A 135,856-nucleotide genomic window follows, 5' to 3' on the forward strand; every position below is an offset into this window, starting at 1 on the left:
TTTTCTTTTCCAGTTACAAGTGCTATATATAGTAGCAGAACTAAAAAAGAAAAACCTAAGGAACAAAATATGTCTTTTTTCCGAACTCCAAACACAGTCACATCACTCAGAGCATCTAGTAGGAAACAGCACGGTAGTAATAATGGCTACGGCATACCTTTGTATCAAAGTTTTAAATCAAAATCGCGAGCTCATTCAGCAGTCTCCTAGCGCGTATTCGATGATTTTAATGAAATGCTAAACAACGCACAGATCTCGGGAGGAAGCCTCTGCGCTTTTTGCACTCCTAACAACCTTTGACATAATGAGGTGTGACAAATTGATTTAAAATGTAATTGCAGGAAGAAGGGCAGGAAAGCTCTGCTCTGCCTTGTGGGTGTTGTGGTCCTCCCGCCGTCTCTCTGCCGAGGCAACGGCGGGCAGCCGGACTCCAAGTCCCAGAGCTCCCACTGGCGCTGCCGCACAGGCTCAGAGATCGAACGCTTGGAGGGGGTGACTACATTGTGTCTATTGTATGTTTTTTTCTTTTTTTTCCCCTGGCATTTTGTCCATTTCACCGGAGGTTTAAATCGGGAGTGAAAAGCATGGCAGATGAGCAAGAAATTATGTGCAAACTCGAGAGCATCAAGGAGATCAGGTATGTTTGCTTTGTGCCACATCAGCTACGTGAAGCAGCTTTTTCCTGGGGGGAGCGGAGGAGTTGCGTCTGTCTTTAAGTAGCTATTGTGCTACCGAGGGAAAGAAAACCACGCAGGGCTTTATGATGAGAGCCGAAAATACGTTTTTCTAAGTAGGCAGGGAGCATCTGCTGCTGGGAATCGCCGCTGGAATGCGCAGTGAGGGGCGACAATGGTCGTGCCTTCCCAGAGATTAGCCCTGAGCGGGAACACGCGAAGGGAAGAGCGCGCGGGTGGGAAGGACGCGGCGGCCCCGCGGAGCTGGGGCGTGGTGTCGGGCCGCGGGTGGGTTTTTTTAAGTCCTTGGATTATTATTTCTCATTCCTGAGGCTCTCCGTCATAAACCTGCTGTTTTGCCCCCCTCGCTCCCCGGCAGGAGCCTTGACGGGCTGGGGACGGAAGGGGATGCACGGAGAGCGGAGTACGGCGCCGCCGGGCGAGGAACGGCGCGGAGAGGCGCAGGGGCGGAGACCCGCGGGAGCGGCCGCCCCCCGCGGTCAGGGTGCGCGGTCCGGGCCTCGCGTTGCGCGGGGGCCGTGCCCGGAATTTGGGCGCGTTACGCAGCTCCGCCGGCGCCCGGCTGGATCTTCCCGCCCGGCCTTCCCGCTTGCGCGGGGGGCGGAGGCGGCGAGGAAGCCCCGCGGAGGGCTCCCCGACCGCGGCTTCTGGCCACCGCCCCGAGGCGGCGGGCCGGGCGGCCTGCGGGGGGGCAGGGCCTTGCGGGCGTGGCGGGACGCGGTGGAGCGGGGGGCGCTGAGCGGCTCCGCGCGCGCCCACCCCGGCGGCTTCGGCTCGGGACGGTGGCTTTGGGGATGGGGCCGGAGCCGCCTCTGTCAGTAGGAGCTGGTGCAGCGCGAAGCCCAGACCCGTTACGGAGAAGCCGAGGGCCGCGGTTGTGGAGCTGTCAGTGGGGCGCGAGGCCGAGCCCCGGGCCGTGGGGACTGTTCTGGGACCCGGCAGTTGGCGAGGGGCTGTCGGGGAGAGAGGCCGGGCACAGAGGCGCTGCCACCGGCTGTGCGTGCGGGTGGTCACGGACACTGGCCGGTAACGGCACCTCCAAGAAGCACAGTTTACGTATGGGAGAGGTGGATCGGGCAGCGGCGTATGGGCCTCGGCCGCCTTCACACAATGCCGCAGGGCGTGAGAGAGAGACAGCAAAAATAGTTGTGTGTCCGGCATCCCAAAACTATTTGTAGAAAGAAATGAAGAACAGTGCTTTTCCACTCAACTGTTAGGCAGGCTCTGTTTTAAAATACAGCTCTAAATATGGCCTACTTCAGTTTGTGGTCCAGTTATCGTAACAATTTAAATATCTCATTAAACTATCTTTTCAGAGACTCATATCCTGTATCTGGAAATGTATGGCGCATTCTCTGAGAATATATTCAAAGCTGATTCATAAACTGTAATTAAGACACTTTTGCTATTTGTGGTGTAAGGTACTGTAAAGGTGACGTTACTAGCTTTAGTGTACAGTGAAGTATCAAGAAAGTTGCTTGAAGGTATTTTAAATAAAAAATCAGCATCAAAAAGTTAATCCTACTTGCAACATTGATGTCAGTTTTGAGTTGCCTCTAACAAAATCTGATCAAGTAAACCTGTGTTTTCATCCCTGATCTTTTAAAAGGAGCTTGCATTCTATGAAGAATTTATTTCAAGATAAACATGAGAATTTCTTATCTTTACAGACACACATTTGATAGATTTGGCCACCTTTATTTTAATTTGCATTCCATGTATTATACTACTGGAAGAGAGAAAAAAAGCCCTCAAAACCAAAGAAATTGCCCATTCTCTATCACTGATTAAAGGTAGCTCAGCTGGGTTTTTGCAGGGATTCTGGAGTATGATTTTTGAAGACCTGTATCTATATAATTTGCAGTCAATGGAATACTGCAGTCAGTAAATGTATGTATATGCCTATAATCCAAACACATCTGCACGTGTTTATTTCTATGCATTGAGTAGTTCCACAGAAATAACCCCAGTCATAAAATTAAACACATGCCTAAAGATTCAATCTCTGTTCTGACTGGGAGGAGATAAAAGAGAATGAGAGTGAACTTACTGATGACAGATGCTAGTTTCACTGCTTAATGCCCTACTGGGATGCACTTATCAAATACTGTTACCAGTGCAGTGTAAGAACTTAAATAGAAGGGAAAAGAATATGAGGGCAGAATTAATCAGGCAGTCTAGAAATCACATGGTTTCTGTTTTAAAATATTACTGCATGTTGCCTGATGCTAGTAGGAAGAATTCTAATTTGTGTGCACTTTTTCTTTCCTAATATCAAAATCTAATCATTTGGACTGAAACAATCCCCTGCAATTCATTTGTTGTGGCAATTTGGCAGACCATGGCAGCCAGTGACTAGTAACAGTGAAGAAACTGATCTATTTCCATTGTCTGAGGTGAATGCATGCCATAAATACAAGAGAGGAAACTGGGGACAAATAACTGCCAGTTTCAGTAATCAAAGCTGCCACGACTAAATAAATAAGTAAATGGGAACAATGAGACTTGATGAAAACAGGGGTAGATGGTTGGATGGTACTTTTTAGTGAGCTATTGCCACATTTAAAATGGAAGGTAAAGAGGATCTCTTTTACTGGTTTACGTCCAATATTTACATTTAAACTAGGATATGCCATTGTATAGTAAATGACAGAACACCTTCAGTGACATTAAAGTTTACACTGTTGTAGCTACATACTTGAATTCTATCTACATCCAGTCTTCTGCACTTCATTCATAAAACTTTTACTGGTTGACTTATTATTTCGTCAGCTATTTTTTACTCTTAATGGTGAGATACGGACTTTTCCAAACTTGGAATGACTGTGTACCTTTTAAAATAAGTATACGCTCACAGGTATACAATTCGTATTTTCTACAATAAACATACTATATGAAACAAGGTCAACTCTATGGTGAGCTGCAGCACAGATACAACAATCATACTTACCAAGTGAATTTTATCAAATTTGGTTTTAAGTATATTTTCCACAATACCTGTAAATGTCTCTGAGTGACCTCTGATGCAACCCTGTAATGGGCTTTTTCTGTATCTATTTTTGGTCTGGTATTTGTATTCTTAACAGTCATGGGGTGCAATCACTGGAAATAATGCAAAGCAGAATTTAGTCTTATTTTCTTCTGAGGAAACAAGCAGCAGTCCCTCTGACCTTCTTTTTTTTTTTTTTTTGTTCTGTTTTTAATCTCCTTCATTCATCTTATCCTTACCAGGCAGCCCATTTCTCAGTACACACTGAAGAAGTTATTTATGATACCGTTTTTATCTCTCTCAGCTTTATAAACTCCTCAAGTGAGACAGGGAGGAACCCTGGTAACATTACTGGCTGTAATGCTTGGAATATATAGCCATAATTAGTTGGCCCAGGGACTGACTCTCCTTTCTCCCATGCTCTTCAGCAAATGGTGGAAGTCCATTGTGCCAGTAACGTCTCACGCACTCAGGGAAAGGTTACCAAAACTAGGTGCATAGGCAGATACTGAACTCACAAAGACTGATGGGGAAACAGAAACAAGGGGACTGAGAGGAGGACTCACAGGCACAACATTAGAGCCTCCCCAACGGGGATGATGAGAGAGGGTGAGCTTCAGTCAAATGAAAGCAAGAATAAAATCTGTACAGACACCTGCCATATACTTGAAAGAGTCCTCAGGCTAGCTTTAAAATTTCTTTGGGAATTTTGATTGGAGTGAGAGAAAAGAGTAGCTCTCTTTAAGTGCAGGATATATATATTCTCCTATTCTTACAAGTATCATATAGAATAACACTGAGATAAACGATCCATTCCTCAGTGCTGTGGGAGCAGTTTCCCCTGGGGGACTGGGTATGGAAACAGTTTGTAAAGGGAAGAAATGTCCCACAGAGGTTTAGGAATCCCCTTTCCTAGAAGCAAGCGAAAGACTAGTTCCCATCCGGGGGGCTCAGTGCTTTCTGCCCCCATTAAAAACATCAGACCCATGTTGCTTGCTTCAATGAGAGCAAGTCTGGGCCTAGTGGGAAGGGAAGTCACACACCCAGTTCTAGGATCGAGGTGAAATCCCTGTTCTGGGATCTCACTGCTAATCTGGTAGGCAGTTTCCTGTAATCTACAGACTATTCTATAGTCAGCTTTGCTGCTTACAGTGAATTTGAACCAAACTCACCCCACTTTGCATTGGGATAGGAACAGGATATTCAAACATGAATGCAAACATTTTCTTCCTCATCTCCCTCTTACATCCTGCCTATAGGAAGTCTACCATGTTATTTAGTAGTGCACTTGGAAATCTATTTGGATCTATTTGTACTAGGTGTTAGGTGACTAAAAAGGAATGTGACATCCTCGTTTCACACAAGCTAAAGCAAGGAGTTCTGGAACTCTTGATTACATGCCTGAAGTGTGACATTGCAGCCTCTTGTTAGAAACATTTAAGTGTTACTGACACATTGGTGCCATATTCTAACTTCCAGTACAGAAAAAATAACTAAGGCCTCTTCATTAACTAAATCGCAGGACCAAGAACAGTTTGTTTGTTCTGTTCAACAGCTTGGACAGGTGTTGAATCACAACAGCAGTAGGCTGTTCTGCTGCTCAAAACTGTCTGATGGCTGAAACTCACACTCCTTGATTATAAGCTTTGAGGAGAAATAAGAACTCAGTATCTAAACATTTTTGCTATGGAATTATGGATTGGCACAAATGAAAAAAAAATATCAGAATGCAAGGTATGGGCAGAAACATTTACAAATATGTGACGGGTGCCGGATCTTTGGAAGGAACCGAGAGAATGCAGAGTTACTTGCAAGTGGGATGTGGATGGCCAGTGTAATTTGAGTTTTTACTATTCTGTCATGTCATTGCTCTGAAATTTTCTTTAACCTGATGTTGAAGTTAGTGTTTTAGCAGTTCAGGTTACTGTCTGCATAGTTTTAGTCAGTGTATATGACACTATAATGCTCCTCCAAGTCATTTTACATTTCTCAGAATCCTGTGCTAAACCTCCTAGATTTTCTGGATTTCTCTATCTTGAAACTAGAGTTTAATTTAACAGATGCAGTAGAACTCTATTGGTACAAATTCTCTGATTCTACAGTTACAAAGTCTGACAATGTTCTGTTGATTTCATAATTCAGTATAAGAATTCTCATAGCGCTGAAAAGCTCAGCAAAAGAGCTGGGATTAGAATTCAGTTCTCTCATTGCACGTCATCCTTTCTCACGCTTAGTCTCACCCTTGTCTATTACTGCTATACCTTCTTCCATCTATTCACATACACAGTGACACCTCGCTAAAATATGTTGCAGTGACTTACTGTCATCTCTCTGTATTTTTAATTATCACTGGGATCCAGGAATAAGACTTTGCAGATGGAAAAAATAAAGGCACGACTAAAAGCAGAATTTGAAGCCCTGGAGTCTGAGGAGAGGCACCTGAAAGAATACAAACAGGAAATGGACCTGCTGCTGCAAGAGAAGATGGCCCATGTGGAGGAGCTGCGGCTGATCCATGCTGATATTAATGTGGTATGCAACAGCCCAGCTGCAGACAACCTAAGTCACAGTTGTATTGTGAATCATTCCACAGGTTGTGGAATTGTGCACATCAGTGAAGCATTTCTGGTTCAATAATCTGGACTTTACAACACCACCTCAGGATCCTACAAAGAGTGCAAAGTAAATTTACCTCAGGATAATTGTTTTTCCCTGTCTGTGTCGGGCAGGGTATTTTGTAATGTTGCATAGTAAGCATATGGATCCAGAGGATAGAGAACCAAGCCCACTGTAGCCACAACTTTACCAGTAGCCACAGTAACACCACTCTGGCAGTCCCATAGAAAACTTTCCTTCCTGTTAGTCTTTTCTCATTTAGCACCTGGAAACAGAAACTTTGGCAGCTAGGTGGGACTTTTGATTGGAGTTTTTTGAAAGAAAAGAGATTCTAAGGAAATATATTTGTTGGAAGAGCTGACCTTGATCACTGAGTGGAACCACCAAACATTAAGAAGCACCAGCCTGAAGGAATTAATACAAATAAAACAGTTACTAGAAGATTAGAAAATTAGGGGGCTAAACGGGGAATATATTTTTAAACCTGAAGGTTTTATGCCCTGTTAGAGCACTTACATGACTGCATAGTGCCTTCTAGCTCTGAAGGTACCGTGCTTTGCACCAGAAGAAAAAAAGCTCCAATGTTGTAAACAAATATAAGCTACATACTGGATGTGCAGACTGCATTTATTTATCACTTGAAATGTCTTTTCCCCTACCCAGCTGCATAACCTCAGTCTCTGTTTCATCCTTCCCTCTTCCCTCTCCCCTCTCAGTTTGTCTTTTTCTCTGCTGCTTTTCCCATTTACTGCAGTAAGAGAAGCAGGAACCTTTCCCTAGCTTGTTTGATAACTTCTAACCGTCAGTGTTCGGGTATCTTAGAAACACAGAAAATTAGTTTACTTTAATTTTGTCCCTTGATAGTTTTCCATAGCTCTTCACTTGGTGACTCATCTGTAGCTCGTCTACCTTCTTCTGTTGTTCAGTTCATATATGGCCTTTTTAAAATGAAAATGCATCTTGTATGTCACTTTCAGTTCCTTCTTCCTTGCCCAGTTTTCCTGCTCCCAGCATCTTAACTGTATTTTACTATTGCATCGTTTCAAATCTCTTCCAACTTTAGTAAGAAAAATCTCTTCTGATGTCTCTTGCTCAGTCAGAGCACCACTTTTGAGACAGTTCTTTAAAAGTATGCCTGTTCTCCTGTTTCAGATGGAGAATACTATCAAGCAGTCTGAGAACGACCTCAACAAGCTCTTGGAATCTACTCGTCGCCTACATGAGGAGTACAAACCCCTGAAGGAGCATGTAGATGCTTTGCGGATGACTCTGGGATTGCAGAGGCTGCCAGATCTGTGTGAGGAGGAAGAGAAACTGTCCCTTGAGTAAGTCTCCGAAGCAAGCATCATCTGGCTTTATACCTTCTCTAGATTCTGCTGGTTGTTCTGTCATTTTACTTTTGTTGGTAGGTGGAAGAAAGAACTTAAAAGCTAAGCATGAAAAACAAAAGTTAATAAAAAAGGGATGTGGGAGCACATATATTTGCTAACATTCAGTTTGAATTTGTTGGAAGTTAAATTTAGATTATTCTAAGCTGCAAGCTCTACATATGACATGCAAAATTCAAGGGTGGTTGGTTCTCTAGATTTTTATACCATATGCTGCTTTTTCTAGCAAATTTTTTCTTCCTGAAAATATTTTTTTTTACCTGTTTAGCAAGCAGAGATAGGAGGCACTACAGGAAAGGGATACAAAACAAGTATTCTTCGGTTGGTTTGTGCTACTGCTAGTCAGAATTTTACTTTCTGCTGCATGCACATGGCAGTGGCATTTAGCCATACACCTGTGACTGTCAACAAGTAAGTTTACCGTAGATACGGAATAGATTTGGATAATAAGAGTTTCATTTTTAGATATAACCTAGGTGGGGGACAGAATTAGCTACTATTCAAAGAACAGTGTCCTCTGTTTAACAGATGAGTTTTAAATGCAAATGATGTTTTAAGAAACTTAACGCCCAGCACATTTGGCATCATTTTCATAGACACACAGTTTTCAACATTTCTTTTGCACTTCTTCAGAAATGCTGTTTTCCATTCCAAGCACCTTGGCACTACAAAGAATGTATTATCTGTTGCATACAAAAGTTACTCCTCTAACAGAATAAATTGTGAAAACTAAATTGTGCATTGTTAAAATGTAAAAGGTGCATCTAAAGCTATTAAGGATCAAATATATATGTTGTCCGCTTTCCATCCTATTAGATTTATATCCAGTTGTACATCAGGGTATCTTAGGAGCTGACAACCTGGAATCTGGCTGAAGTGCAGAAATGCAGAGAAAAATACCACCAATTCTATATATGAACTAGTCCAAGTGGTGTAGGCAATTTGACTCTAGTGGAGGAACATGATAGTGAAATGCAACCCATTATATATTCACACAAAATATCCCTTACAAACTAACAGAATACTCCAGAAGATGTTTATACTTTTAATTTGTTTTTATTTTCTCTAGCTACTTTGAAAAGCAGAAAGCAGAATGGCAGACAGAACCACAGGAGCCTCCCATCCCAGAGTCTCTGGCTGCAGCTGCAGCAGCTGCCCAACAGCTGCAAGTGGCAAGGAAACAAGACACCAGACAGACAGCGACTTTCAGACAGCAGCCACCTCCCATGAAGGTCAGGAGATGGAATGCGCTGGGCTTTCTCCTTTGTCACTGGATTTGTTTCTTAAGTTGATCAGTATTTATGAAGAGGAAAAATGATGTGTCCTGATTCTGATTTTTCTTGTGGTGGTTCAAATCAAGAGCAACCCCAGTAGATATAAAGCACTAGCTCCAGTCATCAAGCGTTAAGGACAAGGCTCTGTGTTATTCGACTCCTTTCCAACTTCGAGTCTTCTCAGCAGAGATAGAGGCACTACCCACTCTTGTGTTTCATGTGGGAGAAAGGCGTGCAAGAAAAAAAAATGCTGGGCAAAAGAAAAACTAATAGCTGGGAGTTAATTCCAAATGGATTCAAATTTGAAGTAATGCACATATTTTATGAGGGAGAGTAATCACTGGTGGTACAATTACCAGGAAAGGTGATTGTTTCTGCATTTCTTGACATCTTCAATTGGATTAATTTAACCTAACCACAGGCACTTAAGTGACATTGTTACTCAGCTCCTTCTGTAGTCAGTAAAAAGAGTCAAGTAATTCCATAGGGGTATTCATCCCACCCAAGTTCCAAAGATTCACTGACTAAGGAGGCAAACTGATGTAGGTATACTCCATAGTTATGTACTTCCTATCTGGAGTTAGGCCATCAAAAAGCCTTTCTGAATGTAATATGCTTCAGTTAAATGGAAGTTAAAGGGCTTAGTATGGAGCAAAAGGGCAGAGTTCTGCATCTTGTGTTAAATATGTGGAAGCCATCTAACCTGCTTGAATGCTCCTGCCTTGAATTCTGTGACTTCGCAGTTAGCCTTCTCTGTAACTTCTCTGACTCAGTGAGCTATTACACATGTAAACATCCCTAAAAAGATGTGGAACATTTAACACGAAGTAGTATTTAATGTTAGTTACTGATACATGCCTGAACCATGGGTCTGATGAACTGTAGTTTCAATTCAATGAGATACTCTCGTGTTTCGGTTGAAGTTACTGTACAGTCCAGAGATCTGGATTGTGTAGAATGTAGCATTGGTCTGCCTTTGAACGCAAGAAGCCTTAGCTATTTTTTTCTGTACTGTAACTTAGAACATGATACTCAATAACCAGTGTAACAACTTAAACCTTTGTAATAAGAGGCTGTAATGTCACATTTCAGGCATGTTTATCGTGTCACCAACAAATTCATCGGAACGCGCCCATATGTCCACTCTGCAAAGCAAAGAGCCGATCTCGGAATCCCAAAAAGCCCAAGAGGAAACAGGATGAATGAAGCCCAGAAGATTGACAAGCAAACACGTGATCTATTCCAGTACCCTTCCGGTAGAACTGCAAATGTGGCCAGACTTTACTGAAGTGCAGACTCAAGTATGACCGACCCATTCTTTTCTATTTAACGCAAAGTAAGCACAATGTTCCTGTTCTGTCTTAATTTCCTTCCAGTCCTTAGGATTTGGTTTTAGGAAAGTAAGTATTACTGGTGCTACACTTTAACATTCCAATCATTCCATCATTTCGACTTCTAAACAACGTGGAATTCTCATGCAGGTATCCTAAATGCCAGGCTGTTCCTATTGGCCAAATGCAATTACCACAAAGGCTTTTATGTTCTCTTTTTACAAACAGATGTTACTAAAAGATTATTCTGCTTTCTCCTGGTAACAGGAGACTATTTGAAATACTGAAATAGCAGGCTGTCTATTTTTGTTTCACTGAAGAACAATTTCTTTTCCAAGCTAGTAAGACTGCATAGGTTTGGGTATCCAATAGAGCTCTTTTTATACAAGGGAAAAAAGAGAAATTGGTTACACAGGAAATCGGTGCATTAAGGACACACGTGAGTTCTGACTTACTATAGTTTGATTGCACCATTCCATCAGACTTGACAAAATTTGGAAGGGGGATCAAGTTGCTGGCTGTGTATGAATTTCTAAAAATGATGTAATTTGTGATGCTTTAACATCTTAATATGCCATTACTTTCAGCAGTCAGAAGACTGATTGACTTAAGTACTTAAGTACAAGGCTCAGATGAACTATATTAATGGTCCTTCTAGGTTCTGTGGCTAACCAGCCTGTGGTTCTCTAGGAAACATGCATGGAAGATCTCAAATCTCTATGCACACAGACTGCAACACGGGCCATTCTGCACATCATCTACTCCTGGTTTCTATAGCCAGAATCTCCCTTGGCAGACATATCCTTCACTGGAGCACAGGAGAGTTTAGGAACATGCACCAGGAGCAGTATCAACTAAAAATGATATATTTTGCCAGAACTGCCTGGCTTTGGTGTCATCGTCCTCCCATTTTTGTATCTTTAATGTGTCATTTTCAAGTAAGCTTTATTTCATCCCATGTTTTTTTCTTGCTCTGTATGTGTGCCAAAAGAGCCTTTACTAAAGGATCCTTTAGACTGCTCCCTGTATTCGTGTCTTCCCTTTGTTTCACCCTAGGTAACAACAGTTCCTCCAATGGGGACGATGGCAGCAGGCCAGCTACAGAACCGAGGCTTAAAACTTACTCATTTCTAATCCCAGTTTTGTCACCACCTTTGCCATCTAAATTGATCTTGACTATTAAATATTCTTTTCACTAACTTCAGGAGACAGGGACCACCTCTATACATTCTCTCTTTAGCCCAGGTTTTCTTCTACTGTTATGCTAGAGTGGTTATATTGAGAACTTTGCCTGTTAAATAGGAAGGACAGGGAAGCCCAGTGTCTCTGGTCAGAACTTTGCCAAATGCTGGGGACTGTACAAAGCCACATAAACCAATTTTACTGGCCAAATCACATGCGTTGCCATGGATTTCCCACCTCTGTCACAAAGTACATGAGTATTTTATTGAATACAGTCCTATAATTTATGCCAAGTTCAGTTGATATTCTCCCATTTTAATGTTTCATAGCTAAGCATCTGTCAACAGCAGAGACAGAATGTGGACCCTGCGGTCCTGAAAATATGTGAAGAGCAGTAAATTCTGTTAGCTGAATTACGGGGATTCAGTCCCTGTGAGACAGCAATAATGGAGGTCAGTAGCCTGACCCCATGCTCCAAATGGCAGTAGTGCCCTAGCTCTATGATCATGCAAGTTTCCTAACACAAATACTGGATTCTACTTTTAAGTGTCAGAGCAGCCACATGCTGTGTGCCCTGGTCAGAGCAATTCCGATTGAGTTGAAGGGAAAATGCACAGAGTTAAAGGACAGTACATAGACTCCACCAGAGCGCGTGCATACTTTGATGACAGCCATAGATAAATTTAAAAAGTAGTGACAATGGAGGATGGGCGAATGGTCTGCAATGAAGTAGCATGAATAGAAAGATATATATTTGTAGAAACTTCAACTTACAGTTCTGAAATAGGGTTAGTTGTAGCTGCTCTCGCTTTACTGTTACATTGCCAGGTTCCTGCTTTCTCGGGAGGTCTCTAGAACTCTAAACTGGAGTATGCTTAAGGAGGCACCATTTACTAATTTAGCATGGCAGTTTTGTATTTTTACTTTTTTAAACTAGTTTCTTGTGCCCTTGTGTTTAACAAGGTATGTTTTTTAAAAAAAAAAAAGAAAAAATGTGAATATGACCTACTGTATTTGTGTCAATCACGTACTGGTGTTTACAAATCTTTTTTCACATCCTTTACAAAGTTCTGCCACATGAATAGCTTGCATTGCTGAGAATGAGTCTAACTGAATACGAGTCAACAGTGTGCCCTGGCAGCCAAAAGTGCCAACCGTGTCCTGGGCTGTGTAGAGCATAACACAGCTAGCCAGTCAAGGCAGGAGATTGTCCCATCCTACACTGCACTGGTGCAGCCTTGAGTACTGTGTGTAGTTTTGGATGCCCCAATGTAAGAAGGACATCAAACTACTAAGGGTGTGTCCAGAGGAGGGTGACCCAGATGGTGAAAGGTCTTGAGGGCAAGACTTACAAGGAGCAGCCAAGGTCACTTGGTCTGTTCAGCCTGGAGAAGAGAAGGCTGAGGAGGAACCTCATCGCAGTCTACAACTTCCTCATGGGGGGGCAGAGGAGGGGGAGGTGCCGACCTCTCTCTGGTGACCAGCAACAGGACACTAGGAAAAGGTTCTTCACTGAGAGGGTGGTCTGTCACAGGAACAGGCTCCCCAGGGAAGCAGTAACAGCACCAAGCCTGCCAGAGTTCAAGGAGAGTCTTCACGACACTCTAGTCATACAGTTTAGCATTAGGTAGTCATGCAAAGAGCAGGGAGTGGGACTTGATGATCCTTGTGGGTCCCTTCCAACTCTAGATATTCTGTGATTCTAATTATTAGAAGACACTTTTATATTACTAAAGTGCAGTTTAACTCTGGCTTTGTCATTCCCTTTCCAATGGGTATTAAAGTGACAACAAAAATCACTGGATTGTTATAGGTGGTTTTCAGGTTCTGTTTCTGGTTCCTTACTTGCCTCAAAGGATAATCCTGTTCTGCAACCAAATGGCAAAAAAAACCCCAACCCAAAACACAAGCTTCTCCCCTTGCCCCCCACCTTAAGCTCATGCTGAAAGGACATGAACACTCTACTGTGTCTAAAGGCTTTGCTACAGAAATCTTTGTACCCAAGCTGAGGTAGATCAGTTGTTCAAACTTTAGTGCCAAGGACCCCATTAACTTTAAAGAAAATGTAAGTGAAATTTTAATAATTGCACTTCCTGAATTCAACTTCAGTTTTCTGAACAGGACACTGACTGAACCTGTCCATGGCTTCAAGTCACAAAATCTAATTTTGAAAGAATAGCCATCGATGTGTTACTCTAAATAGCAGGCTATTCAAGAAATTAAGACTTTAACAGCACTTTAAATAAAGAAAAGTGCTTTCCTTTATTTTACAGTTTTCTAATTTCTCTGACACAGGTTTTCGTTTTTGCATTTAGGTATTTTAGCAATATCTGGTGTTTTCACTGGTTTCTGTGTTTTAAATATTTCACTCCAGTGCCCAGTAGGAGTAACAGTGTGCTACCTGTTTAAGTTGTCTGTACAGTCCTTTTTAATAAATACTTGTTTCATGTCATGCTTTCTTCCTGCAGAGTATTTTCACATCTGTTATTTGCTTACGCTCCTGAGAAGCAGCCATATCCCAAAAGGCAAAATCCAGCTCTCTAATTTTACAGGATGCAATCTTCTGTTATACCTTTACAGAAACTTTATGGAGGCAAATATGGGTAAATATCTGTTCTAATGAGTTTTAGAAAATAGAAAGGAAAAAGAGAAAGACAGGTTTTAAACCTAGCCAAACTTCTCAGTCACATGTCTGGAACACAAACCTCTGTGTGCTTAAGCTCCAAGATTTCTGCATCTGCCTAAGAGTTATAGAATGTGGCTAATTCCCCAAACCAAGTGTTTCTGAAACAAACCTATCCTTTGCTACCACTGAAACTGGATAGTTTGCAGCATAAAAATGCCTAATTTATACTTGCAGGTGTCCAGTTATGAAACTCAAACAGACCCAGAAAAATAACAAGGAAATTGTGTCCCTCTGCTGCAGTTCAACCACTGAAAGCTCTGACTGGGGCATTTATTTCAGTTTGTGACAGATGCACAGAGCTTCAGCTTGAACCACTTCCCAGTCAATTTAAACTAATTCAAAACAAACCACTCTTAAATGGGAACAAGTCTTGCTCAGACAGGTTTCAGTTTAAGGAAGAGTGTCATATCCAACACCTTCTGTCAGGTGCTAGATTGCCAAGAAGCCAAAACCCAGATGTATTCTTCACAGTTCTTTACCACTGAGGAACCTTGTTTTGTTTTGCTTTCTAAAGTTAAACTGAAAGCAGCAAGAGACATGATTCCCTCCCTGATTTAAGGTAGGGGATAGCTGTCTTCAAGAGAGTCCTGCTTTGCCATTAGGAGATTTTATCTTCTGGTAGTGCTTGCTAGAAGTTACTTCTCTCAAAGTGGTGACTGAGGATCTTATGGGAGCACTTCCTAACCCAGCTCTGTCAGGAAAGCCCACATATGAGGTACACTGCCAGCAGAGGTAACCTACTGCATGGTAATGAAAACAGTTCTGAGAAATAACCTACTTCATTGGCATTACCTGTATACAGAGAAGAATGTCTGTCCCAGACCTCACAGAGCTCAAAACCTGAGCTTGGTTAAATATAAAAGCAGCACGATCTGTCTTCAACCAACAAGACCTAACAACTGCCCTGATCTTCCTTTGTACCATGACAGCCATCCCAAGATAAAAAAATAAATTATTTTGACTTCTGTTGACTTTGTTTACTGCTACCTGAATTGTTCAAACTTTGAAACATTGTGCACTAATCTGTTCATCCAGATGCTCTTTCCAGTTCCTTAATCCTAACCCCAGCTGTAACATTACTTATACCATTAGTCACAAAGCTACTGCACTGACTCACACCTTCCCAAGAATTAACCCTGCAATATTCCCTGTAACAATGAGCTCCCAACCCCCTGATCTTCCTAACTCTAATATTAAAGTGTAGCATTAAAAATCACCTAATATATTTCAAGGGGAGGGGGGAAGCATCTGAGCACGTAAACCTTAAATCTACTCCTTAAAAATTTCTACTATTGTGTTCTTCAGCTTTCACTCTCCCTAACCTTACTCTAACTTCCCTCTCTTCCCAGAAACCAGTAAGACACTGACAGACCAGTGATATCTACCTATTTGTGACCCACTAAAGATCTTCAGTTTCTTGCAGTACTTGAGTTTTCCTACTTATTCTGTCCCACTGTCTAATTGTTTGTTCTTTGCCCTTCTTTACTTGGCACTGTTTTATATGTTTGCCACCAAGACAGAACTGTCCTATCTGTGTAACAGTAACTGAATCCAGTAGACCACAGTAGCTCCTACGATGAGGAGGAGAAGAGAATATTGGAAATAACAGCTTTTTCTAGCTGCCATCAAAATGGCAATTTGTATGGAAAGCTATTTAAAAGACTCATTTTCTGAATGGAAACAGAGCTTTAGAAGGGCTTTTTTTTTTTTTTGTTCCCAATACACACAAACTTCTATCACAGGATAGACATTACATGTATGTAGTTAGAAGAGATTTCCTACACAGGTTTTCTGTAAGAGGTCTGCAGCATCACAGTTCTGTTAGTTTGCTATTCTGATCAAGGAGACAGACTGAAGTTGCATTTCCAATGGTTTAAGCTTCAAAATTATTTCCACTTAACATAAACATCATTAAATCCATAGTCTCATGGGTGATACAAACCTGATTTAATTCAGCCAAACATAAGTACAGTCATCTGTGTTGAAGCTCAGAGTAATGGATGAAAACAGTACATTTCCGTATTCAGTCTACTGGAAAACTACCCCCCTCTGCATCCTTATTTCCATCTTTTTTCCCCTCTCATATATCTAAAGAGATCCCCCAAATAGCCTCTGTTTTTCAGACAAACGTCATCATTCTTTGGTTTTTCATTTCTATTTGAAAGAGAATAATAAAAACTAAAAAGTTTGAATCAATGAGAAAACTTGGTTCTGTCACAGCTCCAAGCAGCTTCTGGTGTTCTTTTGCTCAGTACTCCCTCTCAAAACTTTCATATAGAAACACTTCACCCACCTTTCAATGCTTAGCTGCCTAGGAGATTGACAGGACTTAACCAGTTTCCTGCTGTTTTAAATGTAATTATTACCTTTTTGATACGTCTCCTTATACTTAGATGCTTGCCTCAAAGAAAATGACTGAAATGAACTACTGTATTACTATGTCCAGCTGCTTATCTTCAAGTGTCCCCCTTTGGAGGATTACCCTGCAAAACAAAGCAAAAAGAATGTTGAGACCAATTAGACTATCATACTTTCAGAGCTCTTCTTCAAAGCTTTAACTGTGATTGATGGAATAACCTCTTGCTACACAAAGCTACACAATTCCATTACTGAAGCCTAAATAGTTTGCTTTAGGTTAACCTCTTGGTGTATTCTGTTGTTCTTGGTTTAGTTTGCCTTTGTTTATTTGTTTTATTTTTAAAGCTTTACATGTGCTCCATGATCTGCTGGGCCAGAGCGACAGACATCTATAGTTCTTTCTGCTTTTACCACACTTCCAATATTTAACGTTGGTAATTAATAGTGCCCATTATCCCATCAGCTGGAGTAACACATTTCTTCTTCCCTGAGGCTGTGCTGAAAACCCATGCTGTGTCCTGCACCATGGATGAGATTTCCCACAGCCCTTCAGTGTTCTCTTTGGCTTTTTCTGTCCCTTTTATTTTCTTAGGCTATTCCTTAGCTTATAATTTTATCTTCATTTTCTCTGAAGGATTTTGCACTGTGATACTATACCAGACTGGGTACATTTAGAGAGTTATATAGACAGAGTGTTCTGAAAGATAGCTTAGAAGAAAAGGAGACAAAAAACAAACAAGCAAACATTCTCTATGCATCCACCCATTGTCTTGTTCACCAAAAGATGCTGAAAATTCCTTTTTCTCCAATAGGAAAAAAGGGTATTTTTAGGGGTGAGGGGAAGACAGATCACATGTAATACCCATTAGAAAACCTTGGAGAAATCAGTGTTTTTATTAGTAAAACCAAGCTGTTACAATGAACAGCAGGTAACTAATGGGGAGCTGGGGGAAGGGTTAGGAGCTGGTGGGGGGTTTTGAGGTTAGTGGATATGGGACGGTGGGCACATCAGGACAGGTGTGGAACTTAGAGCTTTTGCGGAGGGAGTGCTCAGGCCACTACTACAACACGACCCCTGCCCTCCCCCACCTCTGAACCTCCCCAACACAATCACTGGTTGTGTGTCTGGGTGCATCCACCGGCCCAAACACTCTCGGCCCACGCCGGCCTTCCCAGGTGGCACATCACGGACAAAGCAGGCCCCAGACCACCCACCGGCCCTCAGCGATGGCCAAGGAGCGGCCAACACGCTGCCCGCCTGCAGTGCCCCGCTCGCGCCCACCTCCGCCTCACATGGGGACACCCCCCTTTTCCTTCCCAACACGGTGCAGGTGTCCTGCCCCTCGTCCCCACTGACTGACCGAACAGTCCCCGCGCCCAGTAGAACCCTCCCCAATGTGGCAGCTGCCTCAGGTGCCTGGGGAAGTATTCTGAGCAACTCGCTGCTACCCTGACCTGCCAAACACAGCTCTTTGTCTATTCTTGCAGTGCAAGTCAAACTGACATGCACAAGACCCAGAGACTTTCATAAAGGTGCTTGGTACTAGTGCCAAGGGAAACACGGAAATAATCATCCTCGGGGTTATAGACTTATGCCATTTTAAAACAAAAGAAATAGACAGATAGTCCCACCTGCCCATCCCCTTCAAAAGAAAATAACTGAAGGACATAGATAAGCTTGGTAAAAGAATGGGAAAAAAAAATGCATGCTGTGCATGATGCCTGGAACACAGTCTTTAGTCAGCAGAGAAACCCCAAAGTAGATGACCTCCCCAGAGGTGTACCTTCTTGGCACCACAACATTGTCTATATGTAAGCACACTGCCTCTCCCTACTATAATGGCATCCAATACCAGCAAGAACATTGTGAAAAATTTAAGAAACTACAGTATTTACCAGAAACGTTTCCAACACATGAAGAAAAGTATCCGGGGTGAGAATAACAGGGTGTGCAACTAGAATGAATACTCTGCACAAAGGCTTGAGCTGACCAGGGACTCCTGGGGCATAGCACATGCTTGCTGACTGCGAAGCCTATTTTCAGAGTATAAATTGTCCTGGTCTGACTGAACACCATTGCTGTTTGTGGAATACAGTACAGCAAAGAAATACTGAGCTTTGGGTGCAAGCCTGGAGTAAAAGAAAAGCACACATTGATGACGAGTAAGAACTTACAAGCCCTATGGAATTCAGCCACGTTCTTCTTGATTTACTGACTATTTAAGTACTCAAATTCTGGAATTCTCTCCTAGTTTATTTTTCCAAAACTGCTGATGCAAGAATGAAACGCATGTCAAAAAGACGCAGCACAACTGCTTTGCCCGATAAATTACTGGCGCTCTAAACTGCATAGTTACAGTGCTACATTCTTGCTTAGAATTCATGTCAAAACAGCATTATAAAGTAGATTATAATTCTGAAACTGGGTATAAGAGATCCTGGTTTGCAGGCAGTTAAAATGCGGTATTCTTGCCAATAATCCACTGCAGAAATCAGCAGCTATATGGTGGCTGCCACACTTCTTGTGGGTTAACCCCTGCAGGCAACTAAGCCCCACAAAGCCTCACCCCCTCATCCCAGCAGGACGGGGAAAAAATTGTAAGGGTAAAAGTGAGAAAACTTGTGGGTTGAGATGAAGACAGTTTATTAAGTGAAGGAAACAGTGCTTGCAAGCAAAGCAAACCAAGGAATTAATTCACCACCTCCCATCAACTGGGATGATGATGATGTAATCAAGTTCAAGATGGTTAGGACACAGGAATGATGTGGCTTAAGAAATTATGAGGTAGTGCCAAGCACATGGGGAAACATTAGGCAAAACAGAGACATGGTCAACATGATTTCAGTGGGTTTCAACTACAAAAATATCTGTAGATTTTCTAATACTGAAACCCTTAAAAGAGACACACCAGGCAGCAACTGCCAAAATCTACGAACAACGTATTTCATAAATACATCTAAACTTCTGTCATGAGATATAACCTCCCCCATATCCTTCACCTCCAAAAAAACCCTTACCATGAATTTATTTTCACCTTTAGACAGCACATCTGTGACAAAGTAGATTTTTTCCTAGTTGTTCTATAATAGCTTTGGCTAGGAATGGTAATAACTCAGTAAGTAATTTACATATCATGAGTATCTTCCTTGTTTGGGAATGACTTGCACTAGCACTGTACACCACTGTTTCTACATGAAATCTGAACACAGAAATATGTTGCAATAATATTGAGAAAAGATAAAAAAAATTTATCTGTGACAACGTAATTAAATATTTCAGATATCCATGGCATCAAATAATGTTCATTAGAAATGAAAAAACTTGTTCTTAGTTTGAGTGTTGAGCTGTCAAAATCACAACTCTACAGAAAAAAAAACAAACCAAAAAATACACAAAACATCACAAATATTTTCCCAGAGTTATCCTAGAAATGTTACAAACCACAGCAGGGTATTTGTTTCTCCTCCAAAAGGTTACAACCACATAAAGAGATACTGACTTTAATCACTGCTTTATTCAGCTTGTTCTTTGAATTAAAGCTTGTTAAAGTAAAACAAATTATTTGAGGGGGATGAGGAAAAAAGTAAAGTGTGGGAAGGTAAGAGTAAGCAACTAAGTATTTCTGCAAGGACATAACCTAAGTTAATACATAAACATGAGGGGTGGTTGTAACACCTTAAACAAAACTGATCAAAGAGAACAGGTCACTACTACAGTAACAAAGAGAGATGCAAGCAGCTGAAATACATGTCTGAGATACGCACCATTCTGGTAGTAAGGCATACTAACACAAAGACACATAACTGCATGAATTATTCTGATGTGAAATTTGGATGAGTTTGGATATAATCCTTATCTCCTGGCTTGACACTGCACCTAGGAAATTAAGCAGCAAAGAAAATACATCAGGCCAAACCCTGCTATCTGCTTTAACAAGAGCAGTTAAGGATAAGCTTCCTCTCTGAACTCTAGTCCACATCGCTAACAGAAACTATACTAACCTTGACAGACATTCACCTAAGCTGGTTTATAAATGTGTTTTCCTAGTAGAAACCACTCGGTGACTATCCAAGACACCTCTAGAAAAACTGTTCTTTAAGTAAGAGAACACTATTCTTCCATCATGGGTGACTTGGCATCCCCCTCCATCTCAGAAAGTTCTCAAGAACTTCCTGTTTGATCTCTGTAGCAATCAATGCTGTAAAGGTAAAACAAAAAGAACAATTTATACTTTGCAGTATATACTATTTGGTGTGGGAGAAGGGGAGGAGGAAGCAATTAAGTTTGTGGGAGCTTTGTCACCAAACCAACCAGAGCAATTAATTCTAGAACAGACAGCAGGGATTTAACATAAACTGTCTCTCCAGAAGAACACCACGCATTAAAACAGTCATGGTAGTAATTTTCAAGTCATGTGCATACTGGTCAATTCTACATTTTATTAGCCCGAAATAAACATGAAAATGCCACAGAACACCAATCTTGTCTAAAACTGCTAAACTGTAGCAATACAGTTTCAGTCCAGTTTCTTTAACTCTACCAGTACAATTTTCTATAGAAAGAGGGAATAAGAGTCATTCAATGTATCAGCCATTCATTTGCCCCCACTGCCTCATGTACTCAATGAAAACTTTCCAATGTGCATTTTGAGTGCTTCTTCCCTCATTATTCTTTTCTCAGAAAACTTCAAAATTATCAGCATGAAACATCAGCTAAAACTGTTGTGTAGTCAACTAAATGCACATCAGAATAACAATATAGCTTGTATTACTGTTAAGTCACAAATAAAGCTCCTCTTTCTCAACTCAAAGAGCTTAGAAAACAATGTATCACAATCGCAAAGCAATGGCAAAACTCTCAGTTGCAAGTTTTGCAGGTCTTAGAGGATGGCTTCGTGGCATATTCTTTCCCTTTAATCTGAAAAGCTGCTATGAGCTGAGAGTAATGTTACTGTATAACAAACTGATATATATTTACACAGTTCTTCAAGAATACAGAAGGCATTTGTCAACGCTCTTGTCCCAGAACTACTGACAGGAATCACTGGCAACAGCACAGTGGCCTGGAAGCACCACACATGCACTGACCACCTCATCCAGCCAGTCTAAGCCCTGTGTACCAGGGCTCTGGATATGAGACAAGAAATCGCTGTTTTTTAGGTAAGCATAGTGGGACTAGGGACAAAAAGAAAAGCATATTGCACTGAAACCATTCTTACAGTTCAGCACTTTCTGGTGGCTGAGAAACATGATCTGAACACAATGCCAGGACCAGACCCAATGGCAAGGCACACACTCACAACATGGCAGAAACCTGGATGGACCACCTGCGTTATGTCATATTTACTTCCACAATGAAAAGTTCTCCCTTAAATGCTCATACATATGCAAAGGTGAAGATGCATACCAGATGCGGGGCTCAGATGAACAGTGACATGACAACCATTGTGTAACGTTTCTCACTCAACAGTAGGCAGCTTGCTCAGGTCACACATTCCGTGATTTTATGATTAATGCACAAGTTCTAGAGTTGGCCCCACACAGAACTAAGTCAGATATATCACAATTTAGTAGTTCGTTTGCAGTTTCTTGCAAACACACCTATAAGTTTTTCTGAGACCAGCACAGTGGAATAACCACTTGTCAAGCAGCGTTCATACTAGTAAGTACCAAGGGAAAGGCACGCACACTGAATAATGCCCTTAAGTTTAGATATTGCAAAGCCCTTATGCAACACATGAGAAAGACACCTTGGGACACCTCTGTAGCATTTTGGTCAGAGTGCAGGACATTTCAGAAATGGATCATCAAGGAACCCAACGCAATCCTGTTAAAGCAATCCTCCATAAGCCAACTGAGCAGTCATTCAGAAACCCCTTTAAGGTGGACATTAAGCCTACTGAATTCTGAATCTAATGACACAAAACCTGTATTGCTGAAAAAAAGCAGAGAGCATATACACAAAAAAGAGACCCAACTTGGCCTCTGCAACCTCAAATAACATCCTGCTGTTGACAGGAGTCATTAGAAAAGCTAAGCACTGGCACCCAAGAAAGCTTACTTCAGCCCTGTTTGCTGACAATGGGTCGGCTTTTGCTCATTACTCCTTAGAATTACAAGAGTGAAAAAACCAGAAAATTATCATGTTAATGATAATTTGAACAGTGAGTTTCCCATACTGCAAAGATGGTCGAAGTAAAAAAACATGTGATAAAACAGCAACTTCAAAGCCAGTCACAAAAGAAGGTATATTTTAAGCAGAGCCCAGCCAGTAACTTATGGTACAAGTCAGAACACATAATCATCTAATAAATCCATAAGACCTTAACAGACCATTCACCTCTATTACAGAATCTGTGTTACTCTGGAAACAACTTCTTGTGCAAGTGTGTGTAAAGCACTTACTCTCTGCACTAACTTTAGATTTTTAATTCCTCAAAACCTCAGCGTAACTGCTGACACAGTATCACTGTGAGGTGTGCAACTTGACAAAAAAAACACTGTTTGGAGTTGGAATTGAGGACCCAAAGTCAATGCAGTGTATGACACATACTCACCTTCTAAAGTCTTAACTTCTTCCTTCACAAACTTCCTGGCAGTTTGTAAGAAGAAACAGGAGAATTCTCATAACACTGAAAGGTATTTTAGAATTCACTGTCACCTGCCTGGCTCTTCAAGATCAAGGCTAAAGTAATTTTTGACATTTGCCTTTCACTTGGCAGACATGTTTTCAACCTGTACTTTCACTCATTTCCAAGGGATCCATTTCCATGGCTGCTGCCTTTGATGCACCTGCAACCCCCCCATCTGCAGGGTGAACTCTTTTTCTGTTGGGAATTCTCTAGGCAACGGACAGAAACCAGAACAATCCTGGGACCTTCTTAAATCACCTTCCTGAACTGCCCTGGATTTGTTTCTGCTTCAGGGCCCCTCTGCTCCTCTGAGAAATGCACCATGGAATACTGTCATTCTTGGCTCAATCTCCCACAATATGTCTAAAGGCTCCTACTCCACCTTTGCACTTTTACTACTCTCAGTCTTTCATGGCCCTCTTTTTGACCAGCTCCTTTCTCCTTCCCCTCTCAACTTCAACACATGAACTCACCACTTCTACTTCTCTACTGCAAAGTCCATACTAGGCAACTCTATATCCCTTTCTTTGACTCAATTTTGCATCTGATGTCTCAGTTTGGGCACTGCAGCATAAGCTGAAATTCTTTCTTCTCAAAGACTTCAGTCCTCCAGTTTCTGTTCATAAGTCCATCAAATAAACAGAGCAAAGAAGGCTGTGCCCAAGGCCAGTAAATCACATCATGAACTTGACTGATGCACTCATGTGGCAACTGAGGCACAGACTCTCCACTGAAGTGCAAAAGGAAAGACCCTTTATTATTACAATAGTACATACTTATGCTCTCGCCAAAGCTCTTACTTCATAATTAGCAAATCAGCAATTAGACAGCTATCAATCCTTCCTCCTATCAGCACTAGACCACTGTAACACGCTGTGCAGACCAGTCACCTTCTTGTTCACAGGCTGTTCATGCGGCGGTAACTTCTCACAGTTTAGTACTTTTCCACAGTTCAGCGTTGCAGCTGTCCGTTGTTTTTTCCTGCCACCTTGGCACAATTTAACAGCTTCTTATCTGTCTTCCAAGGCCTGTTTTCCATCAAAGCCTAGCAATTTCTCAGAGGCTGTGTAGGGCTGACAGGCAGATGCCTCCTACACACTCACATCATAGTGACAAAGCTGCACAAACAAACAAGTGAAACATACACTTCTTTACTCCACTTGTAATAAAGAAACCTTCAGAAACAAACCAAAGAGGCTGATGAGATTCTATTCTGGAGTCTTATTACAAATCACAGCAGAACAAGACTGAAGGTAATATTGTGCATCAGGAGAAAGCTATATGGACCAAGCTGGAAAACCAGCTGCCATAATTACCTATACTAAAGTGAGTGGTATGGTTAAAACTCAAACTGGCAGGTATCAACATCCAGACTTTCTTTTCTCACAGAAGACATTCATACATTACTGATATAATGCAAAATATTTTCATAAATAGGTAGTTTTGAGGCTTTTGCTGAGCTTCCTGCTCTCTACTTTGTACCCGCCACAGATTCCCCGCCTACAAGGGAATCATGACATCAGTCTCTCCAGAGAGAACAGCAAGCTTCTGAAAGCAAGTAGGTTACGCTGCAAAGTGCACAGAAAAAACAGCTATCGAGAACTATGTATCGCAATTAAAGAAAATCCACCTTTTCCAATTTGCACCGTTTTTCAGTGGACCAAAAGTCATCTATCTTCTCAGGTGTTTTAGTACCTACTCCACCCTAAATATCAGACGGGGGGGACCAGCATACAACTTAACCTCAGAGTCACTTGGAGATTCTTGTATGTAGGCAAAAATAAACCACAGAATTCAGAGTTCATGGAAAAATTACAACTATTCACTGAGAGGTTGACCAAGTATTGGGCAATAAGGGAGAGCCGGTGCTCCAGGGTACCACAGGAGGAGCATAAGGCAATGTAAATCCAGGGCTCTATTAGAAGTTCTCTAGAAGCGTTTGTTTCGAACCTTGTTCACTGAACGACATGAGCAGAGCAGAAGCAGAACGCTGCTCCAACAGAAACACCCCGTGCAGGGCCTCGGTCAGACTGACCAGGCAGACTAAGTTCTGGCGGCAGGGCCCCGCCGCACTCCCTGGGCGACCTCCGGCCCAAGGCCCGACCAGTGACCCCGCCGCCGGGAAAGGCGAATGCCGCAGATAGGGCGAGGCGGCGGCCGCTCCCGCACGGCTCTGCGCCCCACCGCCACCGCGGCCCACACGCGGCCACCAGCCCCGCTGCGGGTCCCGCCGAGTTACCGAAACACCATCGAGATCACTCGTCTGTAGACCGGCGCCGGCGGCTCCGGAACTGGGCGACGGCGGCGCCTCGGGCTGGGAGGGCGCGCTACCGAAGGGGGGCGGCCCTGCACTTGCCGCACTGGCCGGTGGCGCGGTTCGAGTTCCGCTCGTCGCCCGCCAGACCCCAGCAACAGCGCAGCCACCACTGCGGGAAGCCCCGATGCCCGACGCTTTCGGCACGCCCCCGGCGCTTTCGGCACGCCCCCGACGCTTTCGGCACGCCCCCGACGCTTTCGGCACGCCCCCGACGCTTTCGGCACGCCCCCGACGCTTTCGGCGGGCGGGAACGCCGCGCGCCGAGGCGAGGGGCGGAGCTTTCGCCTGAGGCGAAGGGCGGGAACGGCGCGCGCAGCAGTGAGGCGCCGCGCGGCCGCCTGAGGCGAAGGGCGGGAACGGCGCGCGCAGCAGTGAGGCGCCGCGCGGCCGCCTGAGAGGAGCGGGAGCGGCGCCCCCGGAAAAGGCTGCTCGGCGATCGGCGCCGCCTCGGCGGGGACCTCATCGGCTCGGCTCGGCTCGGGGCGGGCGGGGGTGGACCCGAGTCGCCTGTGGGGGGGCGAGCGCCATTGTCTGAGGGGCTCAGGAGAGTCCTGGACCCGCCAGGCGCGGCAAGGTGCCTGGAGCAGAGGAGTGCCCGGCGCGGTCGTCCCTGCAGGAAGTGCTGGAGCATCGACTCTGGTGATAAAAGCCGATCTGTGAGTTTTTTTTCGGGGGGGAAGGGGGGGTTGGAGGGCGGCCGGGGTTCGGGTGGTGCTGTGGACACTTCTCGCCGGGGACCGGCGTCCTTCTCAGACCTGACGGGACACTCCTGCCCTTGCAGCAGCTGGTGGCGAAGAAGGGAGAGATGTCCACTGCGTGTGGAAGGACCTGCGAGGCAAGAGCGAGCGGGAGGAGCAGCGGAGGAAGTCTGGACAGCAAGAGGAAAGAGAAGGGCGCTCTGAACAAAGCGCCGCTGTGAGGGGCGGAGCGGTCGCCTGAGGGGGACCTGCCCGGGGAAGGGGCGAGTAGGAGTCGAAGCTGCCTGGGGAAGTACCGGTTCGACTACTTGGGAACAGGGGGGGGACGGGACGGGACGGGAGCCGCCTTGGGGAGGGGATCGGTGTCGTTGTCGTCGCCTCGGCGGGGGGGGGGGGGGGGGAGCAGTGTCGTCGCCTCGGCGGAGGGGGGGGGGTGGAGCAGTGTCGTCGCCTCGGCGGAGCTGGGGGGGGAAGCAGTGTCGTCGCCTCGGCGGAGGGGGGGGGTGGAGCAGTGTCGTCGCCTCGGCGGAGGGGGGGGGGGGGAGCAGTGTCGTCGCCTCGGCGGAGGTGGGGGGGGAAGCAGTGTCGTCGCCTCGGCGGAGGTGGGGGGGGAAGCAGTGTCGTCGCCTCGGCGGAGGGGGGGGGGGAAGCAGTGTCGTCGCCTCGGCGGAGGGGGGGGGGGGGAGAAGTGTCGTCGCCTCGGCGGAGGGGGGGCGGGGAGCAGTGTCGTCGCCTCGGCGGGGGAGGGGGGGGGAGCAGTGTCGTCGCCTCGGCGGATGTGGGGGGGGAGCAGTGTCGTCGACTCGGCGGGGGGGGGAGCATTGCTGTCGCCTCGGCGGGGGGGGGGGCGGGGAGCAGTGTCGTCGCTTGGTGGGGGGGAGTGGGGTGGTGTCATCACCCTGGGGGGGGAGTGTCGTCAACGGCGGGGGGTGGGGGAGTGGAGCTTCCTCAGGGCCGGTGAGAGGGGACTGGAGCTGCCTGAGGAGGGACGGCCATCGCCTCAGGGGCGGAGGAGAGTCCAAGCCTCGCTGAACGCGGCCAGGAGCCCGGAGGAGAAAAGCGCCCATCGTAGACATCCCTGCAGGAAGTGCTGGAGCTCGGACTGGGTGAGGAAAGCCAATCTGTGAGTTTTTTTCGTGGGGAGGGGGGATGGTGGTGGTGGTGGGAGGGCGGCCGGGGTTCAGGTGGTGCTGTGGCCAGCTCTCGCCGGGGACCAGCATCGCTCTCGGACCTGACGGCATCCTCCTGCCCTTGCAGCAGGCGGCGGAGCGGCGTGGAGGTCTCCGTCCTGTACCGCTGCAGGCCAAGAGTGGAGGAAGTCTGGGCAGCAAGAGGAGGCAGGAGAAGGGCGCTCTGGGCAAAGGGACCTCCCTGTCACCGGGGCTGTGGTCGCACCAGCGTGTTGCCAGGACCTTTGGTGCCCTGGCCGGCTTTGTGCCGGGTGACCCCCCTGTAAGCAGGGCTCGGGTCTTTGGGTTTTTGCCGGCCCTTTGCCACGTCACCCCGTGGTCAGGCTGCCGGGCAGGTGGCAACCCTCTAAGGGGGGTGAGCGGCGCCGTCTCTGCGGCCGGGGCGGGAAGCGGAGCTCCTAAAGCGCGCCGTGGTGGGGAGCCGCAGCCAGGCCGGCCGGCCTGTAACTTGGGCGCGGGGGGGGGCCTGGTAGCAGGGCCGGGGCCTCTGCTCTGTCCTCCGGGTGGGGGAGCTGGCGCCTGGCTGCGCCTTCCTTCCGAGCACCAGCTCCTCGAGAAGCAAGACGAGGCATCGTGAAGGAGCTGCGAGGCCAGAGCGAGGGAGAGGAGGAGCGGCGGGCTGAAGAGAGGGCTGGGGGGAGAGGAGGGAGCTCAGGGCAAAGGGGCCTCCCCACGGCACCGTTGCCGGCACCTTTGGTGTCCTGGCCGGCGCTGCGCCGGGTGACCTCCCTGTAAGCAGGGCTCGGGTCTCTGGCCTTTTGCCCCCTTGCCCCGACGGTTTGGCTGCCCGGAGAGAGGGGCGACCCTGTAAGGAGAGAGCGGCGCCGTCCCCGCACCGAGGGGCAAATGGGGCTCTCTGGCCGCCAAGCCCGCCCTGTAGGCAGGGGAGGGCTGTTTCCCCGGCCCTGGCGGCTTTCTTGCCTGCTGGCGGCCTGGCCAGCGTGACCCCCTGGAGTCGGGGCGTGTCGCGGCACTTGTCCCTCGGTCCCCCGCGAAGCCCCGTGGCACGTTGAGTCCCTCTGGGCTCCGTGCGTCCGGGGGGGCAGGTCCGAGGCTCTGCTCTCTTGCTCGCGGGAGGGGACGGCTCCCCAGACATTGGCTGCACAGAGCTCGCTCTCTCTTCTGGGAAGTTTTCTTTCCCCCTGTCCGTGTCCGTGTGCCTGCCTGTGTCCGCGTCGGAGCGAGTGAGCGAGTGAAGGAGCTTCTTGTTTAGGCCCCTGTTGAAATCGCTGCAGCGTACTTAGCTTAAACTTCCCGGGAGGGAAAGAGGGGCTCTGTGCAGCAACAGGGGGTCGGTCCCCGCTGAGCCCGTGAGCGGAGGGCGAGTCCCGGCTGGCCCCTCCTTTCCAAGGACGGAGCCAAGCCGCGCGGTCGTAGCACGGCCGACGCGCGACCCGCCCGCAGTCTGGGCCTGGGTGGCTGCCTGTCCTGCTGGCGACCTGCCAGCGTGCCGGCCCCGTACTCGGGGCGAGTGCCACGAGCCGTGGAGCCCTCTGACCCGACGGCCCTGTAAGCGGGGTTGTGCCCGTCCCCCGCCCTCGGCAGGAGGAGCGGGTAGCGAGCGGGCGTCTGCGGCCCCCGGCCTTCGAGGGCAAACACTCGGCAGTTGTGTCCCCTTCACCGAGAACCGCGGTAGCCTCTAGAAACGCAGGGAACGGCCCTGAGCCAAGTACCTGCCCCAGAGTCCTCGAGACCCTCCCAGAGTTGCCCAGGACGCTCTTGTCCCACAGCAGCCGTGGTGACAGGGAGGGCCCTTTGCCCGCAGCCCCTTTCTCTTTCCCCGGTTTCAGCGTGCCGCTCCTCCTCTCGCTTGCCCTCGCCTCGTAGTTTCTTCCGCAGGCCACGGATGCCTCTCCCTTCTTCCTTCTCCGGGAGCTGGTGCCTGGAAGGAAGGCGCGGTCGGGCGCCGGCTCCTCTGCCTGGACGACGGGGAAGCCGGCCGCCTGAGGGACCTTCCCTCAGCGTGCTCTGGCCCCCGGCCCTCCTTCCTCCCTCCTGCCCCCTGCCCCGGCCTGAGCCGCCTCAGACCCCATTTTCTCACCTGGTGGTGCCCGGCGGCCTGGGGGCTTAAAGCATAGAGGGAGAGGGGACAGGGGTACGGCAGGGCAGGGGGAGATTTAGGGGGACAGGCAGCAGTGGTGGGCCTCAGCCGCCAGCCCCTTGCAACCAGCTGCTCCGCAGTGACGCGGCAGCTTCTCCCAAGCGATGAGGAACCCCCCTCGGGAAGTTCTGCTTCCCCAGCCCCCAGAACCTCTTGGGAAAGGGCCGCTGCTGCCGATTCACCTGCCTTCAGGGCAGACGGCGCCCAGCACTCTCGATAGTGCTTGGCTGGCGCCTTGTGTGTGGTGGCGGCCCTGTTAGCGGGGTGCGGGTCAGGGTGCCCCTGTAGCGGAGAGGAGGGGCCTCGTGGGCCTTTGGGACAGGGGCTGCCCTGTAAGTCGGGGCCTGGCCCGTGCCCTGCAGTCCCGGGCACTTTGCAGTCCCGGCAGCGGCTCGAGCCCCCTGTAAGCAGGGGCGCAGCCTCGGTGGCCGCCGCTTTGCATGCCCAGCTCCATTTGCCCAGAGTGCCCGACTCCGAGCCCAGCTCCAGCGCCGGCCGCGACTCCACGTGTGGCAGCACCGGAGCACCGATTGGGTAAGAAAAGCCGATCTGTGAGGTTTTTTCGGGGAGGGGGGGGGGTATAGAGGAATAGTGGTGTGGGAGGGCAGCCAGGGTTCGGGTGGTGCCGTGTCGGGCTCTCGCCGGGGACCGTCGTCCCTCTCAGGCCTGACGGCACCCTCCTGCTCTTGCAGCACTTGGTGGTGGAGAAGGGAGAGACATCCACCGCATGCGGAAGGCCGTGCAAGGCAAGGGTTAGCAGGAGGAGCAGCGAAGGAAGTCTGGGCAGCAAGCGGAAGAAAGAGAAGCGCGCTCTGGGCAAAGCGCCGCTGTGAGGGGCAGAGCGGCCGCCTGAGGAAAAGGGGAGCGCAAGTCGGCGCTGCCTCAGCAAGAAATGGATCGACTCGGGGCCGAGGGATTGGAGCCACCTTGGCAGGGGATCAAAGCTGCTGCAGGGTGGGGGGCCAGTGCCGTCGCCTAGGAGGGGCAGCAGACCTGCGTCAGGGCGCGTGGGGGGGGACTGGAGCTGCATGAGGAGGGACCGCCATCACCTCAGGGGCTGAGGAGGGTCCAGGCCCTGACGGACGCTGCCAGGAGCCCATTGCAGACGAGTGCCCGTCACGGTCCCTGCACGAAGCACTGGAGCACCGACTGGGTGAGGAAAGCCGATCTGCGAGGTTTTTTCGCGGGGTGGGTGGTGGGAGGGCGGCCGGGGTTCGGGTGGTGCTGTGGCCAGCTCTCGCCGGGGACCAGCATCGCTCTCGGACCTGACGGCATCCTCCTGCCCTTGCAGCAGGCGGCGGAGCAGCGTGGAGGTCTCCGTCCTGTACCGCTGCAGGCCAAGAGCGGAGGAAGTCTGGGCAGCAAGAGGAGGCAGGAGAAGGGCGCTCTGGGCAAAGGGACCTCCCTGTCACCGGGGCTGTGGTCGCACCAGCGTGTCGCCAGGACCTTTGGTGCCCTGGCCGGCTTTGTGCCGGGTGACCCCCCTGTAAGCAGGGCTCGGGTCTTTGGGTTTTTGCCGGCCTTTTGCCACGTCACCCCGTGGTCAGGCTGCCGGGCAGGTGGCAACCCTCTAAGGGGGGTGAGCGGCGCCGTCTCTGCGGCCGGGGCGGGAAGCGGAGCTCCTAAAGCGCGCCGTGGTGGGGAGCCGCAGCCAGGCCGGCCGGCCTGTAACTTGGGCGCGGGGGGGGGCCTGGCAGCAGGGCCGGGGCCTCTGCTCTGTCCTCCGGGTGGGGGAGCTGGCGCCTGGCTGCGCCTTCCTTCCGAGCACCAGCTCCTCGAGAAGCAAGACGAGGCATCGTGAAGGAGCTGCGAGGCCAGAGCGAGGGAGAGGAGGAGCGGCGGGCTGAAGAGAGGGCTGGGGGGAGAGGAGGGAGCTCAGGGCAAAGGGGCCTCCCCACGGCACCGTTGCCGGCACCTTTGGTGTCCTGGCCGGCGCTGCGCCGGGTGACCTCCCTGTAAGCAGGGCTCGGGTCTCTGGCCTTTTGCCCCCTTGCCCCGACGGTTTGGCTGCCCGGAGAGAGGGGCGACCCTGTAAGGAGAGAGCGGCGCCGTCCCCGCACCGAGGGGCAAATGGGGCTCTCTGGCCGCCAAGCCCGCCCTGTAGGCAGGGGAGGGCTGTTTCCCCGGCCCTGGCGGCTTTCTTGCCTGCTGGCGGCCTGGCCAGCGTGACCCCCTGGAGTCGGGGCGTGTCGCGGCACTTGTCCCTCGGTCCCCCGCGAAGCCCCGTGGCACGTTGAGTCCCTCTGGGCTCCGTGCGTCCGGGGGGGCAGGTCCGAGGCTCTGCTCTCTTGCTCGCGGGAGGGGACGGCTCCCCAGACATTGGCTGCACAGAGCTCGCTCTCTCTTCTGGGAAGTTTTCTTTCCCCCTGTCCGTGTCCGTGTGCCTGCCTGTGTCCGCGTCGGAGCGAGTGAAGGAGCTTCTTGTTTAGGCCCCTGTTGAAATCGCTGCAGCGTACTTAGCTTAAACTTCCCGGGAGGGAAAGAGGGGCTCTGTGCAGCAACAGGGGGTCGGTCCCCGCTGAGCCCGCGAGCGGAGGGCGAGTCCCGGCTGGCCCCTCCTTTCCAGGGACGGAGCCAAGCCGCGCGGTCGTAGCACGGCCGACGCGCGACCCGCCCGCAGTCTGGGCCTGGGTGGCTGCCTGTCCTGCTGGCGACCTGCCAGCGTGCCGGCCCCGTACTCGGGGCGAGTGCCACGAGCCGTGGAGCTCTCTGACCCGACGGCCCTGTAAGCGGGGTTGTGCCCGTCCCCCGCCCTCGGCAGGAGGAGCGGGTAGCGAGCGGGCGTCTGCGGCCCCCGGCCTTCGAGGGCAAACACTCGGCAGTTGTGTCCCCTTCACCGAGAACCGCGGTAGCCTCTAGAAACGCAGGGAACGGCCCTGAGCCAAGTACCTGCCCCAGAGTCCTCGAGACCCTCCCAGAGTTGCCCAGGACGCTCTTGTCCCACAGCAGCCGTGGTGACAGGGAGGGCCCTTTGCCCGCAGCCCCTTTCTCTTTCCCCGGTTTCAGCGTGCCGCTCCTCTCGCTTGCCCTCGCCTCGTAGTTTCTTCCGCAGGCCACGGATGCCTCTCCCTTCTTCCTTCTCCGGGAGCTGGTGCCTGGAAGGAAGGCGCGGTCGGGCGCCGGCTCCTCTGCCTGGACGATGGGGAAGCCGGCCGCCTGAGGGACCTTCCCTCAGCGTGCTCTGGCCCCCGGCCCTCCTTCCTCCCTCCTGCCCCCTGCCCCGGCCTGAGCCGCCTCAGACCCCATTTTCTCACCTGGTGGTGCCCGGCGGCCTGGGGGCTTAAAGCATAGAGGGAGAGGGGACAGGGGTACGGCAGGGCAGGGGGAGATTTAGGGGGACAGGCAGCAGTGGTGGGCCTCAGCCGCCAGCCCCTTGCAACCAGCTGCTCCGCAGTGACGCGGCAGCTTCTCCCCAGCGATGAGAAACCCCCCTCGGGAAGTTCTGCTTCCCCAGCCCCCAGAACCTCTTGGGAAAGGGCCGCTGCTGCCGATTCACCTGCCTTCAGGGCAGACGGCGCCCAGCACTCTCGATAGTGCTTGGCTGGCGCCTTGTGTGTGGTGGCGGCCCTGTTAGCGGGGTGCGGGTCAGGGTGCCCCTGTAGCGGAGAGGAGGGGCCTCGTGGGCCTTTGGGACAGGGGCTGCCCTGTAAGTCGGGGCCTGGCCCGTGCCCTGCAGTCCCGGGCACTTTGCAGTCCCGGCAGCGGCTCGAGCCCCCTGTAAGCAGGGGCGCAGCCTCGGTGGCCGCCGCTTTGCATGCCCAGCTCCATTTGCCCAGAGTGCCCGACTCCGAGCCCAGCTCCAGCGCCGGCCGCGACTCCACGTGTGGCAGCACCGGAGCACCGATTGGGTAAGAAAAGCCGATCTGTGAGGTTTTTTCGGGGAGGGGGGGGGGGTATAGAGGAATAGTGGTGTGGGAGGGCAGCCAGGGTTCGGGTGGTGCCGTGTCAGGCTCTCGCCGGGGACCGTCGTCCCTCTCAGGCCTGACGGCACCCTCCTGCTCTTGCAGCACTTGGTGGTGGAGAAGGGAGAGACATCCACCGCATGCGGAAGGCCGTGCAAGGCAAGGGTTAGCAGGAGGAGCAGCGAAGGAAGTCTGGGCAGCAAGCGGAAGAAAGAGAAGCGCGCTCTGGGCAAAGCGCCGCTGTGAGGGGCGGAGCGGCCGCCTGAGGAAAAGGGGAGCGCAAGTCGGCGCTGCCTCAGCAAGAACCGGATCGACTCGGGGCCGAGGGATTGGAGCCACCTTGGCGGGGGATCAAAGCTGCTGCAGGGTGGGGGGCCAGTGCCGTCGCCTAGGAGGGGCAGCAGACCTGCGTCAGGGCGCGTGGGGGGGGACTGGAGCTGCATGAGGAGGGACCGCCATCACCTCAGGGGCTGAGGAGGGTCCAGGCCCTGACGGACGCTGCCAGGAGCCCATTGCAGACGAGTGCCCGTCACGGTCCCTGCACGAAGCACTGGAGCACCGACTGGGTGAGGAAAGCCGATCTGCGAGGTTTTTTCGCGGGGTGGGTGGTGGGAGGGCGGCCGGGGTTCGGGTGGTGCTGTGGCCAGCTCTCGCCGGGGACCAGCATCGCTCTCGGACCTGACGGCATCCTCCTGCCCTTGCAGCAGGCGGCGGAGCAGCGTGGAGGTCTCCGTCCTGTACCGCTGCAGGCCAAGAGCGGAGGAAGTCTGGGCAGCAAGAGGAGGCAGGAGAAGGGCGCTCTGGGCAAAGGGACCTCCCTGTCACCGGGGCTGTGGTCGCACCAGCGTGTCGCCAGGACCTTTGGTGCCCTGGCCGGCTTTGTGCCGGGTGACCCCCCTGTAAGCAGGGCTCGGGTCTTTGGGTTTTTGCCGGCCTTTTGCCACGTCACCCCGTGGTCAGGCTGCCGGGCAGGTGGCAACCCTCTAAGGGGGGTGAGCGGCGCCGTCTCTGCGGCCGGGGCGGGAAGCGGAGCTCCTAAAGCGCGCCGTGGTGGGGAGCCGCAGCCAGGCCGGCCGGCCTGTAACTTGGGCGCGGGGGGGGGCCTGGCAGCAGGGCCGGGGCCTCTGCTCTGTCCTCCGGGTGGGGGAGCTGGCGCCTGGCTGCGCCTTCCTTCCGAGCACCAGCTCCTCGAGAAGCAAGACGAGGCATCGTGAAGGAGCTGCGAGGCCAGAGCGAGGGAGAGGAGGAGCGGCAGGCTGAAGAGAGGGCTGGGGGGAGAGGCGGGAGCTCAGGGCAAAGGGGCCTCCCCACGGCACCGTTGCCGGCACCTTTGGTGTCCTGGCCGGCGCTGCGCCGGGTGACCTCCCTGTAAGCAGGGCTCGGGTCTCTGGCCTTTTGCCCCCTTGCCCCGACGGTTTGGCTGCCCGGAGAGAGGGGCGACCCTGTAAGGAGAGAGCGGCGCCGTCCCCGCACCGAGGGGCAAATGGGGCTCTCTGGCCGCCAAGCCCGCCCTGTAGGCAGGGGAGGGCTGTTTCCCCGGCCCTGGCGGCTTTCTTGCCTGCTGGCGGCCTGGCCAGCGTGACCCCCTGGAGTCGGGGCGTGTCGCGGCACTTGTCCCTCGGTCCCCCGCGAAGCCCCGTGGCACGTTGAGTCCCTCTGGGCTCCGTGCGTCCGGGGGGGCAGGTCCGAGGCTCTGCTCTCTTGCTCGCGGGAGGGGACGGCTCCCCAGACATTGGCTGCACAGAGCTCGCTCTCTCTTCTGGGAAGTTTTCTTTCCCCCTGTCCGTGTCCGTGTGCCTGCCTGTGTCCGCGTCGGAGCGAGTGAGCGAGTGAAGGAGCTTCTTGTTTAGGCCCCTGTTGAAATCGCTGCAGCGTACTTAGCTTAAACTTCCCGGGAGGGAAAGAGGGGCTCTGTGCAGCAACAGGGGGTCGGTCCCCGCTGAGCCCGCGAGCGGAGGGCGAGTCCCGGCTGGCCCCTCCTTTCCAAGGACGGAGCCAAGCCGCGCGGTCGTAGCACGGCCGACGCGCGACCCGCCCGCAGTCTGGGCCTGGGTGGCTGCCTGTCCTGCTGGCGACCTGCCAGCGTGCCGGCCCCGTACTCGGGGCGAGTGCCACGAGCCGTGGAGCCCTCTGACCCGACGGCCCTGTAAGCGGGGTTGTGCCCGTCCCCCGCCCTCGGCAGGAGGAGCGGGTAGCGAGCGGGCGTCTGCGGCCCCCGGCCTTCGAGGGCAAACGCTCGGCAGTTGTGTCCCCTTCACCGAGAACCGCGGTAGCCTCTAGAAACGCAGGGAACGGCCCTGAGCCAAGTACCTGCCCCAGAGTCCTCGAGACCCTCCCAGAGTTGCCCAGGACGCTCTTGTCCCACAGCAGCCGTGGTGACAGGGAGGGCCCTTTGCCCGCAGCCCCTTTCTCTTTCCCCGGTTTCAGCGTGCCGCTCCTCCTCTCGCTTGCCCTCGCCTCGTAGTTTCTTCCGCAGGCCACGGATGCCTCTTCCTTCTTCCTTCTCCGGGAGCTGGTGCCTGGAAGGAAGGCGCGGTCGGGCGCCAGCTCCTCTGCCTGGACGACGGGGAAGCCGGCCGCCTGAGGGACCTTCCCTCAGCGTGCTCTGGCCCCCGGCCCTCCTTCCTCCCTCCTGCCCCCTGCCCCGGCCTGAGCCGCCTCAGACCCCATTTTCTCACCTGGTGGTGCCCGGCGGCCTGGGGGCTTAAAGCATAGAGGGAGAGGGGACAGGGGTACGGCAGGGCAGGGGGAGATTTAGGGGGACAGGCAGCAGTGGTGGGCCTCAGCCGCCAGCCCCTTGCAACCAGCTGCTCCGCAGTGACGCGGCAGCTTCTCCCCAGCGATGAGAAACCCCCCTCGGGAAGTTCTGCTTCCCCAGCCCCCAGAACCTCTTGGGAAAGGGCCGCTGCTGCCGATTCACCTGCCTTCAGGGCAGACGGCGCCCAGCACTCTCGATAGTGCTTGGCTGGCGCCTTGTGTGGGGTGGCGGCCCTGTAGCGGAGAGGAGGGGCCTCGTGGGCCTTTGGGACAGGGGCTGCCCTGTAAGTCGGGGCCTGGCCCGTGCCCTGCAGTCCCGGGCACTTTGCAGTCCCGGCAGCGGCTCGAGCCCCCTGTAAGCAGGGGCGCAGCCTCGGTGGCCGCCGCTCTGCATGCCCAGCTCCATTTGCCCAGAGTGCCCGACTCCGAGCCCAGCTCCAGCGCCGGCCGCGACTCCACGTGTGGCAGCACCGGAGCACCGATTGGGTAAGAAAAGCCGATCTGTGAGGTTTTTTCGGGGGGGTGGGGGTATAGGGGTGTGTGAGGGCGGCCGGTGTTCAGGTGGTGCTGTGGCCAGCTCTCACCCAGGACCGTCGTCGCTCTTGGACCTGATGGCATTCTCCTGCTCTTGCAGCAGTTGGTCGTGGAGAAGAAGGGAGAGACATCCACCGCGTGCAGAAGGACCTGCGAGGCAAGAGCGAGCGGGAGGAGTAGCGGCAGCGGTCCGGCAAAGAGGCGAGAGAAAGCCCTCCTGGGCAGGGGATCTCCCTGTCACCTGGGCTGTGGTTGCCTCCAGCGTCCCTGCCCCTTTGGGGATGTTTTCTTTGCCTCGTGAGCAAGTACTCGGCTCTTGGTAGTTCTCCAGTTTTAGAACCTGCTCCCATTCCACCTGACGATGACCCAACTTCCTGAAGTTTTCTCAAAACTCCTTCCTGTACTTGGATGTGGCTGCACCAGCCGTGGGGAGCGGGAGGGCTCTGCAGCCCCCCGCAGCGCCCTTTGAGGCTGCGTGGGATGCCGGGGGAAGAGCAGTCGGGAGCAGGGTTTTGGAGGTGGATTCCCCTGCTCTGAGTGCTTCTCTTTCCGCACCTGTACGGGGAAGGAAGCGGCTGGATCTCAGCCTCTGGAGGAGCACGTTCCTCTTCCCTGCCCCAAAAGGGCGTTTGTGCCCACCCTTTCCCCATCTGTTCAGTGCCGGGGGTGCTCAGTCAGATGCTTTCTCCAACTGGGTGTTCCCCATTTAGCTCCTTTTCTGCCCAGCTCGGCTTTAACCGCTGCCTGCCACGTGGCGCTGCGCGTGGGATTTTAACCTTTGGCAGCCGCTGGAATGTTTGCGGCGTGTGTTGGTCCTGGCTGCTTGCAAGGGGACTCTCGGGGTGAAGCGCTAAGGCTTGGACAATAGGGCCAAGCCAGAGTTGACCTGTAGACGAGTCCTGTGTATTTTATAACTGTTAACCATTGTGCTAACAGGTATTTTACTAAGTGATAACCAACCACCTATTCCGATGTAAAAAGTGGAAGTATCGAAGCCTGAACAACAGGCCCTGAGCCGAAGCTGCTCACTCAGTATGTCATCGTTAGTGAAAGAGGTGTGGAAGACGTAGCTCTCTTGAATGTACATTTATCTTTCTTTGTGTGGGGATAAAATAACCGGGTCGTGGAGACCGTAGTCTGGCCCTGTGGCCTGACGTGAGCCCTTGCACCTAGTCTGCCTGGGTAAGCAGAGGAGCTCCCTTAGCTTCTCCCCTGAGCCCTGGCCAGGCTCCGGGGGAATCTAATGTGAGATTGAAACCAGATATTTCCGCTCCAAACCAAGGTGCCAGCTCTTCTGGCTTGCCGATTTTGGGGTATAGAAGGGTGGACCCGCTCACAGCGACTTTGGAGGCCTCACCTACGGGTGGACGCACCGCGTAGGGTTTCCCACTTGCCGGGAAAGGCTCTGCAAACCCTCGCTGTAACCGGGGCTGCCTGCGGGTCTGGGTGATGGCAACGGGTGCAGGTGCTGAGGGATCTTTTTTAATCGCTGTTCCCTCTCTCTCAGGCAGTCAGGATTTGATGCATTACCCTGTATTTTCCTGTCTGTGTGAGTGCACTATTCCGTCTTTTCTTACTGTGTGTTTTCTGTATTCTTCTGTTATTATTTAGCTATTTCTAATAAAATACGCCTGCTCCTTTCACTCTGGTGTCTGAGTTGAATTGATATCCCTAATCAGCAGAACAGGGGGAGATGAGGTGGCGCTTTCCAGAGCCGAGGTCGGTGTCGGTTTGGCTTTGGGCTGAGCTGTAGCCGCCGCGGCGCTAGTTCCTGGCAAGGGGACGGACGGGGGAGCTGTCGGGGCCAGAGCTGCCGTAAATATAATCAGACAGCTTGCTCGGGTTCTCCAGCTCCTAGCGTACGCTCCAGAAGAGCGGCTGAACGCGGGCAGAAATGTTCCTGGATTTATCTGGGTTTTATTTAAAAAAAAAAACTATTTCTGCTATCACCAGGATTTGAAAAACTAAGTTGGATAAATGTGAGTTTAGGAAAAATATCTAACAATACGTGTGCTTTTAATAGTTACTGTACTGGTCTCCCAGGGACCGAAGTTACGCTGTTTCGTCCTTAAAACAACTCTGCGCTCCCGTGTCGCGTTGTCACAGGCTTTCCTCCCCCTTCCACCCGTCCAAAGAGCCCTGAGGCTGCTCTGACCGACACTTCGGTCACCCCGCTGAGTTCTGGGTCACAAGGCGAGACTGCGCTGCCCTGCGCTGCGGCCGTGCCGGAGCTCCTCCCTCTCCGGGGGGTTATAAGATTTGGCAGCGTTGGTCCCGTCGGCCCGCGCACCGGAGCGGTCTCGCCCAGCGGCTGCTCCCGCTGGCCGGGGAAGGTTCCCCCGGCGGGGAGAGGCGACCTGCGGCGTGCGGCTGCGCCGGGCGGCCCCCGGAGTGCGCGTGCGCGGCGGCGGCCCCGCGACCGGAGGACCGGCGGCCCATAGAGCGTGAGCTCGGAGGAGTGACGGGCATCTCCGGCGTTTATTAACGGTGCTGGTCGCTATAGTTACCGGGGGGGGGGTGGGGAGCGTGGGCCGGGCCGGGCCGGAGGAGCCGCAGGGGCGGGCAGGGAGGCTGCAGGCAGCGACCCCTCCCTGTCCGGGGCCGGTGCTGGAGGAGGAGCCGGTGCGAGCCGAGGCAGGAGCGGAGCCGCGCGGCCGGTCGCCTGGCGGCTGCGGGGAAAGGTGCGGCGGGACCGGGGGCGGAGGCCGCTCCGCGTCGGGGCCGGGCGGCGGCGGCGCTGCCCGGAGCCGCGCGGGGCTGCGCTCGGCCGGGCTTCCGGGTGCGCGGGCGGCGCGGCGGGAGCCGTAGTCACGTGCAGGGGGCTTCCGGTCGGCCATGTTGGCTCCCCGGGGCACGCCGGGAGCTGCAGTTTCTGCGCTCTCGGTTCCCCGCAGCCGCGGCGCTGGCGGGCGCGCGCGGCACGGCACAGCCCTCGGTACCGGCGCGGCCCGAGGGGCGGTTTTGTGGCGGTTTCCCGCGGGCTGCCCGCGGCTCCCCGAGACGCGGTGTGCCCCCCGGCCCGGGGGTGCGCATGCGCGGCGGAGGTGAGTGTTGGGGCTCCGGCCGGGCCGGGCCGGGCCGGGCCGGTCCGCGGCAATAAGGGTCCCTGCCGCCTCTGTGCCCCCTCCCGAGGCCGCGCTGGGGCCGCGCGTGTCCGTTCCTGCCCCGGGGATGCCGTCGGCTGCGCCCAGCCCGGCCTGGCGCTCCTCACGGCTCGGGGGCCGAAAGGGACGGGCGGAGCCGAGCCTTCCCGGCCGTGGGCAGCGGGGCGGGAGCCGCCGCGGCTGGAGCTGGAGGGGCCGGAGAAAGGGAAGGAAGGAGAACGTCAAGGGCATGTGGGCAGCAGCCGCCTCGCCCTGCAGGGGGAGAGCGCCTGCCTCTCCGGGTGAGCGAGGAGCCCTCTGCACAGTCCGCAGCGGGCCGGACCGCCAGCGTGCGCCCGGGGTCTGTGCGCGTCACCCCAGGCGCGGAACGGCCGCGGAGCGAGCCAGCGAGCGAGGCTGCGTGTGTCGGAAGCCACGTCTTGTAAGAGCCGAGAGACACCCGCGTATTCTTTTAGGGGGAGGTCAGCCGGGCGAGTGGAGTTTCAGAAGAAGAGGAGGGGCAGGAGGAAGGAAGGAGAAAGAAGCATCTGACCTGTCCAGTTCTCCCGGCAGTGCCGGGAGCGAGAGCCGCGGTGAGTCCCGGGCCCTCGGGGCCCTGTCGCCCCCCTTGTATGCCCCAGTCCCTTCCTGCCCCTCTCTTTCCCATGCTGTGATTTTTTTTTTTTCTTCTCTATACCTTTTCTTTCTATTCTTCTGCCTTGCTCCCCCTTCCTCTCTCACTTTCTCTCTCTTGTCTTGCTGCTCCCTTTTCTTTTTCTGTCTGCACTTCTGACTGCTTGTTCTGTACCTTTTGCATCACTCCTCAGTCCATTTCTCTCTCGATCCTTCCGTTCTGCTCCTCACTTCTCAGTTTCTCTCTCTTTCCTCTGTCCTACTCCTGCACGTAGTGTGTGATTGAATGAGGTTCTGTGTCTAGCAGGCCTCATCTCGTAAGAGCTGTGAGACACCTACATCTTCTCATAAGTGGAGGACAGCCAGGCACCTGGAGCTGTAGAAGAGGAAGGGAGAAGGCAAACAGAAGGAGGAGTCTGACCTGTCAAATTCTCCTGGCAGCGCGGAGAACTGCAGTAAGTCCCGAGCTCTTGGGCCCCTCTCATCCCTCTTGTGTGGCCTGGTCCCTCCCTGTCTTTCTCCTAGACTCCTCTCTTTCTGGTGCTGCTCAACTTTTTTTGCTCACCTGTATCTTCCGTCTTGCTTGGAGCATCTCCCTGTCCCCATCTTGTAGGTCTTCCCTTTCTCTGCCCTGTACCCTGCCGCTCTTGTTGCCTTTCTCCATCCCTCTCTGTCCAGCTCCCTGTTCCTATTGATTCCTCTTTCTTCTTCCTGCACCCGCTGCTATTCCCTGCGATCTCCATCTCTCTCTTGCCTGCTCCCTGTCCCCCGTTTTTCATTCGTACCTCCGTCCCTCATAGCCTGTCTGGCCTTTTTCCTCGGTGTCTTTCTCTCTGGCTGACTCCCTTCTGCTGTTTTTCATTTCCTCCCTATCCATCTTGTTGCCCATCGCTCTTTTGTCTTCTCTCTCTCCATGTGTCGCTGTCTGTCTTCCAGTCACTGTTCTTTAATTCCTCCCTCTTCCCTGTAGCTTGCTGCTATTTTTTTTCCCTGTTCTCCATCATGCTCTGTCGGGTGCCCTGTCCCTGTTTATCAGTTCCTCCCTCTGCCCTGCGGTCTGTCTCTTTTCACCATTTAATTTTTGCCTCTCTGTCTGGCTCCTTGTGCCAGGTTTGTGAATTCCTTCCTCTGTGCCCCGTACCCCCTGTGATCTTTGCTGCTTTGTGGCCTGTTTCTGGCTGGCGCTCTGTTACTATTCAGTAATTCCTCTCTCGATGCCTTGTAGTCTGTTGCTTTTGTCTTTTCTCCATCTCTCTGTTTCCCCTGTTTTAGAATACACCCCCCCACCCCCACCCCCCTTCTTTCTGTATGCATCAGGATTAGTTTTTGGCTCCAGGTCTCATTTTTTCTGTGTCTCTGTCCCTGTTTCCTAATTCTTCCTTCTCTGCCCTGTCACATGTAGCTATGTGATTTGTTTTGTGTTCCTTCCCTGCCCCTTCCCTCCATGGTTTGCTGTCCTGACTCCCCATCGCTGTTGCTTTTTCCTCCCTCTGTGCCCTGTTCTCTGGAGCTTTTTTGTCTTTCTTCCATCTTGCTTGGTCTAGCTCCCTGCTCCCCCCCCCTTTTTTTTTTTTCCCCTCCATGTCTGTCGTGCCACCCATCCCAGCTTTTTTTTTTTTCTGCATCTCTATGCTGCTCCTCGTCCTTCTTTGTTGGTTTCTGTCCTGCTCCTCCTTCTTCTTTCTGCTGCCTGTTTTCTTCTCTCCCTGCTGCTTTTTTTTCTCCATATCCACGTTGGGTTCCCTGTCCCCATCCTCTCACCGCCCCATTGCTCATCTCTTGTTTTCTCTCTACCCCCGTACTAGTCAGCTAGCTGCCACCTTTCTTCTGTCTTCTTGTGTCCTGCATCTTGCTCCTCATGTTTGGCAGTTTCCAGCTCTGCCCTGCAGCTTGTTGCTCCAGGAACCGACTGACTGTTCCCGGCTGGACTGAGGAGCGTGGCTCCGGGAACAAGCGCCAAGGTGTGCCAGGGGCAGGGGCAGCATTAGGGGCCCTGAGCCCCGGAGCAGACTCACTCCCTTCTGGGACTTGTTCTGTGTGTGACTGAATAAACACTTGCTGGCTGCCGGCTGCCTTTTGTGCTTCCTTTGCCCCAGGTGAGGGGCTGGGAGGGGTGATGATGCTCTGTGGGGGTGGGTGATGGCCTCCAGCTGTGGGCTGGGGCTGGAGGGGCCCCAGGTGTGGGCAGTGAGGCTGATGGCAGCGGCCCCTCCCTGTAAAGGGCTTGCTCCGGGTGGAGGGGCGGGTGCTGCTGTTAAGAGCAAGGCAGCCGTCAGAGGGGTCGGTGTCAACCAAGGGAGGAGCAGAGCAGTCGCTGAGCATTGCTGGGCCCTGGCTGCACCGAGGGAGAAGGTGAGTGGAGCCGTGCCATCAGCTGGCAGCTCGTGGGGAGGATGGCGGTGCCTGCAGGGTGGCAGTGTTGGAGGTGGTGGCAGGGGCTGCCCCGAGCCGGTGGTGAGGCTCCTGGGTGCATTGGTGGGGGTTCGGAGGGGTGAACAATGGTGTTCCTGCAGGGTCAGAAAGCAGAGAAAACCGCCTCTCGCAACCCAGCGGGAGCTGTAGTCCTGGCGTGTGGGGTTTCTGGCCAGCCGCGTTGGTTCCCTGGGTCACGCTGGGATGCGGGGTCTTACAGCGCTTGGCGTGCAGGCGGCCGTGCCGCGTTGGCCAGCGCGTGCCAGGAGCTGTAGGTTCTGCAGACTCGGCTGCCAGGCAGCCGCACCGCTCGTGGGCGCCCGTAGCACGGCGCAGTCCTCGCTACCGCCGCGGCCCCTGTGACGCAGCACGAGGGATAGTTTTGTTGCCGCTTTCACGTGGATTCCTGGGGGCTTCCAGCTGCTCCTCACCAAGCGTCGTGCCCGTTCCTCGAGAGCGTGTGCGCAGTGACGTGCCGCTCGGCCGCCGCTCGTGCGGGGGGTGGCGCTCGCCCGCGCTCACCGCCGCTGCCTGGCAAGCGACACAGAGGTGCCCCCGTGCCCCACGCTGCCGCCCGCCAGCAACGTCAGTGCGATGCTCCAATGCCCGTGGGGGGGTGCGGCCACGCTCGGTGCCCCCTCCTGGTAAGGAAATGCCGCCGCCACCCCACGTCACGCTGCCGACGGGCGCTCGGTGCGCAAAGGGCAGGACTGCAGCGCCGGCCCCGCACAGGTGTGCGGCACCGCCAGAGCCGCCTTCCTGCCTGCTGCCGCAGCGTGAGGCTTGCTGGGCGTGATTCCTGGTGGTGGGCGAGGGCCGAGGCCGCCGGTGAGGCCAGCCAGCCCCTTTGGCAGGTGTGGGGGCCCCTCCTGCCCGCTGGCCAGACGGCAGCGGTGGGGCAGGAAGCTTCACACCGCCCGCTGTGTCAGGCCTCCGCTCTGCTGGAGGTGATCCGGGCCGGGGGAGCCGCAGGGAGTTACCTGAGAGCTGGGACAAAGGCAGAGGGGAAGAAGATGGGTGTCCCCCGGGGGTAGGTGCCGGGTGCCTCCCCAGCTTGCCAGAGCTCCCCTTGAGCTGGCACTGGCCTCGCCCGCACCGTGTCCTGGCCCCAGGTCTCGCGCCTCACCCTGAAGCCCGTCCCGTAGCCCCAGGTCACCCCCAAGCCCCGCGGGGATGGCGGCAAGCCGGCCCTTGGCGCCGCCGCAGGAGCCCCTGTGGAAGGGGGGCTCCGGCCAGGGGCGATCTACGGTAATAACGGCAGTCGCTTCACCTTCTCCCAGAGGCCTCACCGGGGCCGCGCTTGCCTGTTCCTTCCCTGGGGATGCTGTCGACTGGACCCACTTCAGAACTGTGTGGGGTTCTCTGCCTGATCTTGTGCCCCTGCAGCAGAGAGGTGAGAAGGGACAGGCCCCTGGGACGTTTTCTGGCTGTGGACAGGAGCTGCCACAGCTGAAGCTGCAGAGGCCTGAGATGGGAAAGAAGAAAATCAAGGGCATGTGGGCAGCAGCTGCCTTCCACTGCAGGAAGAGAGAGCCTGCCTCTCTGGGCGAGGCAGGAGCCCTCTGTACAGTCCGCAGGGCCGGACCACCAGCGTGTGATCAGGGTCCGTGCGCGTCACCCAGAGCACGGTACGGCCGCGCAGCGTGCAAGCGAGGCCACACGTGCAGGAAGCTGCGTTTTGTAAGAGCCGAGAGACACCCGCGTGTTCTTTGAGGTGGAGGGCAGCTGAGCGACTGCAGCTCCAGAAAAGGAAGAGAGGAGAGAAGGAGAAAGAAGGGTCTGAATTGGCAAATTTTTCCTGGCAGCGCTGAGACAGTTGCGGACCCTGGGGGCCCTGTTGCCCCTCTTGGACGTTTTGGGCTGTCCCCTGGCCCCCTCTCTATCCCATGCTGCTATGATTTTTGTTTGTCTTTTCTTCCCTGTATCTCTGCTCTCGTTCGTTCCTGCTCCCACTCCCTCTTGTGTATTCTTCTAGCTCTCCCTTTTTCTTTCTTCGAGATGCTTGGTCCTGCTCTCTCTCCTTCCTTTGTTTCATCCTCCCTTTCTCTCCTGTAACCTAGCGCTGTTATTTTCCTTTTTCAGTTCTTGTTTCAGATCGGCTTTGGGGTCTCTTTTTGCCCACAGCTTTCTCTGGCCTGTTCCCAGGCATTGTTATCCTCTGCGAGCCTGTCTGCCGCTCCATGTGCCTGCCTGCCCATTTCCCTCCCTCCTGGTAATCCCGCCTCTACGCTGTGCCCGAGCTCAGGCCGCCCCTGCTCCTGTATCTCGGCTTTCGGCACGCCCCCGGCGCTTTCGGCACGCCCCCGGCGCTTTCGGCACGCCCCCGGCGCTTTCGGCACGCCCCCGGCGCTTTCGGCACGCCCCCGGCGCTTTCGACACGCCCCCGGCGCTTTCGGCACGCCCCCGGCGCTTTCGGCACGCCCCCGGCGCTTTCGGCACGCCCCCGGCGCTTTCGGCACGCCCCCGGCGCTTTCGGCACGCCCCCGGCGCTTTCGGCACGCCCCCGACGCTTTCGGCACGCCCCCGACGCTTTCGGCACGCCCCCGACGCTTTCGGCACGCCCCCGACGCTTTCGGCACGCCCCCGACGCTTTCGGCACGCCCCCGACGCTTTCGGCACGCCCCCGACGCTTTCGGCACGCCCCCGACGCTTTCGGCACGCCCCCGACGCTTTCGGCACGCCCCCGACGCTTTCGGCACGCCCCCGACGCTTTCGGCACGCCCCCGACGCTTTCGGCACGCCCCCGACGCTTTCGGCACGCCCCCGACGCTTTCGGCACGCCCCCGACGCTTTCGGCACGCCCCCGACGCTTTCGGCACGCCCCCGACGCTTTCGGCACGCCCCCGACGCTTTCGGCACGCCCCCGACGCTTTCGGCACGCCCCCGACGCTTTCGGCACGCCCCCGACGCTTTCGGCACGCCCCCGACGCTTTCGGCACGCCCCCGACGCTTTCGGCACGCCCTCGACGCTTTCGGCACGCCCCCGACGCTTTCGGCACGCCCCCGACGCTTTCGGCACGCCCCCGACGCTTTCGGCACGCCCCCGACGCTTTCGGCACGCCCCCGACGCTTTCGGCACGCCCCCGGCGCTTTCGGCACGCCCCCGACGCTTTCGGCACGCCCCCGACGCTTTCGGCACGCCCCCGACGCTTTCGGCACGCCCCCGACGCTTTCGGCACGCCCCCGACGCTTTCGGCACGCCCCCGACGCTTTCGGCACGCCCCCGACGCTTTCGGCACGCCCCCGACGCTTTCGGCACGCCCCCGACGCTTTCGGCACGCCCCCGACGCTTTCGGCACGCCCCCGACGCTTTCGGCACGCCCCCGACGCTTTCGGCACGCCCCCGACGCTTTCGGCACGCCCCCGACGCTTTCGGCACGCCCCCGACGCTTTCGGCACGCCCCCGACGCTTTCGGCACGCCCCCGACGCTTTCGGCACGCCCCCGACGCTTTCGGCACGCCCCCGACGCTTTCGGCACGCCCCCGACGCTTTCGGCACGCCCCCGACGCTTTCGGCACGCCCCCGACGCTTTCGGCACGCCCCCGACGCTTTCGGCACGCCCCCGACGCTTTCGGCACGCCCCCGACGCTTTCGGCACGCCCCCGACGCTTTCGGCACGCCCCCGACGCTTTCGGCACGCCCCCGACGCTTTCGGCACGCCCCCGACGCTTTCGGCACGCCCCCGACGCTTTCGGCACGCCCCCGACGCTTTCGGCACGCCCCCGACGCTTTCGGCACGCCCCCGACGCTTTCGGCACGCCCCCGACGCTTTCGGCACGCCCCCGACGCTTTCGGCACGCCCCCGACGCTTTCGGCACGCCCCCGACGCTTTCGGCACGCCCCCGACGCTTTCGGCACGCCCCCGACGCTTTCGGCACGCCCCCGACGCTTTCGGCACGCCCCCGACGCTTTCGGCACGCCCCCGACGCTTTCGGCACGCCCCCGACGCTTTCGGCACGCCCCCGACGCTTTCGGCACGCCCCCGACGCTTTCGGCACGCCCCCGACGCTTTCGGCACGCCCCCGACGCTTTCGGCACGCCCCCGACGCTTTCGGCACGCCCCCGACGCTTTCGGCACGCCCCCGACGCTTTCGGCACGCCCCCGACGCTTTCGGCACGCCCCCGACGCTTTCGGCACGCCCCCGACGCTTTCGGCACGCCCCCGACGCTTTCGGCACGCCCCCGACGCTTTCGGCACGCCCCCGACGCTTTCGGCACGCCCCCGACGCTTTCGGCACGCCCCCGACGCTTTCGGCACGCCCCCGACGCTTTCGGCACGCCCCCGACGCTTTCGGCACGCCCCCGACGCTTTCGGCACGCCCCCGACGCTTTCGGCACGCCCCCGACGCTTTCGGCACGCCCCCGACGCTTTCGGCACGCCCCCGACGCTTTCGGCACGCCCCCGACGCTTTCGGCACGCCCCCGACGCTTTCGGCGGGCGGGAACGCCGCGCGCCGAGGCGAGGGGCGGAGCTTTCGCCTGAGGCGAAGGGCGGGAACGGCGCGCGCAGCAGTGAGCCGCCGCGCGGCCGCCTGAGGCGAAGGGCGGGAACGGCGCGCGCACCAGTGAGGCGCCGCGCGGCCGCCTGAGAGGAGCGGGAGCGGCGCCCCCGGAAAAGGCTGCTCGGCGATCGGCGCCGCCTCGGCGGGGACCTCATCGGCTCGGCTCGGCTCGGGGCGGGCGGGGGTGGACCCGAGTCGCCTGTGGGGGGGCGAGCGCCATTGTCTGAGGGGCTCAGGAGAGTCCTGGACCCGCCAGGCGCGGCAAGGTGCCTGGAGCAGAGGAGTGCCCGGCGCGGTCGTCCCTGCAGGAAGTGCTGGAGCACCGACTCTGGTGATAAAAGCCGATCTGTGAGGTTTTTTTCGGGGCGGAAGGGGGGGTTGGAGGGCGGCCGGGGTTCGGGTGGTGCTGTGGACACTTCTCGCCGGGGACCGGCGTCCTTCTCAGACCTGACGGGACACTCCTGCCCTTGCAGCAGCTGGTGGCGAAGAAGGGAGAGATGTCCACTGCGTGTGGAAGGACCTGCGAGGCAAGAGCGAGCGGGAGGAGCAGCGGAGGAAGTCTGGGCAGCAAGAGGAAAGAGAAGGGCGCTCTGAACAAAGCGCCGCTGTGAGGGGCGGAGCGGTCGCCTGAGGGGGACCTGCCCGGGGAAGGGGCGAGTAGGAGTCGAAGCTGCCTGGGGAAGTACCGGTTCGACTACTTGGGAACAGGGGGGGGACGGGACGGGAGCCGCCTTGGGGAGGGGGTCGGTGTCGTTGTCGTCGCCTCGGCGGGGGGGGGGGGGGGGGAGCAGTGTCGTCGCCTCGGCGGAGGAGGGGGGGGGGGGGGGAGCAGTGTCGTCGCCTCGGCGGAGCTGGGGGGGGAAGCAGTGTCGTCGCCTCGGCGGAGGGGGGGGGGTGGAGCAGTGTCGTCGCCTCGGCGGAGGTGGGGGGGGGAGCAGTGTCGTCGCCTCGGCGGTGGGGGGGTCGGGGAGCAGTGTCGTCGCCTCGGCGGAGGGGAGGGGGGGAGCAGTGTCGTCGCCTCGGCGGATGTGGGGGGGGAGCAGTGTCGTCGCCTCGGCGGATGTGGGGGGGGAGCAGTGTCGTCGACTCGGCGGGGGGGGGGGCGGGGAGCAGTGTCGTCGACTCGGCGGGGGGGGGGGCGGGGAGCAGTGTCGTCACCTCGGCGGATGTGGGGGGGGAGCAGTGTCGTCGACTCGGCGGGGGGGGGGGCGGGGAGCAGTGTCGTCGCTTGGTGGGGGGGAGTGGGGTGGTGTCATCACCCTGGGGGGGGAGTGTCATCAACGGCGGGGGGTGGGGGAGTGGAGCTTCCTCAGGGCCGGTGAGAGGGGACTGGAGCTGCCTGAGGAGGGACGGCCATCGCCTCAGGGGCGGAGGAGAGTCCAAGCCTCGCTGAACGCGGCCAGGAGCCCGGAGGACAAAAGCGCCCGTCGTAGACATCCCTGCAGGAAGTGCTGGAGCTCGGACTGGGTGAGGAAAGCCAATCTGTGAGTTTTTTTCGTGGGGAGGGGGGATGGTGGTGGTGGTGGGAGGGCGGCCGGGGTTCAGGTGGTGCTGTGGCCAGCTCTCGCCAAGGACCAGCATCGCTCTCGGACCTGACGGCATCCTCCTGCCCTTGCAGCAGGCGGCGGAGCAGCGTGGAGGTCTCCGTCCTGTACCGCTGCAGGCCAAGAGGGAGCGGGACAAGGCGCGGAGGAAGTCTGGGCAGCAAGAGGAGGAAGGAGAAGGGCGCTCTGGGCAAAGGGACCTCCCTGTCACCGGGGCTGTGGTCGCACCAGCGTGTCGCCAGGACCTTTGGTGCCCTGGCCGGCTTTGTGCCGGGTGACCCCCCTGTAAGCAGGGCTCGGGTCTTTGGGTTTTTGCCGGCCCTTTGCCACGTCACCCCGTGGTCAGGCTGCCGGGCAGGTGGCAACCCTCTAAGGGGGGTGAGCGGCGCCGTCTCTGCGGCCGGGGCGGGAAGCGGAGCTTCTAAAGCGCGCCGTGGTGGGGAGCCGCAGCCAGGCCGGCTGGCCTGTAACTTGGGCGCGGGGGGGGGCCTGGCAGCAGGGCCGGGGCCTCTGCTCTGTCCTCCGGGTGGGGGAGCTGGCGCCTGGCTGCGTCTTCCTTCCGAGCACCAGCTCCTCGAGAAGCAAGACGAGGCATCGTGAAGGAGCTGCGAGGCCAGAGCGAGGGAGAGGAGGAGCGGCGGGCTGAAGAGAGGGCTGGGGGGAGAGGAGGGAGCTCAGGGCAAAGGGGCCTCCCCACGGCACCGTTGCCGGCACCTTTGGTGTCCTGGCTGGCGCTGCGCCGGGTGACCTCCCTGTAAGCAGGGCTCGGGTCTCTGGCCTTTTGCCCCCTTGCCCCGACGGTTTGGCTGCCCGGAGAGAGGGGCGACCCTGTAAGGAGAGAGCGGCGCCGTCCCCGCACCGAGGGGCAAATGGGGCTCTCTGGCCCCCAAGCCCGCCCTGTAGGCAGGGGAGGGCTGTTTCCCCGGCCCTGGCGGCTTTCTGCCTGCTGGCGGCCTGGCCAGCGTGACCCCCTGGAGTCGGGGCGCGTCGCGGCACTTGTCCCTCGGTCCCCCGCGAAGGCCCGTGGCACGTTGAGTCCCTCTGGGCTCCGTGCGTCCGGGGGGACAGGTCCGAGGCTCTGCTCTCTTGCTCGCGGGAGGGGACGGCTCCCCAGACATTGGCTGCACAGAGCTCGCTCTCTCTCCTGGGAAGTTTTCTTTCCCCCTGTCCGTGTCCGTGTGCCTGCCTGTGTCCGCGTCGGTGCGAGTGAGCGAGTGAAGGAGCTTCTTGTTTAGGCCCCTGTTGAAATCGCTGCAGCGTACTTAGCTTAAACTTCCCGGGAGGGAAAGAGGGGCTCTGTGCAGCAACAGGGGGTCGGTCCCCGCTGAGCCCGCGAGCGGAGGGCGAGTCCCGGCTGGCCCCTCCTTTCCAAGGACAGAGCCAAGCCGCGTGACCCTCCCGCTCTCTGGGCCTGGGTGGCTGCCTGTCCTGCTGGCGACCTGCCAGCGTGCCGGCCCCGTACTCGGGGCGAGTGCCACGAGCCGTGGAGCCCTCTGACCCGACGGCCCTGTAAGCGGGGTTGTGCCCGTCCCCCGCCCTCGGCAGGAGGAGCGGGTAGCGAGCGGGCGTCTGCGGCCCCCGGCCTTCGAGGGCAAAGGCTCGGCAGTTGTGTCCCCTTCACCGAGAACCGCGGTAGCCTCTAGAAACGCAGGGAACGGCCCTGAGCCAAGTACCTGCCCCAGAGTCCTCGAGACCCTCCCAGAGTTGCCCAGGACGCTCTTGTCCCACAGCAGCCGTGGGACAGGGAGGGCACTTTGCCCGCAGCCCCTTTCTCTTTCCCCGGTTTCAGCGTGCCGCTCCTCCTCTCGCTTGCCCTCGCCTCGTAGTTTCTTCCGCAGGCCACGGATGCCTCTTCCTTCTTCCTTCTCCGGGAGCTGGTGCCTGGAAGGACGGCGCGGTCGGGCGCCAGCTCCTCTGCCTGGACGACGGGGAAGCCGGCCGCCTGAGGGACCTTCCCTCAGCGTGCTCTGGCCCCCGGCCCTCCCTCCTCCCTCCTGCCCCCTGCCCCGGCCTGAGCCGCCTCAGACCCCATTTTCTCACCTGGTGGTGCCCGGCGGCCTGGGGGCTTAAAGCATAGAGGGAGAGGGGACAGGGGTACGGCAGGGCAGGGGGAGATTTAGGGGGACAGGCAGCACGGGTGGGCCTCAGCCGCCAGCCCCTTGCAACCAGCTGCTCCGCAGTGACGCGGCAGCTTCTCCCAAGCGATGAGGAACCCCCCTCGGGAAGTTCTGCTTCCCCAGCCCCCAGAACCTCTTGGGAAAGGGCCGCTGCTGCCGATTCACCTGCCTTCAGGGCAGACAGCGCCCAGCACTCTCGATAGTGCTTGGCTGGCGCCTTGTGTGGGGCGGCGGCCCTGTTAGCGGGGTGCGGGTCAGGGTGCCCCTGTAGCGGAGAGGAGGGGCCTCGTGGGCCTTTGGGACCGGGGCTGCCCTGTAAGTCGGGGCCTGGCCCGTGCCCTGCAGTCCCGGGCACTTTGCAGTCCCGGCAGCGGCTTGAGTCCCCTGTAAGCAGGGGCGCAGCCTCGGTGGCCGCCGTTTTGCATGCCCAGCTCCATTTGCCCAGAGTGCCCGACTCCGAGCCCAGCTCCAGCGCCGGCCGCGACTCCACGTGTGGCAGCACCGGAGCACCGATTGGGTAAGAAAAGCCGATCTGTGAGGTTTTTTTTTGGGGGGGGGTATAGAGGAATAGTGGTGTGGGAGGGCGGCCGGGGTTCGGGTGGTGCCGTGTCAGGCTCTCGCCGGGGACCGTCGTCCCTCTCAGGCCTGACGGCACCCTCCTGCTCTTGCAGCACTTGGTGGTGGAGAAGGGAGAGACATCCACCGCATGCGGAAGGCCGTGCAAGGCAAGGGTTAGCAGGAGGAGCAGCGAAGGAAGTCTGGGCAGCAAGCGGAAGAAAGAGAAGCGCGCTCTGGGCAAAGCGCCGCTGTGAGGGGCAGAGCGGCCGCCTGAGGGAAAGGGGAGCGCAAGTCGGCGCTGCCTCAGCAAGAAATGGATCGACTCGGGGCCGAGGGATTGGAGCCACCTTGGCAGGGGATCAAAGCTGCTGCAGGGTGGGGGGCCAGTGCCGTCGCCTAGGAGGGGCAGCAGACCTGCGTCAGGGCGCATGGGGGGGGACTGGAGCTGCATGAGGAGGGACCGCCATCACCTCAGGGGCTGAGGAGGGTCCAGGCCCTGACGGACGCTGCCAGGAGCCGCCGGACGCTGCCAGGAGCCCATTGCAGATGAGAGCCGGTCACGGTCCCTGCACGAAGCACTGGAGCACCGACTGGGTGAGGAAAGCCGATCTGCGAGGTTTTTTCGCGGGGTGGGTGGTGGGAGGGCGGCCGGGGTTCGGGTGGTGCTGTGGCCAGCTCTCGCCGGGGACCAGCATCGCTCTCGGACCTGACGGCATCCTCCTGCCCTTGCAGCAGGCGGCGGAGCGGCGTGGAGGTCTCCGTCCTGTACCGCTGCAGGTCAAGAGCGGAGGAAGTCTGGGCAGCAAGAGGAGGCAGGAGAAGGGCGCTCTGGGCAAAGGGACCTCCCCGTCACCGGGGCTGTGGTCGCACCAGCGTGTCGCCAGGACGTTTGGTGCCCTGACCGGCTTTGTGCCGGGTGACCCCCCTGTAAGCAGGGCTCGGGTCTTTGGGTTTTTGCCGGCCTTTTGCCACGTCACCCCGTGGTCAGGCTGCCGGGCAGGTGGCAACCCTCTAAGGGGGGTGAGCGGCGCCGTCTCTGCGGCCGGGGCGGGAAGCGGAGCTCCTGAAGCGCGCCGTGGTGGGGAGCCGCAGCCAGGCCGGCCGGCCTGTAACTTGGGCGCGGGGGGGGGCCTGGCAGCGGGGCCGGGGCCTCTGCTCTGTCCTCCGGGTGGGGGAGCTGGCGCCTGGCTGCGCCTTCCTTCCGAGCACCAGCTCCTCGAGAAGCAAGACAAGGCATCGTGAAGGAGCTGTGAGGCCAGAGCGAGGGAGAGGAGGAGCGGCGGGCTGAAGAGAGGGCTGGGGGGAGAGGCGGGAGCTCAGGGCAAAGGGGCCTCCCCACGGCACCGTTGCCGGCACCTTTGGTGTCCTGGCCGGCGCTGCGCCGGGTGACCTCCCTGTAAGCAGGGCTCGGGTCTCTGGCCTTTTGCCCCCTTGCCCCGACGGTTTGGCTGCCCGGAGAGAGGGGCGACCCTGTAAGGAGAGAGCGGCACCGTCCCCGCACCGAGGGGCAAATGGGGCTCTCTGGCCCCCAAGCCCGCCCTGTAGGCAGGGGAGGGCTGTTTCCCCGGCCCTGGCGGCCTTCTGCCTGCTGGCGGCCTGGCCAGCGTGACCCCCTGGAGTCGGGGCGCGTCGCGGCACTTGTCCCTCGGTCCCCCGCGAAGGCCCGTGGCACGTTGAGTCCCTCTGGGCTCCGTGCGTCCGGGGGGACAGGTCCGAGGCTCTGCTCTCTTGCTCGCGGGAGGGGACGGCTCCCCAGACATTGGCTGCACAGAGCTCGCTCTCTCTCCTGGGAAGTTTTCTTTCCCCCTGTCCGTGTCCGTGTGCCTGCCTGTGTCCGCGTCGGTGCGAGTGAGCGAGTGAAGGAGCTTCTTGTTTAGGCCCCTGTTGAAATCGCTGCAGCGTACTTAGCTTAAACTTCCCGGGAGGGAAAGAGGGGCTCTGTGCAGCAACAGGGGGTCGGTCCCCGCTGAGCCCGCGAGCGGAGGGCGAGTCCCGGCTGGCCCCTCCTTTCCAAGGACGGAGCCAAGCCGCGCGGTCGTAGCACGGCCGACGCGTGACCCGCCCGCTCTCTGGGCCTGGGTGGCTGCCTGTCCTGCTGGCGACCTGCCAGCGTGCCGGCCCCGTACTCGGGGCGAGTGCCACGAGCCGTGGAGCCCTCTGACCCGACGGCCCTGTAAGCGGGGTTGTGCCCGTCCCCCGCCCTCGGCAGGAGGAGCGGGTAGCGAGCGGGCGTCTGCGGCCCCCGGCCTTCGAGGGCAAAGGCTCGGCAGTTGTGTCCCCTTCACCGAGAACTGCGGTAGCCTTAGAAACGCAGGGAACGGCCCTGAGCCAAGTACCTGCCCCAGAGTCCTCGAGACCCTCCCAAAAGCGCCCAGGATGCTCTTGTCCCACAGCAGCCGTGGTGACAGGGAGGGCCCTTTGCCCGCAGCCCCTTTCTCTTTCCCCGGTTTCAGCGTGCCGCTCCTCCTCTCGCTTGCCCTCGCCTCGTAGTTTCTTCCGCAGGCCACGGATGCCTCTTCCTTCTTCCTTCTCCGGGAGCTGGTGCCTGGAAGGACGGCGCGGTCGGGCGCCAGCTCCTCTGCCTGGACGACGGGGAAGCCGGCCGCCTGAGGGACCTTCCCTCAGCGTGCTCTGGCCCCCGGCCCTCCTTCCTCCCTCCTGCCCCCTGCCCCGGCCTGAGCCGCCTCAGACCCCATTTTCTCACCTGGTGGTGCCCGGCGGCCTGGGGGCTTAAAGCATAGAGGGAGAGGGGACAGGGGTACGGCAGGGCAGGGGGAGATTTAGGGGGACAGGCAGCACGGGTGGGCCTCAGCCGCCAGCCCCTTGCAACCAGCTGCTCCGCAGTGACGCGGCAGCTTCTCCCAAGCGATGAGGAACCCCCCTCGGGAAGTTCTGCTTCCCCAGCCCCCAGAACCTCTTGGGAAAGGGCCGCTGCTGCCGATTCACCTGCCTTCAGGGCAGACAGCGCCCAGCACTCTCGATAGTGCTTGGCTGGCGCCTTGTGTGGGGCGGCGGCCCTGTTAGCGGGGTGCGGGTCAGGGTGCCCCTGTAGCGGAGAGGAGGGGCCTCGTGGGCCTTTGGGACCGGGGCTGCCCTGTAAGTCGGGGCCTGGCCCGTGCCCTGCAGTCCCGGGCACTTTGCAGTCCCGGGCACTTTGCAGTCCCGGCAGCGGCTCGAGTCCCCTGTAAGCAGGGGCGCAGCCTCGGTGGCCGCCGTTTTGCATGCCCAGCTCCATTTGCCCAGAGTGCCCGACTCCGAGCCCAGCTCCAGCGCCGGCCGCGACTCCACGTGTGGCAGCACCGGAGCACCGATTGGGTAAGAAAAGCCGATCTGTGAGGTTTCTTTGGGGGGGCGGGGGTATTGGGCTGTGTGAGGGCGGCCGGTGTTCAGGTGGTGCTGTGGCCAGCTCTCACCCAGGACCGTCGTCGCTCTCAGACCTGATGGCATTCTCCTGCTCTTGCAGCAGTTGGTCGTGGAGAAGAAGGGAGAGACATCCACCGCGTGCAGAAGGACCTGCGAGGCAAGAGCGAGCGGGAGGAGTAGCGGCAGCGGTCCGGCAAAGAGGCGAGAGAAAGCCCTCCTGGGCAGGGGATCTCCCTGTCACCTGGGCTGTGGTCGCCTCCAGCGTCCCTGCCCCTTTGGGGATGTTTTCTTTGCCTCGTGAGCAAGTACTCAATCAGATGCTTTCTCCAACTGCGTGTTCCCCATTTAGCTCCTTTTCTGCCCAACTCGGCTTTAACCGCTGCCTGCCACATGGCAGCGCGTGGGATTTTAACCTTTGGCAGCCGCTGGAATGTTTGCGGCGTGTGTTGGTCCTGGCTGCTTGCAAGGGGACTCTCGGGGTGAAGCGCTAAGGCTTGGACAATAGGGCCAAGCCAGAGTTGACTTGTAGACGAGTCCTGTGTATTTTGTAACTGTTAACCATTGTGCTAACAGGTATTTTACTAAGTGATAACCAACCACCTATTCCGCTGTAAAAAGTGGAAGTATCGAAGCCTGAACAACAGGCCCTGAGCCGAAGCTGCTCACTCAGTATGTCATCGTTAGTGAAAGAGGTGTGGAAGACGTGGCTCTCTTGAATGTACATTTATCTTTCTTTGTGTGGGGATAAAATAACCGGGTCGTGGAGACCGTAGTCTGGCCCTGTGGCCTGACGTGAGCCCTTGCACCTAGTCTGCCTGGGTAAGCAGAGGAGCTCCCTTAGCTTCTCCCCTGAGCCCTGGCCAGGCTCCGGGGGAATCTAATGTGAGATTGAAACCAGATATTTCCGCTCCAAACCAAGGTGCCAGCTCTTCTGGCTTGCCGATTTTGGGGTATAGAAGGGTGGACCCGCTCACAGCGACTTTGGAGGCCTCACCTACGGGTGGACGCACCGCGTAGGGTTTCCCACTTGCCGGGAAAGGCTCTGCAAACCCTCGCTGTAACCGGGGCTGCCTGCGGGTCTGGGTGATGGCAACGGGTGCAGGTGCTGAGGGATCTTTTTTAATCGCTGTTCCCTCTCTCTCAGGCAGTCAGGATTTGATGCATTACCCTGTATTTTCCTGTCTGTGTGAGTGCACTATTCCGTCTTTTCTTACTGTGTGTTTTCCGTATTCTTCTGTTATTATTTAGCTATTTGTAATAAAATACGCCTGCTCCTTTCACTCCGGTGTCTGAGTTGAATTGATATCCCTAATCAGCATAACGGGGATATGAGGTGGCGCTTTCCAGAGCCGAGGTCGGTGTCGGTTTGGCTTTGGGCTGAGCTGTAGCCGCCGCGGCGCTAGTTCCTGGCAAGGGGACGGACGGGGGAGCTGTCGGGGCCAGAGCTGCCGTAAATATAATCAGACAGCTTGCTCGGGTTCTCCAGCTCCTAGCGTACGCTCCAGAAGAGCGGCTGAATGCGGGCAGAAATGTTCCTGGATTTATCTGGGTTTTTTTTTTAAAAAAAAACTATTTCTGCTATCACCAGGATTTGAAAAACTAAATTGGATAAATGTGAGTTTAGGAAAAATATCTAACAATACGTGTGCTTTTAATAGTTACTGTACTGGTCTCCCAGGGACCGAAGTTACGCTGTTTCGTCCTTAAAACAACTCTGCGCTCCCGTGTCGCGTTGTCACAGGCTTTCCTCCCCCTTCCACCCGTCCAAAGAGCCCTGAGGCTGCTCTGACCGACACTTCGGTCACCCCGCTGAGTTCTGGGTCACAAGGCGAGACTGCGCTGCCCTGCGCTGCGGCCGTGCCGGAGCTCCTCCCTCTCCGGGGGGTTATAAGATTTGGCAGCGTTGGTTCCGTCGGCCCGCGCACCGGAGCGGTCTCGCCCAGCGGCTGCTCCCGCTGCCCGGGGAAGGTTCCCCCGGCGGGGAGAGGCGACCTGCGGCGTGCGGCTGCGCCGGGCGGCCCCCGGAGTGCGCGTGCGCGGCGGCGGCCCCGCGACCGGAGGACCGGCGGCCCATAGAGCGCGAGCTCGGAGGAGCGACGGGCATCTCCGGCGTTTATTAACGGTGCTGGTCGCTATAGTTACCGGGGGGGGGGGGAGCGTGGGCCGGGCCGGAGGGGCCGCAGGGGCGGGCAGGGAGGCTGCAGGCAGCGACCCCTCCCTGTCCGGGGCCGGTGCTGGAGGAGGAGCCGGTGCGAGCCGAGGCAGGAGCGGGGCCGGGCGGCTGCGGGGAAAGGTGCGGCGGGACCGGGGGCGGAGGCCGCTCCGCGTCGGGGCCGGGCGGCGGCGGCGCTGCCCGGAGCCGCGCGGGGCTGCGCTCGGCCGGGCTTCCGGGTGCGCGGGCGGCGCGGCGGGAGCCGTAGTCACGTGCAGGGGGCTTCCGGTCGGCCATGTTGGCTCCCCGGGGCACGCCGGGAGCTGCAGTTTCTGCGCTCTCGGTTCCCCGCAGCCGCGGCGCTGGCGGGCGCGCGCGGCACGGCACAGCCCTCGGTACCGGCGCGGCCCGAGGGGCGGTTTTGTGGCGGTTTCCCGCGGGCTGCCCGCGGCTCCCCGAGACGCGGTGTGCCCCCGGCCCGGGGGTGCGCATGCGCGGCGGCGGCGTCTCCCGGGAGTGCGCGTGCGCGGCGGAGGTGAGTGTTGGGGCTGCGGCCGGTCCGGTCCGCGGCAATAAGGGTCCCTGCCGCCTCCGTGCCCCCTCCCGAGGCCGCGCTGGGGCCGCGCGTGTCCGTTCCTGCCCCGGGGATGCCGCCGGCTGCGCCCAGCTCGGGCTGGCGTGGGGTGTCTCTGCCCGGCCTGGCGCTTCTCACGGCTCGGGGGCCAGAAGGGACGGGCGGAGCCGAGCCTTCCCGGCCGTGGGCAGCGGGGCGGGAGCCGCCGCGGCTGGAGCTGGAGGGGCCGGAGAAAGGGAAGGAAGGAGAACGTCAAGGGCATGTGGGCAGCAGCCGCCTCGCCCTGCAGGGGGAGAGCGCCTGCCTCTCCGGGTGAGCGAGGAGCCCTCTGCACAGTCCGCAGCGGGCCGGACCCAGGCGCGGAACGGCCGCGGAGCGAGCGAGCGAGCGAGGCTGCGTGTGTCGGAAGCCACGTCTTGTAAGAGCCGAGAGACACCTGCGTATTCTTTTAGGGGGAGGTCAGCCGGGCGAGTGGAGTTTCAGAAGAAGAGGAGGGGCAGGAGGAAGGAAGGAGAAAGAAGCATCTGACCTGTCCAGTTCTCCCGGCAGTGCCGGGAGCGAGAGCCGCGGTGAGTCCCGGGCCCTCGGGGCCCTGTCGCCCCCCTTGTATGTCCCAGTCCCTTCCCGCCCTTCTCTTTCCCATGCTGTGATTTTTTTTTTCTTCTTCTCTATATCTTTTCTTTCTTTTCTTCTGCCTTGCTCCCCCTTCCTCTCTCACTTTCTCTCTCTTGTCTTGCTGCTCCCTTTTCTTTTTCTGTCTGCACTTCTGACTGCTTGTTCTGTACCTTTTGCATCACTCCTCAGTCCATTTCTCTCTCGATCCTTCCGTTCTGCTCCTCACTTCTCGGTTTCTCTCTCTTTGCTCTGTCCTACTCCTGCACGTAGTGTGTGATTGAATGAGGTTCTGTGTCTAGCAGGCCTCATCTCGTAAGAGCTGTGAGACACCTACATCTTCTCATAAGTGGAGGACAGCCAGGCACCTGGAGCTGTAGAAGAGGAAGGGAGAAGGCAAACAGAAGGAGGAGTCTGACCTGTCAAATTCTCCTGGCAGCGCGGAGAACTGCAGTAAGTCCCGAGCTCTTGGGCCCCTCTCATCCCTCTTGTGTGGCCTGGTCCCTCCCTGTCTTTCTCCTAGACTCCTCTCTTTCTGGTGCTGCTCAACCTTTTTTGCTCACCTGTATCTTCCGTCTTGCTTGGAGCATCTCCCTGTCCCCATCTTGTAGGTCTTCCCTTTCTCTGCCCTGTACCCTGCCGCTCTTGTTGCCTTTCTCCATCCCTCTCTGTCCAGCTCCCTGTTCCTATTGATGCCCCTTTCTTCTTCCTGCACCCGCTGCTATTCCCTGCGATCTCCATCTCTCTCTTTCCTGCTCCCTGTCCCCCGTTTTTCATTCCTACCTCCGTCCCTCATAGCCTGTCTGGCCTTTTTCCTCGGTGTCTTTCTCTCTGGCTGACTCCCTTCTGCTGTTTTTCATTTCCTCCCTATCCATCTTGTTGCCCATCGCTCTTTTGTCTTCTCTCTCTCCATGTGTCGCTGTCTGTCTTCCAGTCACTGTTCTTTAATTCCTCCCTCTTCCCTGTAGCTTGCTGCTATTTTTTTTTTCCCTGTTCTCCATCATGCTCTGTCGGGTGCCCTGTCCCTGTTTATCAATTCCTCCCTCTGCCCTGCGGTCTGTCTCTTTTCACCATTTAATTTTTGCCTCGCTCTCTCTCTGTCTGGCTCCTTGTGCCGGGTTTGCGAATTCCTTCCTCTGTGCCCCGTACCCCCTGTGATCTTTGCTGCTTTGTGGCCTGTTTCTGGCTGGCGCTCTGTTACTATTCAGTAATTCCTCTCTTGATGCCTTGTAGTCTGTTGCTTTTGTCTTTTCTCCATCTCTGTGTCTCTGTTTCCCCTGTTTTAGAATACACCCCCCCACCCCCACCCCCCTTCTTTCTGTATGCATCAGGATTAGTTTTTGGCTCCAGGTCTCTTTTTTTCTGTGTCTCTGTCCCTGTTTCCTAATTCTTCCTTCTCTGCCCTGTCACATGTAGCGATGTGATTTGTTTTGTGTTCCTTCCCATGGTTTGCTGTCCTGACTCCCCATCGCTGTTGCTTTTTCCTCCCTCTGTGCCCTGTTCTCTGGAGCTTTTTGGTCTTTCTTCCATCTTGCTTGGTCTAGCTCCCTGCTCCCCCCCTTTTTTTTTTTTCCCCTCCATGTCTGTTGTGCCACCCATCCCAGCTTTTTTTTTTTCTGCATCTCTATGCTGCTCCTCGTCCTTCTTTGTTGGTTTCTGTCCTGCTCCTCCTCCTTCTTTCTGCTGCCTGTTTTCTTCTCTCCCTGCTGCTTTTTTTTCTGCATATCCACGTTGGGTTCCCTGTCCCCATCCTCTCACCGCCCCATCGCTCATCTCTTGTTTTCTCTCTACCCCCGTACTAGTCAGCTAGCTGCCACCTTTCTTCTGTCTTCTTGTGTCCTGCATCTTGCTCCTCATGTTTGGCAGTTTCCAGCTCTGCCCTGCAGCTTGTTGCTCCAGGAACCGACTGACTGTTCCCGGCTGGACTGAGGAGCGTGGCTCCGGGAACAAGCGCCAAGGTGTGCCAGGGGCAGGGGCAGCATTAGGGGCCCTGAGCCCCGGAGCAGACTCACTCCCTTCTGGGACTTGTTCTGTGTGTGACTGAATAAACACTTGCTGGCTGCCGGCTGCCTTTTGTGCTTCCTTTGCCCCAGGTGAGGGGCTGGGAGGTGTGATGATGCTCTGTGGGGGTGGGTGATGGCCTCCAGCTGTGGGCTGGGGCTGGAGGGGCCCCAGGTGTGGGCAGTGAGGCTGATGGCAGCGGCCCCTCCCTGTAAAGGGCTTGCTCCGGGTGGAGGGGCGGGTGCTGCTGTTAAGAGCAAGGCAGCCGTCGGAGGGGTCGGTGTCAAGCAAGGGAGGAGCAGAGCAGTCGCTGAGCATTGCTGGGCCCCGGCTGCACCGAGGGAGAAGGTGAGTGGAGCCGTGCCATCAGCTGGCAGCTCCTGGGGAGGATGGCGGTGCCTGCAGGGTGGCAGTGTTGGAGGTGGTGGCAGGGGCTGCCCCGAGCCGGTGGTGAGGCTTCTGGGTGCACTGGTGGGGGTTCGGAGGGGTGAGCAACGGTGTTGCTGCAGGGTCAGAAAGCAGAGAAAACTGCCTCTCGCAACCCAGCGGGAGCTGTGGTCCTGGCGTGTGGGGTTTCTGGCCAGCCGCGTTGGTTCCCTGGGTCACGCTGGGATGCGGGGTCTTACAGCGCTTGGCGTGCAGGCAGCCGTGCCGCGTTGGCCAGCGCGTGCCAGGAGCTGTAGGTTCTGCAGACTCGGCTGCCAGGCAGCTGCACCGCTCGTGGGCGCCCGTAGCGCGGCGCAGTCCTCGCTACCGCCGCGGCCCCTGTGACGCAGCACGAGGGATAGTTTTGTTGCCGCTTTCACGTGGATTCCCGGGGGCTTCCAGCTGCTCCCCACCAAGCGTCGTGCCCGTTCCTCGAGAGCGTGTGCGCAGTGACGTGCCGCTTGGCCGCCGCTCGCGCAGGGGGTGGCGCTCGCCTGCGCTCACCGCCACTGCCTGGCAAACGCCACACGGTGCTGTCGGTGGGCGACACAGAGGTGGCCCCGTGCCCCACGCTGCCACCCGCCAGCAACGTCAGTGCGATGCTCCGATGCCCGTGGGGGGGTGCGGCCACGCTCGGTGCCCCCTCCTGGTAAGGAAATGCCGCCGCCGCCCCACGTCACGCTGCCGGCGGGCGCTCGGTGCGCAAAGGGCAGGACTGCAGCGCCGGCCCTGCACAGGTGTGCGGCACCGCCAGAGCCGCCTTCCTGCTGCCGCAGCGTGAGGCTTGCTGGGCGTGATTCCTGGTGGTGGGCGAGGGCCGAGGCCGCCGGTGAGGCCGGCCCGCCCCTTTGGCAGGTGTGGGGGCCCCTCCTGCCCGCTGGCCACACGGCAGCGGTGGGGCAGGAAGCTTCACACCGCCTGCTGTGTCAGGCCTCGGCTCTCCTGGAGGTGATCCGGGCCGGGGGAACCCCAGGGAGTTACCCGAGGGCTGGGACAAAGGCAGAGGGGAAGAAGATGGGTGTCCCCCGGGGGTTGGTGCCGGGTGCCTCCCCAGCTTGCCAGAGCTCCCCTTGAGCTGGCACTGGCCTCGCCCGCACCGTGTCCTGGCCCCAGGTCTCGCACCTCACCCTGAAGCCCGTCCCGTAGCCCCAGGTCACCCCCGAGCCCCGCGGGGATGGCGGCAAGCCGGCCCTTGGCGCCTCCGCAGGAGCCCCTCTGGAAGGGGGGCTCCGGCCAGGGGCGATCTACGGTAATAACGGCAGTCGCTTCACCTTCTCCCAGAGGCCTCACCGGGGCCGTGTTGGAGAACGGCTTGCAGAGAGCAAGGCCGTGGGTCTCTGCAGGAGCTGATTGCAGCCATCTGAGGTAAACAAAGGAAACAACCCAGGGTACAGTTATGCTTACAACGGACTGTTATGTTAACAAAGAGAGAAACTGAGGTACACCGTGGCCTTGAGTGTGATGGTGAACAACCTTGGGAAAAAAAGGCAGGCCAGAAGAGGAAAGATGTTGGGACATATCTGAAATGTCACAAGTGGCTGGGATATTATAATGTAGCCTTTTACATGTATCCAATAGATTTGTGAGTAGTGTGCATGATTATTGTAGAGTGCTTAATGTAAGGGGTGATTTTTTTCAGTAAAGCTGAAGCTTGCTCTATCATTCACATTGAATCGGCCGCTTGCTTCCTCCAACCGCCACAAGTGGCGCACCGAACAGGGTTACCCGAACTCTGCTTTTCCACCTAACGGAACCGAGGAAGCGGCGGGATGGACTCGGAGTAGGAAGGCAACGCTGCCACCTCCTCTGCGCCAGGTGCAGGCGTTCACTCCGAGAAGGGCTACCCCGGAAAGGCTGCAATAGGGGACTTACCCAGGAAAGGCCAAGGAATTAAGGAACCTGGTCATTGGCTACTTGATCGGATGTGGAAGAAGATCGTCAAGGTACACGATCCAGCATTTTAAGGAATTTAAGGAATTTTCGCCCAGGCAGGAATACTTTCAACGAGAGGTAGTCCTAAAACTTTTTGCTTTTTAGAAAAGCGGGGAGTAAGTCCGATAAAAGACTTAGCTGTGCTGATTGGTCTGGGCAAGGCTAGGGGACACTTTAAAGAGCCAAATTTATCACTTAAAGAATCAGAATGGTGTGATAATCTTTTAGACCCTGATGCTGTAAATCCTGAAAAAGAATCTGAACTGTCTGGCTTGTGTCCTCCCTTAACTGAGGACGATGGACATGGCAAGAAAAATTCTTACTCCTGTAAGCTATGAGCCGGCTCATCAGCCACGTTGGGAAAAACGGCTTTTTTCTGTTTTTTAAAGATTTAGAGAAAAGCATTAATAAGAACGGGCTGCAAAAACTCAGACTGCAACAGCTGTACTGGAGGCGACGGCTCAGGGATATCGATTGGCCCCATAAAAATTGGCGAGCACTTTTAAGAAAAAAACGGCATTCACGCTGGCACAGCACTCTACCTGGAAAACCGAGTGTGTAGATCTCTATGCTTAACGTTCGGAGCTGGCGGCGGCGGCCCGGGGCCTCCCCGACCCCCCCACCGCGGAGCGGCCACCTGCGGCTGAGCCGGCACTGCGCGCTCGGCACCCCCCGCCAAAAGCGGCAGGGGGATGCGGCACAGGCTGGAGATGTTCTTAATGGAGTCCTCGTATTGGTAATATCTGTCACTTTCTGTTGTGAGTGATGAGTGTCAGGAGCTCCTCTGTGAATGTGTGAGTGTGTGTGTGTGTGAGTGTGCCGCGGCCGCTGCAGCCGCGGAGTTCTCCGGCCAGGGAAGCGGCCGGCCAGGAACTGCAGGGTCCTAGTGCCCGCCCGCTGGGGCATCGGTGCGGCGGTTGGTTTGGGCTCAGTGCTCTCAGTGTCACAGGTGAAATACCTCCTCTAGCAGGAGGCAGTCATTCTGTGTTGATTGTTGTTTTGAATTTAGGCGCATACTCTGCGGGGAGAGTGCACCTCTGAACCATCTGCCTAATGGAAATATTGTTAAAAAATCATCTGCAACCTTACAGGGGTTGTTTGTTTTACCAGGGGTTGTAGATGCTGATTATGAAGAGAAAATAAAAATTATGGTCTGTACCCCTGTGTTCTGTAACAAAAGGGTCAAAAATTGTTCAGCTTGCTTCTTTTGCTGCGGCTCCCCCTAACAGTATACCAAGAAGCCGCAATGACTCAGGATTTAGATCAGCAGATACCCCTTAAATATTTTTGGACTAAAACAGTAACACAAGGTTAACTGCTGGTAAAATGTACTCTCGCTAAAACTGAAAAATCTGTTGGGCTAACAGGCATTTTAGATACTAGTGCAGATGTAACCATAATATCTGTGAGCAGATTGGCTGTTAGCTCTGGTAACTCAAATGCTTTTCAGGGTTGGTGTCATGCTGTAACAATTTAAAGCAAGGATCTCATTCATGTAAGAGGCCCAGAAAATTGGGTAGCAAATATTCATCCATTTATATTGGAAAACCCCTATTGCATTTTGGGGTCATAACTGTATGACTCAGTGAGGAACTCAGATTGGATCAAATCTGTCTTAATCACCACTGTAGCACAACCCACCCTGAAACCCACCCTGACACTCACCTTGTAAACCGAATCACCTGTGTGTATTGTCCTGCAACAACTTAAAACTGTTATTAAGACTTTAAAAGATTTACTGAAACTGTTAGGAACCATGAATTGCTTACAGCCATTGTGGGCCTAACTGATGTTGATCTGCATAGCTTGTTTGATATTTTACGAAAAGATCCTTCACTGACATCACCCAAAGTACTTACAGAGAAAGCAAAACAAGATCTTCCCCGTATAGCTAACAACCATCGCAAGCATACTTCATTCCCCCACAGGGCAAACCATGGTAGAAAGAGCGCACCAGACCTTGAAAGTGCGTTTGCAAAAACAAAAGGGGGGAGAGATCTTGGCTCCAGGTCAACCGTTTGCTCTGCTGTAAAACGCATGCATTTTTTCCACCAGAATGCCAGAACAACACAAAACCGGTTTTCTTTATCAAGGCATCCAGCTAAAAACATCACTGCAACTTGCCCTGAATACCAGAAAGACTCCATCTCTTCAAACCTTTTAAACATCTCCCCTGTGTTACAGGTGTCACCAGTATTGTGTCGTCTTTCATCACAGATACCAGATCGACAAGAAGTCCACAGCAAAGCTCAAGTGTTAACAAAGACTTAGAAAGTAGTAACTGGGAAAGACAATTTTTTTTTTAATAACCTGGGGAAGAGGTTATGCTTGTGTCTCCACAGGTCTCAGTCTCTAGTGGTCACCGGCAAGGTGTGTGCAACCACACCTGAGGCGTGAGAGGCAGCCAGCACTCAGGATCCAGCTGTGGGTGCTGTGAGTGCCCCTGTGCGGACAGTCTGCGGTCTCTTCGACTGATGTTTTAAGCAGAATGTCTGAGTAATGTTTGCTACTGCAACAGGACAAACTACACTACAGTTGCCAATTCTTTTAAGAGAAAATGCTAACAGTAACTGCAACTCCTTAATGAAATATATAGGCTTACTAGTCACTTGTGCAAGATGTACTTTAGATAAAATATAGTTATTAATAAGGATAAGATGCTGTAAGAATGTACGTATTCCACTTTCTTTGTTTAGTAATATTAAGAATTAAGAGCTCAAGTGTTTAACCTTATTTAGAAACTCCCTTGGGTTTCCCCCTGGAGTACTGGCCAGGCTCCAGGTGGAACCCAACAGGAGAATGAAATCAGATGTTTCCGCTCAAAGGAAGTTGCCGGTTATTTTGGCCTGTTGATTTAGAGGCTGGACCTGCTTGCAGCGACTTTGGATGCCTCACCTACGGATGGACGCATCACGTAGGGTTTCCAGTTTGTGAGGAAGAGCACTCTAAATTCTCGCTGCATCCAGGGTTCCCTAGCAATTGTGGATCTGAATGTTAGTACCGTACTTTCCTTACTGTTTATTTTGTAGTATTTAGTCATATCCCTTGCATGTGGGTAGTATGGGATGCTTTGTGCTTGATAGGGTACCTTTAACAGTTTATTGCGGTGATTAGGAATAGTATTATTGATTGTAGTAATTATTAAAATAGCATATAGTTGTATAATGAGAAATATTAGTAAATTTATGCTTGTGCAGCCTGCACAAAAAGAAAAAGGGGGAATTGTTGGAGAACGGCTTGCAGAGAGCAAGGCCGTGGGTCTCTGCAGGAGCTGATTGCAGCCATCTGAGGTAAACAAAGGAAACAACCCAGGGTACAGTTATGCTTACAACGGACTGTTATGTTAACAAAGAGAGAAACTGAGGTACACCGTGGCCTTGAGTGTGATGGTGAACAACCTTGGCAAAAAAGGCAGGCCAGAAGAGGGAAGATGTTGGGACATATCTGAAATGCCACAAGGGGCTGGGATATTATAATGTAGCCTTTTACACGTATCCAATAGATTTGTGAGTAGTATGCATGATTATTGTAGAGAGCTTATGTAAGGGGTGATTTTTTTCAATAAAGCTGAAGCTTGCTCTATCATTCACGTTGAATCGGCTGCTTGCTTCCTCCACCTGCTGCAGGGCCTCGCTTGCCTGTTCCTTCCCTGGGGATGCTGTTGACCGGACCCACTTCAGAACTGTGTGGGGTTCTCTGCCTGCCCTTGTGCTCCTCGCAGCAGAGAGGTGAGAAGGGACAGGCCCCTGGGACGTTTTCTGGCTGTGGACAGGAGCTGTCACAGCTGAAGCTGCAGAGGCCTGAGAAAGGGAAAGAAGAAAATCAAGGGCATGTGGGCAGCAGCTGCCTTCCACTGCAGGAAGAGAGAGCCTGCCTCTCTGGGCGAGGCAGGAGCCCTCTGTACAGTCCGCAGCGGGCCGGACCGCCAGCGTGCGATCAGGGTCCGTGCGCGTCACCCAGAGCGCGGTACGGCCGCGCAGCGTGCGAGCGAGGCCACACGTGCAGGAAGCTGCGTTTTGTAAGAGCCGAGAGACACCCGCGTGTTCTTTGAGGTGGAGGGCAGCTGAGCGACTGCACCTCCAGAAAAGGAAGGGAGGAGAGAAGGAGAAAGAAGGGTCTGAATCGGCAAATTTTTCCTGGCAGCGCTGAGAGCGACAGCTGCGGTGAGTCGCGGACCCTCGGGCCCTGTTGCCACTCTTGGACGTTTTGGGCTGTCCCCTGGCCCCCTCTCTATCCCATGCTGCTATGATTTTTGTTGGTTTTTTCTTCCCTGTACCTCTGCTCTCGTTCGTTCCTGCTCCCACTCCCTCTTGTGTCTTCTTCTAGCTCTCCCTTTTTCTTTCTTCCAGATGCTTGGTCCTGCTCTCTCTCCTCCCTTTGTTTCATCCTCCCTTTCTCTCCTGTAACCTAGCGCTGTTATTTTCCTTGTTCAGTTCTTGTTTCAGATCGGCTTTGGGGTCTCTTTTTGCCCACAGCTTTCTCTGGCCAGTTCCCAGGCATTGTTATCCTCGGCGAGCCTGTCTGCCGCTCCATGTGCCTGCCTGCCCATTTCCCTCCCTCCTGGTAATCCCGCCTCTACGCTGTGCCCGAGCTCAGGCCGCCCCTGCTCCTGTATCTCGGCTTTCGGCACGCCCCCGGCGCTTTCGGCACGCCCCCGGCGCTTTCGGCACGCCCCCGGCGCTTTCGGCACGCCCCCGGCGCTTTCGGCACGCCCCCGGCGCTTTCGGCACGCCCCCGGCGCTTTCGGCACGCCCCCGGCGCTTTCGGCACGCCCCCGGCGCTTTCGGCACGCCCCCGGCGCTTTCGGCACGCCCCCGGCGCTTTCGGCACGCCCCCGGCGCTTTCGGCACGCCCCCGGCGCTTTCGGCACGCCCCCGGCGCTTTCGCCTGAGGCGAAGGGCGGGAACGGCGCGCGCCGACGTGAGGGGCGGAGCTTTCGCCTGAGGCGAAGGGCGGGAACGGCGCGCGCAGCAGTGAGGCGCCGCGCGGCCGCCTGAGGCGAAGGGCGGGAACGGCGCGCGCAGCAGTGAGGCGCCGCGCGGCCGCCTGAGAGGAGCGGGAGCGGCGCCCCCGGAAAAGGCTGCTCGGCGATCGGCGCCGCCTCGGCGGGGACCTCATCGGCTCGGCTCGGCTCGGGGCGGGCGGGGGTGGACCCGAGTCGCCTGTGGGGGGGCGAGCGCCATTGTCTGAGGGGCTCAGGAGAGTCCTGGACCCGCCAGGCGCGGCAAGGTGCCTGGAGCAGACGAGTGCCCGGCGCGGTCGTCCCTGCAGGAAGTGCTGGAGCACCGGCTCTGGTGATAAAAGCGGATCTGTGAGGTTTTTTTCGGGGGGGAAGGGGGGGTTGGAGGGCGGCCGGGGTTCGGGTGGTGCTGTGGGCACTTCTCGCCGGGGACAGGCGTCCTTCTCAGACCTGACGGCACACTAATGCCCTTGCAGCAGCTGGTGGCGGAGAAGGGAGAGATGTCCACTGCGTGTGGAAGGACCTGCGAGGCAAGAGCGAGCGGGAGGAGCAGCGGAGGAAGTCTGGGCAGCAAGAGGAAAGAGAAGGGCGCTCTGAACAAAGCGCCGCTGTGAGGGGTGGAGCGGTCGCCTGAGGGGGACCTGCCCGGGGAAGGGGCGAGCAGGAGTCGAACCTGCCTGGGGAAGTACCGGATCGACTTGGGAACAGGGGGGGGGGGACGGGACGGGAGCCGCCTTGGAGAGGGGGTCGGTGTCGTCGCCTGGGCGGGGGAGGGGGGGGGAGCAGTGTCGTCGCCTCGGCGGGGGAGGGGGGGTGGAGCAGTGTCGTCGCCTCGGCGGGGGAGGGGGGGGGAGCAGTGTCGTCGCCTCGGCGCGGGGGAGGGGGGGGAGCAGTGTCGTCGCCTCGGCGCGGGGGAGGGGGGGGAGCAGTGTCGTCGCCTCGGCGGGGGAGGGGGGGGAGCAGTGTCGTCGCCTCGGCGGGGGAGGGGGGGGGAGCAGTGTCGTCGCCTCGGCGGGGGAGGGGGGGGGAGCAGTGTCGTCGCCTCGGCGGGGGAGGGGGGGGAGCAGTGTCGTCGCCTCTGTGTCTGTGTGTGGGGGGGGAGCAGTGTCGTCGCCTGGTGGGGGGAAGTGGGGTGGTGTCATCACCTGGGGGGGGGAGTGTCGTCAACGGCGGGGGGTGGGGGAGCGGAGCTTCCTCAGGACCGGTGAGAGGGGACTGGAGCTGCCTGAGGAGGGACGGCCATCGCCTCAGGGGCGGAGGAGGGTCCAAGCCTCGCTGAACGTGGCCAGGAGCCCGGAGGAGAAAAGCGCCCGTCGTAGACATCCCTGCAGGAAGTGCTGGAGCATGGACTGGGTGAGGAAAGCCAATCTGTGAGTTTTTTTCGCAAGGAGGGGGGATGGTGGTGGTGGTGGTGGGAGGGCGGCCGGGGTTCGGGTGGTGCTGTGGCCAGCTCTCGCCGGGGACCAGCATCGCTCTCGGACCTGACGGCATCCTCCTGCCCTTGCAGCAGGCGGCGGAGCGGCGTGGAGGTCTCCGTCCTGTACCGCTGCAGGCCAAGAGGGAGTGGGACGAGGCGCGGAGGAAGTCTGGGCAGCAAGAGGAGGAAGGAGAAGGGCGCTCTGGGCAAAGGGACCTCCCCGTCACCGGGGCTGTGGTCGCACCAGCGTGTCGCCAGGACGTTTGGTGCCCTGACCGGCTTTGTGCCGGGTGACCCCCCTGTAAGCAGGGCTCGGGTCTTTGGGTTTTTGCTGGCCTTTTGCCACGTCACCCCGTGGTCAGGCTGCCGGGCAGGTGGCAACCCTTCAAGGGGGGTGAGCGGCGCCGTCTCTGCGGCCGGGGCGGGAAGCGGAGCTCCTGAAGCGCGCCGTGGTGGGGAGCCGCAGCCAGGCCGGCCGGCCTGTAACTTGGGTGCGGGGGGGGCCTGGCAGCGGGGCCGGGGCCTCTGCTCTGTCCTCCGGGTGGGGGAGCTGGCGCCTGGCTGCGCCTTCCTTCCGAGCACCAGCTCCTCGAGAAGCAAGACAAGGCATCGTGAAGGAGCTGTGAGGCCAGAGCGAGGGAGAGGAGGAGCGGCGGGCTGAAGAGAGGGCTGGGGGGAGAGGCGGGAGCTCAGGGCAAAGGGGCCTCCCCACGGCACCGTTGCCGGCACCTTTGGTGTCCTGGCCGGCGCTGCGCCGGGTGACCTCCCTGTAAGCAGGGCTCGGGTCTCTGGCCTTTTGCCCCCTTGCCCCGACGGTTTGGCTGCCCGGAGAGAGGGGCGACCCTGTAAGGAGAGAGCGGCACCGTCCCCGCACCGAGGGGCAAATGGGGCTCTCTGGCCCCCAAGCCCGCCCTGTAGGCAGGGGAGGGCTGTTTCCCCGGCCCTGGCGGCCTTCTGCCTGCTGGCGGCCTGGCCAGCGTGACCCCCTGGAGTCGGGGCGCGTCGCGGCACTTGTCCCTCGGTCCCCCGCGAAGGCCCGTGGCACGTTGAGTCCCTCTGGGCTCCGTGCGTCCGGGGGGACAGGTCCGAGGCTCTGCTCTCTTGCTCGCGGGAGGGGACGGCTCCCCAGACATTGGCTGCACAGAGCTCGCTCTCTCTCCTGGGAAGTTTTCTTTCCCCCTGTCCGTGTCCGTGTGCCTGCCTGTGTCCGCGTCGGTGCGAGTGAGCGAGTGAAGGAGCTTCTTGTTTAGGCCCCTGTTGAAATCGCTGCAGCGTACTTAGCTTAAACTTCCCGGGAGGGAAAGAGGGGCTCTGTGCAGCAACAGGGGGTCGGTCCCCGCTGAGCCCGCGAGCGGAGGGCGAGTCCCGGCTGGCCCCTCCTTTCCAAGGACAGAGCCAAGCCGCGTGACCCTCCCGCTCTCTGGGCCTGGGTGGCTGCCTGTCCTGCTGGCGACCTGCCAGCGTGCCGGCCCCGTACTCGGGGCGAGTGCCACGAGCCGTGGAGCCCTCTGACCCGACGGCCCTGTAAGCGGGGTTGTGCCCGTCCCCCGCCCTCGGCAGGAGGAGCGGGTAGCGAGCGGGCGTCTGCGGCCCCCGGCCTTCGAGGGCAAAGGCTCGGCAGTTGTGTCCCCTTCACCGAGAACCGCGGTAGCCTCTAGAAACGCAGGGAACGGCCCTGAGCCAAGTACCTGCCCCAGAGTCCTCGAGACCCTCCCAGAGTTGCCCAGGACGCTCTTGTCCCACAGCAGCCGTGGGACAGGGAGGGCACTTTGCCCGCAGCCCCTTTCTCTTTCCCCGGTTTCAGCGTGCCGCTCCTCCTCTCGCTTGCCCTCGCCTCGTAGTTTCTTCCGCAGGCCACGGATGCCTCTTCCTTCTTCCTTCTCCGGGAGCTGGTGCCTGGAAGGACGGCGCGGTCGGGCGCCAGCTCCTCTGCCTGGACGACGGGGAAGCCGGCCGCCTGAGGGACCTTCCCTCAGCGTGCTCTGGCCCCCGGCCCTCCCTCCTCCCTCCTGCCCCCTGCCCCGGCCTGAGCCGCCTCAGACCCCATTTTCTCACCTGGTGGTGCCCGGCGGCCTGGGGGCTTAAAGCATAGAGGGAGAGGGGACAGGGGTACGGCAGGGCAGGGGGAGATTTAGGGGGACAGGCAGCACGGGTGGGCCTCAGCCGCCAGCCCCTTGCAACCAGCTGCTCCGCAGTGACGCGGCAGCTTCTCCCAAGCGATGAGGAACCCCCCTCGGGAAGTTCTGCTTCCCCAGCCCCCAGAACCTCTTGGGAAAGGGCCGCTGCTGCCGATTCACCTGCCTTCAGGGCAGACAGCGCCCAGCACTCTCGATAGTGCTTGGCTGGCGCCTTGTGTGGGGCGGCGGCCCTGTTAGCGGGGTGCGGGTCAGGGTGCCCCTGTAGCGGAGAGGAGGGGCCTCGTGGGCCTTTGGGACCGGGGCTGCCCTGTAAGTCGGGGCCTGGCCCGTGCCCTGCAGTCCCGGGCACTTTGCAGTCCCGGCAGCGGCTTGAGTCCCCTGTAAGCAGGGGCGCAGCCTCGGTGGCCGCCGTTTTGCATGCCCAGCTCCATTTGCCCAGAGTGCCCGACTCCGAGCCCAGCTCCAGCGCCGGCCGCGACTCCACGTGTGGCAGCACCGGAGCACCGATTGGGTAAGAAAAGCCGATCTGTGAGGTTTTTTTTTGGGGGGGGGTATAGAGGAATAGTGGTGTGGGAGGGCGGCCGGGGTTCGGGTGGTGCCGTGTCAGGCTCTCGCCGGGGACCGTCGTCCCTCTCAGGCCTGACGGCACCCTCCTGCTCTTGCAGCACTTGGTGGTGGAGAAGGGAGAGACATCCACCGCATGCGGAAGGCCGTGCAAGGCAAGGGTTAGCAGGAGGAGCAGCGAAGGAAGTCTGGGCAGCAAGCGGAAGAAAGAGAAGCGCGCTCTGGGCAAAGCGCCGCTGTGAGGGGCGGAGCGGCCGCCTGAGGGAAAGGGGAGCGCAAGTCGGCGCTGCCTCAGCAAGAAATGGATCGACTCGGGGCCGAGGGATTGGAGCCACCTTGGCAGGGGATCAAAGCTGCTGCAGGGTGGGGGGCCAGTGCCGTCGCCTAGGAGGGGCAGCAGACCTGCGTCAGGGCGCATGGGGGGGGACTGGAGCTGCATGAGGAGGGACCGCCATCACCTCAGGGGCTGAGGAGGGTCCAGGCCCTGACGGACGCTGCCAGGAGCCGCCGGACGCTGCCAGGAGCCCATTGCAGATGAGAGCCGGTCACGGTCCCTGCACGAAGCACTGGAGCACCGACTGGGTGAGGAAAGCCGATCTGCGAGGTTTTTTCGCGGGGTGGGTGGTGGGAGGGCGGCCGGGGTTCGGGTGGTGCTGTGGCCAGCTCTCGCCGGGGACCAGCATCGCTCTCGGACCTGACGGCATCCTCCTGCCCTTGCAGCAGGCGGCGGAGCGGCGTGGAGGTCTCCGTCCTGTACCGCTGCAGGTCAAGAGCGGAGGAAGTCTGGGCAGCAAGAGGAGGAAGGAGAAGGGCGCTCTGGGCAAAGGGACCTCCCCGTCACCGGGGCTGTGGTCGCACCAGCGTGTCGCCAGGACGTTTGGTGCCCTGACCGGCTTTGTGCCGGGTGACCCCCCTGTAAGCAGGGCTCGGGTCTTTGGGTTTTTGCCGGCCTTTTGCCACGTCACCCCGTGGTCAGGCTGCCGGGCAGGTGGCAACCCTCTAAGGGGGGTGAGCGGCGCCGTCTCTGCGGCCGGGGCGGGAAGCGGAGCTCCTGAAGCGCGCCGTGGTGGGGAGCCGCAGCCAGGCCGGCCGGCCTGTAACTTGGGCGCGGGGGGGGGCCTGGCAGCGGGGCCGGGGCCTCTGCTCTGTCCTCCGGGTGGGGGAGCTGGCGCCTGGCTGCGCCTTCCTTCCGAGCACCAGCTCCTCGAGAAGCAAGACAAGGCATCGTGAAGGAGCTGCGAGGCCAGAGCGAGGGAGAGGAGGAGCGGCGGGCTGAAGAGAGGGCTGGGGGGAGAGGCGGGAGCTCAGGGCAAAGGGGCCTCCCCACGGCACCGTTGCCGGCACCTTTGGTGTCCTGGCCGGCGCTGCGCCGGGTGACCTCCCTGTAAGCAGGGCTCGGGTCTCTGGCCTTTTGCCCCCTTGCCCCGACGGTTTGGCTGCCCGGAGAGAGGGGCGACCCTGTAAGGAGAGAGCGGCACCGTCCCCGCACCGAGGGGCAAATGGGGCTCTCTGGCCCCCAAGCCCGCCCTGTAGGCAGGGGAGGGCTGTTTCCCCGGCCCTGGCGGCTTTCTGCCTGCTGGCGGCCTGGCCAGCGTGACCCCCTGGAGTCGGGGCGCGTCGCGGCACTTGTCCCTTGGTCCCCCGCGAAGGCCCGTGGCACGTTGAGTCCCTCTGGGCTCCATGCGTCCGGGGGGGCAGGTCCGAGGCTCTGCTCTCTTGCTCGCGGGAGGGGACGGCTCCCCAGACATTGGCTGCACAGAGCTCGCTCTCTCTTCTGGGAAGTTTTCTTTCCCCCCGTCCGTGTCCGTGTGCCTGCCTGTGTCCGCGTCGGTGCGAGTGAGCGAGTGAAGGAGCTTCTTGTTTAGGCCCCTGTTGAAATCGCTGCAGCGTACTTAGCTTAAACTTCCCGGGAGGGAAAGAGGGGCTCTGTGCAGCAACAGGGGGTCGGTCCCCGCTGAGCCCGCGAGCGGAGGGCGAGTCCCGGCTGGCCCCTCCTTTCCAAGGACGGAGCCAAGCCGCGCGGTCGTAGCACGGCCGACGCGTGACCCGCCCGCTCTCTGGGCCTGGGTGGCTGCCTGTCCTGCTGGCGACCTGCCAGCGTGCCGGCCCCGTACTCGGGGCGAGTGCCACGAGCCGTGGAGCCCTCTGACCCGACGGCCCTGTAAGCGGGGTTGTGCCCGTCCCCCGCCCTCGGCAGGAGGAGCGGGTAGCGAGCGGGCGTCTGCGGCCCCCGGCCTTCGAGGGCAAAGGCTCGGCAGTTGTGTCCCCTTCACCGAGAACCGCGGTAGCCTCTAGAAACGCAGGGAACGGCCCTGAGCCAAGTACCTGCCCCAGAGTCCTCGAGACCCTCCCAGAGTTGCCCAGGACGCTCTTGTCCCACAGCAGCCGTGGGACAGGGAGGGCACTTTGCCCGCAGCCCCTTTCTCTTTCCCCGGTTTCAGCGTGCCGCTCCTCCTCTCGCTTGCCCTCGCCTCGTAGTTTCTTCCGCAGGCCACGGATGCCTCTTCCTTCTTCCTTCTCCGGGAGCTGGTGCCTGGAAGGACGGCGCGGTCGGGCGCCAGCTCCTCTGCCTGGACGACGGGGAAGCCGGCCGCCTGAGGGACCTTCCCTCAGCGTGCTCTGGCCCCTGGCCCTCCCTCCTCCCTCCTGCCCCCTGCCCCGGCCTGAGCCGCCTCAGACCCCATTTTCTCACCTGGTGGTGCCCGGCGGCCTGGGGGCTTAAAGCATAGAGGGAGAGGGGACAGGGGTACGGCAGGGCAGGGGGAGATTTAGGGGGACAGGCAGCACGGGTGGGCCTCAGCCGCCAGCCCCTTGCAACCAGCTGCTCCGCAGTGACGCGGCAGCTTCTCCCAAGCGATGAGGAACCCCCCTCGGGAAGTTCTGCTTCCCCAGCCCCCAGAACCTCTTGGGAAAGGGCCGCTGCTGCCGATTCACCTGCCTTCAGGGCAGACAGCGCCCAGCACTCTCGATAGTGCTTGGCTGGCGCCTTGTGTGGGGTGGCGGCCCTGTTAGCGGGGTGCGGGTCAGGGTGCCCCTGTAGCGGAGAGGAGGGGCCTCGTGGGCCTTTGGGACCGGGGCTGCCCTGTAAGTCGGGGCCTGGCCCGTGCCCTGCAGTCCCGGGCACTTTGCAGTCCCGGCAGCGGCTCGAGCCCCCTGTAAGCAGGGGCGCAGCCTCGGTGGCCGCCGCTCTGCATGCCCAGCTCCGTTTGCCCAGAGTGCCCGACTCCGAGCCCAGCTCCAGCGCCCGCCGCGACTCCACGTGTGGCAGCACCGGAGCACCGATTGGGTAAGAAAAGCCGATCTGTGAGGTTTTTTCGGGGGGGCGGGGGTATAGGGCTGTGTGAGGGCGGCCGGTGTTCAGGTGGTGCTGTGGCCAGCTCTCACCCAGGACCGTCGTCGCTCTCAGACCTGATGGCATTCTCCTGCTCTTGCAGCAGTTGGTCGTGGAGAAGAAGGGAGAGACATCCACCGCGTGCAGAAGGACCTGCGAGGCAAGAGCGAGCGGGAGGAGTAGCGGCAGCGGTCCGGCAAAGAGGCGAGAGAAAGCCCTCCTGGGCAGGGGATCTCCCTGTCACCTGGGCTGTGGTCGCCTCCAGCGTCCCTGCCCCTTTGGGGATGTTTTCTTTGCCTCGTGAGCAAGTACTCAATCAGATGCTTTCTCCAACTGCGTGTTCCCCATTTAGCTCCTTTTCTGCCCAACTCGGCTTTAACCGCTGCCTGCCACGTGGCGCTGCGCGTGGGATTTTAACCTTTGGCAGCCGCTGGAATGTTTGCGGCGTGTGTTGGTCCTGGCTGCTTGCAAGGGGACTCTCGGGGTGAAGCGCTAAGGCTTGGACAATAGGGCCAAGCCAGAGTTGACTTGTAGACGAGTCCTGTGTATTTTGTAACTGTTAACCATTGTGCTAACAGGTATTTTACTAAGTGATAACCAACCACCTATTCCGATGTAAAAAGTGGAAGTATTGAAGCCTGAACAACAGGCCCTGAGCCGAAGCTGCTCACTCAGTATGTCATCGTTAGTGAAACAGGTGTGGAAGACGTAGCTCTCTTGAATGTACATTTATCTTTCTTTGTGTGGGGATAAAATAACCGGGTCGTGGAGACCGTAGTCTGGCCCTGTGGCCTGACGTGAGCCCTTGCACCTAGTCTGCCTGGGTAAGCAGAGGAGCTCCCTTAGCTTCTCCCCTGAGCCCTGGCCAGGCTCCGGGGGAATCTAATGTGAGATTGAAACCAGATATTTCCGCTCCAAACCAAGGTGCCAGCTCTTCTGGCTTGCCGATTTTGGGGTATAGAAGGGTGGACCCGCTCACAGCGACTTTGGAGGCCTCACCTACGGGTGGACGCACCGCGTAGGGTTTCCCACTTGCCGGGAAAGGCTCTGCAAACCCTCGCTGTAACCGGGGCTGCCTGCGGGTCTGGGTGATGGCAACGGGTGCAGGTGCTGAGGGATCTTTTTTAATCGCTGTTCCCTCTCTCTCAGGCAGTCAGGATTTGATGCGTTACCCTGTATTTTCCTATCTGTGTGAGTGCACTATTCCGTCTTTCCTGACTGCGTGTTTTCCATATTCTTCTGTTATTTAGTTATTTCTAATAAAATACGCCTGCTCCTTTCACTCCGGTGTCTGAGTTGAATTGATATCCCTAATCAGCAAAACGGGGGGAGATGAGGTGGCGCTTTCCAGAGCCGAGGTCGGTGTCGGTTTGGCTTTGGGCTGAGCTGTAGCCGCCGCGGCGCTAGTTCCTGGCAAGGGGACGGACGGGGGAGCTGTCGGGGCCAGAGCTGCCGTAAATATAATCAGACAGCTTGCTCGGGTTCTCCAGCTCCTAGCGTACGCTCCAGAAGAGCGGCTGAACGCGGGCAGAAATGTTCCTGGATTTATCTGGGTTTTTTTAAAAAACTATTTCTGCTATCACCAGGATTTGAAAAACTAAATTGGATAAATGTGAGTTTAGGAAAAATATCTAACAATACGTGTGCTTTTAATAGTTACTGTACTGGTCTCCCAGGGACCGAAGTTACGCTGTTTCGTCCTTAAAACAACTCTGCGCTCCCGTGTCGCGTTGTCACAGGCTTTCCTCCCCCTTCCACCCGTCCAAAGAGCCCTGAGGCTGCTCTGACCGACACTTCGGTCACCCCGCTGAGTTCTGGGTCACAAGGCGAGACTGCGCTGCCCTGCGCTGCGGCCGTGCCGGAGCTCCTCCCTCTCCGGGGGGTTATAAGATTTGGCAGCGTTGGTCCCGTCGGCCCGCGCACCGGAGCGGTCTCGCCCAGCGGCTGCTCCCGCTGCCCGGGGAAGGTTCCCCCGGCGGGGAGAGGCGACCTGCGGCGTGCGGCTGCGCCGGGCGGCCCCCGGAGTGCGCGTGCGCGGCGGCGGCCCCGCGACCGGAGGACCGGCGGCCCATAGAGCGTGAGCTCGGAGGAGCGACGGGCATCTCCGGCGTTTATTAACGGTGCTGGTCGCTATAGTTACCGGGGGGGGGGGGGGGGAGCGTGGGCCGGGCCGGAGGAGCCGCAGGGGCGGGCAGGGAGGCTGCAGGCAGCGACCCCTCCCTGTCCGGGGCCGGTGCTGGAGGAGGAGCCGGTGCGAGCCGAGGCAGGAGCGGGGCCGGGCGGCTGCGGGGAAAGGTGCGGCGGGACCGGGGGCGGAGGCCGCTCCGCGTCGGGGCCGGGCGGCGGCGGCGCTGCCCGGAGCCGCGCGGGGCTGCGCTCGGCCGGGCTTCCGGGTGCGCGGGCGGCGCGGCGGGAGCCGTAGTCACGTGCAGGGGGCTTCCGGTCGGCCATGTTGGCTCCCCGGGGCACGCCGGGAGCTGCAGTTTCTGCGCTCTCGGTTCCCCGCAGCTGCGGCGCTGGCGGGCGCGCGCGGCACGGCACAGCCCTCGGTACCGGCGCGGCCCGAGACGCGGTTTTGTGGCGGTTTCCCGCGGGCTGCCCGCGGCTCCCCGAGACGCGGTGTGCCCCCGGCCCGGGGGTGCGCATGCGCGGCGGCGGCGTCTCCCGGGAGTGCGCGTGCGCGGCGGAGGTGAGTGTTGGGGCTGCGGCCGGTCCGGTCCGCGGCAATAAGGGTCCCTGCCGCCTCCGTGCCCCCTCCCGAGGCCGCGCTGGGGCCGCGCGTGTCCGTTCCTGCCCCGGGGATGCCGCCGGCTGCGCCCAGCTCGGGCTGGCGTGGGGTGTCTCTGCCCGGCCTGGCGCTTCTCACGGCTCGGGGGCCAGAAGGGACGGGCGGAGCCGAGCCTTCCCGGCCGTGGGCAGCGGGGCGGGAGCCGCCGCGGCTGGAGCTGGAGGGGCCGGAGAAAGGGAAGGAAGGAGAACGTCAAGGGCATGTGGGCAGCAGCCGCCTCGCCCTGCAGGAGGAGAGCGCCTGCCTCTCCGGGTGAGCGAGGAGCCCTCTGCACAGTCCGCAGCGGGCCGGACCCAGGCGCGGAACGGCCGCGGAGCGAGCGAGCGAGCGAGGCTGCGTGTGTCGGAAGCCACGTCTTGTAAGAGCCGAGAGACACCCGCGTATTCTTTTAGGGGGAGGTCAGCCGGGCGAGTGGAGTTTCAGAAGAAGAGGAGGGGCAGGAGGAAGGAAGGAGAAAGAAGCATCTGACCTGTCCAGTTCTCCCGGCAGTGCCGGGAGCGAGAGCCGCGGTGAGTCCCGGGCCCTCGGGGCCCTGTCGCCCCCCTTGTATGTCCCAGTCCCTTCCCGCCCTTCTCTTTCCCATGCTGTGATTTTTTTTTTTCTTCTTCTCTATATCTTTTCTTTCTTTTCTTCTGCCTTGCTCCCCCTTTCTCTCTCACTTTCTCTCTCTTGTCTTGCTGCTCCCTTTTCTTTTTCTGTCTGCACTTCTGACTGCTTGTTCTGTACCTTTTGCATCACTCCTCAGTCCATTTCTCTCTCGATCCTTCCGTTCTGCTCCTCACTTCTCGGTTTCTCTCTCTTTGCTCTGTCCTACTCCTGCACGTAGTGTGTGATTGAATGAGGTTCTGTGTCTAGCAGGCCTCATCTCGTAAGAGCTGTGAGACACCTACATCTTCTCATAAGTGGAGGACAGCCAGGCACCTGGAGCTGTAGAAGAGGAAGGGAGAAGGCAAACAGAAGGAGGAGTCTGACCTGTCAAATTCTCCTGGCAGCGCGGAGAACTGCAGTAAGTCCCGAGCTCTTGGGCCCCTCTCATCCCTCTTGTGTGGCCTGGTCCCTCCCTGTCTTTCTCCTAGACTCCTCTCTTTCTGGTGCTGCTCAACTTTTTTTGCTCACCTGTATCTTCCGTCTTGCTTGGAGCATCTCCCTGTCCCCATCTTGTAGGTCTTCCCTTTCTCTGCCCTGTACCCTGCCGCTCTTGTTGCCTTTCTCCATCCCTCTCTGTCCAGCTCCCTGTTCCTATTGATGCCCCTTTCTTCTTCCTGCACCCGCTGCTATTCCCTGCGATCTCCATCTCTCTCTTTCCTGCTCCCTGTCCCCCGTTTTTCATTCCTACCTCCGTCCCTCATAGACTGTCTGGCCTTTTTCCTCGGTGTCTTTCTCTCTGGCTGACTCCCTTCTGCTGTTTTTCATTTCCTCCCTATCCATCTTGTTGCCCATCGCTCTTTTGTCTTCTCTCTCTCCATGTGTCGCTGTCTGTCTTCCAGTCACTGTTCTTTAATTCCTCCCTCTTCCCTGTAGCTTGCTGCTATTTTTTTTTTCCCTGTTCTCCATCATGCTCTGTCGGGTGCCCTGTCCCTGTTTATCAATTCCTCCCTCTGCCCTGCGGTCTGTCTCTTTTCACCATTTAATTTTTGCCTCGCTCTCTCTCTGTCTGGCTCCTTGTGCCGGGTTTGCGAATTCCTTCCTCTGTGCCCCGTACCCCCTGTGATCTTTGCTGCTTTGTGGCCTGTTTCTGGCTGGCGCTCTGTTACTATTCAGTAATTCCTCTCTCGATGCCTTGTAGTCTATTGCTTTTGTCTTTTCTCCATCTCTCTGTCTCTGTTTCCCCTGTTTTAGAATACACCCCCCCACCCCCACCCCCCTTCTTTCTGTATGCATCAGGATTAGTTTTTGGCTCCAGGTCTCTCTTTTTCTGTGTCTCTGTCCCTGTTTCCTAATTCTTCCTTCTCTGCCCTGTCACATGTAGCGATGTGATTTGTTTTGTGTTCCTTCCCATGGTTTGCTGTCCTGACTCCCCATCGCTGTTGCTTTTTCCTCCCTCTGTGCCCTGTTCTCTGGAGCTTTTTGGTCTTTCTTCCATCTTGCTTGGTCTAGCTCCCTGCTCCCCCCCTTTTTTTTTTTCCCCTCCATGTCTGTTGTGCCACCCATCCCAGCTTTTTTTTTTTCTGCATCTCTATGCTGCTCCTCGTCCTTCTTTGTTGGTTTCTGTCCTGCTCCTCCTCCTTCTTTCTGCTGCCTGTTTTCTTCTCTCCCTGCTGCTTTTTTTTCTGCATATCCACGCTGGGTTCCCTGTCCCCATCCTCTCACCGCCCCATTGCTCATCTCTTGTTTTCTCTCTACCCCTGTACTAGTCAGCTAGCTGCCACCTTTCTTCTGTCTTCTTGTGTCCTGCATCTTTCTCCTCATGTTTGGCAGTTTCCAGCTCTGCCCTGCAGCTTGTTGCTCCAGGAACCGACTGACTGTTCCCGGCTGGACTGAGGAGCGTGGCTCCGGGAACAAGCGCCAAGGTGTGCCAGGGGCAGGGGCAGCATTAGGGGCCCTGAGCCCCGGAGCAGACTCACTCCCTTCTGGGACTTGTTCTGTGTGTGACTGAATAAACACTTGCTGGCTGCCGGCTGCCTTTTGTGCTTCCTTTGCCCCAGGTGAGGGGCTGGGAGGTGTGATGATGCTCTGTGGGGGTGGGTGATGGCCTCCAGCTGTGGGCTGGGGCTGGAGGGGCCCCAGGTGTGGGCAGTGAGGCTGATGGCAGCGGCCCCTCCCTGTAAAGGGCTTGCTCCGGGTGGAGGGGCGGGTGCTGCTGTTAAGAGCAAGGCAGCCGTCGGAGGGGTCGGTGTCAACCAAGGGAGGAGCAGAGCAGTCGCTGAGCATTGCTGGGCCCTGGCTGCACCGAGGGAGAAGGTGAGTGGAGCCGTGCCATCAGCTGGCAGCTCCTGGGGAGGATGGCGGTGCCTGCAGGGTGGCAGCGTTGGAGGTGGTGGCAGGGGCTGCCCCGAGCCGGTGGTGAGGCTTCTGGGTGCACTGGTGGGGGTTCGGAGGGGTGAGCAACGGTGTTGCTGCAGGGTCAGAAAGCAGAGAAAACTGCCTCTCGCAACCCAGCGGGAGCTGTGGTCCTGGCGTGTGGGGTTTCTGGCCAGCCGCGTTGGTTCCCTGGGTCACGCTGGGATGCGGGGTCTTACAGCGCTTGGCGTGCAGGCGGCCGTGCCGCGTTGGCCAGCGCGTGCCAGGAGCTGTAGGTTCTGCAGACTCGGCTGCCAGGCAGCTGCACCGCTCGTGGGCGCCCGTAGCGCGGCGCAGTCCTCGCTACCGCCGCGGCCCCTGTGGCGCAGCACGAGGGATAGTTTTGTTGCCGCTTTCACGTGGATTCCCGGGGGCTTCCAGCTGCTCCCCGCCAAGCGTCGTGCCCGTTCCTCGAGAGCGTGTGCGCAGTGACGTGCCGCTCGGCCGCCGCTCGCGCGGGGGGTGGCGCTCGCCCGCGCTCACCACCGCTGCCTGGCAAACGCCACACGGTGCTGTCGGTGGGCGACACAGAGGTGGCCCCGTGCCCCACGCTGCCGCCCGCCAGCAACGTCAGTGCGATGCTCCGATGCCCGTGGGGGGGTGCGGCCACGCTCGGTGCCCCCTCCTGGTAAGGAAATGCCGCCGCCGCCCCACGTCACGCTGCCGGCGGGCGCTCGGTGCGCGAAGGGCAGGACTGCAGCGCCGGCCCCGCACAGGTGTGCGGCACCGCCAGAGCCGCCTTCCTGCTGCCGCAGCGTGAGGCTTGCTGGGCGTGATTCCTGGTGGTGGGCGAGGGCCGAGGCCGCCGGTGAGGCCAGCCCGCCCCTTTGGCAGGTGTGGGGGCCCCTCCTGCCCACTGGCCACACGGCAGCGGTGGGGCAGGAAGCTTCACACCGCCTGCTGTGTCAGGCCTCCGCTCTGCTGGAGGTGATCCGGGCCGGGGGAGCCCCAGGGAGTTACCCGAGAGCTGGGACAAAGGCAGAGGGGAAGAAGATGGGTGTCCCCCGGGGGTTGGTGCCGGGTGCCTCCCCAGCTTGCCAGAGCTCCCCTTGAGCTGGCACTGGCCTCGCCCGCACCGTGTCCTGGCCCCAGGTCTCGCACCTCTACCCTGAAGCCCGTCCCGTAGCCCCGGGTCACCCCCGAGCCCCGCGGGGATGGCGGCAAGCCGGCCCTTGGCGCCTCCGCAGGAGCCCCTGTGGAAGGGGGGCTCCGGCCAGGGGCGATCTACGGTAATAACGGCAGTCGCTTCACCTTCTCCCAGAGGCCTCACCGGGGCCGCGCTTGCCTGTTCCTTCCCTGGGGATGCTGTCGACTGGACCCACTTCAGAACTGTGTGGGGTTCTCTGCCTGCCCTTGTGCTCCTCGCAGCAGAGAGGTGAGAAGGGACAGGCCCCTGGGACGTTTTCTGGCTGTGGACAGGAGCTGCCACAGCTGAAGCTGCAGAGGCCTGAGAAAGGGAAAGAAGAAAATCAAGGGCATGTGGGCAGCAGCTGCCTTCCACTGCAGGAAGAGAGAGCCTGCCTCTCTGGGCGAGGCAGGAGCCCTCTGTACAGTCCGCAGCGGGCCGGACCGCCAGCGTGCGATCAGGGTCCGTGCGCGTCACCCAGAGCGCGGTACGGCCGCGCAGCGTGCGAGCGAGGCCACACGTGCAGGAAGCTGCGTTTTGTAAGAGCCGAGAGACACCCGCGTGTTCTTTGAGGTGGAGGGCAGCTGAGCGACTGCACCTCCAGAAAAGGAAGGGAGGAGAGAAGGAGAAAGAAGGGTCTGAATTGGCAAATTTTTCCTGGCAGCGCTGAGAGCGACACCTGCGGTGAGTCGCGGACCCTCGGGCCCTGTTGCCCCTCTTGGACGTTTTGGGCTGTCCCCTGGCCCCCTCTCTATCCCATGCTGCTATGATTTTTGTTGGTTTTTTCTTCCCTGTACTTCTGCTCTCGTTCGTTCCTGCTCCCACTCCCTCTTGTGTCTTCTTCTAGCTCTCCCTTTTTCTTTCTTCCAGATGCTTGGTCCTGCAATCTCTCCTTCCTTTGTTTCATCCTCCCTTTCTCTCCTGTAACCTAGCGCTGTTATTTTCCTTGTTCAGTTCTTGTTTCAGATCGGCTTTGGGGTCTCTTTTTGCCCACAGCTTTCTCTGGCCAGTTCCCAGGCATTGTTATCCTCGGCGAGCCTGTCTGCCGCTCCATGTGCCTGCCTGCCCATTTCCCTCCCTCCTGGTAATCCCGCCTCTACGCTGTGCCCGAGCTCAGGCCGCCCCTGCTCCTGTATCTCGGCTTTCGGCACGCCCCCGGCGCTTTCGGCACGCCCCCGGCGCTTTCGGCACGCCCCCGGCGCTTTCGGCACGCCCCCGGCGCTTTCGGCACGCCCCCGGCGCTTTCGGCACGCCCCCGGCGCTTTCGGCACGCCCCCGGCGCTTTCGGCACGCCCCCGGCGCTTTCGGCACGCCCCCGGCGCTTTCGGCACGCCCCCGGCGCTTTCGGCACGCCCCCGGCGCTTTCGGCACGCCCCCGGCGCTTTCGGCACGCCCCCGGCGCTTTCGGCACGCCCCCGGCGCTTTCGGCACGCCCCCGGCGCTTTCGGCACGCCCCCGGCGCTTTCGGCACGCCCCCGGCGCTTTCGGCACGCCCCCGGCGCTTTCGGCACGCCCCCGGCGCTTTCGGCACGCCCCCGGCGCTTTCGGCACGCCCCCGGCGCTTTCGGCACGCCCCCGGCGCTTTCGGCACGCCCCCGGCGCTTTCGGCACGCCCCCGGCGCTTTCGGCACGCCCCCGACGCTTTCGGCACGCCCCCGACGCTTTCGGCACGCCCCCGACGCTTTCGGCACGCCCCCGACGCTTTCGGCACGCCCCCGACGCTTTCGGCACGCCCCCGACGCTTTCGGCACGCCCCCGACGCTTTCGGCACGCCCCCGACGCTTTCGGCACGCCCCCGACGCTTTCGGCACGCCCCCGACGCTTTCGGCACGCCCCCGACGCTTTCGGCACGCCCCCGACGCTTTCGGCACGCCCCCGACGCTTTCGGCACGCCCCCGACGCTTTCGGCACGCCCCCGACGCTTTCGGCACGCCCCCGACGCTTTCGGCACGCCCCCGACGCTTTCGGCACGCCCCCGACGCTTTCGGCACGCCCCCGACGCTTTCGGCACGCCCCCGACGCTTTCGGCACGCCCCCGACGCTTTCGGCACGCCCCCGACGCTTTCGGCACGCCCCCGACGCTTTCGGCACGCCCCCGACGCTTTCGGCACGCCCCCGACGCTTTCGGCACGCCCCCGACGCTTTCGGCACGCCCCCGACGCTTTCGGCACGCCCCCGACGCTTTCGGCACGCCCCCGACGCTTTCGGCACGCCCCCGACGCTTTCGGCACGCCCCCGACGCTTTCGGCACGCCCCCGACGCTTTCGGCACGCCCCCGACGCTTTCGGCACGCCCCCGACGCTTTCGGCACGCCCCCGACGCTTTCGGCACGCCCCCGACGCTTTCGGCACGCCCCCGACGCTTTCGGCACGCCCCCGACGCTTTCGGCACGCCCCCGACGCTTTCGGCACGCCCCCGACGCTTTCGGCACGCCCCCGACGCTTTCGGCACGCCCCCGACGCTTTCGGCACGCCCCCGACGCTTTCGGCACGCCCCCGACGCTTTCGGCACGCCCCCGACGCTTTCGGCACGCCCCCGACGCTTTCGGCACGCCCCCGACGCTTTCGGCACGCCCCCGACGCTTTCGGCACGCCCCCGACGCTTTCGGCACGCCCCCGACGCTTTCGGCACGCCCCCGACGCTTTCGGCACGCCCCCGACGCTTTCGGCACGCCCCCGACGCTTTCGGCACGCCCCCGACGCTTTCGGCACGCCCCCGACGCTTTCGGCACGCCCCCGACGCTTTCGGCACGCCCCCGACGCTTTCGGCACGCCCCCGACGCTTTCGGCACGCCCCCGACGCTTTCGGCACGCCCCCGACGCTTTCGGCACGCCCCCGACGCTTTCGGCACGCCCCCGACGCTTTCGGCACGCCCCCGACGCTTTCGGCACGCCCCCGACGCTTTCGGCACGCCCCCGACGCTTTCGGCACGCCCCCGACGCTTTCGGCACGCCCCCGACGCTTTCGGCACGCCCCCGACGCTTTCGGCACGCCCCCGACGCTTTCGGCACGCCCCCGACGCTTTCGGCACGCCCCCGACGCTTTCGGCACGCCCCCGACGCTTTCGGCACGCCCCCGACGCTTTCGGCACGCCCCCGACGCTTTCGGCACGCCCCCGACGCTTTCGGCACGCCCCCGACGCTTTCGGCACGCCCCCGACGCTTTCGGCACGCCCCCGACGCTTTCGGCACGCCCCCGACGCTTTCGGCACGCCCCCGACGCTTTCGGCACGCCCCCGACGCTTTCGGCACGCCCCCGACGCTTTCGGCGGGCGGGAACGCCGCGCGCCGACGTGAGGGGCGGAGCTTTCGCCTGAGGCGAAGGGCGGGAACGGCGCGCGCAGCAGTGAGGCGCCGCGCGGCCGCCTGAGGCGAAGGGCGGGAACGGCGCGCGCAGCAGTGAGGCGCCGCGCGGCCGCCTGAGGCGAAGGGCGGGAACGGCGCGCGCAGCAGTGAGGCGCCGCGCGGCCGCCTGAGAGGAGCGGGAGCGGCGCCCCCGGAAAAGGCTGCTCGGCGATCGGCGCCGCCTCGGCGGGGACCTCATCGGCTCGGCTCGGCTCGGGGCGGGCGGGGGTGGACCCGAGTCGCCTGTGGGGGGGCGAGCGCCATTGTCTGAGGGGCTCAGGAGAGTCCTGGACCCGCCAGGCGCGGCAAGGTGCCTGGAGCAGACGAGTGCCCGGCGCGGTCGTCCCTGCAGGAAGTGCTGGAGCACCGGCTCTGGTGAGAAAAGCCGATCTGTGAGGTTTTTTTCGGGGGGGAAGGGGGGGTTGGAGGGCGGCCGGGGTTCGGGTGGTGCTGTGGGCACTTCTCGCCGGGGACAGGCGTCCTTCTCAGACCTGACGGCACACTACTGCCCTTGCAGCAGCTGGTGGCGGAGAAGGGAGAGATGTCCACTGCGTGTGGAAGGACCTGCGAGGCAAGAGCGAGCGGGAGGAGCAGCGGAGGAAGTCTGGGCAGCAAGAGGAAAGAGAAGGGCGCTCTGAACAAAGCGCCGCTGTGAGGGGCGGAGCGGTCGCCTGAGGGGGACCTGCCCGGGGAAGGGGCGAGCAGGAGTCGAACCTGCCTGGGGAAGTACTGGATCGACTTGGGAACAGGGGGGGGGGGACGGGACGGGAGGCGCCTTGGAGAGGGGGTCGGTGTCGTCGCCTCGGCGGGGGGGGGGAGCAGTGTCGTCGCCTCGGCGGGGGAGGGGGGGGAGCAGTGTCGTCGCCTCGGCGGGGGAGGGGGGGGGGAGCAATGTCGTCGCCTCGGCGGGGGAGGGGGGGGGAGCAGTGTCGTCGCCTCGGCGGGGGGGGGGGTGGAGCAGTGTCGTCGCCTCGGCGGGGGGGGGGGTGGAGCAGTGTCGTCGCCTCGGCGGGGGAGGGGGGGGAGCAGTGTCCTCGCCTCGGCGGGGGAGGGGGGGGGAGCAGTGTCGTCGCCTCGGCGGGGGAGGGGGGGGGGAGCAGTGTCGTCGCCTCGGCGGGGGAGGGGGGGGGAGCAGTGTCGTCGCCTCGGCGGGGGAGGGGGGTGGAGCAGTGTCGTCGCCTGGTGGGGGGAAGTGGGGTGGTGTCATCACCTGGCGGGGGGAGTGTCGTCAACGGCGGGGGGTGGGGGAGCGGAGCTTCCTCAGGACCGGTGAGAGGGGACTGGAGCTGCCTGAGGAGGGACGGCCATCGCCTCAGGGGCGGTGGAGGGTCCAAGCCTCGCTGAACGCGGCCAGGAGCCCGGAGGAGAAAAGCGCCCGTCGTAGACATCCCTGCAGGAAGTGCTGGAGCATGGACTGGGTGAGGAAAGCCAATCTGTGAGTTTTTTTCGCGGGGAGGGGGGATGGTGGTGGTGGTGGGAGGGCGGCCGGGGTTCGGGTGGTGCTGTGGCCAGCTCTCGCCGGGGACCAGCATCGCTCTCGGACCTGACGGCATCCTCCTGCCCTTGCAGCAGGCGGCGGAGCGGCGTGGAGGTCTCCGTCCTGTACCGCTGCAGGCCAAGAGGGAGCGGGACGAGGCGCGGAGGAAGTCTGGGCAGCAAGAGGAGGAAGGAGAAGGGCGCTCTGGGCAAAGGGACCTCCCCGTCACCGGGGCTGTGGTCGCACCAGCGTGTCGCCAGGACGTTTGGTGCCCTGACCGGCTTTGTGCCGGGTGACCCCCCTGTAAGCAGGGCTCGGGTCTTTGGGTTTTTGCCGGCCTTTTGCCACGTCACCCCGTGGTCAGGCTGCCAGGCAGGTGGCAACCCTTCAAGGGGGGTGAGCGGCGCCGTCTCTGCGGCCGGGGCGGGAAGCGGAGCTCCTGAAGCGCGCCGTGGTGGCGAGCCGCAGCCAGGCCGGCCGGCCTGTAACTTGGGTGCGGGGGGGGCCTGGCAGCAGGGCCGGGGCCTCTGCTCTGTCCTCCGGGTGGGGGAGCTGGCGCCTGGCTGCGCCTTCCTTCCGAGCACCAGCTCCTCGAGAAGCAAGACAAGGCATCGTGAAGGAGCTGCGAGGCCAGAGCGAGGGAGAGGAGGAGCGGCGGGCTGAAGAGAGGGCTGGGGGGAGAGGCGGGAGCTCAGGGCAAAGGGGCCTCCCCACGGCACCGTTGCCGGCACCTTTGGTGTCCTGGCCGGCGCTGCGCCGGGTGACCTCCCTGTAAGCAGGGCTCGGGTCTCTGGCCTTTTGCCCCCTTGCCCCGACGGTTTGGCTGCCCGGAGAGAGGGGCGACCCTGTAAGGAGAGAGCGGCACCGTCCCCGCACCGAGGGGCAAATGGGGCTCTCTGGCCCCCAAGCCCGCCCTGTAGGCAGGGGAGGGCTGTTTCCCCGGCCCTGGCGGCTTTCTGCCTGCTGGCGGCCTGGCCAGCGTGACCCCCTGGAGTCGGGGCGCGTCGCGGCACTTGTCCCTTGGTCCCCCGCGAAGGCCCGTGGCACGTTGAGTCCCTCTGGGCTCCGTGCGTCCGGGGGGGCAGGTCCGAGGCTCTGCTCTCTTGCTCGCGGGAGGGGACGGCTCCCCAGACATTGGCTGCACAGAGCTCGCTCTCTCTCCTGGGAAGTTTTCTTTCCCCCTGTCCGTGTCCGTGTGCCTGCCTGTGTCCGCGTCGGTGCGAGTGAGCGAGTGAAGGAGCTTCTTGTTTAGGCCCCTGTTGAAATCGCTGCAGCGTACTTAGCTTAAACTTCCCGGGAGGGAAAGAGGGGCTCTGTGCAGCAACAGGGGGTCGGTCCCCGCTGAGCCCGCGAGCGGAGGGCGAGTCCCGGCTGGCCCCTCCTTTCCAAGGACGGAGCCAAGCCGCGCGGTCGTAGCACGGCCGACGCGTGACCCGCCCGCTCTCTGTTCCTGGGTGGCTGCCTGTCCTGCTGGCGACCTGCCAGCGTGCCGGCCCCGTACTCGGGGCGAGTGCCACGAGCCGTGGAGCCCTCTGACCCGACGGCCCTGTAAGCAGGGTTGTGCCCGTCCCCCGCCCTCGGCAGGAGGAGCGGGTAGCGAGCGGGCGTCTGCGGCCCCCGGCCTTCGAGGGCAAAGGCTCGGCAGTTGTGTCCCCTTCACCGAGAACCGCGGTAGCCTCTAGAAACGCAGGGAACGGCCCTGAGCCAAGTACCTGCCCCAGAGTCCTCGAGACCCTCCCAAAAGCGCCCAGGACGCTCTTGTCCCACAGCAGCCGTGGTGACAGGGAGGGCCCTTTGCCCGCAGCCCCTTTGTCTTTCCCCGGTTTCAGCGTGCCGCTCCTCCTCTCGCTTGCCCTCGCCTCGTAGTTTCTTCTGCAGGCCACGGATGCCTCTTCCTTCTCCGGGAGCTGGTGCCTGGAAGGACGGCGCGGTCGGGCGCCAGCTCCTCTGCCTGGACGACGGGGAAGCCGGCCGCCTGAGGGACCTTCCCTCAGCGTGCTCTGGCCCCTGGCCCTCCCTCCTCCCTCCTGCCCCCTGCCCCGGCCTGAGCCGCCTCAGACCCCATTTTCTCACCTGGTGGTGCCCGGCGGCCTGGGGGCTTAAAGCATAGAGGGAGAGGGGACAGGGGTACGGCAGGGCAGGGGGAGATTTAGGGGGACAGGCAGCACGGGTGGGCCTCAGCCGCCAGCCCCTTGCAACCAGCTGCTCCGCAGTGACGCGGCAGCTTCTCCCAAGCGATGAGGAACCCCCCTCGGGAAGTTCTGCTTCCCCAGCCCCCAGAACCTCTTGGGAAAGGGCCGCTGCTGCCGATTCACCTGCCTTCAGGGCAGACAGCGCCCAGCACTCTCGATAGTGCTTGGCTGGCGCCTTGTGTGGGGTGGCGGCCCTGTTAGCGGGGTGCGGGTCAGGGTGCCCCTGTAGCGGAGAGGAGGGGCCTCGTGGGCCTTTGGGACCGGGGCTGCCCTGTAAGTCGGGGCCTGGCCCGTGCCCTGCAGTCCCGGGCACTTTGCAGTCCCGGCAGCGGCTCGAGCCCCCTGTAAGCAGGGGCGCAGCCTCGGTGGCCGCCGCTCTGCATGCCCAGCTCCGTTTGCCCAGAGTGCCCGACTCCGAGCCCAGCTCCAGCGCCCGCCGCGACTCCACGTGTGGCAGCACCGGAGCACCGATTGGGTAAGAAAAGCCGATCTGTGAGGTTTTTTCGGGGGGGCGGGGGTATAGGGCTGTGTGAGGGCAGCCGGTGTTCAGGTGGTGCTGTGGCCAGCTCTCACCCAGGACCGTCGTCGCTCTCAGACCTGATGGCATTCTCCTGCTCTTGCAGCAGTTGGTCGTGGAGAAGAAGGGAGAGACATCCACCGCGTGCAGAAGGACCTGCGAGGCAAGAGCGAGCGGGAGGAGTAGCGGCAGCGGTCCGGCAAAGAGGCGAGAGAAAGCCCTCCTGGGCAGGGGATCTCCCTGTCACCTGGGCTGTGGTCGCCTCCAGCGTCCCTGCCCCTTTGGGGATGTTTTCTTTGCCTCGTGAGCAAGTACTCAATCAGATGCTTTCTCCAACTGCGTGTTCCCCATTTAGCTCCTTTTCTGCCCAACTCGGCTTTAACCGCTGCCTGCCACGTGGCGCTGCGCGTGGGATTTTAACCTTTGGCAGCCGCTGGAATGTTTGCGGCGTGTGTTGGTCCTGGCTGCTTGCAAGGGGACTCTCGGGGTGAAGCGCTAAGGCTTGGACAATAGGGCCAAGCCAGAGTTGACTTGTAGACGAGTCCTGTGTATTTTGTAACTGTTAACCATTGTGCTAACAGGTATTTTACTAAGTGATAACCAACCACCTATTCCGATGTAAAAAGTGGAAGTATTGAAGCCTGAACAACAGGCCCTGAGCCGAAGCTGCTCACTCAGTATGTCATCGTTAGTGAAACAGGTGTGGAAGACGTAGCTCTCTTGAATGTACATTTATCTTTCTTTGTGTGGGGATAAAATAACCGGGTCGTGGAGACCGTAGTCTGGCCCTGTGGCCTGACGTGAGCCCTTGCACCTAGTCTGCCTGGGTAAGCAGAGGAGCTCCCTTAGCTTCTCCCCTGAGCCCTGGCCAGGCTCCGGGGGAATCTAATGTGAGATTGAAACCAGATATTTCCGCTCCAAACCAAGGTGCCAGCTCTTCTGGCTTGCCGATTTTGGGGTATAGAAGGGTGGACCCGCTCACAGCGACTTTGGAGGCCTCACCTACGGGTGGACGCACCGCGTAGGGTTTCCCACTTGCCGGGAAAGGCTCTGCAAACCCTCGCTGTAACCGGGGCTGCCTGCGGGTCTGGGTGATGGCAACGGGTGCAGGTGCTGAGGGATCTTTTTTAATCGCTGTTCCCTCTCTCTCAGGCAGTCAGGATTTGATGCGTTACCCTGTATTTTCCTATCTGTGTGAGTGCACTATTCCGTCTTTCCTGACTGCGTGTTTTCCATATTCTTCTGTTATTTAGTTATTTCTAATAAAATACGCCTGCTCCTTTCACTCCGGTGTCTGAGTTGAATTGATATCCCTAATCAGCAAAACGGGGGGAGATGAGGTGGCGCTTTCCAGAGCCGAGGTCGGTGTCGGTTTGGCTTTGGGCTGAGCTGTAGCCGCCGCGGCGCTAGTTCCTGGCAAGGGGACGGACGGGGGAGCTGTCGGGGCCAGAGCTGCCGTAAATATAATCAGACAGCTTGCTCGGGTTCTCCAGCTCCTAGCGTACGCTCCAGAAGAGCGGCTGAACGCGGGCAGAAATGTTCCTGGATTTATCTGGGTTTTTTTAAAAAACTATTTCTGCTATCACCAGGATTTGAAAAACTAAATTGGATAAATGTGAGTTTAGGAAAAATATCTAACAATACGTGTGCTTTTAATAGTTACTGTACTGGTCTCCCAGGGACCGAAGTTACGCTGTTTCGTCCTTAAAACAACTCTGCGCTCCCGTGTCGCGTTGTCACAGGCTTTCCTCCCCCTTCCACCCGTCCGAAGAGCCCTGAGGCTGCTCTGACCGACACTTCGGTCACCCCGCTGAGTTCTGGGTCACAAGGCGAGACTGCGCTGCCCTGCGCTGCGGCCGTGCCGGAGCTCCTCCCTCTCCGGGGGGTTATAAGATTTGGCAGCGTTGGTCCCGTCGGCCCGCGCACCGGAGCGGTCTCGCCCAGCGGCTGCTCCCGCTGCCCGGGGAAGGTTCCCCCGGCGGGGAGAGGCGACCTGCGGCGTGCGGCTGCGCCGGGCGGCCCCCGGAGTGCGCGTGCGCGGCGGCGGCCCCGCGACCGGAGGACCGGCGGCCCATAGAGCGTGAGCTCGGAGGAGCGACGGGCATCTCCGGCGTTTATTAACGGTGCTGGTCGCTATAGTTACCGGGGGGGGGGAGGGGGGGGAGCGTGGGCCGGGCCGGAGGAGCCGCAGGGGCGGGCAGGGAGGCTGCAGGCAGCGACCCCTCCCTGTCCGGGGCCGGTGCTGGAGGAGGAGCCGGTGCGAGCCGAGGCAGGAGCGGGGCCGGGCGGCTGCGGGGAAAGGTGCGGCGGGACCGGGGGCGGAGGCCGCTCCGCGTCGGGGCCGGGCGGCGGCGGCGCTGCCCGGAGCCGCGCGGGGCTGCGCTCGGCCGGGCTTCCGGGTGCGCGGGCGGCGCGGCGGGAGCCGTAGTCACGTGCAGGGGGCTTCCGGTCGGCCATGTTGGCTCCCCGGGGCACGCCGGGAGCTGCAGTTTCTGCGCTCTCGGTTCCCCGCAGCTGCGGCGCTGGCGGGCGCGCGCGGCACGGCACAGCCCTCGGTACCGGCGCGGCCCCGCGGCGCGGCCCGAGACGCGGTTTTGTGGCGGTTTCCCGCGGGCTGCCCGCGGCTCCCCGAGACGCGGTGTGCCCCCGGCCCGGGGGTGCGCATGCGCGGCGGCGGCGTCTCCCGGGAGTGCGCGTGCGCGGCGGAGGTGAGTGTTGGGGCTGCGGCCGGTCCGGTCCGCGGCAATAAGGGTCCCTGCCGCCTCCGTGCCCCCTCCCGAGGCCGCGCTGGGGCCGCGCGTGTCCGTTCCTGCCCCGGGGATGCCGCCGGCTGCGCCCAGCTCGGGCTGGCGTGGGGTGTCTCTGCCCGGCCTGGCGCTTCTCACGGCTCGGGGGCCAGAAGGGACGGGCGGAGCCGAGCCTTCCCGGCCGTGGGCAGCGGGGCGGGAGCCGCCGCGGCTGGAGCTGGAGGGGCCGGAGAAAGGGAAGGAAGGAGAACGTCAAGGGCATGTGGGCAGCAGCCGCCTCGCCCTGCAGGAGGAGAGCGCCTGCCTCTCCGGGTGAGCGAGGAGCCCTCTGCACAGTCCGCAGCGGGCCGGACCCAGGCGCGGAACGGCCGCGGAGCGAGCGAGCGAGCGAGGCTGCGTGTGTCGGAAGCCACGTCTTGTAAGAGCCGAGAGACACCCGCGTATTCTTTTAGGGGGAGGTCAGCCGGGCGAGTGGAGTTTCAGAAGAAGAGGAGGGGCAGGAGGAAGGAAGGAGAAAGAAGCATCTGACCTGTCCAGTTCTCCCGGCAGTGCCGGGAGCGAGAGCCGCGGTGAGTCCCGGGCCCTCGGGGCCCTGTCGCCCCCCTTGTATGTCCCAGTCCCTTCCCGCCCTTCTCTTTCCCATGCTGTGATTTTTTTTTTTCTTCTTCTCTATATCTTTTCTTTCTTTTCTTCTGCCTTGCTCCCCCTTTCTCTCTCACTTTCTCTCTCTTGTCTTGCTGCTCCCTTTTCTTTTTCTGTCTGCACTTCTGACTGCTTGTTCTGTACCTTTTGCATCACTCCTCAGTCCATTTCTCTCTCGATCCTTCCGTTCTGCTCCTCACTTCTCGGTTTCTCTCTCTTTGCTCTGTCCTACTCCTGCACGTAGTGTGTGATTGAATGAGGTTCTGTGTCTAGCAGGCCTCATCTCGTAAGAGCTGTGAGACACCTACATCTTCTCATAAGTGGAGGACAGCCAGGCACCTGGAGCTGTAGAAGAGGAAGGGAGAAGGCAAACAGAAGGAGGAGTCTGACCTGTCAAATTCTCCTGGCAGCGCGGAGAACTGCAGTAAGTCCCGAGCTCTTGGGCCCCTCTCATCCCTCTTGTGTGGCCTGGTCCCTCCCTGTCTTTCTCCTAGACTCCTCTCTTTCTGGTGCTGCTCAACTTTTTTTGCTCACCTGTATCTTCCGTCTTGCTTGGAGCATCTCCCTGTCCCCATCTTGTAGGTCTTCCCTTTCTCTGCCCTGTACCCTGCCGCTCTTGTTGCCTTTCTCCATCCCTCTCTGTCCAGCTCCCTGTTCCTATTGATGCCCCTTTCTTCTTCCTGCACCCGCTGCTATTCCCTGCGATCTCCATCTCTCTCTTTCCTGCTCCCTGTCCCCCGTTTTTCATTCCTACCTCCGTCCCTCATAGACTGTCTGGCCTTTTTCCTCGGTGTCTTTCTCTCTGGCTGACTCCCTTCTGCTGTTTTTCATTTCCTCCCTATCCATCTTGTTGCCCATCGCTCTTTTGTCTTCTCTCTCTCCATGTGTCGCTGTCTGTCTTCCAGTCACTGTTCTTTAATTCCTCCCTCTTCCCTGTAGCTTGCTGCTATTTTTTTTTTCCCTGTTCTCCATCATGCTCTGTCGGGTGCCCTGTCCCTGTTTATCAATTCCTCCCTCTGCCCTGCGGTCTGTCTCTTTTCACCATTTAATTTTTGCCTCGCTCTCTCTCTGTCTGGCTCCTTGTGCCGGGTTTGCGAATTCCTTCCTCTGTGCCCCGTACCCCCTGTGATCTTTGCTGCTTTGTGGCCTGTTTCTGGCTGGCGCTCTGTTACTATTCAGTAATTCCTCTCTCGATGCCTTGTAGTCTATTGCTTTTGTCTTTTCTCCATCTCTCTGTCTCTGTTTCCCCTGTTTTAGAATACACCCCCCCACCCCCACCCCCCTTCTTTCTGTATGCATCAGGATTAGTTTTTGGCTCCAGGTCTCTCTTTTTCTGTGTCTCTGTCCCTGTTTCCTAATTCTTCCTTCTCTGCCCTGTCACATGTAGCGATGTGATTTGTTTTGTGTTCCTTCCCATGGTTTGCTGTCCTGACTCCCCATCGCTGTTGCTTTTTCCTCCCTCTGTGCCCTGTTCTCTGGAGCTTTTTGGTCTTTCTTCCATCTTGCTTGGTCTAGCTCCCTGCTCCCCCCCTTTTTTTTTTTCCCCTCCATGTCTGTTGTGCCACCCATCCCAGCTTTTTTTTTTTCTGCATCTCTATGCTGCTCCTCGTCCTTCTTTGTTGGTTTCTGTCCTGCTCCTCCTCCTTCTTTCTGCTGCCTGTTTTCTTCTCTCCCTGCTGCTTTTTTTTCTGCATATCCACGCTGGGTTCCCTGTCCCCATCCTCTCACCGCCCCATTGCTCATCTCTTGTTTTCTCTCTACCCCTGTACTAGTCAGCTAGCTGCCACCTTTCTTCTGTCTTCTTGTGTCCTGCATCTTTCTCCTCATGTTTGGCAGTTTCCAGCTCTGCCCTGCAGCTTGTTGCTCCAGGAACCGACTGACTGTTCCCGGCTGGACTGAGGAGCGTGGCTCCGGGAACAAGCGCCAAGGTGTGCCAGGGGCAGGGGCAGCATTAGGGGCCCTGAGCCCCGGAGCAGACTCACTCCCTTCTGGGACTTGTTCTGTGTGTGACTGAATAAACACTTGCTGGCTGCCGGCTGCCTTTTGTGCTTCCTTTGCCCCAGGTGAGGGGCTGGGAGGTGTGATGATGCTCTGTGGGGGTGGGTGATGGCCTCCAGCTGTGGGCTGGGGCTGGAGGGGCCCCAGGTGTGGGCAGTGAGGCTGATGGCAGCGGCCCCTCCCTGTAAAGGGCTTGCTCCGGGTGGAGGGGCGGGTGCTGCTGTTAAGAGCAAGGCAGCCGTCGGAGGGGTCGGTGTCAACCAAGGGAGGAGCAGAGCAGTCGCTGAGCATTGCTGGGCCCTGGCTGCACCGAGGGAGAAGGTGAGTGGAGCCGTGCCATCAGCTGGCAGCTCCTGGGGAGGATGGCGGTGCCTGCAGGGTGGCAGCGTTGGAGGTGGTGGCAGGGGCTGCCCCGAGCCGGTGGTGAGGCTTCTGGGTGCACTGGTGGGGGTTCGGAGGGGTGAGCAACGGTGTTGCTGCAGGGTCAGAAAGCAGAGAAAACTGCCTCTCGCAACCCAGCGGGAGCTGTGGTCCTGGCGTGTGGGGTTTCTGGCCAGCCGCGTTGGTTCCCTGGGTCACGCTGGGATGCGGGGTCTTACAGCGCTTGGCGTGCAGGCGGCCGTGCCGCGTTGGCCAGCGCGTGCCAGGAGCTGTAGGTTCTGCAGACTCGGCTGCCAGGCAGCTGCACCGCTCGTGGGCGCCCGTAGCGCGGCGCAGTCCTCGCTACCGCCGCGGCCCCTGTGGCGCAGCACGAGGGATAGTTTTGTTGCCGCTTTCACGTGGATTCCCGGGGGCTTCCAGCTGCTCCCCGCCAAGCGTCGTGCCCGTTCCTCGAGAGCGTGTGCGCAGTGACGTGCCGCTCGGCCGCCGCTCGCGCGGGGGGTGGCGCTCGCCCGCGCTCACCACCGCTGCCTGGCAAACGCCACACGGTGCTGTCGGTGGGCGACACAGAGGTGGCCCCGTGCCCCACGCTGCCGCCCGCCAGCAACGTCAGTGCGATGCTCCGATGCCCGTGGGGGGGTGCGGCCACGCTCGGTGCCCCCTCCTGGTAAGGAAATGCCGCCGCCGCCCCACGTCACGCTGCCGGCGGGCGCTCGGTGCGCGAAGGGCAGGACTGCAGCGCCGGCCCCGCACAGGTGTGCGGCACCGCCAGAGCCGCCTTCCTGCTGCCGCAGCGTGAGGCTTGCTGGGCGTGATTCCTGGTGGTGGGCGAGGGCCGAGGCCGCCGGTGAGGCCAGCCCGCCCCTTTGGCAGGTGTGGGGGCCCCTCCTGCCCACTGGCCACACGGCAGCGGTGGGGCAGGAAGCTTCACACCGCCTGCTGTGTCAGGCCTCCGCTCTGCTGGAGGTGATCCGGGCCGGGGGAGCCCCAGGGAGTTACCCGAGAGCTGGGACAAAGGCAGAGGGGAAGAAGATGGGTGTCCCCCGGGGGTTGGTGCCGGGTGCCTCCCCAGCTTGCCAGAGCTCCCCTTGAGCTGGCACTGGCCTCGCCCGCACCGTGTCCTGGCCCCAGGTCTCGCACCTCTACCCTGAAGCCCGTCCCGTAGCCCCGGGTCACCCCCGAGCCCCGCGGGGATGGCGGCAAGCCGGCCCTTGGCGCCTCCGCAGGAGCCCCTGTGGAAGGGGGGCTCCGGCCAGGGGCGATCTACGGTAATAACGGCAGTCGCTTCACCTTCTCCCAGAGGCCTCACCGGGGCCGCGCTTGCCTGTTCCTTCCCTGGGGATGCTGTCGACTGGACCCACTTCAGAACTGTGTGGGGTTCTCTGCCTGCCCTTGTGCTCCTCGCAGCAGAGAGGTGAGAAGGGACAGGCCCCTGGGACGTTTTCTGGCTGTGGACAGGAGCTGCCACAGCTGAAGCTGCAGAGGCCTGAGAAAGGGAAAGAAGAAAATCAAGGGCATGTGGGCAGCAGCTGCCTTCCACTGCAGGAAGAGAGAGCCTGCCTCTCTGGGCGAGGCAGGAGCCCTCTGTACAGTCCGCAGCGGGCCGGACCGCCAGCGTGCGATCAGGGTCCGTGCGCGTCACCCAGAGCGCGGTACGGCCGCGCAGCGTGCGAGCGAGGCCACACGTGCAGGAAGCTGCGTTTTGTAAGAGCCGAGAGACACCCGCGTGTTCTTTGAGGTGGAGGGCAGCTGAGCGACTGCACCTCCAGAAAAGGAAGGGAGGAGAGAAGGAGAAAGAAGGGTCTGAATTGGCAAATTTTTCCTGGCAGCGCTGAGAGCGACACCTGCGGTGAGTCGCGGACCCTCGGGCCCTGTTGCCCCTCTTGGACGTTTTGGGCTGTCCCCTGGCCCCCTCTCTATCCCATGCTGCTATGATTTTTGTTGGTTTTTTCTTCCCTGTACTTCTGCTCTCGTTCGTTCCTGCTCCCACTCCCTCTTGTGTCTTCTTCTAGCTCTCCCTTTTTCTTTCTTCCAGATGCTTGGTCCTGCAATCTCTCCTTCCTTTGTTTCATCCTCCCTTTCTCTCCTGTAACCTAGCGCTGTTATTTTCCTTGTTCAGTTCTTGTTTCAGATCGGCTTTGGGGTCTCTTTTTGCCCACAGCTTTCTCTGGCCAGTTCCCAGGCATTGTTATCCTCGGCGAGCCTGTCTGCCGCTCCATGTGCCTGCCTGCCCATTTCCCTCCCTCCTGGTAATCCCGCCTCTACGCTGTGCCCGAGCTCAGGCCGCCCCTGCTCCTGTATCTCGGCTTTCGGCACGCCCCCGGCGCTTTCGGCACGCCCCCGGCGCTTTCGGCACGCCCCCGGCGCTTTCGGCACGCCCCCGGCGCTTTCGGCACGCCCCCGGCGCTTTCGGCACGCCCCCGGCGCTTTCGGCACGCCCCCGGCGCTTTCGGCACGCCCCCGGCGCTTTCGGCACGCCCCCGGCGCTTTCGGCACGCCCCCGGCGCTTTCGGCACGCCCCCGGCGCTTTCGGCACGCCCCCGGCGCTTTCGGCACGCCCCCGGCGCTTTCGGCACGCCCCCGGCGCTTTCGGCACGCCCCCGGCGCTTTCGGCACGCCCCCGGCGCTTTCGGCACGCCCCCGGCGCTTTCGGCACGCCCCCGGCGCTTTCGGCACGCCCCCGGCGCTTTCGGCACGCCCCCGGCGCTTTCGGCACGCCCCCGGCGCTTTCGGCACGCCCCCGGCGCTTTCGGCACGCCCCCGGCGCTTTCGGCACGCCCCCGGCGCTTTCGGCACGCCCCCGGCGCTTTCGGCACGCCCCCGGCGCTTTCGGCACGCCCCCGGCGCTTTCGGCACGCCCCCGGCGCTTTCGGCACGCCCCCGGCGCTTTCGGCACGCCCCCGGCGCTTTCGGCACGCCCCCGACGCTTTCGGCACGCCCCCGACGCTTTCGGCACGCCCCCGACGCTTTCGGCACGCCCCCGACGCTTTCGGCACGCCCCCGACGCTTTCGGCACGCCCCCGACGCTTTCGGCACGCCCCCGACGCTTTCGGCACGCCCCCGACGCTTTCGGCACGCCCCCGACGCTTTCGGCACGCCCCCGACGCTTTCGGCACGCCCCCGACGCTTTCGGCACGCCCCCGACGCTTTCGGCACGCCCCCGACGCTTTCGGCACGCCCCCGACGCTTTCGGCACGCCCCCGACGCTTTCGGCACGCCCCCGACGCTTTCGGCACGCCCCCGACGCTTTCGGCACGCCCCCGACGCTTTCGGCACGCCCCCGACGCTTTCGGCACGCCCCCGACGCTTTCGGCACGCCCCCGACGCTTTCGGCACGCCCCCGACGCTTTCGGCACGCCCCCGACGCTTTCGGCACGCCCCCGACGCTTTCGGCACGCCCCCGACGCTTTCGGCACGCCCCCGACGCTTTCGGCACGCCCCCGACGCTTTCGGCACGCCCCCGACGCTTTCGGCACGCCCCCGACGCTTTCGGCACGCCCCCGACGCTTTCGGCACGCCCCCGACGCTTTCGGCACGCCCCCGACGCTTTCGGCACGCCCCCGACGCTTTCGGCACGCCCCCGACGCTTTCGGCACGCCCCCGACGCTTTCGGCACGCCCCCGACGCTTTCGGCACGCCCCCGACGCTTTCGGCACGCCCCCGACGCTTTCGGCACGCCCCCGACGCTTTCGGCACGCCCCCGACGCTTTCGGCACGCCCCCGACGCTTTCGGCACGCCCCCGACGCTTTCGGCACGCCCCCGACGCTTTCGGCACGCCCCCGACGCTTTCGGCACGCCCCCGACGCTTTCGGCACGCCCCCGACGCTTTCGGCACGCCCCCGACGCTTTCGGCACGCCCCCGACGCTTTCGGCACGCCCCCGACGCTTTCGGCACGCCCCCGACGCTTTCGGCACGCCCCCGACGCTTTCGGCACGCCCCCGACGCTTTCGGCACGCCCCCGACGCTTTCGGCACGCCCCCGACGCTTTCGGCACGCCCCCGACGCTTTCGGCACGCCCCCGACGCTTTCGGCACGCCCCCGACGCTTTCGGCACGCCCCCGACGCTTTCGGCACGCCCCCGACGCTTTCGGCACGCCCCCGACGCTTTCGGCACGCCCCCGACGCTTTCGGCACGCCCCCGACGCTTTCGGCACGCCCCCGACGCTTTCGGCACGCCCCCGACGCTTTCGGCACGCCCCCGACGCTTTCGGCACGCCCCCGACGCTTTCGGCACGCCCCCGACGCTTTCGGCACGCCCCCGACGCTTTCGGCACGCCCCCGACGCTTTCGGCACGCCCCCGACGCTTTCGGCACGCCCCCGACGCTTTCGGCACGCCCCCGACGCTTTCGGCACGCCCCCGACGCTTTCGGCGGGCGGGAACGCCGCGCGCCGACGTGAGGGGCGGAGCTTTCGCCTGAGGCGAAGGGCGGGAACGGCGCGCGCAGCAGTGAGGCGCCGCGCGGCCGCCTGAGGCGAAGGGCGGGAACGGCGCGCGCAGCAGTGAGGCGCCGCGCGGCCGCCTGAGGCGAAGGGCGGGAACGGCGCGCGCAGCAGTGAGGCGCCGCGCGGCCGCCTGAGAGGAGCGGGAGCGGCGCCCCCGGAAAAGGCTGCTCGGCGATCGGCGCCGCCTCGGCGGGGACCTCATCGGCTCGGCTCGGCTCGGGGCGGGCGGGGGTGGACCCGAGTCGCCTGTGGGGGGGCGAGCGCCATTGTCTGAGGGGCTCAGGAGAGTCCTGGACCCGCCAGGCGCGGCAAGGTGCCTGGAGCAGACGAGTGCCCGGCGCGGTCGTCCCTGCAGGAAGTGCTGGAGCACCGGCTCTGGTGAGAAAAGCCGATCTGTGAGGTTTTTTTCGGGGGGGAAGGGGGGGTTGGAGGGCGGCCGGGGTTCGGGTGGTGCTGTGGGCACTTCTCGCCGGGGACAGGCGTCCTTCTCAGACCTGACGGCACACTACTGCCCTTGCAGCAGCTGGTGGCGGAGAAGGGAGAGATGTCCACTGCGTGTGGAAGGACCTGCGAGGCAAGAGCGAGCGGGAGGAGCAGCGGAGGAAGTCTGGGCAGCAAGAGGAAAGAGAAGGGCGCTCTGAACAAAGCGCCGCTGTGAGGGGCGGAGCGGTCGCCTGAGGGGGACCTGCCCGGGGAAGGGGCGAGCAGGAGTCGAACCTGCCTGGGGAAGTACTGGATCGACTTGGGAACAGGGGGGGGGGGACGGGACGGGAGGCGCCTTGGAGAGGGGGTCGGTGTCGTCGCCTCGGCGGGGGGGGGGAGCAGTGTCGTCGCCTCGGCGGGGGAGGGGGGGGAGCAGTGTCGTCGCCTCGGCGGGGGAGGGGGGGGGGAGCAATGTCGTCGCCTCGGCGGGGGAGGGGGGGGGAGCAGTGTCGTCGCCTCGGCGGGGGGGGGGGTGGAGCAGTGTCGTCGCCTCGGCGGGGGGGGGGGTGGAGCAGTGTCGTCGCCTCGGCGGGGGAGGGGGGGGAGCAGTGTCCTCGCCTCGGCGGGGGAGGGGGGGGGAGCAGTGTCGTCGCCTCGGCGGGGGAGGGGGGGGGGAGCAGTGTCGTCGCCTCGGCGGGGGAGGGGGGGGGAGCAGTGTCGTCGCCTCGGCGGGGGAGGGGGGTGGAGCAGTGTCGTCGCCTGGTGGGGGGAAGTGGGGTGGTGTCATCACCTGGCGGGGGGAGTGTCGTCAACGGCGGGGGGTGGGGGAGCGGAGCTTCCTCAGGACCGGTGAGAGGGGACTGGAGCTGCCTGAGGAGGGACGGCCATCGCCTCAGGGGCGGTGGAGGGTCCAAGCCTCGCTGAACGCGGCCAGGAGCCCGGAGGAGAAAAGCGCCCGTCGTAGACATCCCTGCAGGAAGTGCTGGAGCATGGACTGGGTGAGGAAAGCCAATCTGTGAGTTTTTTTCGCGGGGAGGGGGGATGGTGGTGGTGGTGGGAGGGCGGCCGGGGTTCGGGTGGTGCTGTGGCCAGCTCTCGCCGGGGACCAGCATCGCTCTCGGACCTGACGGCATCCTCCTGCCCTTGCAGCAGGCGGCGGAGCGGCGTGGAGGTCTCCGTCCTGTACCGCTGCAGGCCAAGAGGGAGCGGGACGAGGCGCGGAGGAAGTCTGGGCAGCAAGAGGAGGAAGGAGAAGGGCGCTCTGGGCAAAGGGACCTCCCCGTCACCGGGGCTGTGGTCGCACCAGCGTGTCGCCAGGACGTTTGGTGCCCTGACCGGCTTTGTGCCGGGTGACCCCCCTGTAAGCAGGGCTCGGGTCTTTGGGTTTTTGCCGGCCTTTTGCCACGTCACCCCGTGGTCAGGCTGCCAGGCAGGTGGCAACCCTTCAAGGGGGGTGAGCGGCGCCGTCTCTGCGGCCGGGGCGGGAAGCGGAGCTCCTGAAGCGCGCCGTGGTGGCGAGCCGCAGCCAGGCCGGCCGGCCTGTAACTTGGGTGCGGGGGGGGCCTGGCAGCAGGGCCGGGGCCTCTGCTCTGTCCTCCGGGTGGGGGAGCTGGCGCCTGGCTGCGCCTTCCTTCCGAGCACCAGCTCCTCGAGAAGCAAGACAAGGCATCGTGAAGGAGCTGCGAGGCCAGAGCGAGGGAGAGGAGGAGCGGCGGGCTGAAGAGAGGGCTGGGGGGAGAGGCGGGAGCTCAGGGCAAAGGGGCCTCCCCACGGCACCGTTGCCGGCACCTTTGGTGTCCTGGCCGGCGCTGCGCCGGGTGACCTCCCTGTAAGCAGGGCTCGGGTCTCTGGCCTTTTGCCCCCTTGCCCCGACGGTTTGGCTGCCCGGAGAGAGGGGCGACCCTGTAAGGAGAGAGCGGCACCGTCCCCGCACCGAGGGGCAAATGGGGCTCTCTGGCCCCCAAGCCCGCCCTGTAGGCAGGGGAGGGCTGTTTCCCCGGCCCTGGCGGCTTTCTGCCTGCTGGCGGCCTGGCCAGCGTGACCCCCTGGAGTCGGGGCGCGTCGCGGCACTTGTCCCTTGGTCCCCCGCGAAGGCCCGTGGCACGTTGAGTCCCTCTGGGCTCCGTGCGTCCGGGGGGGCAGGTCCGAGGCTCTGCTCTCTTGCTCGCGGGAGGGGACGGCTCCCCAGACATTGGCTGCACAGAGCTCGCTCTCTCTCCTGGGAAGTTTTCTTTCCCCCTGTCCGTGTCCGTGTGCCTGCCTGTGTCCGCGTCGGTGCGAGTGAGCGAGTGAAGGAGCTTCTTGTTTAGGCCCCTGTTGAAATCGCTGCAGCGTACTTAGCTTAAACTTCCCGGGAGGGAAAGAGGGGCTCTGTGCAGCAACAGGGGGTCGGTCCCCGCTGAGCCCGCGAGCGGAGGGCGAGTCCCGGCTGGCCCCTCCTTTCCAAGGACGGAGCCAAGCCGCGCGGTCGTAGCACGGCCGACGCGTGACCCGCCCGCTCTCTGTTCCTGGGTGGCTGCCTGTCCTGCTGGCGACCTGCCAGCGTGCCGGCCCCGTACTCGGGGCGAGTGCCACGAGCCGTGGAGCCCTCTGACCCGACGGCCCTGTAAGCAGGGTTGTGCCCGTCCCCCGCCCTCGGCAGGAGGAGCGGGTAGCGAGCGGGCGTCTGCGGCCCCCGGCCTTCGAGGGCAAAGGCTCGGCAGTTGTGTCCCCTTCACCGAGAACCGCGGTAGCCTCTAGAAACGCAGGGAACGGCCCTGAGCCAAGTACCTGCCCCAGAGTCCTCGAGACCCTCCCAAAAGCGCCCAGGACGCTCTTGTCCCACAGCAGCCGTGGTGACAGGGAGGGCCCTTTGCCCGCAGCCCCTTTGTCTTTCCCCGGTTTCAGCGTGCCGCTCCTCCTCTCGCTTGCCCTCGCCTCGTAGTTTCTTCTGCAGGCCACGGATGCCTCTTCCTTCTCCGGGAGCTGGTGCCTGGAAGGACGGCGCGGTCGGGCGCCAGCTCCTCTGCCTGGACGACGGGGAAGCCGGCCGCCTGAGGGACCTTCCCTCAGCGTGCTCTGGCCCCTGGCCCTCCCTCCTCCCTCCTGCCCCCTGCCCCGGCCTGAGCCGCCTCAGACCCCATTTTCTCACCTGGTGGTGCCCGGCGGCCTGGGGGCTTAAAGCATAGAGGGAGAGGGGACAGGGGTACGGCAGGGCAGGGGGAGATTTAGGGGGACAGGCAGCACGGGTGGGCCTCAGCCGCCAGCCCCTTGCAACCAGCTGCTCCGCAGTGACGCGGCAGCTTCTCCCAAGCGATGAGGAACCCCCCTCGGGAAGTTCTGCTTCCCCAGCCCCCAGAACCTCTTGGGAAAGGGCCGCTGCTGCCGATTCACCTGCCTTCAGGGCAGACAGCGCCCAGCACTCTCGATAGTGCTTGGCTGGCGCCTTGTGTGGGGTGGCGGCCCTGTTAGCGGGGTGCGGGTCAGGGTGCCCCTGTAGCGGAGAGGAGGGGCCTCGTGGGCCTTTGGGACCGGGGCTGCCCTGTAAGTCGGGGCCTGGCCCGTGCCCTGCAGTCCCGGGCACTTTGCAGTCCCGGCAGCGGCTCGAGCCCCCTGTAAGCAGGGGCGCAGCCTCGGTGGCCGCCGCTCTGCATGCCCAGCTCCGTTTGCCCAGAGTGCCCGACTCCGAGCCCAGCTCCAGCGCCCGCCGCGACTCCACGTGTGGCAGCACCGGAGCACCGATTGGGTAAGAAAAGCCGATCTGTGAGGTTTTTTCGGGGGGGCGGGGGTATAGGGCTGTGTGAGGGCAGCCGGTGTTCAGGTGGTGCTGTGGCCAGCTCTCACCCAGGACCGTCGTCGCTCTCAGACCTGATGGCATTCTCCTGCTCTTGCAGCAGTTGGTCGTGGAGAAGAAGGGAGAGACATCCACCGCGTGCAGAAGGACCTGCGAGGCAAGAGCGAGCGGGAGGAGTAGCGGCAGCGGTCCGGCAAAGAGGCGAGAGAAAGCCCTCCTGGGCAGGGGATCTCCCTGTCACCTGGGCTGTGGTCGCCTCCAGCGTCCCTGCCCCTTTGGGGATGTTTTCTTTGCCTCGTGAGCAAGTACTCAATCAGATGCTTTCTCCAACTGCGTGTTCCCCATTTAGCTCCTTTTCTGCCCAACTCGGCTTTAACCGCTGCCTGCCACGTGGCGCTGCGCGTGGGATTTTAACCTTTGGCAGCCGCTGGAATGTTTGCGGCGTGTGTTGGTCCTGGCTGCTTGCAAGGGGACTCTCGGGGTGAAGCGCTAAGGCTTGGACAATAGGGCCAAGCCAGAGTTGACTTGTAGACGAGTCCTGTGTATTTTGTAACTGTTAACCATTGTGCTAACAGGTATTTTACTAAGTGATAACCAACCACCTATTCCGATGTAAAAAGTGGAAGTATTGAAGCCTGAACAACAGGCCCTGAGCCGAAGCTGCTCACTCAGTATGTCATCGTTAGTGAAACAGGTGTGGAAGACGTAGCTCTCTTGAATGTACATTTATCTTTCTTTGTGTGGGGATAAAATAACCGGGTCGTGGAGACCGTAGTCTGGCCCTGTGGCCTGACGTGAGCCCTTGCACCTAGTCTGCCTGGGTAAGCAGAGGAGCTCCCTTAGCTTCTCCCCTGAGCCCTGGCCAGGCTCCGGGGGAATCTAATGTGAGATTGAAACCAGATATTTCCGCTCCAAACCAAGGTGCCAGCTCTTCTGGCTTGCCGATTTTGGGGTATAGAAGGGTGGACCCGCTCACAGCGACTTTGGAGGCCTCACCTACGGGTGGACGCACCGCGTAGGGTTTCCCACTTGCCGGGAAAGGCTCTGCAAACCCTCGCTGTAACCGGGGCTGCCTGCGGGTCTGGGTGATGGCAACGGGTGCAGGTGCTGAGGGATCTTTTTTAATCGCTGTTCCCTCTCTCTCAGGCAGTCAGGATTTGATGCGTTACCCTGTATTTTCCTATCTGTGTGAGTGCACTATTCCGTCTTTCCTGACTGCGTGTTTTCCATATTCTTCTGTTATTTAGTTATTTCTAATAAAATACGCCTGCTCCTTTCACTCCGGTGTCTGAGTTGAATTGATATCCCTAATCAGCAAAACGGGGGGAGATGAGGTGGCGCTTTCCAGAGCCGAGGTCGGTGTCGGTTTGGCTTTGGGCTGAGCTGTAGCCGCCGCGGCGCTAGTTCCTGGCAAGGGGACGGACGGGGGAGCTGTCGGGGCCAGAGCTGCCGTAAATATAATCAGACAGCTTGCTCGGGTTCTCCAGCTCCTAGCGTACGCTCCAGAAGAGCGGCTGAACGCGGGCAGAAATGTTCCTGGATTTATCTGGGTTTTTTTAAAAAACTATTTCTGCTATCACCAGGATTTGAAAAACTAAATTGGATAAATGTGAGTTTAGGAAAAATATCTAACAATACGTGTGCTTTTAATAGTTACTGTACTGGTCTCCCAGGGACCGAAGTTACGCTGTTTCGTCCTTAAAACAACTCTGCGCTCCCGTGTCGCGTTGTCACAGGCTTTCCTCCCCCTTCCACCCGTCCGAAGAGCCCTGAGGCTGCTCTGACCGACACTTCGGTCACCCCGCTGAGTTCTGGGTCACAAGGCGAGACTGCGCTGCCCTGCGCTGCGGCCGTGCCGGAGCTCCTCCCTCTCCGGGGGGTTATAAGATTTGGCAGCGTTGGTCCCGTCGGCCCGCGCACCGGAGCGGTCTCGCCCAGCGGCTGCTCCCGCTGCCCGGGGAAGGTTCCCCCGGCGGGGAGAGGCGACCTGCGGCGTGCGGCTGCGCCGGGCGGCCCCCGGAGTGCGCGTGCGCGGCGGCGGCCCCGCGACCGGAGGACCGGCGGCCCATAGAGCGTGAGCTCGGAGGAGCGACGGGCATCTCCGGCGTTTATTAACGGTGCTGGTCGCTATAGTTACCGGGGGGGGGGAGGGGGGGGAGCGTGGGCCGGGCCGGAGGAGCCGCAGGGGCGGGCAGGGAGGCTGCAGGCAGCGACCCCTCCCTGTCCGGGGCCGGTGCTGGAGGAGGAGCCGGTGCGAGCCGAGGCAGGAGCGGGGCCGGGCGGCTGCGGGGAAAGGTGCGGCGGGACCGGGGGCGGAGGCCGCTCCGCGTCGGGGCCGGGCGGCGGCGGCGCTGCCCGGAGCCGCGCGGGGCTGCGCTCGGCCGGGCTTCCGGGTGCGCGGGCGGCGCGGCGGGAGCCGTAGTCACGTGCAGGGGGCTTCCGGTCGGCCATGTTGGCTCCCCGGGGCACGCCGGGAGCTGCAGTTTCTGCGCTCTCGGTTCCCCGCAGCTGCGGCGCTGGCGGGCGCGCGCGGCACGGCACAGCCCTCGGTACCGGCGCGGCCCCGCGGCGCGGCCCGAGACGCGGTTTTGTGGCGGTTTCCCGCGGGCTGCCCGCGGCTCCCCGAGACGCGGTGTGCCCCCGGCCCGGGGGTGCGCATGCGCGGCGGCGGCGTCTCCCGGGAGTGCGCGTGCGCGGCGGAGGTGAGTGTTGGGGCTGCGGCCGGTCCGGTCCGCGGCAATAAGGGTCCCTGCCGCCTCCGTGCCCCCTCCCGAGGCCGCGCTGGGGCCGCGCGTGTCCGTTCCTGCCCCGGGGATGCCGCCGGCTGCGCCCAGCTCGGGCTGGCGTGGGGTGTCTCTGCCCGGCCTGGCGCTTCTCACGGCTCGGGGGCCAGAAGGGACGGGCGGAGCCGAGCCTTCCCGGCCGTGGGCAGCGGGGCGGGAGCCGCCGCGGCTGGAGCTGGAGGGGCCGGAGAAAGGGAAGGAAGGAGAACGTCAAGGGCATGTGGGCAGCAGCCGCCTCGCCCTGCAGGAGGAGAGCGCCTGCCTCTCCGGGTGAGCGAGGAGCCCTCTGCACAGTCCGCAGCGGGCCGGACCCAGGCGCGGAACGGCCGCGGAGCGAGCGAGCGAGCGAGGCTGCGTGTGTCGGAAGCCACGTCTTGTAAGAGCCGAGAGACACCCGCGTATTCTTTTAGGGGGAGGTCAGCCGGGCGAGTGGAGTTTCAGAAGAAGAGGAGGGGCAGGAGGAAGGAAGGAGAAAGAAGCATCTGACCTGTCCAGTTCTCCCGGCAGTGCCGGGAGCGAGAGCCGCGGTGAGTCCCGGGCCCTCGGGGCCCTGTCGCCCCCCTTGTATGTCCCAGTCCCTTCCCGCCCTTCTCTTTCCCATGCTGTGATTTTTTTTTTTCTTCTTCTCTATATCTTTTCTTTCTTTTCTTCTGCCTTGCTCCCCCTTTCTCTCTCACTTTCTCTCTCTTGTCTTGCTGCTCCCTTTTCTTTTTCTGTCTGCACTTCTGACTGCTTGTTCTGTACCTTTTGCATCACTCCTCAGTCCATTTCTCTCTCGATCCTTCCGTTCTGCTCCTCACTTCTCGGTTTCTCTCTCTTTCCTCTGTCCTACTCCTGCACGTAGTGTGTGATTGAATGAGGTTCTGTGTCTAGCAGGCCTCATCTCGTAAGAGCTGTGAGACACCTACATCTTCTCATAAGTGGAGGACAGCCAGGCACCTGGAGCTGTAGAAGAGGAAGGGAGAAGGCAAACAGAAGGAGGAGTCTGACCTGTCAAATTCTCCTGGCAGCGCGGAGAACTGCAGTAAGTCCCGAGCTCTTGGGCCCCTCTCATCCCTCTTGTGTGGCCTGGTCCCTCCCTGTCTTTCTCCTAGACTCCTCTCTTTCTGGTGCTGCTCAACTTTTTTTGCTCACCTGTATCTTCCGTCTTGCTTGGAGCATCTCCCTGTCCCCATCTTGTAGGTCTTCCCTTTCTCTGCCCTGTACCCTGCCGCTCTTGTTGCCTTTCTCCATCCCTCTCTGTCCAGCTCCCTGTTCCTATTGATGCCCCTTTCTTCTTCCTGCACCCGCTGCTATTCCCTGCGATCTCCATCTCTCTCTTTCCTGCTCCCTGTCCCCCGTTTTTCATTCCTACCTCCGTCCCTCATAGACTGTCTGGCCTTTTTCCTCGGTGTCTGGCCTTTTTCCTCGGTGTCTTTCTCTCTGGCTGACTCCCTTCTGCTGTTTTTCATTTCCTCCCTATCCATCTTGTTGCCCATCGCTCTTTTGTCTTCTCTCTCTCCATGTGTCGCTGTCTGTCTTCCAGTCACTGTTCTTTAATTCCTCCCTCTTCCCTGTAGCTTGCTGCTATTTTTTTTTTCCCTGTTCTCCATCATGCTCTGTCGGGTGCCCTGTCCCTGTTTATCAATTCCTCCCTCTGCCCTGCGGTCTGTCTCTTTTCACCATTTAATTTTTGCCTCGCTCTCTCTCTGTCTGGCTCCTTGTGCCGGGTTTGCGAATTCCTTCCTCTGTGCCCCGTACCCCCTGTGATCTTTGCTGCTTTGTGGCCTGTTTCTGGCTGGCGCTCTGTTACTATTCAGTAATTCCTCTCTCGATGCCTTGTAGTCTATTGCTTTTGTCTTTTCTCCATCTCTCTGTCTCTGTTTCCCCTGTTTTAGAATACACCCCCCCACCCCCACCCCCCTTCTTTCTGTATGCATCAGGATTAGTTTTTGGCTCCAGGTCTCTCTTTTTCTGTGTCTCTGTCCCTGTTTCCTAATTCTTCCTTCTCTGCCCTGTCACATGTAGCGATGTGATTTGTTTTGTGTTCCTTCCCATGGTTTGCTGTCCTGACTCCCCATCGCTGTTGCTTTTTCCTCCCTCTGTGCCCTGTTCTCTGGAGCTTTTTGGTCTTTCTTCCATCTTGCTTGGTCTAGCTCCCTGCTCCCCCCCTTTTTTTTTTTCCCCTCCATGTCTGTTGTGCCACCCATCCCAGCTTTTTTTTTTTCTGCATCTCTATGCTGCTCCTCGTCCTTCTTTGTTGGTTTCTGTCCTGCTCCTCCTCCTTCTTTCTGCTGCCTGTTTTCTTCTCTCCCTGCTGCTTTTTTTTCTGCATATCCACGTTGGGTTCCCTGTCCCCATCCTCTCACCGCCCCATTGCTCATCTCTTGTTTTCTCTCTACCCCTGTACTAGTCAGCTAGCTGCCACCTTTCTTCTGTCTTCTTGTGTCCTGCATCTTTCTCCTCATGTTTGGCAGTTTCCAGCTCTGCCCTGCAGCTTGTTGCTCCAGGAACCGACTGACTGTTCCCGGCTGGACTGAGGAGCGTGGCTCCGGGAACAAGCGCCAAGGTGTGCCAGGGGCAGGGGCAGCATTAGGGGCCCTGAGCCCCGGAGCAGACTCACTCCCTTCTGGGACTTGTTCTGTGTGTGACTGAATAAACACTTGCTGGCTGCCGGCTGCCTTTTGTGCTTCCTTTGCCCCAGGTGAGGGGCTGGGAGGTGTGATGATGCTCTGTGGGGGTGGGTGATGGCCTCCAGCTGTGGGCTGGGGCTGGAGGGGCCCCAGGTGTGGGCAGTGAGGCTGATGGCAGCGGCCCCTCCCTGTAAAGGGCTTGCTCCGGGTGGAGGGGCGGGTGCTGCTGTTAAGAGCAAGGCAGCCGTCGGAGGGGTCGGTGTCAACCAAGGGAGGAGCAGAGCAGTCGCTGAGCATTGCTGGGCCCTGGCTGCACCGAGGGAGAAGGTGAGTGGAGCCGTGCCATCAGCTGGCAGCTCCTGGGGAGGATGGCGGTGCCTGCAGGGTGGCAGCGTTGGAGGTGGTGGCAGGGGCTGCCCCGAGCCGGTGGTGAGGCTTCTGGGTGCACTGGTGGGGGTTCGGAGGGGTGAGCAACGGTGTTGCTGCAGGGTCAGAAAGCAGAGAAAACTGCCTCTCGCAACCCAGCGGGAGCTGTGGTCCTGGCGTGTGGGGTTTCTGGCCAGCCGCGTTGGTTCCCTGGGTCACGCTGGGATGCGGGGTCTTACAGCGCTTGGCGTGCAGGCGGCCGTGCCGCGTTGGCCAGCGCGTGCCAGGAGCTGTAGGTTCTGCAGACTCGGCTGCCAGGCAGCTGCACCGCTCGTGGGCGCCCGTAGCGCGGCGCAGTCCTCGCTACCGCCGCGGCCCCTGTGGCGCAGCACGAGGGATAGTTTTGTTGCCGCTTTCACGTGGATTCCCGGGGGCTTCCAGCTGCTCCCCGCCAAGCGTCGTGCCCGTTCCTCGAGAGCGTGTGCGCAGTGACGTGCCGCTCGGCCGCCGCTCGCGCGGGGGGTGGCGCTCGCCCGCGCTCACCACCGCTGCCTGGCAAACGCCACACGGTGCTGTCGGTGGGCGACACAGAGGTGGCCCCGTGCCCCACGCTGCCGCCCGCCAGCAACGTCAGTGCGATGCTCCGATGCCCGTGGGGGGGTGCGGCCACGCTCGGTGCCCCCTCCTGGTAAGGAAATGCCGCCGCCGCCCCACGTCACGCTGCCGGCGGGCGCTCGGTGCGCGAAGGGCAGGACTGCAGCGCCGGCCCCGCACAGGTGTGCGGCACCGCCAGAGCCGCCTTCCTGCTGCCGCAGCGTGAGGCTTGCTGGGCGTGATTCCTGGTGGTGGGCGAGGGCCGAGGCCGCCGGTGAGGCCAGCCCGCCCCTTTGGCAGGTGTGGGGGCCCCTCCTGCCCACTGGCCACACGGCAGCGGTGGGGCAGGAAGCTTCACACCGCCTGCTGTGTCAGGCCTCCGCTCTGCTGGAGGTGATCCGGGCCGGGGGAGCCCCAGGGAGTTACCCGAGAGCTGGGACAAAGGCAGAGGGGAAGAAGATGGGTGTCCCCCGGGGGTTGGTGCCGGGTGCCTCCCCAGCTTGCCAGAGCTCCCCTTGAGCTGGCACTGGCCTCGCCCGCACCGTGTCCTGGCCCCAGGTCTCGCACCTCTACCCTGAAGCCCGTCCCGTAGCCCCGGGTCACCCCCGAGCCCCGCGGGGATGGCGGCAAGCCGGCCCTTGGCGCCTCCGCAGGAGCCCCTGTGGAAGGGGGGCTCCGGCCAGGGGCGATCTACGGTAATAACGGCAGTCGCTTCACCTTCTCCCAGAGGCCTCACCGGGGCCGCGCTTGCCTGTTCCTTCCCTGGGGATGCTGTCGACTGGACCCACTTCAGAACTGTGTGGGGTTCTCTGCCTGCCCTTGTGCTCCTCGCAGCAGAGAGGTGAGAAGGGACAGGCCCCTGGGACGTTTTCTGGCTGTGGACAGGAGCTGCCACAGCTGAAGCTGCAGAGGCCTGAGAAAGGGAAAGAAGAAAATCAAGGGCATGTGGGCAGCAGCTGCCTTCCACTGCAGGAAGAGAGAGCCTGCCTCTCTGGGCGAGGCAGGAGCCCTCTGTACAGTCCGCAGCGGGCCGGACCGCCAGCGTGCGATCAGGGTCCGTGCGCGTCACCCAGAGCGCGGTACGGCCGCGCAGCGTGCGAGCGAGGCCACACGTGCAGGAAGCTGCGTTTTGTAAGAGCCGAGAGACACCCGCGTGTTCTTTGAGGTGGAGGGCAGCTGAGCGACTGCACCTCCAGAAAAGGAAGGGAGGAGAGAAGGAGAAAGAAGGGTCTGAATTGGCAAATTTTTCCTGGCAGCGCTGAGAGCGACACCTGCGGTGAGTCGCGGACCCTCGGGCCCTGTTGCCCCTCTTGGACGTTTTGGGCTGTCCCCTGGCCCCCTCTCTATCCCATGCTGCTATGATTTTTGTTGGTTTTTTCTTCCCTGTACTTCTGCTCTCGTTCGTTCCTGCTCCCACTCCCTCTTGTGTCTTCTTCTAGCTCTCCCTTTTTCTTTCTTCCAGATGCTTGGTCCTGCAATCTCTCCTTCCTTTGTTTCATCCTCCCTTTCTCTCCTGTAACCTAGCGCTGTTATTTTCCTTGTTCAGTTCTTGTTTCAGATCGGCTTTGGGGTCTCTTTTTGCCCACAGCTTTCTCTGGCCAGTTCCCAGGCATTGTTATCCTCGGCGAGCCTGTCTGCCGCTCCATGTGCCTGCCTGCCCATTTCCCTCCCTCCTGGTAATCCCGCCTCTACGCTGTGCCCGAGCTCAGGCCGCCCCTGCTCCTGTATCTCGGCTTTCGGCACGCCCCCGGCGCTTTCGGCACGCCCCCGGCGCTTTCGGCACGCCCCCGGCGCTTTCGGCACGCCCCCGGCGCTTTCGGCACGCCCCCGGCGCTTTCGGCACGCCCCCGGCGCTTTCGGCACGCCCCCGGCGCTTTCGGCACGCCCCCGGCGCTTTCGGCACGCCCCCGGCGCTTTCGGCACGCCCCCGGCGCTTTCGGCACGCCCCCGGCGCTTTCGGCACGCCCCCGGCGCTTTCGGCACGCCCCCGGCGCTTTCGGCACGCCCCCGGCGCTTTCGGCACGCCCCCGGCGCTTTCGGCACGCCCCCGGCGCTTTCGGCACGCCCCCGGCGCTTTCGGCACGCCCCCGGCGCTTTCGGCACGCCCCCGACGCTTTCGGCACGCCCCCGGCGCTTTCGGCACGCCCCCGACGCTTTCGGCACGCCCCCGACGCTTTCGGCACGCCCCCGACGCTTTCGGCACGCCCCCGACGCTTTCGGCACGCCCCCGACGCTTTCGGCACGCCCCCGACGCTTTCGGCACGCCCCCGACGCTTTCGGCACGCCCCCGACGCTTTCGGCACGCCCCCGACGCTTTCGGCACGCCCCCGACGCTTTCGGCACGCCCCCGACGCTTTCGGCACGCCCCCGACGCTTTCGGCACGCCCCCGACGCTTTCGGCACGCCCCCGACGCTTTCGGCACGCCCCCGACGCTTTCGGCACGCCCCCGACGCTTTCGGCACGCCCCCGACGCTTTCGGCACGCCCCCGACGCTTTCGGCACGCCCCCGACGCTTTCGGCACGCCCCCGACGCTTTCGGCACGCCCCCGACGCTTTCGGCACGCCCCCGACGCTTTCGGCACGCCCCCGACGCTTTCGGCACGCCCCCGACGCTTTCGGCACGCCCCCGACGCTTTCGGCACGCCCCCGACGCTTTCGGCACGCCCCCGACGCTTTCGGCACGCCCCCGACGCTTTCGGCACGCCCCCGACGCTTTCGGCACGCCCCCGACGCTTTCGGCACGCCCCCGACGCTTTCGGCACGCCCCCGACGCTTTCGGCACGCCCCCGACGCTTTCGGCACGCCCCCGACGCTTTCGGCACGCCCCCGACGCTTTCGGCACGCCCCCGACGCTTTCGGCACGCCCCCGACGCTTTCGGCACGCCCCCGACGCTTTCGGCACGCCCCCGACGCTTTCGGCACGCCCCCGACGCTTTCGGCACGCCCCCGACGCTTTCGGCACGCCCCCGACGCTTTCGGCACGCCCCCGACGCTTTCGGCACGCCCCCGACGCTTTCGGCACGCCCCCGACGCTTTCGGCACGCCCCCGACGCTTTCGGCACGCCCCCGACGCTTTCGGCACGCCCCCGACGCTTTCGGCACGCCCCCGACGCTTTCGGCACGCCCCCGACGCTTTCGGCACGCCCCCGACGCTTTCGGCACGCCCCCGACGCTTTCGGCACGCCCCCGACGCTTTCGGCACGCCCCCGACGCTTTCGGCACGCCCCCGACGCTTTCGGCACGCCCCCGACGCTTTCGGCACGCCCCCGACGCTTTCGGCACGCCCCCGACGCTTTCGGCACGCCCCCGACGCTTTCGGCACGCCCCCGACGCTTTCGGCACGCCCCCGACGCTTTCGGCACGCCCCCGACGCTTTCGGCACGCCCCCGACGCTTTCGGCACGCCCCCGACGCTTTCGGCACGCCCCCGACGCTTTCGGCACGCCCCCGACGCTTTCGGCGGGCGGGAACGCCGCGCGCCGACGTGAGGGGCGGAGCTTTCGCCTGAGGCGAAGGGCGGGAACGGCGCGCGCAGCAGTGAGGCGCCGCGCGGCCGCCTGAGGCGAAGGGCGGGAACGGCGCGCGCAGCAGTGAGGCGCCGCGCGGCCGCCTGAGAGGAGCGGGAGCGGCGCCCCCGGAAAAGGCTGCTCGGCGATCGGCGCCGCCTCGGCGGGGACCTCATCGGCTCGGCTCGGCTCGGGGCGGGCGGGGGTGGACCCGAGTCGCCTGTGGGGGGGCGAGCGCCATTGTCTGAGGGGCTCAGGAGAGTCCTGGACCCGCCAGGCGCGGCAAGGTGCCTGGAGCAGACGAGTGCCCGGCGCGGTCGTCCCTGCAGGAAGTGCTGGAGCACCGGCTCTGGTGAGAAAAGCCGATCTGTGAGGTTTTTTTCGGGGGGGAAGGGGGGGTTGGAGGGCGGCCGGGGTTCGGGTGGTGCTGTGGGCACTTCTCGCCGGGGACAGGCGTCCTTCTCAGACCTGACGGCACACTACTGCCCTTGCAGCAGCTGGTGGCGGAGAAGGGAGAGATGTCCACTGCGTGTGGAAGGACCTGCGAGGCAAGAGCGAGCGGGAGGAGCAGCGGAGGAAGTCTGGGCAGCAAGAGGAAAGAGAAGGGCGCTCTGAACAAAGCGCCGCTGTGAGGGGCGGAGCGGTCGCCTGAGGGGGACCTGCCCGGGGAAGGGGCGAGCAGGAGTCGAACCTGCCTGGGGAAGTACTGGATCGACTTGGGAACAGGGGGGGGGGGACGGGACGGGAGGCGCCTTGGAGAGGGGGTCGGTGTCGTCGCCTCGGCGGGGGGGGGGAGCAGTGTCGTCGCCTCGGCGGGGGGGGGGGGGGAGCAGTGTCGTCGCCTCGGCGGGGGAGGGGGGGGGGAGCAATGTCGTCGCCTCGGCGGGGGAGGGGGGGGGAGCAGTGTCGTCGCCTCGGCGGGGGGGGGGGTGGAGCAGTGTCGTCGCCTCGGCGGGGGGGGGGGTGGAGCAGTGTCGTCGCCTCGGCGGGGGAGGGGGGGGAGCAGTGTCCTCGCCTCGGCGGGGGAGGGGGGGGGAGCAGTGTCGTCGCCTCGGCGGGGGAGGGGGGGGGGAGCAGTGTCGTCGCCTCGGCGGGGGAGGGGGGGGGAGCAGTGTCGTCGCCTCGGCATGGAGGGGGGGGGGGGGAGCAGTGTCGTCGCCTGGTGGGGGGAAGTGGGGTGGTGTCATCACCTGGCGGGGGGAGTGTCGTCAACGGCGGGGGGTGGGGGAGCGGAGCTTCCTCAGGACCGGTGAGAGGGGACTGGAGCTGCCTGAGGAGGGACGGCCATCGCCTCAGGGGCGGTGGAGGGTCCAAGCCTCGCTGAACGCGGCCAGGAGCCCGGAGGAGAAAAGCGCCCGTCGTAGACATCCCTGCAGGAAGTGCTGGAGCATGGACTGGGTGAGGAAAGCCAATCTGTGAGTTTTTTTCGCGGGGAGGGGGGATGGTGGTGGTGGTGGGAGGGCGGCCGGGGTTCGGGTGGTGCTGTGGCCAGCTCTCGCCGGGGACCAGCATCGCTCTCGGACCTGACGGCATCCTCCTGCCCTTGCAGCAGGCGGCGGAGCGGCGTGGAGGTCTCCGTCCTGTACCGCTGCAGGCCAAGAGGGAGTGGGACGAGGCGCGGAGGAAGTCTGGGCAGCAAGAGGAGGAAGGAGAAGGGCGCTCTGGGCAAAGGGACCTCCCCGTCACCGGGGCTGTGGTCGCACCAGCGTGTCGCCAGGACGTTTGGTGCCCTGACCGGCTTTGTGCCGGGTGACCCCCCTGTAAGCAGGGCTCGGGTCTTTGGGTTTTTGCTGGCCTTTTGCCACGTCACCCCGTGGTCAGGCTGCCGGGCAGGTGGCAACCCTTCAAGGGGGGTGAGCGGCGCCGTCTCTGCGGCCGGGGCGGGAAGCGGAGCTCCTGAAGCGCGCCGTGGTGGCGAGCCGCAGCCAGGCCGGCCGGCCTGTAACTTGGGTGCGGGGGGGGCCTGGCAGCGGGGCCGGGGCCTCTGCTCTGTCCTCCGGGTGGGGGAGCTGGCGCCTGGCTGCGCCTTCCTTCCGAGCACCAGCTCCTCGAGAAGCAAGACAAGGCATCGTGAAGGAGCTGCGAGGCCAGAGCGAGGGAGAGGAGGAGCGGCGGGCTGAAGAGAGGGCTGGGGGGAGAGGCGGGAGCTCAGGGCAAAGGGGCCTCCCCACGGCACCGTTGCCGGCACCTTTGGTGTCCTGGCTGGCGCTGCGCCAGGTGACCTCCCTGTAAGCAGGGCTCGGGTCTCTGGCCTTTTGCCCCCTTGCCCCGACGGTTTGGCTGCCCGGAGAGAGGGGCGACCCTGTAAGGAGAGAGCGGCACCGTCCCCGCACCGAGGGGCAAATGGGGCTCTCTGGCCCCCAAGCCCGCCCTGTAGGCAGGGGAGGGCTGTTTCCCCGGCCCTGGCGGCTTTCTGCCTGCTGGCGGCCTGGCCAGCGTGACCCCCTGGAGTCGGGGCGCGTCGCGGCACTTGTCCCTTGGTCCCCCGCGAAGGCCCGTGGCACGTTGAGTCCCTCTGGGCTCCGTGCGTCCGGGGGGGCAGGTCCGAGGCTCTGCTCTCTTGCTCGCGGGAGGGGACGGCTCCCCAGACATTGGCTGCACAGAGCTCGCTCTCTCTCCTGGGAAGTTTTCTTTCCCCCTGTCCGTGTCCGTGTGCCTGCCTGTGTCCGCGTCGGTGCGAGTGAGCGAGTGAAGGAGCTTCTTGTTTAGGCCCCTGTTGAAATCGCTGCAGCGTACTTAGCTTAAACTTCCCGGGAGGGAAAGAGGGGCTCTGTGCAGCAACAGGGGGTCGGTCCCCGCTGAGCCCGCGAGCGGAGGGCGAGTCCCGGCTGGCCCCTCCTTTCCAAGGACGGAGCCAAGCCGCGCGGTCGTAGCACGGCCGACGCGTGACCCGCCCGCTCTCTGTTCCTGGGTGGCTGCCTGTCCTGCTGGCGACCTGCCAGCGTGCCGGCCCCGTACTCGGGGCGAGTGCCACGAGCCGTGGAGCCCTCTGACCCGACGGCCCTGTAAGCAGGGTTGTGCCCGTCCCCCGCCCTCGGCAGGAGGAGCGGGTAGCGAGCGGGCGTCTGCGGCCCCCGGCCTTCGAGGGCAAAGGCTCGGCAGTTGTGTCCCCTTCACCGAGAACCGCGGTAGCCTCTAGAAACGCAGGGAACGGCCCTGAGCCAAGTACCTGCCCCAGAGTCCTCGAGACCCTCCCAAAAGCGCCCAGGACGCTCTTGTCCCACAGCAGCCGTGGTGACAGGGAGGGCCCTTTGCCCGCAGCCCCTTTGTCTTTCCCCGGTTTCAGCGTGCCGCTCCTCCTCTCGCTTGCCCTCGCCTCGTAGTTTCTTCTGCAGGCCACGGATGCCTCTTCCTTCTCCGGGAGCTGGTGCCTGGAAGGACGGCGCGGTCGGGCGCCAGCTCCTCTGCCTGGACGACGGGGAAGCCGGCCGCCTGAGGGACCTTCCCTCAGCGTGCTCTGGCCCCTGGCCCTCCCTCCTCCCTCCTGCCCCCTGCCCCGGCCTGAGCCGCCTCAGACCCCATTTTCTCACCTGGTGGTGCCCGGCGGCCTGGGGGCTTAAAGCATAGAGGGAGAGGGGACAGGGGTACGGCAGGGCAGGGGGAGATTTAGGGGGACAGGCAGCACGGGTGGGCCTCAGCCGCCAGCCCCTTGCAACCAGCTGCTCCGCAGTGACGCGGCAGCTTCTCCCAAGCGATGAGGAACCCCCCTCGGGAAGTTCTGCTTCCCCAGCCCCCAGAACCTCTTGGGAAAGGGCCGCTGCTGCCGATTCACCTGCCTTCAGGGCAGACAGCGCCCAGCACTCTCGATAGTGCTTGGCTGGCGCCTTGTGTGGGGTGGCGGCCCTGTTAGCGGGGTGCGGGTCAGGGTGCCCCTGTAGCGGAGAGGAGGGGCCTCGTGGGCCTTTGGGACCGGGGCTGCCCTGTAAGTCGGGGCCTGGCCCGTGCCCTGCAGTCCCGGGCACTTTGCAGTCCCGGCAGCGGCTCGAGCCCCCTGTAAGCAGGGGCGCAGCCTCGGTGGCCGCCGCTCTGCATGCCCAGCTCCGTTTGCCCAGAGTGCCCGACTCCGAGCCCAGCTCCAGCGCCCGCCGCGACTCCACGTGTGGCAGCACCGGAGCACCGATTGGGTAAGAAAAGCCGATCTGTGAGGTTTTTTCGGGGGGGCGGGGGTATAGGGCTGTGTGAGGGCAGCCGGTGTTCAGGTGGTGCTGTGGCCAGCTCTCACCCAGGACCGTCGTCGCTCTCAGACCTGATGGCATTCTCCTGCTCTTGCAGCAGTTGGTCGTGGAGAAGAAGGGAGAGACATCCACCGCGTGCAGAAGGACCTGCGAGGCAAGAGCGAGCGGGAGGAGTAGCGGCAGCGGTCCGGCAAAGAGGCGAGAGAAAGCCCTCCTGGGCAGGGGATCTCCCTGTCACCTGGGCTGTGGTCGCCTCCAGCGTCCCTGCCCCTTTGGGGATGTTTTCTTTGCCTCGTGAGCAAGTACTCAATCAGATGCTTTCTCCAACTGCGTGTTCCCCATTTAGCTCCTTTTCTGCCCAACTCGGCTTTAACCGCTGCCTGCCACGTGGCGCTGCGCGTGGGATTTTAACCTTTGGCAGCCGCTGGAATGTTTGCGGCGTGTGTTGGTCCTGGCTGCTTGCAAGGGGACTCTCGGGGTGAAGCGCTAAGGCTTGGACAATAGGGCCAAGCCAGAGTTGACTTGTAGACGAGTCCTGTGTATTTTGTAACTGTTAACCATTGTGCTAACAGGTATTTTACTAAGTGATAACCAACCACCTATTCCGATGTAAAAAGTGGAAGTATTGAAGCCTGAACAACAGGCCCTGAGCCGAAGCTGCTCACTCAGTATGTCATCGTTAGTGAAACAGGTGTGGAAGACGTAGCTCTCTTGAATGTACATTTATCTTTCTTTGTGTGGGGATAAAATAACCGGGTCGTGGAGACCGTAGTCTGGCCCTGTGGCCTGACGTGAGCCCTTGCACCTAGTCTGCCTGGGTAAGCAGAGGAGCTCCCTTAGCTTCTCCCCTGAGCCCTGGCCAGGCTCCGGGGGAATCTAATGTGAGATTGAAACCAGATATTTCCGCTCCAAACCAAGGTGCCAGCTCTTCTGGCTTGCCGATTTTGGGGTATAGAAGGGTGGACCCGCTCACAGCGACTTTGGAGGCCTCACCTACGGGTGGACGCACCGCGTAGGGTTTCCCACTTGCCGGGAAAGGCTCTGCAAACCCTCGCTGTAACCGGGGCTGCCTGCGGGTCTGGGTGATGGCAACGGGTGCAGGTGCTGAGGGATCTTTTTTAATCGCTGTTCCCTCTCTCTCAGGCAGTCAGGATTTGATGCGTTACCCTGTATTTTCCTATCTGTGTGAGTGCACTATTCCGTCTTTCCTGACTGCGTGTTTTCCATATTCTTCTGTTATTTAGTTATTTCTAATAAAATACGCCTGCTCCTTTCACTCCGGTGTCTGAGTTGAATTGATATCCCTAATCAGCAAAACGGGGGGAGATGAGGTGGCGCTTTCCAGAGCCGAGGTCGGTGTCGGTTTGGCTTTGGGCTGAGCTGTAGCCGCCGCGGCGCTAGTTCCTGGCAAGGGGACGGACGGGGGAGCTGTCGGGGCCAGAGCTGCCGTAAATATAATCAGACAGCTTGCTCGGGTTCTCCAGCTCCTAGCGTACGCTCCAGAAGAGCGGCTGAACGCGGGCAGAAATGTTCCTGGATTTATCTGGGTTTTTTTAAAAAACTATTTCTGCTATCACCAGGATTTGAAAAACTAAATTGGATAAATGTGAGTTTAGGAAAAATATCTAACAATACGTGTGCTTTTAATAGTTACTGTACTGGTCTCCCAGGGACCGAAGTTACGCTGTTTCGTCCTTAAAACAACTCTGCGCTCCCGTGTCGCGTTGTCACAGGCTTTCCTCCCCCTTCCACCCGTCCAAAGAGCCCTGAGGCTGCTCTGACCGACACTTCGGTCACCCCGCTGAGTTCTGGGTCACAAGGCGAGACTGCGCTGCCCTGCGCTGCGGCCGTGCCGGAGCTCCTCCCTCTCCGGGGGGTTATAAGATTTGGCAGCGTTGGTCCCGTCGGCCCGCGCACCGGAGCGGTCTCGCCCAGCGGCTGCTCCCGCTGCCCGGGGAAGGTTCCCCCGGCGGGGAGAGGCGACCTGCGGCGTGCGGCTGCGCCGGGCGGCCCCCGGAGTGCGCGTGCGCGGCGGCGGCCCCGCGACCGGAGGACCGGCGGCCCATAGAGCGTGAGCTCGGAGGAGCGACGGGCATCTCCGGCGTTTATTAACGGTGCTGGTCGCTATAGTTACCGGGGGGGGGGAGGGGGGGGAGCGTGGGCCGGGCCGGAGGAGCCGCAGGGGCGGGCAGGGAGGCTGCAGGCAGCGACCCCTCCCTGTCCGGGGCCGGTGCTGGAGGAGGAGCCGGTGCGAGCCGAGGCAGGAGCGGGGCCGGGCGGCTGCGGGGAAAGGTGCGGCGGGACCGGGGGCGGAGGCCGCTCCGCGTCGGGGCCGGGCGGCGGCGGCGCTGCCCGGAGCCGCGCGGGGCTGCGCTCGGCCGGGCTTCCGGGTGCGCGGGCGGCGCGGCGGGAGCCGTAGTCACGTGCAGGGGGCTTCCGGTCGGCCATGTTGGCTCCCCGGGGCACGCCGGGAGCTGCAGTTTCTGCGCTCTCGGTTCCCCGCAGCTGCGGCGCTGGCGGGCGCGCGCGGCACGGCACAGCCCTCGGTACCGGCGCGGCCCCGCGGCGCGGCCCGAGACGCGGTTTTGTGGCGGTTTCCCGCGGGCTGCCCGCGGCTCCCCGAGACGCGGTGTGCCCCCGGCCCGGGGGTGCGCATGCGCGGCGGCGGCGTCTCCCGGGAGTGCGCGTGCGCGGCGGAGGTGAGTGTTGGGGCTGCGGCCGGTCCGGTCCGCGGCAATAAGGGTCCCTGCCGCCTCCGTGCCCCCTCCCGAGGCCGCGCTGGGGCCGCGCGTGTCCGTTCCTGCCCCGGGGATGCCGCCGGCTGCGCCCAGCTCGGGCTGGCGTGGGGTGTCTCTGCCCGGCCTGGCGCTTCTCACGGCTCGGGGGCCAGAAGGGACGGGCGGAGCCGAGCCTTCCCGGCCGTGGGCAGCGGGGCGGGAGCCGCCGCGGCTGGAGCTGGAGGGGCCGGAGAAAGGGAAGGAAGGAGAACGTCAAGGGCATGTGGGCAGCAGCCGCCTCGCCCTGCAGGAGGAGAGCGCCTGCCTCTCCGGGTGAGCGAGGAGCCCTCTGCACAGTCCGCAGCGGGCCGGACCCAGGCGCGGAACGGCCGCGGAGCGAGCGAGCGAGCGAGGCTGCGTGTGTCGGAAGCCACGTCTTGTAAGAGCCGAGAGACACCCGCGTATTCTTTTAGGGGGAGGTCAGCCGGGCGAGTGGAGTTTCAGAAGAAGAGGAGGGGCAGGAGGAAGGAAGGAGAAAGAAGCATCTGACCTGTCCAGTTCTCCCGGCAGTGCCGGGAGCGAGAGCCGCGGTGAGTCCCGGGCCCTCGGGGCCCTGTCGCCCCCCTTGTATGTCCCAGTCCCTTCCCGCCCTTCTCTTTCCCATGCTGTGATTTTTTTTTTTCTTCTTCTCTATATCTTTTCTTTCTTTTCTTCTGCCTTGCTCCCCCTTTCTCTCTCACTTTCTCTCTCTTGTCTTGCTGCTCCCTTTTCTTTTTCTGTCTGCACTTCTGACTGCTTGTTCTGTACCTTTTGCATCACTCCTCAGTCCATTTCTCTCTCGATCCTTCCGTTCTGCTCCTCACTTCTCGGTTTCTCTCTCTTTCCTCTGTCCTACTCCTGCACGTAGTGTGTGATTGAATGAGGTTCTGTGTCTAGCAGGCCTCATCTCGTAAGAGCTGTGAGACACCTACATCTTCTCATAAGTGGAGGACAGCCAGGCACCTGGAGCTGTAGAAGAGGAAGGGAGAAGGCAAACAGAAGGAGGAGTCTGACCTGTCAAATTCTCCTGGCAGCGCGGAGAACTGCAGTAAGTCCCGAGCTCTTGGGCCCCTCTCATCCCTCTTGTGTGGCCTGGTCCCTCCCTGTCTTTCTCCTAGACTCCTCTCTTTCTGGTGCTGCTCAACTTTTTTTGCTCACCTGTATCTTCCGTCTTGCTTGGAGCATCTCCCTGTCCCCATCTTGTAGGTCTTCCCTTTCTCTGCCCTGTACCCTGCCGCTCTTGTTGCCTTTCTCCATCCCTCTCTGTCCAGCTCCCTGTTCCTATTGATGCCCCTTTCTTCTTCCTGCACCCGCTGCTATTCCCTGCGATCTCCATCTCTCTCTTTCCTGCTCCCTGTCCCCCGTTTTTCATTCCTACCTCCGTCCCTCATAGACTGTCTGGCCTTTTTCCTCGGTGTCTTTCTCTCTGGCTGACTCCCTTCTGCTGTTTTTCATTTCCTCCCTATCCATCTTGTTGCCCATCGCTCTTTTGTCTTCTCTCTCTCCATGTGTCGCTGTCTGTCTTCCAGTCACTGTTCTTTAATTCCTCCCTCTTCCCTGTAGCTTGCTGCTATTTTTTTTTTCCCTGTTCTCCATCATGCTCTGTCGGGTGCCCTGTCCCTGTTTATCAATTCCTCCCTCTGCCCTGCGGTCTGTCTCTTTTCACCATTTAATTTTTGCCTCGCTCTCTCTCTGTCTGGCTCCTTGTGCCGGGTTTGCGAATTCCTTCCTCTGTGCCCCGTACCCCCTGTGATCTTTGCTGCTTTGTGGCCTGTTTCTGGCTGGCGCTCTGTTACTATTCAGTAATTCCTCTCTCGATGCCTTGTAGTCTATTGCTTTTGTCTTTTCTCCATCTCTCTGTCTCTGTTTCCCCTGTTTTAGAATACACCCCCCCACCCCCACCCCCCTTCTTTCTGTATGCATCAGGATTAGTTTTTGGCTCCAGGTCTCTCTTTTTCTGTGTCTCTGTCCCTGTTTCCTAATTCTTCCTTCTCTGCCCTGTCACATGTAGCGATGTGATTTGTTTTGTGTTCCTTCCCATGGTTTGCTGTCCTGACTCCCCATCGCTGTTGCTTTTTCCTCCCTCTGTGCCCTGTTCTCTGGAGCTTTTTGGTCTTTCTTCCATCTTGCTTGGTCTAGCTCCCTGCTCCCCCCCTTTTTTTTTTTCCCCTCCATGTCTGTTGTGCCACCCATCCCAGCTTTTTTTTTTTCTGCATCTCTATGCTGCTCCTTGTCCTTCTTTGTTGGTTTCTGTCCTGCTCCTCCTCCTTCTTTCTGCTGCCTGTTTTCTTCTCTCCCTGCTGCTTTTTTTTCTGCATATCCACGCTGGGTTCCCTGTCCCCATCCTCTCACCGCCCCATTGCTCATCTCTTGTTTTCTCTCTACCCCTGTACTAGTCAGCTAGCTGCCACCTTTCTTCTGTCTTCTTGTGTCCTGCATCTTTCTCCTCATGTTTGGCAGTTTCCAGCTCTGCCCTGCAGCTTGTTGCTCCAGGAACCGACTGACTGTTCCCGGCTGGACTGAGGAGCGTGGCTCCGGGAACAAGCGCCAAGGTGTGCCAGGGGCAGGGGCAGCATTAGGGGCCCTGAGCCCCGGAGCAGACTCACTCCCTTCTGGGACTTGTTCTGTGTGTGACTGAATAAACACTTGCTGGCTGCCGGCTGCCTTTTGTGCTTCCTTTGCCCCAGGTGAGGGGCTGGGAGGGGTGATGATGCTCTGTGGGGGTGGGTGATGGCCTCCAGCTGTGGGCTGGGGCTGGAGGGGCCCCAGGTGTGGGCAGTGAGGCTGATGGCAGCGGCCCCTCCCTGTAAAGGGCTTGCTCCGGGTGGAGGGGCGGGTGCTGCTGTTAAGAGCAAGGCAGCCGTCGGAGGGGTCGGTGTCAACCAAGGGAGGAGCAGAGCAGTCGCTGAGCATTGCTGGGCCCTGGCTGCACCGAGGGAGAAGGTGAGTGGAGCCGTGCCATCAGCTGGCAGCTCCTGGGGAGGATGGCGGTGCCTGCAGGGTGGCAGCGTTGGAGGTGGTGGCAGGGGCTGCCCCGAGCCGGTGGTGAGGCTTCTGGGTGCACTGGTGGGGGTTCGGAGGGGTGAGCAACGGTGTTGCTGCAGGGTCAGAAAGCAGAGAAAACTGCCTCTCGCAACCCAGCGGGAGCTGTGGTCCTGGCGTGTGGGGTTTCTGGCCAGCCGCGTTGGTTCCCTGGGTCACGCTGGGATGCGGGGTCTTACAGCGCTTGGCGTGCAGGCGGCCGTGCCGCGTTGGCCAGCGCGTGCCAGGAGCTGTAGGTTCTGCAGACTCGGCTGCCAGGCAGCTGCACCGCTCGTGGGCGCCCGTAGCGCGGCGCAGTCCTTGCTACCGCCGCGGCCCCTGTGGCGCAGCACGAGGGATAGTTTTGTTGCCGCTTTCACGTGGATTCCCGGGGGCTTCCAGCTGCTCCCCGCCAAGCGTCGTGCCCGTTCCTCGAGAGCGTGTGCGCAGTGACGTGCCGCTCGGCCGCCGCTCGCGCGGGGGGTGGCGCTCGCCCGCGCTCACCACCGCTGCCTGGCAAACGCCACACGGTGCTGTCGGTGGGCGACACAGAGGTGGCCCCGTGCCCCACGCTGCCGCCCGCCAGCAACGTCAGTGCGATGCTCCGATGCCCGTGGGGGGGTGCGGCCACGCTCGGTGCCCCCTCCTGGTAAGGAAATGCCGCCGCCGCCCCACGTCACGCTGCCGGCGGGCGCTCGGTGCGCGAAGGGCAGGACTGCAGCGCCGGCCCCGCACAGGTGTGCGGCACCGCCAGAGCCGCCTTCCTGCTGCCGCAGCGTGAGGCTTGCTGGGCGTGATTCCTGGTGGTGGGCGAGGGCCGAGGCCGCCGGTGAGGCCAGCCCGCCCCTTTGGCAGGTGTGGGGGCCCCTCCTGCCCACTGGCCACACGGCAGCGGTGGGGCAGGAAGCTTCACACCGCCTGCTGTGTCAGGCCTCCGCTCTGCTGGAGGTGATCCGGGCCGGGGGAGCCCCAGGGAGTTACCCGAGAGCTGGGACAAAGGCAGAGGGGAAGAAGATGGGTGTCCCCCGGGGGTTGGTGCCGGGTGCCTCCCCAGCTTGCCAGAGCTCCCCTTGAGCTGGCACTGGCCTCGCCCGCACCGTGTCCTGGCCCCAGGTCTCGCACCTCTACCCTGAAGCCCGTCCCGTAGCCCCGGGTCACCCCCGAGCCCCGCGGGGATGGCGGCAAGCCGGCCCTTGGCGCCTCCGCAGGAGCCCCTGTGGAAGGGGGGCTCCGGCCAGGGGCGATCTACGGTAATAACGGCAGTCGCTTCACCTTCTCCCAGAGGCCTCACCGGGGCCGCGCTTGCCTGTTCCTTCCCTGGGGATGCTGTCGACTGGACCCACTTCAGAACTGTGTGGGGTTCTCTGCCTGCCCTTGTGCTCCTCGCAGCAGAGAGGTGAGAAGGGACAGGCCCCTGGGACGTTTTCTGGCTGTGGACAGGAGCTGCCACAGCTGAAGCTGCAGAGGCCTGAGAAAGGGAAAGAAGAAAATCAAGGGCATGTGGGCAGCAGCTGCCTTCCACTGCAGGAAGAGAGAGCCTGCCTCTCTGGGCGAGGCAGGAGCCCTCTGTACAGTCCGCAGCGGGCCGGACCGCCAGCGTGCGATCAGGGTCCGTGCGCGTCACCCAGAGCGCGGTACGGCCGCGCAGCGTGCGAGCGAGGCCACACGTGCAGGAAGCTGCGTTTTGTAAGAGCCGAGAGACACCCGCGTGTTCTTTGAGGTGGAGGGCAGCTGAGCGACTGCACCTCCAGAAAAGGAAGGGAGGAGAGAAGGAGAAAGAAGGGTCTGAATTGGCAAATTTTTCCTGGCAGCGCTGAGAGCGACACCTGCGGTGAGTCGCGGACCCTCGGGCCCTGTTGCCCCTCTTGGACGTTTTGGGCTGTCCCCTGGCCCCCTCTCTATCCCATGCTGCTATGATTTTTGTTGGTTTTTTCTTCCCTGTACTTCTGCTCTCGTTCGTTCCTGCTCCCACTCCCTCTTGTGTCTTCTTCTAGCTCTCCCTTTTTCTTTCTTCCAGATGCTTGGTCCTGCAATCTCTCCTTCCTTTGTTTCATCCTCCCTTTCTCTCCTGTAACCTAGCGCTGTTATTTTCCTTGTTCAGTTCTTGTTTCAGATCGGCTTTGGGGTCTCTTTTTGCCCACAGCTTTCTCTGGCCAGTTCCCAGGCATTGTTATCCTCGGCGAGCCTGTCTGCCGCTCCATGTGCCTGCCTGCCCATTTCCCTCCCTCCTGGTAATCCCGCCTCTACGCTGTGCCCGAGCTCAGGCCGCCCCTGCTCCTGTATCTCGGCTTTCGGCACGCCCCCGGCGCTTTCGGCACGCCCCCGGCGCTTTCGGCACGCCCCCGGCGCTTTCGGCACGCCCCCGGCGCTTTCGGCACGCCCCCGGCGCTTTCGGCACGCCCCCGGCGCTTTCGGCACGCCCCCGGCGCTTTCGGCACGCCCCCGGCGCTTTCGGCACGCCCCCGGCGCTTTCGGCACGCCCCCGGCGCTTTCGGCACGCCCCCGGCGCTTTCGGCACGCCCCCGGCGCTTTCGGCACGCCCCCGGCGCTTTCGGCACGCCCCCGGCGCTTTCGGCACGCCCCCGGCGCTTTCGGCACGCCCCCGGCGCTTTCGGCACGCCCCCGGCGCTTTCGGCACGCCCCCGGCGCTTTCGGCACGCCCCCGGCGCTTTCGGCACGCCCCCGGCGCTTTCGGCACGCCCCCGGCGCTTTCGGCACGCCCCCGGCGCTTTCGGCACGCCCCCGGCGCTTTCGGCACGCCCCCGGCGCTTTCGGCACGCCCCCGGCGCTTTCGGCACGCCCCCGGCGCTTTCGGCACGCCCCCGGCGCTTTCGGCACGCCCCCGGCGCTTTCGGCACGCCCCCGGCGCTTTCGGCACGCCCCCGGCGCTTTCGGCACGCCCCCGGCGCTTTCGGCACGCCCCCGGCGCTTTCGGCACGCCCCCGGCGCTTTCGGCACGCCCCCGGCGCTTTCGGCACGCCCCCGGCGCTTTCGGCACGCCCCCGGCGCTTTCGGCACGCCCCCGGCGCTTTCGGCACGCCCCCGGCGCTTTCGGCACGCCCCCGGCGCTTTCGGCACGCCCCCGGCGCTTTCGGCACGCCCCCGGCGCTTTCGGCACGCCCCCGGCGCTTTCGGCACGCCCCCGGCGCTTTCGGCACGCCCCCGACGCTTTCGGCACGCCCCCGACGCTTTCGGCACGCCCCCGACGCTTTCGGCACGCCCCCGACGCTTTCGGCACGCCCCCGACGCTTTCGGCACGCCCCCGACGCTTTCGGCACGCCCCCGACGCTTTCGGCACGCCCCCGACGCTTTCGGCACGCCCCCGACGCTTTCGGCACGCCCCCGACGCTTTCGGCACGCCCCCGACGCTTTCGGCACGCCCCCGACGCTTTCGGCACGCCCCCGACGCTTTCGGCACGCCCCCGACGCTTTCGGCACGCCCCCGACGCTTTCGGCACGCCCCCGACGCTTTCGGCACGCCCCCGACGCTTTCGGCACGCCCCCGACGCTTTCGGCACGCCCCCGACGCTTTCGGCACGCCCCCGACGCTTTCGGCACGCCCCCGACGCTTTCGGCACGCCCCCGACGCTTTCGGCACGCCCCCGACGCTTTCGGCACGCCCCCGACGCTTTCGGCACGCCCCCGACGCTTTCGGCACGCCCCCGACGCTTTCGGCGGGCGGGAACGCCGCGCGCCGACGTGAGGGGCGGAGCTTTCGCCTGAGGCGAAGGGCGGGAACGGCGCGCGCAGCAGTGAGGCGCCGCGCGGCCGCCTGAGAGGAGCGGGAGCGGCGCCCCCGGAAAAGGCTGCTCGGCGATCGGCGCCGCCTCGGCGGGGACCTCATCGGCTCGGCTCGGCTCGGGGCGGGCGGGGGTGGACCCGAGTCGCCTGTGGGGGGGCGAGCGCCATTGTCTGAGGGGCTCAGGAGAGTCCTGGACCCGCCAGGCGCGGCAAGGTGCCTGGAGCAGACGAGTGCCCGGCGCGGTCGTCCCTGCAGGAAGTGCTGGAGCACCGGCTCTGGTGAGAAAAGCCGATCTGTGAGGTTTTTTTCGGGGGGGAAGGGGGGGTTGGAGGGCGGCCGGGGTTAGGCGTCCTTCTCAGACCTGACGGCACACTACTGCCCTTGCAGCAGCTGGTGGCGGAGAAGGGAGAGATGTCCACTGCGTGTGGAAGGACCTGCGAGGCAAGAGCGAGCGGGAGGAGCAGCGGAGGAAGTCTGGGCAGCAAGAGGAAAGAGAAGGGCGCTCTGAACAAAGCGCCGCTGTGAGGGGCGGAGCGGTCGCCTGAGGGGGACCTGCCCGGGGAAGGGGCGAGCAGGAGTCGAACCTGCCTGGGGAAGTACCGGATCGACTTGGGAACAGGGTGGGGGGGACGGGACGGGAGGCGCCTTGGAGAGGGGGTCGGTGTCGTCGCCTCGGCGGGGGGGGGGAGCAGTGTCGTCGCCTCGGCGGGGAAGGGGGTGGAGCAGTGTCGTCGCCTCGGCGGGGAAGGGGGGGGAGCAGTGTCGTCGCCTCGGCGGGGGAGGGGGGGGGAGCAGTGTCGTCGCCTCGGCGGGGGAGGGGGGGGGAGCAGTGTCGTCGCCTCGGCGGGGGAGGGGGGGGGGAGCAATGTCGTCGCCTCGGCGGGGGAGGGGGGGGGAGCAGTGTCGTCGCCTCGGCGGGGGGGGGGGTGGAGCAGTGTCGTCGCCTCGGCGGGGGAGGGGGGGGGAGCAGTGTCGTCGCCTCGGCGGGGGAGGGGGGGGGAGCAGTGTCGTCGCCTCGGCGGGGGAGGGGGGGGGAGCAGTGTCGTCGCCTCGGCGGGGGAGGGGGGGGGAGCAGTGTCGTCGCCTGGTGGGGGGAAGTGGGGTGGTGTCATCACCTGGCGGGGGGAGTGTCGTCAACGGCGGGGGGTGGGGGAGCGGAGCTTCCTCAGGACCGGTGAGAGGGGACTGGAGCTGCCTGAGGAGGGACGGCCATCGCCTCAGGGGCGGTGGAGGGTCCAAGCCTCGCTGAACGCGGCCAGGAGCCCGGAGGAGAAAAGCGCCCGTCGTAGACATCCCTGCAGGAAGTGCTGGAGCATGGACTGGGTGAGGAAAGCCAATCTGTGAGTTTTTTTCGCGGGGAGGGGGGATGGTGGTGGTGGTGGGAGGGCGGCCGGGGTTCGGGTGGTGCTGTGGCCAGCTCTCGCCGGGGACCAGCATCGCTCTCGGACCTGACGGCATCCTCCTGCCCTTGCAGCAGGCGGCGGAGCGGCGTGGAGGTCTCCGTCCTGTACCGCTGCAGGCCAAGAGGGAGCGGGACGAGGCGCGGAGGAAGTCTGGGCAGCAAGAGGAGGAAGGAGAAGGGCGCTCTGGGCAAAGGGACCTCCCTGTCACCGGGGCTGTGGTCGCACCAGCGTGTCGCCAGGACGTTTGGTGCCCTGACCGGCTTTGTGCCGGGTGACCCCCCTGTAAGCAGGGCTCGGGTCTTTGGGTTTTTGCTGGCCTTTTGCCACGTCACCCCGTGGTCAGGCTGCCGGGCAGGTGGCAACCCTTCAAGGGGGGTGAGCGGCGCCGTCTCTGCGGCCGGGGCGGGAAGCGGAGCTCCTGAAGCGCGCCGTGGTGGTGAGCCGCAGCCAGGCCGGCCGGCCTGTAACTTGGGTGCGGGGGGGGCCTGGCAGCAGGGCCGGGGCCTCTGCTCTGTCCTCCGGGTGGGGGAGCTGGCGCCTGGCTGCGCCTTCCTTCCGAGCACCAGCTCCTCGAGAAGCAAGACAAGGCATCGTGAAGGAGCTGCGAGGCCAGAGCGAGGGAGAGGAGGAGCGGCGGGCTGAAGAGAGGGCTGGGGGGAGAGGCGGGAGCTCAGGGCAAAGGGGCCTCCCCACGGCACCGTTGCCGGCACCTTTGGTGTCCTGGCCGGCGCTGCGCCGGGTGACCTCCCTGTAAGCAGGGCTCGGGTCTCTGGCCTTTTGCCCCCTTGCCCCGACGGTTTGGCTGCCCGGAGAGAGGGGCGACCCTGTAAGGAGAGAGCGGCACCGTCCCCGCACCGAGGGGCAAATGGGGCTCTCTGGCCCCCAAGCCCGCCCTGTAGGCAGGGGAGGGCTGTTTCCCCGGCCCTGGCGGCTTTCTGCCTGCTGGCGGCCTGGCCAGCGTGACCCCCTGGAGTCGGGGCGCGTCGCGGCACTTGTCCCTTGGTCCCCCGCGAAGGCCCGTGGCACGTTGAGTCCCTCTGGGCTCCGTGCGTCCGGGGGGGCAGGTCCGAGGCTCTGCTCTCTTGCTCGCGGGAGGGGACGGCTCCCCAGACATTGGCTGCACAGAGCTCGCTCTCTCTCCTGGGAAGTTTTCTTTCCCCCTGTCCGTGTCCGTGTGCCTGCCTGTGTCCGCGTCGGTGCGAGTGAGCGAGTGAAGGAGCTTCTTGTTTAGGCCCCTGTTGAAATCGCTGCAGCGTACTTAGCTTAAACTTCCCGGGAGGGAAAGAGGGGCTCTGTGCAGCAACAGGGGGTCGGTCCCCGCTGAGCCCGCGAGCGGAGGGCGAGTCCCGGCTGGCCCCTCCTTTCCAAGGACGGAGCCAAGCCGCGCGGTCGTAGCACGGCCGACGCGTGACCCGCCCGCTCTCTGGGCCTGGGTGGCTGCCTGTCCTGCTGGCGACCTGCCAGCGTGCCGGCCCCGTACTCGGGGCGAGTGCCACGAGCCGTGGAGCCCTCTGACCCGACGGCCCTGTAAGCAGGGTTGTGCCCGTCCCCCGCCCTCGGCAGGAGGAGCGGGTAGCGAGCGGGCGTCTGCGGCCCCCGGCCTTCGAGGGCAAAGGCTCGGCAGTTGTGTCCCCTTCACCGAGAACCGCGGTAGCCTCTAGAAACGCAGGGAACGGCCCTGAGCCAAGTACCTGCCCCAGAGTCCTCGAGACCCTCCCAAAAGCGCCCAGGACGCTCTTGTCCCACAGCAGCCGTGGTGACAGGGAGGGCCCTTTGCCCGCAGCCCCTTTGTCTTTCCCCGGTTTCAGCGTGCCGCTCCTCCTCTCGCTTGCCCTCGCCTCGTAGTTTCTTCCGCAGGCCACGGATGCCTCTTCCTTCTCCGGGAGCTGGTGCCTGGAAGGATGGCGCGGTCGGGCGCCAGCTCCTCTGCCTGGACGACGGGGAAGCCGGCCGCCTGAGGGACCTTCCCTCAGCGTGCTCTGGCCCCTGGCCCTCCCTCCTCCCTCCTGCCCCCTGCCCCGGCCTGAGCCGCCTCAGACCCCATTTTCTCACCTGGTGGTGCCCGGCGGCCTGGGGGCTTAAAGCATAGAGGGAGAGGGGACAGGGGTACGGCAGGGCAGGGGGAGATTTAGGGGGACAGGCAGCACGGGTGGGCCTCAGCCGCCAGCCCCTTGCAACCAGCTGCTCCGCAGTGACGCGGCAGCTTCTCCCAAGCGATGAGGAACCCCCCTCGGGAAGTTCTGCTTCCCCAGCCCCCAGAACCTCTTGGGAAAGGGCCGCTGCTGCCGATTCACCTGCCTTCAGGGCAGACAGCACCCAGCACTCTCGATAGTGCTTGGCTGGCGCCTTGTGTGGGGTGGCGGCCCTGTTAGCGGGGTGCGGGTCAGGGTGCCCCTGTAGCGGAGAGGAGGGGCCTCGTGGGCCTTTGGGACTGGGGCTGCCCTGTAAGTCGGGGCCTGGCCCGTGCCCTGCAGTCCCGGGCACTTTGCAGTCCCGGCAGCGGCTCGAGCCCCCTGTAAGCAGGGGCGCAGCCTCGGTGGCCGCCGCTCTGCATGCCCAGCTCCGTTTGCCCAGAGTGCCCGACTCCGAGCCCAGCTCCAGCGCCCGCCGCGACTCCACGTGTGGCAGCACCGGAGCACCGATTGGGTAAGAAAAGCCGATCTGTGAGGTTTTTTCGGGGGGGCGGGGGTATAGGGCTGTGTGAGGGCGGCCGGTGTTCAGGTGGTGCTGTGGCCAGCTCTCACCCAGGACCGTCGTCGCTCTCAGACCTGATGGCATTCTCCTGCTCTTGCAGCAGTTGGTCGTGGAGAAGAAGGGAGAGACATCCACCGCGTGCAGAAGGACCTGCGAGGCAAGAGCGAGCGGGAGGAGTAGCGGCAGCGGTCCGGCAAAGAGGCGAGAGAAAGCCCTCCTGGGCAGGGGATCTCCCTGTCACCTGGGCTGTGGTCGCCTCCAGCGTCCCTGCCCCTTTGGGGATGTTTTCTTTGCCTCGTGAGCAAGTACTCAATCAGATGCTTTCTCCAACTGCGTGTTCCCCATTTAGCTCCTTTTCTGCCCAACTCGGCTTTAACCGCTGCCTGCCACGTGGCGCTGCGCGTGGGATTTTAACCTTTGGCAGCCGCTGGAATGTTTGCGGCGTGTGTTGGTCCTGGCTGCTTGCAAGGGGACTCTCGGGGTGAAGCGCTAAGGCTTGGACAATAGGGCCAAGCCAGAGTTGACTTGTAGACGAGTCCTGTGTATTTTGTAACTGTTAACCATTGTGCTAACAGGTATTTTACTAAGTGATAACCAACCACCTATTCCGATGTAAAAAGTGGAAGTATTGAAGCCTGAACAACAGGCCCTGAGCCGAAGCTGCTCACTCAGTATGTCATCGTTAGTGAAAGAGGTGTGGAAGACGTGGCTCTCTTGAATGTACATTTATCTTTCTTTGTGTGGGGATAAAATAACCGGGTCGTGGAGACCGTAGTCTGGCCCTGTGGCCTGACGTGAGCCCTTGCACCTAGTCTGCCTGGGTAAGCAGAGGAGCTCCCTTAGCTTCTCCCCTGAGCCCTGGCCAGGCTCCGGGGGAATCTAATGTGAGATTGAAACCAGATATTTCCGCTCCAAACCAAGGTGCCAGCTCTTCTGGCTTGCCGATTTTGGGGTATAGAAGGGTGGACCCGCTCACAGCGACTTTGGAGGCCTCAGCTACGGGTGGACGCACCGCGTAGGGTTTCCCACTTGCCGGGAAAGGCTCTGCAAACCCTCGCTGTAACCGGGGCTGCCTGCGGGTCTGGGTGATGGCAACGGGTGCAGGTGCTGAGGGATCTTTTTTAATCGCTGTTCCCTCTCTCTCAGGCAGTCAGGATTTGATGCGTTACCCTGTATTTTCCTGTCTGTGTGAGTGCACTATTCCGTCTTTCCTGACTGCGTGTTTTCCATATTCTTCTGTTATTTAGTTATTTCTAATAAAATACGCCTGCTCCTTTCACTCCGGTGTCTGAGTTGAATTGATATCCCTAATCAGCAAAACGGGGGGAGATGAGGTGGCGCTTTCCAGAGCCGAGGTCGGTGTCGGTTTGGCTTTGGGCTGAGCTGTAGCCGCCGCGGCGCTAGTTCCTGGCAAGGGGACGGACGGGGGAGCTGTCGGGGCCAGAGCTGCCGTAAATATAATCAGACAGCTTGCTCGGGTTCTCCAGCTCCTAGCGTACGCTCCAGAAGAGCGGCTGAACGCGGGCAGAAATGTTCCTGGATTTATCTGGGTTTTTTTAAAAAACTATTTCTGCTATCACCAGGATTTGAAAAACTAAATTGGATAAATGTGAGTTTAGGAAAAATATCTAACAATACGTGTGCTTTTAATAGTTACTGTACTGGTCTCCCAGGGACCGAAGTTACGCTGTTTCGTCCTTAAAACAACTCTGCGCTCCCGTGTCGCGTTGTCACAGGCTTTCCTCCCCCTTCCACCCGTCCGAAGAGCCCTGAGGCTGCTCTGACCGACACTTCGGTCACCCCGCTGAGTTCTGGGTCACAAGGCGAGACTGCGCTGCCCTGCGCTGCGGCCGTGCCGGAGCTCCTCCCTCTCCGGGGGGTTATAAGATTTGGCAGCGTTGGTCCCGTCGGCCCGCGCACCGGAGCGGTCTCGCCCAGCGGCTGCTCCCGCTGCCCGGGGAAGGTTCCCCCGGCGGGGAGAGGCGACCTGCGGTGTGCGCAGCCCCCGGAGTGCGCGTGCGCGGCGGCGGCCCCGCGACCGGAGGACCGGCGGCCCATAGAGCGCGAGCTCGGAGGAGCGACGGGCATCTCCGGCGTTTATTAACGGTGCTGGTCGCTATAGTTACCGGGGGGGGGAGGGGGGGGAGCGTGGGCCGGGCCGGAGGAGCCGCAGGGGCGGGCAGGGAGGCTGCAGGCAGCGACCCCTCCCTGTCCGGGGCCGGTGCTGGAGGAGGAGCCGGTGCGAGCCGAGGCAGGAGCGGGGCCGCGCGGCCGGGCGGCTGCGGGGAAAGGTGCGGCGGGACCGGGGGCGGAGGCCGCTCCGCGTCGGGGCCGGGCGGCGGCGGCGCTGCCCGGAGCCGCGCGGGGCTGCGCTCGGCCGGGCTTCCGGGTGCGCGGGCGGCGCGGCGGGAGCCGTAGTCACGTGCAGGGGGCTTCCGGTCGGCCATGTTGGCTCCCCGGGGCACGCCGGGAGCTGCAGTTTCTGCGCTCTCGGTTCCCCGCAGCTGCGGCGCTGGCGGGCGCGCGCGGCACGGCACAGCCCTCGGTACCGGCGCGGCCCCGCGGCGCGGCCCGAGACGCGGTTTTGTGGCGGTTTCCCGCGGGCTGCCCGCGGCTCCCCGAGACGCGGTGTGCCCCCGGCCCGGGGGTGCGCATGCGCGGCGGCGGCGTCTCCCGGGAGTGCGCGTGCGCGGCGGAGGTGAGTGTTGGGGCTGCGGCCGGGCCGGTCCGCGGCAATAAGGGTCCCTGCCGCCTCCGTGCCCCCTCCCGAGGCCGCGCTGGGGCCGCGCGTGTCCGTTCCTGCCCCGGGGATGCCGCCGGCTGCGCCCAGCTCGGGCTGGCGTGGGGTGTCTCTGCCCGGCCTGGCGCTTCTCACGGCTCGGGGGCCAGAAGGGACGGGCGGAGCCGAGCCTTCCCGGCCGTGGGCAGCGGGGCGGGAGCCGCCGCGGCTGGAGCTGGAGGGGCCGGAGAAAGGGAAGGAAGGAGAACGTCAAGGGCATGTGGGCAGCAGCCGCCTCGCCCTGCAGGAGGAGAGCGCCTGCCTCTCCGGGTGAGCGAGGAGCCCTCTGCACAGTCCGCAGCGGGCCGGACCCAGGCGCGGAACGGCCGCGGAGCGAGCGAGCGAGCGAGGCTGCGTGTGTCGGAAGCCACGTCTTGTAAGAGCCGAGAGACACCCGCGTATTCTTTTAGGGGGAGGTCAGCCGGGCGAGTGGAGTTTCAGAAGAAGAGGAGGGGCAGGAGGAAGGAAGGAGAAAGAAGCATCTGACCTGTCCAGTTCTCCCGGCAGTGCCGGGAGCGAGAGCCGCGGTGAGTCCCGGGCCCTCGGGGCCCTGTCGCCCCCCTTGTATGTCCCAGTCCCTTCCCGCCCTTCTCTTTCCCATGCTGTGATTTTTTTTTTTCTTCTTCTCTATATCTTTTCTTTCTTTTCTTCTGCCTTGCTCCCCCTTTCTCTCTCACTTTCTCTCTCTTGTCTTGCTGCTCCCTTTTCTTTTTCTGTCTGCACTTCTGACTGCTTGTTCTGTACCTTTTGCATCACTCCTCAGTCCATTTCTCTCTCGATCCTTCCGTTCTGCTCCTCACTTCTCGGTTTCTCTCTCTTTCCTCTGTCCTGCTCCTGCACGTAGTGTGTGATTGAATGAGGTTCTGTGTCTAGCAGGCCTCATCTCGTAAGAGCTGTGAGACACCTACATATTCTCATAAGTGGAGGACAGCCAGGCACCTGGAGCTGTAGAAGAGGAAGGGAGAAGGCAAACAGAAGGAGGAGTCTGACCTGTCAAATTCTCCTGGCAGCGCGGAGAACTGCAGTAAGTCCCGAGCTCTTGGGCCCCTCTCATCCCTCTTGTGTGGCCTGGTCCCTCCCTGTCTTTCTCCTAGACTCCTCTCTTTCTGGTGCTGCTCAACTTTTTTTGCTCACCTGTATCTTCTGTCTTGCTTGGAGCATCTCCCTGTCCCCATCTTGTAGGTCTTCCCTTTCTCTGCCCTGTACCCTGCCGCTCTTGTTGCCTTTCTCCATCCCTCTCTGTCCAGCTCCCTGTTCCTATTGATGCCCCTTTCTTCTTCCTGCACCCGCTGCTATTCCCTGCGATCTCCATCTCTCTCTTTCCTGCTCCCTGTCCCCCGTTTTTCATTCCTACCTCCGTCCCTCATAGACTGTCTGGCCTTTTTCCTCGGTGTCTTTCTCTCTGGCTGACTCCCTTCTGCTGTTTTTCATTTCCTCCCTATCCATCTTGTTGCCCATCGCTCTTTTGTCTTCTCTCTCTCCATGTGTCGCTGTCTGTCTTCCAGTCACTGTTCTTTAATTCCTCCCTCTTCCCTGTAGCTTGCTGCTATTTTTTTTTTCCCTGTTCTCCATCATGCTCTGTCGGGTGCCCTGTCCCTGTTT

The 135,856-nt window shown here is 60.9% G+C and overlaps 1 protein-coding gene and 6 long non-coding RNA genes across 9 annotated transcripts; all 7 read left to right on the forward strand.

The window, feature by feature from the left end:
* Window positions 1–465: 465 nt before the first annotated feature.
* ZC4H2 (zinc finger C4H2-type containing) lies at window positions 466–13,927 on the forward strand. Of its 2 annotated transcripts, none has more exons than XM_074915200.1 (5): window positions 466–637; window positions 6,045–6,216; window positions 7,453–7,625; window positions 8,758–8,920; window positions 10,055–13,927. In XM_074915200.1, exons 1-5 carry the CDS (start codon window positions 585–587, stop codon window positions 10,166–10,168), a joined length of 675 nt encoding a protein of 224 aa, XP_074771301.1. In that variant the 5' UTR covers window positions 466–584; the 3' UTR covers window positions 10,169–13,927. The 2 variants fall into 2 exon arrangements, with proteins under 2 accessions (XP_074771301.1, XP_074771302.1); XM_074915201.1 differs by lacking the exon at window positions 466–637 and adding an exon at window positions 1,028–1,179.
* Window positions 13,928–39,191: 25,264 nt separating this feature from the next.
* On the forward strand, window positions 39,192–42,408 carry LOC141964567 (uncharacterized). 2 transcript variants are annotated; one of them, XR_012634352.1, is made up of 4 exons: window positions 39,192–39,331; window positions 40,210–40,326; window positions 40,674–40,821; window positions 40,980–42,408. It is a non-coding gene; the product is annotated as an uncharacterized LOC141964567 (long non-coding RNA). The 2 variants fall into 2 exon arrangements; XR_012634351.1 differs by lacking the exon at window positions 39,192–39,331 and adding an exon at window positions 39,554–39,694.
* Window positions 42,409–58,048: 15,640 nt separating this feature from the next.
* LOC141964690 (uncharacterized) lies at window positions 58,049–60,240 on the forward strand. Its single transcript, XR_012634371.1, has 3 exons — window positions 58,049–58,158; window positions 58,507–58,654; window positions 60,068–60,240. It is a non-coding gene; the product is annotated as an uncharacterized LOC141964690 (long non-coding RNA).
* Window positions 60,241–77,723: 17,483 nt separating this feature from the next.
* Window positions 77,724–80,345, forward strand: LOC141964695 (uncharacterized). Its single transcript, XR_012634374.1, has 3 exons — window positions 77,724–78,267; window positions 78,617–78,764; window positions 80,177–80,345. It is a non-coding gene; the product is annotated as an uncharacterized LOC141964695 (long non-coding RNA).
* Window positions 80,346–92,186: 11,841 nt separating this feature from the next.
* On the forward strand, window positions 92,187–94,808 carry LOC141964697 (uncharacterized). The gene is made up of 3 exons (XR_012634375.1): window positions 92,187–92,730; window positions 93,080–93,227; window positions 94,640–94,808. It is a non-coding gene; the product is annotated as an uncharacterized LOC141964697 (long non-coding RNA).
* An 11,781-nt stretch (window positions 94,809–106,589) lies between these two features.
* On the forward strand, window positions 106,590–109,231 carry LOC141964692 (uncharacterized). Its single transcript, XR_012634372.1, has 3 exons — window positions 106,590–107,133; window positions 107,483–107,630; window positions 109,063–109,231. It is a non-coding gene; the product is annotated as an uncharacterized LOC141964692 (long non-coding RNA).
* An 11,382-nt stretch (window positions 109,232–120,613) lies between these two features.
* LOC141964685 (uncharacterized) lies at window positions 120,614–123,248 on the forward strand. Its single transcript, XR_012634368.1, has 3 exons — window positions 120,614–121,166; window positions 121,516–121,663; window positions 123,076–123,248. It is a non-coding gene; the product is annotated as an uncharacterized LOC141964685 (long non-coding RNA).
* Window positions 123,249–135,856: the final 12,608 nt, after the last annotated feature.

This window comes from Athene noctua, chromosome 11, assembly GCF_965140245.1.
Source record: "Athene noctua chromosome 11, bAthNoc1.hap1.1, whole genome shotgun sequence".
Lineage (NCBI taxonomy): Eukaryota > Metazoa > Chordata > Aves > Strigiformes > Strigidae > Athene > Athene noctua.

What these genes read in the sequence shown, in the direction of transcription:
- ZC4H2 (XM_074915200.1), top strand. Translation starts at nt 585, where the DNA reads ATGGCAGATGAGCAAGAAATTATGTGCAAACTCGAGAGCATCAAGGAG. An exon ending in GAAGAGAAACTGTCCCTTGA is followed by an intron (nt 7,626 to 8,757) that starts GTAAGTCTCCGA and finishes TATTTTCTCTAG; the next exon opens with CTACTTTGAAAAGCAGAAAG. An exon ending in AGCAGCCACCTCCCATGAAG is followed by an intron (nt 8,921 to 10,054) that starts GTCAGGAGATGG and finishes GTCACATTTCAG; the next exon opens with GCATGTTTATCGTGTCACCA.